Here is a 114,736-nt window from a genome sequence, read left to right on the forward strand (position 1 = left end):
ATTGCTTCAAATTCTCACATTTACACCTGGAAAATTGACCAAAACAAATGTCCCAGTTGAGCAGTTTGGGGCTGTAAAGTGAGTAAGTTTGAGTTATACTCTGGATTTTGCCGTATGATATTTAGTTGTTGGCCCCACATCTGACAAAAACACTGTATTTTCTGGATGTTTTGAGTGCTAACAGACATAATTTCCTAATCTTTGGTCCCTCATACTTCACCTTGAGAGACAGAGGTGGGCGGCTTTTGTTATAGGTCAGCTTTGGAGTCTTTATTGTCACTGCGCAAAAGAGAGACAAGGCTTTTTTTAGTTAGCTGCAAGAAGAACATTTTTCATTTTAACCTCAGTTGTCAGGTGTGCACACTTTTACACGCTTGAATAGCCACAAAGCCACATTTATTGTTTTATATGTGCTTTCTTGACCTCCGTTTATGACACAGTCCACTGATAAAGGCAGCTGATTTACCCTCTCACTGAACCAACTGCGGTGCAGCAAAAAACACAATCCACCAGTAATCATGGCCTAATGCCACACATAATTATTGTACACCTAATCCACTCACAAAGAGCTTTGATAAGAAAAAATGACTGTGAGAATAATAAATGACTAAGTGTTTATACAGTTTACGTGGAAGAAATTAATATGATTTTGTAAACTGACTCATATCCTGATCTCGACTGCTTGCTCTAGTTCTCTGCTGGATTAAAGGGGGAAAAAATGTGCTGACGTATGGTAGAAAACTACATAATGACCACTAGAATGGACAGGTTATACACACTTGCAAAAGAAATGCAAGTTATTGCATGTTAATTTATATTCAAAATGGTTTGAAATGACTCTTTAATCTAGACGTTGTAGCGTAGTAGTGCCGTGCATAGATTAATTTTTATGCAATAGTCCTAAATGCACCTTTAGTACATCAGCAGTGCTCAAGGACTTAACTAAACAACCTGTAATAACTGTAATTTGGTAGGAATTGTGCGCTGTATTTTATCTAAAAAACACTTGCTATAAAAACCCACGTTTTATTCCAAAACTAGATTTCAACAGTTTCAATAACTGTAACATTTATTGAATCATTTCTATAAAGAAAGTCAGACGATTACACTGTTGTCAGGATATTAAATAGGCGTTGTATGTCGCTATAAGCCCCATAGATGTGGGTTAATAGGGGCCTACTACACCCACTAGTAGGTTTTATCATCTGTTGACATGGTAGATCACCGAAAGAAGGTATGAAAGAAGACGACAGCGACCTCTATAGCGAGCGTGGTAATTATGACAAGAGCAGAAGCGGAAGTCTGGCGCTGTAGTATAGACAGTGTGAAACTCCATAAAGGGTGGAGGTCGGGGGCGATGGATGGGACACAAAACACGTGGTTTTCACCCATGAGTCACAAAACAGTCACAAAACACAGGATTTTCACCCAGGAGACCAACAATGTGTAGTTGTCTTTGTGTTCATATTTATTTTAACCCAAAACATGGTGTTTTACCTTAAACTTAACACATTTTTTTTTTTTTTGTAGTTTCATTGCCTAAACCTAACAGTTGTTTTTTTTGCCTAAACCTAAAGAAGTTGTAGTTTGTTGTCTAAACCTAAAGAAGCCTTGTTGTTTGTGTTTAAAATTTGATGTTTCATGTTAGAAGGTGTTGCTTTTAGGTTACACTTTTACAACGCAGTAGGCCCCTAATGCCCCACATCTATGGCGCTTATAGCGACTGATAACGTCTGTTTAATGGCCTGATAACAGTCGAATCGGGTGCGAAAGTAGAGTTAACGAGTTTGTCATAATCTAAAAAGCTCCTCAGAGAGCAAAATGAAAAATATCTCTCTTGAATGCTCATGGACAGTAAAAAAAATTACATTTTGATAAATCCAGACCTTAAAATTGTGCAACTGTATTCCTTTCTCTTGAGCTCTCAGCTCTTGTAAATGTGTGAACTCGTTAGTTGACTTCTTTAAAGCTGAGGAGGGAATAAAGCAGGAATGTCGTAGCATGACGGCTGAAGCTGAACTGAGGATTGTTGATGTTTGAGTGGCTAAACACAAACCTTTCCTCGGACTTTGTCTGATGAGAAATGAAGACTGTAAGAGACTGCACAGGCCTTGAGATAATTTTATTTACTACAAAAATTATGAAAGCAACATATGAATAGATTTTATCTGCATCTGCGTTTGCTAGTGTCCTTCAATCTCTCTTCATATTTAAAGGTTAAAATTGAAGCAACAGGATTACGTTGGGAAAGAACACTGTATTCCTGTTTGCAATAGATGCTCCAGTAGATGGCAAAAACATACTTCTCTTTGCACAAGTTACCTTGAGACAAGGCCAGTACATTTCATATTTGATAGAAGAGTAGGGGGATGCTCTTCATGTTGTTTCTGAACCTGACCTTCCTTTTTTCGTTTATTAAATCTAATTCTTGTTAAATGACTGTTTTGTTCTTTGACAAGGTCACGGCCTCCTCTAGACTAAATGCCTTTGAATTCTCTGCTGTCCTCTGCAGCCATCCTCATCTCTTCTGCGTTCTGTACAGTGCCTTCCCGTGTAACGAAGCAGCGAATGTCTCCTTCGTAATGGCAATATTAAGAAACTGTTAGTCAGGACTTAAGTTGTTATGCAAGCCCTCCGCACCACCAACACTCTACTAAGCTGTCAGTTAGTTAACTGGCTGAAGGTCAGGCTTAGATTATGCACCTCTCAACCCCGGAGCAATGAATATGATGCTTTGTTGAAGAAGGAGTAAACATATGCCCCTGGGGGTTGGAATTAGCAGACACACACACATGCACCCTCTCGCACAGAGCATATGCAGAGTGAATGGGGCTTATTATACACCTGCGAGTGGGGGTCAAAGTCTGTCAATCCCTAGCTTATGGTATTATAATAGATTATAGAATCACTCTCTAATGGCAGTCATTCAGTTTGTAATCTCCGCAGCTCGATGCAAAAGCACTCAGCGTTCCAGCTAAGGGTCTGTTGAAAATAAGGCCTTCTCCTCCTCATTCATCCCTTACTTCCCCCCCCTTTCACAAAGGTCTTATGACAAGTCAGCTGTTGGTGACATCACAGATGCTGGATCATATGTCAGAAACCTTTGCTGGCTGACTTGCATCCCTTGCGGCTCAGTAGCAACTGAGGCCACTTGAGGCCAAAAGAGCGGCGAGGTGCCCCGGGGGGGGCGAGGGCGAGCATGAGAGCTGCCAACAGACAGGAAACGTAGGGGGGCACTCCTCAGGGCAGGAACATCTGACCCAAGGGTGGGTTTGTTTGTGTTTGTGCCCATCTTGCCATCAGCTTGAGGAGACATTTATCATTTGTGTGGAGTGTGTGCATGAATTAGAAAGTCTGGATTTCTGAATGGATTTCTGTTTCTGAACAGCACACATGAGAAAGAGACATGGCTGCTAAATCTGCATGTGTTTGAAACATGCATATTGTCAAAAATAAAAGGTTTCAAGGATATCAGTTTGTTCACAAGACAGTAGCGCCACCTCCAGTCAGCTTCTGAATATAACATTAAATGTACAGCTCATAAACATGTCATTTTTTAGCTCAAAAGTAAGAATACCAATTTTTTTTTGTGTGAACATTAAAGCTCTGATATGTAGCAATATTTACTGTTTAATGCTTGCAATACATATTGGGCCATTTTTATTGCATGCAAATTAATACTATTTATTATCCTATTATATACCATGTAGCCTACTGTACATTTATTATGCACCTGTTTGTTTTCAATTGCTCTCTTTCTGTGTTTGAGATAGGGCTGCACAATTTTATTAAAATTGCCATATGGCCTCCTGCAATTTTCAAATCTCAGGAGGTACAATAGGTATTTGTTGAAGGTGAAATGTGTTTCAAAATACCATTTTAAATTAAATATCATCATTCTGCAGAGATGTCCTGGCCTACACATCATATTCTACTGACTTAAGAGAGCATCTTTGTTTGGTATAGATCACACAAAATCACACCATAATCATTTTAATATGTTTTTCAATGAAAATAAGAATAATTATGTAAAAATTATCATTCCCTATAATACCGCAAATCATATTGCAATTGCAGTCAATATAATTGCAATTAGATATATTTTCAAAATCGCTCAGCACTAGTTTGAGATAAGTTATGATTTTTGCAGACACTCAGTTCCACTTGAAATATTACATTTTTTGCATTGTTTTTGACAGATACAGATATTTTGGTCTTGAGCTATTATCTCATGTTGATTTAAAATAAACTGCAAAAGTAATCATTGGTAGTCGCCAATTGCTGTTAACTAGGATTCAACCTAATATGAAACAGTGTAGTTTTATAATTGTGATAAAGTTACTTCAGTTTTAAAGTCATTTTCCATTTGATACTAACATAACACTTTTCCAACCAACTGTATTTATATTTTAGATTGTCTTTGAACATGTACCTCTCCTGTAAGAATGCTATATGTTAATGTGCTTTTTCATTTTAATTTCCCTAATGGCCATCATAGAGCCTTGCCAATGAAAAAAATGTCGAAAACAGAATCCAAAGCTTTCCAGGAAAAGATATTTTTGGAGAAAACAGACAATATTGGAGCGGTGCAGACAGTACAAGCTTGCTTTGAGGCACAGAACTTATAATAACCATAAACTGTATACAGGTATATGCAGTCTACGATAATAAGCAATCAGAAGTTTGGAAACAGGATGCTGCCACTAGATGGCAGCACCAAGCCATATATGATAGAGTAATTCAGTGATTTACTCTCTGCATTGCAACTACTACACTGCTCTGCTGGATATTTGTAATATCACACATATTCAAGATTTAATCAATATGATGCATATTCTATGTTCTGTATTGGTGGATCAACATCTGCTGGTGGAAGCTATGCCTCATGTGCTTCTTGTGGCTACAGATTTTTTTTCATTCAAATTTTTTAGAATTACTTTTAATTACTTTTTTTTGCATTTAATATACAAAGCAAAAAAGAAAGAAAGAGTTATGACAGTAGAAAACGGTTATAGACAAAAACTACCTATATGCTGTTTGTTTGTTTATTTAGATCCCCATTAGCTTTTGCATAGCAGCAGCTATTCTTCCTGGGGTCCACATAGTTTACATGGTGACAATACAAAAATACACATTCACACTATTTATCATACACTAACATAACACATCGTAATACACGTCAACTGTAAATAAAACAATAACAACTGACACAGTTTAAGTTTACTGTTTACTGAATCTATCATGATCTAACAGATAAATATCATCATTTAACATGGAATGCCCTTAATACCCTTACACACCCAAGACTACTTATTAATTACTAAAGTTTCTTCTTAAGTAATGCTCTTTTAGTGTTTTTTTTAAAACCATATATATCATTTTGTTGTGTAATATGATTTGGGAGTGAACTCCATTCTTGCATTGCTCTGTATATTGCTGTACTTTGACCTGATTTGGTTTTGGATCTTGGTAAAGTAAAATAACCTGCAGCAGCAGCATGCCTTGTGGAATAATTGTGTGTATCTGTACTAAAGGATATTTTTTTGTAAAAAATAAATAAATGGAGTCTTTGTTGTTATAACCTTCTTAATGAAAACCATCAATGAATACAGCAATCTATTTGTCATTTCAAACCAAGGGTCTAAGGGTGTACTATGGCAAGGCAAGGCTAGGCAAGTTTATTTATATAGCACATTTCATACACAAAGGCAATTCAAAGTGCTTTACATATATAAAAGCAGGATAAAAGAGCAGCAAGTGCATAAGATAAAAACGAATAAAAGAATATAAAAGTATGAGTTAAAAGAAAAAAAATTAAAAGGATAATAAAAACAATCAAAAGACAGTAAAGTGCAGCATTTGATCAAGGTTCAGAGCCAGAGAGCATTGACAGTAACACATAAAGACGATAACATCTAAATATACAGTATATTAGTCCTTATTGTTGTGTTTGCACATTAACTTGAATTTTCGAGCTTTACGATGGGCACTTGAAGGCAGCACTCATCACTCTGGTGGCTCTGTCGCCATAGCAACGTGTACCAAACAGACCTTGGAGACACAGACCTACTACTGTTGTTGCTATCTTCATGATCAATATTTACAATATTTAACAGTTTCTGTCAATAACTTTTAACATATATACTTATAACATACATACTTAATATGGAAGAAGTTGATAAGGATCCAGGAGAGACGACTGAAGCCTCTGTGTTATCTGACAATCAAGAGGCTAGGAACAGGTAAGTTGTTAATAGTACTGATAATAGCCTAATAATAATAATAATAATAACATATTTTAGATAATAAAATCCAGAGATTGCAGTTTGTATCTGTGTTTTATGGTACTTGCAACTGCTGACTGTAATTTCACCTTCAGGGTCTCCACACAGGAGGTTGAAGCAGGACCCAGTATGGAGGTCCATGAGGAGTTCAAGGAGGAGAGCCAGCCTAAAGAGGAGGAAGAGGAGGAGGAGGAGGAGGAGGGAAGTGAAAAGGTTGGTTTAGTTTCCAAACCCTTCTGTGTCTTTGTCCTATCTACAGTAATTTCAATGTATTAATCAAAAGTCACCATTTTTCATTATTACAAATTCATTGTGTTCCCCCAGAACAGTGGTTATATATCTGGAATAATTTATCTCAAGTTTTCATTTTAGTTCGCCCGTTAAAGGGACTGTTTGTAAGAATCAGAAATATGATTCTTAACAGTGACACCTGTGGCCGTTACGTCAACGAAAGACAGCGTTGGGCTCGTGCTTGTGCTCGCTCTACATAGACATGAACGAGCATCGCTCAAAATAGTGAGGCGACACACATCAGCTAAAACCACAATATCACTCTATATTTCACCTGCTTGGCAGTAATGTTAGCTGACCAGACGAAGGTCTCTCCATGAATCCCTGCTGATCCTAGTGTTGGCTTTTCCTGCTTCAGCCTCCCAACCGCGGCCGGAGGGAACAGGGGAGACACCGGAGTTTGGTCGGAGACGATACCGTCACTTCACAAGACACGGGAAACCTCTGTTGGTCTGGAGGAGCTGCAGCAGTTATTTCTGCACAAACGTCCACTGTCCATTCACTAGATATTCTCAGAGCTATTAACTCTTCTGCAGTGTGTAGTGTGCACGCATGAACGTGAGGTAGAGCGAGCTGAGTGAAGGCAAGCAGGCAGAGGAGCAGAGGAGCAGAGTACAGCAGAGCCTCCGGCCCTGGAGACCAAAGCTACGGTCTCCCCCGCGTCCTCCGATCGTGGCCAATACTGTTTTGCAAGACGGGCTTCACTACAAATAACTTTGGTGCTTCCGTGTAGTTTGTGTTGGAGTCTTTTCTGACAGCGTAGCCACACGCGAGCGTGCATGGGACACCGACCCGGATTGATTTATACGTGTAAGAAGTTACAAACAGTCCCTTTAATTTGACATTACAAGAAGGTTATGTCAAGTCACACAAAGCTACAAAAATGTCATGGATAATTCAATAAAGTTAAAGCATCCAAAACACAAGCTTACACGTCCAATACATACTTTGACCTTTTGTTTTAATGTGAAAGTGCCTTGGGTTTTTTAATGTTTTCCCAAACAATTTTGCCTGATAATAACACTGGTTGTCTGTTCTTTAAACCAAACAATATTTGCCTTTATTCCAGCTCTTACTTGAGAAGAAGTTTGTAAATCAGTCTAGACTTTAATGCAATAAACATAGGGTTGTTTATGACATAACACCATACTTTCCATGAACACCAAAAATGGGCTTCAGGTGATAATAATTATATATCATTTAAAATAGCTACTGTTTTTATTAGGATTATTATAGTGAGCTACAATTTTACTTGAGTGCCATTTACTGACATGTACTCAGAAAGAAACTGTCCTCTTTTATTTTAGTTAGTCCCTCCCCAGAATATGATCGACCTGCAGAGAGATTTGACGACATTAGTGACCAACATCCAAACTGCAGCTGACGCTAAAGAGTCGATGCGAAGGACAGAGCTGGAGGAAGCTCGCAGAATTAGGTAATTTACCACTAGCTTACCTTTGTCCTAAACCAAAACCCCTACCACATAGATTACATACTTTTAAAAAACTATTTTACTTTCTACATCCTCCACACCATCTTTACCCTTTTGTCTTTCTTCCCTCCTGTTTGCCACCATGTTTGTCTTTCTTGGGCCAGATTGGGGCGGCTGCAGAATGATTTAAAATCCAGCCAGGAAATATTTGAGGAGATCACCACAGGGTGGTCCGTAGCTCAGCTGAAGGCGATCCCTCAGGAGCTCCAGGAGGCCCTGAACAACCAGCAGCAGTTATGTGCTGCTCTCATAGACGACAAGAAAAAACTCATAAATGACCTGCAACAGGTAAATCTATCTATCTATCTATCTATCTATCTATCTATCTATCTATCTATCTATCTATCTATCTATCTATCTATCTATCTATCTATCCATCCATGGTGTTGTCTGAACAGGAGCTGAAAGCTGGAGATGATCGCTATGTGAAGGACTTGAGGAAGCACGCAGAGGAGCTGGACCTGATGATGGAGAGGATGGAGGACCAGATCAAAACCCTGACTAAGGCCTACAGGGAGGAGCTAGCCCAGATGGAGGTAGGACCCAGATGGAGGTCAAGAAGCAGCTTTAAACAATTTGTAGTGAAATGTCTCAAGAACTATCGGATGGATTGCCATGAAATGTGGTGCAAATATTCATTTCCCCCTCAGGATGAATTGTAATGACTTTGGTGATCCTCTGACCTTCCAGCTAACATTATCATCAGGTCAAAATTTAAATTTGCTTTGGTTTATGACCTGCAAAACTCATCAGCCTCAGCTGTGCTCTGTGTTTAGACCGTCAGCATGCTAACACGCAGGTTCCAGATGGTGAGCATGGTAAACATTATACCCGCTTAACATCAGCTTGTTAGCAGTATCATTGTGAGTATGTTATCATGCTAAAGTCAGCAGTTATCTCAAAGCACCACTGAGCTGCTACCATGGTTGTAGACTCTTGCTTATGCCATTGTTGTAATTCCCACTAATGGTTGCACTTGTGTTGTTGGTAGAGAGTTTATCAGCAGGAAATGGAAATCTTACTTACGAGAGACGAGACTGAGTGGGAACAACAAATGAAGGAACTTTGGGACAAAGAGGTCAGGAAAATTTAAATAAACAACACACACAGTCACACATGCAGACTTGATTCATATCTTATATCTTACGTATATCAACGCTGTATCTAATGATATCTAATCTATTTCTAGTTGGAGAGGCTGGTGCTTAGGAAGAAGAAAGTGGAGGAGTGTGAAGTGACAGTTCACAATATGATGTTGCAGACTGCTGACGAGTTGGGCCTCCTCCAGTCAGAACAGAAAACAAAGTCACAGGTTTGCACAAATATCAAGATGCACCCCAATAGCTTAACCTTTGACTGAAGCTTTTGTGCTATGAGCTTTAGTGCTCCTGATGAACCCAGCATTTTCCTTGTGTGTTAATCTAAATTGGAATCAGCCTCGGACACCAGTAACATAGTAGATAGTGGTAGTGTTTTTGATTACGTTGCCAAGAATAAAACGTTTCAGATGTTTCCACCATTTGACAAACGTAAGCCGAGTGTTGAGAGGCCCTAAATCCCACTCTTGCCTCTGCAGGCTCTGGAGAGAGAGCTCCAACAGATAAAAGCCGGCAACATGATCACAAAGCTAAAACTAATAAAGCAAAAGGATGAAATAGCAGGACACACCTTCAACCTGGCCAATATGAAGAGCAGGATCTACAGGTAGTACAGATTTACACACACACACACACACACACACACACACACACACACACACACACACACACACACACACACACACACACACACACACATTGTTATATTTAACTCACTCTCTGTTTCTTGGGCTGGCTTTGTGTTTCAGTCTGCAGACAGAGATGAAAGACCTAAACGATAAGTATTACAGTCATAGGAAACAGTTTATAAAGAAGAGACAGTATTATTCTAAGGAGTACGAACGCAACATCCAGCAGTATGATCGCATACAGAAGAAAATCAAGTGAGTCATCATTTTAATAAGTCAGTTTAAAGTAACACGGACGTACTGTACGACTGAATCTTTTCCCTACACCTCCAACCCTCCTTCACTTCACGCAGGCGCTTTGCAGTCACTGATGCCAGGAAATTTGAGGACATGTGGCTAATGCTTGAAGCAGAGGTGAAGCAACTAGTGGAGAGGGTTTTGGTCACCGACTCGCTGATCTGCAATCACCTTGGTTTAGCCTGGCAACGACCTCATATGGAGTTCATGGAGGTCTCTGGTCCCGTCCAGCCTCAGAAACAGGCTTCAAGGCCCCACCGCCCGGCTGTCTCTCAGCTGTTTCACACCGGGCAGGCTTCACAGTGTAGTCAGAGGATGATGGACCTCTCAGTCGGGCCTAGGCTGGAGACCGACACTGAGAGCACAGACATGGAAATGTACAAGGAAGGGACAGCGGTGCAGAGTGAGAGCGGTGCTGAGGTGGAGGAAGGGAAGCCGTCGACGGAGACACTGAATAAAGTGTTGGAGCTGCTGTGTGATGACACGGTGAGACACAACTTCATTATTAATGTTTATTACACGAAGAGATGTTTGTACAGAAGAGGACAAGAAGTTGACCATTTTTTGACAATCATCTCTATATCATAACAAACAGTGTCTGTTTGTCTGTATAATTCATTATATTAAAGGAATAGTTTGACATTTTAGGAGATATACTTTTCCTGAGAGTTAGATAAAGATAAGATAAAAAGATTAATACCACTCTCATGTCTGTCCATTAAACAGGCTGTATTTGAAACCGCCTACTACATACTAGATACATGCTGTGTGAGCATGACTGGCCAGCTGGCAAGCGAGCTACGCCCTCAGGCGATTGTGAAGCTTTTCAACTCGAAAAAAGCAGATGATCACGGGTTCCAGTTCATTTTATAATAGACATTTGTGTTGGGATATCTAAACAAACCATCCGTCAACTGGGAAATAAAAGCCTCTCGTCTATGAGACTGGTCTCTTGAGAGAGCTCGAGCCAGCTAATAGCGGTCTGTGAGCGTGGTACCTGGCGAGGCAGCGACCCAGGCAGACGTTAGCTTGCTGTTACGGCAGTTTGTGGAGCTTCTAAACTCGGAAAACGGTGGAGCAAATGTTCGATTCGCCATCAATTTTCGTAAAACTGCCAATATTCGAAATCTACACAGTTGATTTCTCCCCTCACCACTATTGTTGTGACCATAGACTGTGCCGTTCCAGCGCTTTGCATTGTGGGATACAGTAGGCGAGGTAGACAGGTCCGATGCATGCTGAAGATTTTTTCCAAATCAGTATGACAAGTATTTCTGGCATACTGTAGTTTTTGCTTCTGTTTGCATACTACATGCTACATTTTGGCCAAATCAGTACGTACAACTAATACAGTATGCGGTTTCGGACACAGCCGTCTCTTCTGATCAGAATTATGACAAGACACCAAGAAGTAATTTCTCTCAACCAAGAAATAGTCTTGCACATAACCCCCATAACACAACATGCTGTTTTTAAACTGTGATTTGCGTACGGATAAAGATGTAATGTGTTGATTTTTGAGCTTTACGGGTGCTGGTTGGCGGGTTTTGTTACCTTTGGACCAGTCCTTATGCTAAGCTAAGCTAAGCTAACCTGATGCTGGCTGTAGCTTCATATTTACCATTGTGGTATTTCCTAAAATGTTGAACTATTAAAACAACATATATGAATGTTAAAACAGGTTTTGGTTTCTCTAATCGTTCTGTTGAATCATCCATGACCATATGTGATAAACATCTTCAACCAAAAGTTTCCCTTCCTTCTATCTCAGGGCTTCCTGATAGAAGATAAACTCCTGAACCTGCTGATTCCTCTGGAGAAGGAAGAACAGACCGTCGTGAAGCTGGGCTCTCTGCTTTGTGTGAGTTCATGTAGTGTAATGCGTCATCGTGTTGTTGGACTGTATGGAGCAAATACTGAACAACCAGACACTTTGTTTTCTCTTCCAGTCTTTTGGCATTGAAGAAGAGGATGTGCCCAAGTTGGCTGGTTTCTTACTAAAGTACAACCATCAGCAGAGGGAGCAGACAGAGGTGAGGAGGAGCAGTGGATAGATGCTTGTGCAAAATATGGCCTTGAGTCTTAGACATACAAGATGATTGACAATTAGTCAATTTGAGCGTTTTGTCTGTCTGCAGGATGTGTGTGTTGAGTCGGGTGAATCCAGTAGCAAGGCAGAGAAACAGGAGACCAAGTCTACGATTCATCTGACCTCTGAACTCATCAATCCTAACCATATTTTGCCTGCTCTAAAAGGTTTCCTCGAGCAGCACATGAGGTCCAGGTAAGGCCACATTTACATGCATTTAAATATCTATGAGCATTGGATTACTCTCCATCATGTAGTGTATCTCCATGCCAACAGAGGATATAATATGGTTGTTAATTGGACTGAAATTATGATACAATAGTCATTCTCTATGAATATGTGATGCTAATGTGTTCTTGGTGCTTTCTAAGGGAGAGCTCAGCCCGCCAACATCAGAGTAGTTTTCATGTAGAAGCCCGGGATACTTCAGAGGATGCAGCCTACTGGGAGAGTATGGGCAATATAATCTCTGACGACAAAATGAAACTCTGGGACTCAGCAGAGAACACACTAAAGCATTACCAGTGAGTAACAACCACACACACACTCACACACACAAAGCAAACATCCATCTGTACTCAAATGTTTTATGTTTCCAGTGCGGTCCTGACAGACATCTCTGAGCTCGTCCCCGAGACTGAGAGTCTGAAGCAGCAGAACGCAGAACTGCGGATGCTACTGCAACAGTCGCTCAACTCAAGAGTATGTGTGTGTTTGTCTTCATGTATCAGATATCTGTATCAATTAGGGCTGCAACTAACGATTATTTTCATTGTCGATTAATCTGTCTATTGTTTTCTCGATTAATAGATCAGTTGTTTGGTCTATAAATTGTCAGAAACTGGTGAAAAATGTCGATTAGTGTTTCCCAAAGCTCAAGATAACGTCCTCAAATGTCTTGTTTTGTCCACAATTCAAAGATATTCAGTTTACTGACATAGTTTAAGAAGCTGGAATCAGAGAATTTAGACTTTTTTCTTTTTTAAAAGATTACTCAAACCTTTAATCGATTATCGATTAGTTACCGTTTAATTTAATAGTTGGTAACTAATCGATTAATTGTTGCAGCTCTATGAGGTTGAAGATTGAGTAACTTCCCTAACAATAATATAGAAACAAGTAAAAACAGTAAGCTGTAAAGTAAGGTGCATAATATAATAGAGTAATGTAGTATTTTCTTTAATTATACAAATGTATTTTATAAGCTGAAATGATTGAATTATCAACAGAAAATTAACAAATTTAACAAATATTTCTGACCGTTTAAAATATTTTTGAAAGTAAAAATGCTATGAATTTGCTGATGTGAAAATGTTCTGCTTTTCTTTGTCACATTTGAGTAGCAAATTGAATACCTCTAGTTTTTCTCCGGGCAAAACAAGCAGGTGTAGAAACCTGCGATGTACATTTGTCACTATTCTCTTGGATTTTATAGACCATAATATTAACCAATTAATCAAATTGGCAGATTAAACAAGATAATACTTGTTAGTGGAAACCCTAGTGTATTCAAATAATACAATCTATAAATCAAATAGGGCAGAAATGAATGTGCTTCTTCTTTAAGATCATCCATCTGACAGCTTTGATTCTCTGACAGGTCAGCACAGAGCTGGAGAGGCCGTAATCCAAACTGGGGCAGTGTGTGGAATCATCAATCAGTATGTGTAAAAGGATTTAAATTCATTGTAAAATAAACCATCCATTAATGTAGTTGGTGTAGTTGCAGTTTTTATTTTTACAGTCTCAGAAGAAACACATAGGTAGAACAATTAACTGCAACATTAGTAAGACACAACATGAGGCATACAAAGTGTTTACAAAACAGTACAATACAGTGGATTTATCCAGCAGCGTTGAAGAGCTTGTGGCTGAGCTCTGAGGGGAAAGAGTAGAAGAGCAGAGCCAGGAAGAGCAGACTCAGCACAGCAGCTAGTATCACCACACAGTGCAGCCTGTAGTGCCTCCACGTCAGGATACACATCGTCCTCAGCGGGCTCAGCAGCCACGACATGCTGGTAGAGGGACGGCTGCACGGAGAGATTCAGAGATCAAACAGCAATCATCCTCATCCATTATTTACTTGCAAAGATCTGAAGAATATATCACTGGGGTGGAGATCACGAATTCACTCTCGTTACTGTAACAACATTGTTTTTTGTGCAGTAAAAAATAATACATTTTATTTTTATTTAAGCAGTTTTTATCACAAGTTTAAAGGGTTGTTGGAGTACTGGTGTTGTTCACAGCCCTTTTGTAGAGGATACATTGATGCATTATGGCAGGGGAGCACAGGTAAAGTGAACATATAAAACAAAATATAATTTCAATCTCACTTCACAAGTTGTCCAGTTGCTATCTTTGGTTAACAGCACTAGCATTGATGACAGAACGTAACTCCAGAGTAGCCGAGTAGGGTATTAAATGTAAGCTATTGAAACGAAGCTGGTGTATGATTAAAATATAATGTATGCATTTTATGTCACATTCAGGGGCCGTTTTTTAAAAAAAAACCATATTATGTATTTTGCATTTATTTTACATTTAAAAATGCGTCAAAAAAATGTATGAAAAAAAGTCATACTATAGTATGTCGAAAAATTTCATGAAAAAAAAGTCATGTCAAAAATCCTTTTTAAAAAAAACTCATATTATACTGTAGTATGTCGATAAATTTCATGAAAAAAATGTCATAGTATAGTTTATTGAAAAATGTATGAAAAAAACATTATAGTATGGTATGTCAAAAAAATTGTGAAAAAACGTCATTGAACGTCATATGTTGAATTTTTTTTTTAAAAGTCATATAGTATGTCGAAAAATCGTATGAAAAAATTGTCATAGTATAGTGTGTCGAAAATTCTGTTAAAAGAAAAGTAATATAGTATGTCAAAAAATGTCATGAAAAGAAAGTCATTATGTAGAAAAATGTTATGAAAAAAACATCATAGTATAGTTTGTCGAAAAATTTCATGAAAGAAAGTCATAGTATAGTATGTCAAAGATGTATGAAAAAAACATCATAGTATATTATGTCAAAAAATTCCATAAAAAAAGTCAAAGTATAGTATGTTGAAATATTTTATGAAAAAAACATCACAGTATATTATGTCGAAAAATTAAAAAAGTCATAGTATAGTATGTCAAAAAAATTCCATGGAAAAAAGTCTAAGTATATGTCGAAAGATTTCAAGAAAAAAAATCATAGTATAGTATGTAAAAAAAAAATGTGTGAAAAAAACGTCATAGTATAGTTTATTGAAAAATTTATGAAAAAAACATTATAATATGGTGTCAATTTTTTTTTTGAAAAAAACGTCATACTATAGTATGTTGAATTTTTTTTTTTAAAAGTCATATAGTATGTCGAAAAATGTTATGAAAAAAACGTCACAGTATAGTTTGTGGAAAAAAAGTGATAATATAGTATGTCGAAAAATTTCATGAAAAAAAGTCATAGTATAGTATGTCAAAAATTTCATGAAAAAAGTCATAGTATAGTATATTGAAAAATTTATGAAAAAAACATCATAATATGGTATGTCAGAAAAATTTGTGGAAAAAAAGTGATATTATAGTATGTTGAAAAATTTAATTAAAAAAAGTCATAGTATAGTTTATTGAAAAATTTATGAAAAAAACATTATAATATGGTGTCAATTTTTTTTTTGAAAAAAACGTCATACTATAGTATGTTGAATTTTTTTTTTAAAAGTCATATAGTATGTCGAAAAATGTTATGAAAAAAACGTCACAGTATAGTTTGTGGAAAAAAAGTGATAATATAGTATGTCAAAAATTTCATGAAAAAAAGTCATAGTATAGTATATTGAAAAATTTATGAAAAAAACATCATAATATGGTATGTCAGAAAAAATTGTGAAAAAAACGTTATAGTATAGTATGTCGGAAAATTTTATGAAAAAAACGTCATAGTATAGTTTGTGGAAAACTTCCATGAAAAAAGTCATACTATAGTATGTCGAAAAATTTCATGAAAAAAAAGTCTTAGTATAGTATGTCGAAAACTTAAAAAAAAAAGTCATATTATAGTATGTTGAAAAATCTTATGAAAAAATTGTCTTAGTATAGTATGTCGAAAATTCTGTTAAAAAAAAGTAATATTATAGTATGTTGAAAAATTTCATTTAAAGTAAGTCATAGTATAGTATGTCGAAAAATTTTATGAAAAAAAGGTCATAGTATAGTTAGTGGAAAAATAAAAAAAAAGTCATAGTATATTATGTCGAAAAATTTCATGAAAAAGTCATAATATAGTATGTCAAAAAATTCCATGAAAAAAAGTCATAGTATAATATGTCGAAAAATTTCATGAAAAGAAAGTCATAGTATAGTTTGTGGAAAAATTTGAATAAAACTTCGTAGTATAGAGAGTTCGCAAAACTGTGCTCGTTTTTTTGGTTGAATCATTTTTAAAATCTAGTGTACTCTTGCTAGTTTCTAAAGATTACCGACCCTACCTTTAACAATCTCAAACATGTTGTCCATGGAATTCAGTTTATTTCAAATTTCCAAAAGAGACAGAAAATAAATATTACACACATTTCACCAGATATATAAACACAAATGAGGTCAAGCGCAGGCAAATTTGAAAGGGAGTAAGGGGCACTGCAAACAACGCCATAGTTTAGAGAATCAACTCTAGACCCCCTTTCCCCACTCCACTCAAGTGCACTTTAGTCATGTTCCCATGAAATCATCTTTACATTATCTGTAATGTTAAAGACAGCAGGGTTGGTGATTTGGAGAGACAGTCATGCCAACACACACGACCTCTGTGGTCAGTTATCACAATGATGCATGCATATTGACAATATAAGTCTACATTTTAGTAGAAAAACAGTAATAAACTTGGAAGTATTTGTTGCTTTTGAAGACGTTTCAAACAGACTTAATCAAATGATATGTGCAAATAATTTGTTTTATTCTCCTATTCTCTTTTTTAATAATTATTTGCAAATACTTTTTGACCCAAGTCTGCCTTGGTTGCTTTGATCCAAGAGATTAAATATTTTAAAATTGCAGTTGAACTTAACCCTGTAGAATGCTTATTAATTTATTTTGAAGTCATCTTGTTCTTTGTCTCATTGGATTTCATTAGGAAAATAGACATCTTTCTTTTTGTTTCTTCATTATTATTCGCGAAGTGTGCAAAGACTGCAAGAGCTATAATAGTTTAAAAAAAAAAAAAAATGGTAACACTTTGTTTTCATCCCCCCTACTCAGCATTTATAAGCAGTATATAAACATTGAATAACGTAGGTAAAAGCATCTATAAGTGTTTATTAATGTATTCGTCAACAACTATAACTCTTCCTGTGTGCATCCATACGTAGAGGCTGGTGTATAAACAGATAATAAATGATAATGTAGTAAAACACAGTTGTAATAATATAAAATATGTCTACACAGGAGAAGTTATAACTGTTGACAAATACTGAGCATTGTGTTATAGAGTAAACCATTTATTAAATATTTATATAGTGCTTATAAATGCTAAAAAAAGGGGGTTAGAGCAGAGTGTTGTCAAACATATTGCTCATTTGTTCCCTATTAGGTTAACAGCAGACATCGCAGCAGTAATGGGAGATCTTACAGCATCACTTGAAATGAATATCCATGCAATCGTCTGACCACTAACCCAGCACTCCGATTTAACTTCATACATAAATTAAAAGTTGTATAAACAGATAAAGAAACATTCATTGTCATGTAACATTGCTTGAAAAGAAGAAGAAGACGTGTATCAGGGGGTTAGACTTTGTGGCAAATGATTGCTTTTTAGTCAGTTCAAGGATGGAGTCCAGATACTGAGCATCAGATTTGTTAGGCCGGCTGCAGATTGGATAGAGGATTAGTGTTTCTCATGACTTGCGGGGGAAAAAAAGTCATTTTGCGTGGTTTGTGCCTCTCTCTGCAGAGCAAAGGTGGAAGGTGGCGAGCAGTTTGTGACAATCAGAACGGATTAGAGAGGAGAAAAATAATGCAATCGTACTTCCCAAAGCGCTTCCTCCTTCCTGTGCCTCCCTTCCTGTGGGTGAGTCTCCTTCTGGTGTGCGTCCACAAGCCAGCATCTACACTCAGCGTCTCCCCCCTTCATCCATCCATCTATCTATCTATCCGGCTGGCCACCCCCCCTCCCTGTCCTCCCAGCAGCCCTCTCAAGCCCCAAGCAGCTTCTTGACAAGGTAGCCCGGCATGCTGTAGAGGAAGAGGCCCAGCATTATGAGCAGCAGCAGGGCCACCACGATCTTGATGATCAGCCACTTGTAGCGGTTGCACACCAGGTAGCGGATGGCTTTCAGCGGGCTCAGGAACCATAGGAAGGTGGTGTCTGGGCGGCTGTTAGAGGGATGGATGGAGGTTTTAGGAAGAGGAGATTTGGTGAGGAAAGCATGCAGGTGGGTGGAGGAGTGAGGTAATGAAGGGTGAGTGTTGGGGGAGAGAGAAATGGGATGGAACATGGGAGGATTAAGAGAGAGAGAGAGAGATAGCTGGCATTAGTGGTTAGTGAGCTGTGTTGCATTTATGAGAGTTATTTTTCACTGCAGCATGCTCACATATCTATCAATATAATAATCTACTTGCCAGCAGTGTGAACCCGGAAATGTTGAGTAACCCAAAGTGTAATGTTAGAAATGTACTGTACGAGTCCCCGGCATTTAGAAACTGACGGATGACTTGGAATATGTTGGACAATTAGCATAATCACCTATATGGACGATATTGTAGTGGTTTATGGGGCTATTGAGGATGCTGGATCCATTTATGACATTTTCAAAATTCTAAATAGCCGTTTAAGGGAACAGTGTGTAACATTCATGGGGATCTATTGGCTCTGATCATTTTGAGTATACTTCCACAACTCACATGTTCTACTTGTCATTCACTCCCTTGTCTTCTTTCACTTTTTAGGATATTATTTAGCCATAGTCATATTATTCTAGTTTGGTATGGAACTTGCCTTTGTTACCTCCAATACCCAATTGTGAGTCACCTCAGAGTGTAATGGTTGTAAATTACAACATAGATGTTGTGCATCTTTTGGATAATTGTGTTCAAAAATATCCTACAATTAATAACTGAGTTGAAGTTAATTCAATTATTTAAAATACCTAAGTAATCAAAATCAGTCCAACAGGAGTTGAAATATGACCACTTTTGGTTTGAACGGTCATTTAGAATTATTGAAAATGTCAGAAATGGATTCAGCATCCTCAATAACCCCCAAAACCACAACAATATTGTCCAAATCGACCAAGCAGTTGCTAAAATATTGTCCACATGGGTGATTATGCTAATTATGCAAGTTATCCAGCATATACAAGTTAACATCTGGCAGTTTCTAAATGCTGGGGACCCATAATGTAAATTTCATAACATAAAACTTTGAGGTACTCAACCGGGTTCACAATAGGGCTCTATACGTTGGCGAATAGACTATATACAATATAATGCGTCAGAGGAGCACGAGATCACATCACAGAGTAAAAGCTCCAAACACGGATATTTCTACAGTTACAGTTAAAGTTTTAGAGAATAAAACTTGCCTCACAGCTCACAATATTTTATATATCTGGATGCCAATGAAAACCAAACAAACATAGCTTCCTCTTGTCAGCTTAAGTCTGTCATCCAATGTAATTCAAGTATTGTTATATTATAAATACACAGTATTTTTACACACGACCAACTCTGTAATCATGATCGTCAACGCTCGCAAGTTAACATGTGACTCTTTCCCACCTCTACCATCCATCCTATATGATATAGCTGCCTGGCTCTCCTATGCCTATAAACGTCCCTGCGTGTTTCCATACCAAACAGTTGGTCACATATAAGATGTGTAATGGCACTTGGTGGCAAAAGACACTGGTTTGCACACAAGGTTGAGAGACAAGATACAGCACAAAAGAGTCTATTCTATAGCTGAGACAACAGAGCAGAGATCAAAAGAAAACAGTGAGTTTTGGCAGGACAGGAGAGGAGCTGCTACAGGTAGGACAGGAGAATCCAGGAAGCAAAGGGGTTAAAATAGAGAAGCAGAGACAGCGAGGAGGGGGCGGAGGCTACCGGCGCGTCAGGCCCCCAGCATCTTCTTAACCAGGTAGCCAGGGAGTGAGTAGAGGAAGAGGCCCAGCATGAGCAGCAGCAGCATCAGACCCAGGACCTTGAGGATCAGCCAGCGGTAGTTGTGCCAGATGAAGTAACGAATGGACTTCAGAGGGCTCAGAAACCACATAAGACTGGTGTCCGGGCGACTTTGCGGAAGGAGGTAGAGAGAAGGAGGAAAGAAGGAATGCAGATGGAGGCAAAAATGTGGAGAAAGGGTAAGGAGAAAGGGGGAGTCACAAGCACAAAGGAGGGGAGGGGAGAGACAGAGGGAGACAGTTGAAGAGATGGTAGGAGGAGAAACGAGTGCGAAAGTGTAACAGTGGCCTTTTAACAGTGCAAGAAGCAGTGCTAGGGTCAAACCAGACCAAATCACATCTTTATTTAATATAAAGTCCTGATTGATGGTGATTTGTAACATTTGATTCACTGCTTTTTGCGCTGTAGAGGAGATTTAAGGGACAGTCATGTCTGCGCCACACAATCATCCTCAAATGTTATTAGTGAAACAAGTGAGTGTGTTTGTGAGAGTTAGATTCTACATATATTCTGAATGAATCTTACTTTGGTTTCTCCAGAGGATCAGGCTCATTTCGTCCCAGGCCTACAGGACTTTTCTCCGCCTCCTCTGCCATCACCAGATGAAGCTCAGCTTCTACCTTACCCTGCAACGACAACATGATACATGTGACATATCAAAATTAGTCAATTAGCTAAATGCCTTGAGTATATTAATACTCTAGATCTAGTTCTCTGTTCTGTCTGTATAGATTAATACAGTGGTTTCCAATCTTCTTTGGACCCCTCAGATTTATCTTGGGACCCTGGGGGTTCCTGATGCTCAGGTTGGGAAACCACTGGTTTAATGAACATACAGTGTTTTCTTGGAAAGGTTTAGATAGATAGCTTTGTATCTGCTTTGTTAAGTCTTACGTCTAAGATACAGAACTATTTTTTGCATAGTTGTCAATGCGGAAAATTTGATTGTGATTTTTCACAGTCTCCTACCGCATTTTCGCATCAGACTGGAGAGAAACGGATTTTATACAGTTGTATTTATTTCAGCTTTTACTCCGTTGAGGGTGGATTTCTAACCGCTGTTTTGAAATGATGATTTCACATGTGGTGCCAAACTGTTGTGCTCAGTATTTCACGACTGACTCACCGTTAGCTCCATCTCATCATTTTCATCGCGGGCCACAAACGGCCACCAGCCCTTGACCCTCTTTTGTTTGAAGATGGAAATGGTGGGCAGCTCGTGCTCATTTCGGATCATGTCAAGCGAACACTGCTTGGCCGTCTTGGCGCCACGAGGGAACCGGTTTAGGTCGAGCTCAATCGCACCTGGGAGTGGTGATAGATAAAGACAATATCGATGGTGATACTTTTTTTTTTTTGCTTTTTTTTCCAGATGAAAAGTTCTGCACATCAGTCCTCCTCACCCAGGAAGTCATCAGCAGAGAAGTGGTCGGCGTCCCAGACCTGCATCGTGAGGCGAGGAGGGATCTTATATTCAGTCTCATCCCAGGAGAACATGGACTCTTTCTTAGAGATGACGATCTTCTCTTCAGCCATGAGGTAATCGAAGGGGTAGACGAAGCGCCAGTTAAAGTTGCCCTCACCGGTCAGGGAGTGATAGTGCACATCTGTGTCCTGCTTGTCCTCCTGCTGCCCTTTCAGCCATCTGTGGAAAGAACCAGAGAGATCAGAGTTAGGATGACCTTTAAGATCATGATTTGGAGGAGTGGATAGATTTTATGGTTTGATTTTGTCAGCCATGCACTTCTAAGGTCTAACTAGTAGGAAATTGCAAATGTCTGTCAGTTACTGGATATTAATTTGATTGATTTAAACAAAAGCATAGGACACGTTAACTGTACCAGTCTGCCAACAAGAGAGATGATGCTAATAGGTTAAAATCAAAACACATAATGTGGCTCCCCAAAAGCAAATCAGACTAATATATGTTTGTGTGTGAGAGATAATGTCAAAAATGTTGAATTATCCACAAAAATCTGATTTGATGTTGGAGCTTCACACTATTTTCAAAGCCATGCACACACAAAACTCGCAAAAAATGCCACTAGTGAAATTTATCTGAATTTTTCCTTAAAGAAACTTTCATCTTTTAGTGTCTGGATGCAGACAGCAGAGGATCAAAGGCTATGAGGTCAATCTGTGCCGACTGGAGCTCTTTCATTACCAGTAGAGCGAGACTGGCTTCATTAGTGAGGAGGGAAGCTGCAGGAGGGAAGCTGCACTCTCAGTTCTCAGAAGGCAGCACTAAAAACATGAGAAAGTAAGCTGATCGTCAGCCTAAAACATCTCGTAAATAGTGAAAGGGGGAGGGAATGTGCTACGATTTGGGAACTGGGATGCACTGGCATACATTAGGCTGGGGTTCAGATGAAAAAGCATTGGGTTTTTGCTTGGCTGCAAAGGACACCAGGTCACTAAAACATGCCTGATTTCATGTGACCCAACAACTGAAACATAACCACTGTATCGCAACAGTGGATCCATCTGAAACAACCCCATCCTCCTCTCTTTACTGTCAATGCAGACAGTTGGCTAAGCCACTAACTCTACAGCACTGAATCAATACTTTTACCATCCTCCAAAGTATTTAGGGTTGTTTGAGGATGGCACCTTGTTTGTTACAGTGCAATCCTGAGGTGACACATCCACGGGTGACACCGAGTCAGCTGAGGGAAAAGTGAGCTTGGTTAAGAGATGCAGGAGTGAGGAGGCTCCGCAAAACACTGACATTAATAACTTTAAGGAGTAAAATATAAAAGAGACCTTTTTCACTGCAGATATTTTACAAGTAACAAGAAAAAGTACAATTATGTTATTATTATTATTAACAAGTCAAAATGTGTGCCATGAAAAAGGTCCAGTATTGGGATCAGTCTGCAACATGACAATGTTATCAAAACATTAGAGCTCTGTCATACCGCCATGCATATTCTTTATTTATATACATGCAAGAGGCTCCAAATACCTTAAAATTAAAATTACAAATATCTTGAAAGTCTTCATTTAGAGTAATTTCAAGTAAAATCTACAATACAGGACCAAACCACAAAACATTTAGCCCTACATTTTAAAAGCCCTGCAAACATAAAAGTTTGCTCTTGACTTAGTGGAATAGTAGTTTGACAAAAAATAAAATAAAATGGTAATTTAATAAAATAGTAATTTAACTACATAAAAAAAAGAGAACAGTAGCTAGACAAAAAATAAAATAAAATGGTAGGTTAACTAAATAAAAGTAAATGGTAGTTTAGCAAAAGAAAATAGAAGTTTGACAAAAAAGAAGAAAATAGTAGTTAATAAAATAAAAGTAAATGTTAGTTTGACAAAATAAATAGAAAAATGGTAGTTTAACAAAATAAAAACAATTGTAATTTGACAAAATTAAAGTTTATCTAAATAGAAGAAATGGAAGTTTGACAAAAAAGGAAATAGTGGTTTAATAAAATAAAATAAAATATTAATTTGACAAAAAAATAAAATAAAATAGTAGTTTAACTAAATAAAAGAAATGGAAGCTCGACAAAAAAGAGAACAGTAGTTTGACAAAAAAACTAACAAAATGGTAATTTAACTAAATAAAAGAAAATGAGATGTTCAAAAATATCCATTCCTCTGAGCCTAAGAGATTTCTGTTGTTTCCAAGAACAAACTTTCAATCTAAGCATATCTGTGGATTGTTTTGGCATAAATATGACTATAATTATGATTCTGATTGTACTCAACAAGTTGTTTATGTGGTTTGATCCTGACTGAACTCATTTTTCATTTGGCAATAGTTTTCAGCGTGCTATTTGGGGAGTTTGATACAAGCGAGGTTACGTGCTGGATGGAGGGTTGAGACGGGAAGTGGGAAAGGGGAAAAAGAAATGCCTCCAGGGCTTCAGGGAGAAGGAAGGGAGGTAGTTGTACGAGCCATGCGATGGATTCGTGTGTTTACCCCCTGACATAGATGTCAGACATCTTCTCTCCTGTCATGAAAGCATCGTCCTCTAGAATTACGTCATCAGTGTTCCAAATAACAACACGAAGCTCAAAGCTAGACAGCAGCAGAGCATTGACCGGAGGAGAGAGAGAGGACGACAGACAGGAGACACACCACAAACACAAACGACACAAAAACGCACACAGAAAAAAAAATGGAAACAAAACAAAAATAATGGTTAACTGCAAAAAAAAAAATCCACACACAGCTCACACCCACGGGACGAGGCTTGGATGCCGCGTCCCGCTGTACCTACCCCCTGACAAATATGTCACTGGACTTTTCCCCAGTGAAGTAATCATCGTCCTCCAGTATTACTTCGTCTGTATTCCAAATAATCACCCTGAGCTCATATCTGGTAAGGGGGGGAGGAAGGAACACACAGTTGGACTAATATTTGACAGTAAATGGAGAGCTAACTAGTCAAGCAGACTCACCATAACTTAAGCTGGGGATAAAACTACGTATTCTGTTGGAAAAACTGAAGAACTTTAGACACTTTGAATGCAATTAACAAATATCTTTCCCACTAAATCTGCATTGAATTCACAGTTTTCATAATCAGAAAACGTTTGTGTTTGTCTTATCTGTTCCAGCCCAGGCCTACCTCTTTGGTTTCCGTGGTGACGTGTCAAGCGCAGGTCCAGGAGCAGGCATGTCCATAGGAAACATATCCACCCACATCTCAATACGGCCCTGTGAACGCACAGAGAGGTACAGTTTAACTATAATTTCAATCTGTTTCATGACTACAGACAAGTGTGGCTCATTCCTACCTGTTCGATGCCGGGTTTGTCGGGGTTCAGCAGGGGTCTGGTCTCCACGTGTTCGGGGACGAGCTTACAGCCCACCCTCGGGATCTCCTCCCAGTGGTTCAGCACCGTCAGAGCCAAATGCTCCTCAGTCTGCTTCTTCAGACCTGAGATAGACACAAACAAAAGGGAAAGCGAAACACTTGAATCGGAACTACAGTATGTGCTACATGCTATTTTTGAGGAAGCTGAATTACAATATATGTAAAGTAATAATTTATCATGCAGCATCAACGCAATTAGAACAAAGCTACTTGCTAGATTTGAAGAAAAAAGGTTGAAAGATATATTGTTAAAACCAAAACTACAAACATATATTCAAATCAAGCACAATTATGGCACTGAATCTTATGTTATAGCAAACTTATCAAGGATTCAAAGATCTGTAGTTGATATCAGGAATCGTTCCTCTGACCCTCTAAGTTGGCAGATTTAAAAACATCCAGGAGGACAACTGGTGTTAATTACGCAAATTAGGAGAAGATGAAAATTATTTTTTTTATTGTCCCTACTAAGATAAGTTAAGAAGAAGTGTCTGTTCAAAATCCAATGTTTTGCTGCACTGATGAGGACAGAATGGCTAATTAATTTGAATGCTTATAAGTTGGCTACCTTTGTTGCTCAAGCTTGGAAAAAAACATCAGGATGGTTTATTTGTTTAGTATTATTTGTAATTGATGTAGCTACTCTGGTTTCTGTCTCTTTTTTTTAGTACAAAATGCAACCATACCATTTTCATCCTCGATGTCTGTAGGTCCCATGAAGAGTCGATTGGCCACCTTGACTTTTCCTCCCGGCCCATAATGAGGTCCATCGATCTTGCCGTCTTTACAGAGCTTCGTCAGGATCTGACTGGGCTTCATTGGGTCCCGCCAAATATTGTATCCATGGCTGACATCAATAGATAACAAAGAGGTAATTGAACTTTATGAAGACTTTAGATATGTGAGTCATTCAGAAAATTATAATTCATATAGAATACTAAATTCGGTGAAATTCAGGACAAAATATGGGATTTTGAGATTCCTACACAATATAATGTGAGTGACTATAACATTATTGTTATTATTATTATTTATAAATGACAAAATACACTATATTTACAGTCAGGCAGGTGCTGGGTTTCATATGGTGACACTGTAACTAAACCAATAGCTAAAACGTGTAAAGGATAAAACACATGGATGCTCACACAGAGTAGTTGGATGAAATACCGCAGGTGGCTCTGTATTTGCTGTAGAAACGATTCTCCAAGTCGATCTTTGTCTCTCCGATCAGGTCATCGGTGCCGACCAGGTCCCAGTCGTACACCGACACCGATAGCATGGACTCCATGGGGAACGTGGCCTCAATGTCAAAGGATCTGAGCACGGACGAAGTGGAGGATAAACAGAATAAGTTGAGATGAAGAACAGAGTTAAAGCTTTAAAAGACTTTTCTCCTGCTCTACCAACATACAGTATGACAACAAACTGAAACTAAATGAAAAACAGCTTTTTCTCAACTTACTTGCCAAATACAGGATTGAGCTGTTTGGAGATGTAGTTCTCTTTGTCTTTGACCTCTGACTTGCCCAGCTTGATGACAACGTATGGATCAGCCTTCCCGTTGATATCAGCAGGGTGAAGATCTGTAGCCTGAGGTAGAGGAAAACAAAACACAATAAAATCAGAGAAATCCATGTTAGTTTCTCTTTCTCATGATGTGTGAGTTTTTTAACTGCCGTATAGATTAAAATGACAAGGAGGTCACTCACCCTGACCACATAGACACGGACAAGGACGTTGATTGGATCGTTATGTGGGATGCTCTGGAACATGCCCATATTAGGATCGAATCCTGCCTCTCTGGTGATCTCCTCAGACAGAGGTAGCTTGTACATACATAAGGATCCCTGTGCCACAGAAAAAAAGCAACAGGTTTAAAAAAAACAAGCGTATTTCTGCTCTATGACTGATGTTCTGTCAGCTAGTGTAGGCCAGGACGTACTTGTTTTTACTCAGTGTTTTCCCACCTTGAATCTGCCAACAATCCTGTCGTCATCCAGAGCGTGTTCGTCGTCATCCCCAGCTTTTCCTCTGTACAAGTTGAAAGTGTGCAGCCAGTCTTCAAAGTTGCCGTACTCGCTCTCCAGCTCCTTGTTGTACACCTGCACAGGTCAACACACATTAACTGCTTGTATCTGCATGTATATTATTGTGCGCTGGTGTGAATACGTGAATGACAAACTCACCATCAGCTCGTCCACTTTCGCTTTAACCGGTCGTTTATCAGAGCCGTCTGCAGCCTGACCTTTCTTCTTGTCCTTGGAGCTCTTCTTCTCTTTGCTCTTCTCTTTTGTCTTGGAGCCTTTCAGAAGAAGGTCATCGGGTTTGATATCTGATTAGAGGGGTGAGTGGAAGTGGAGGTGCACAAAGTACGGTTGGATGAAGAGGGGTGGCAGGGTTGCACACGACACGCGTCGTTCAACATGAAAGCTGACAGACGTGTTCATCAGAGGAGTACGTTTCTCTGAACTCATGTTGTAGACTTCAAACGTTCTTGTATGCTAGAAAAGCACTCCAAGAACTGAAAACATCACAATGTTTAATTAATCTGTCTTAAAGAGTAACTTAACTCCACCTGAAAATCCTGTTTTTGGTGACTTCCAGTGATTTAACTTCTCACCTTGCTGCAGTGATGTACAGGTGTACCCCGGGACCCCGTGGCATCACAGTTGGATGTGGTTACAGGTGCAAAAAAGTACAGTTATGACCATGCCCAACGAAACCCATAACCCATACTAAGTGAGGACAGCAAAACCCTGCTTTTCAGCCTGGTGTTACGTTACTCTTGTTGTTACTCTGTTGTTGCTACTGTTGTTGTACAACATGTTGAAAAGTAATTTATATAAACAATTTATTTAAAAGTATTACTATGTATAGTATATTAATGCATGTTAATAAATGAATTAAAATAAATGATTATCGCATTCATTTTGAGATTGGTCACTGGGGTTCATGGGAAATGTAGTTTAAATTGAACAACTATGTCACAAACACCATCTTCTCAATTGTTTACGGTTTATATCAAAGTTTGTTGCTGAGTTTGACATTTTTTTATTATTATGCTACATCTAACATCTTTAAATAAGTTTTATGCTGCATGGATTGCAGTCAAACAGCAAATAATTTAAGTAATTATGTAAGTAAGCATGTTGTTGTAAATGTAGGTTAATTCAGTGAGTCTGTATCAGCCAGCTTTCATGTGTACTGCAAAGCTGGGAGGTCTGATGTAGGAAATGGTCATGAATATGATAATGTTCGACTCAAGTTCAAAGCATGGATGAAGGATGAATCCATGAGAGCAAAGAGACGAAGAGCAGGAGGCACATAATGATGCTTCTGCGTGCTTTATGCTAGAACTCACATCTCCGACAAAAGCTGTGTCCTAAATCAATCCCTCCTTCACTCATTTACTACTCCAGAGTCCCTTTATAATAATATAATTTAATTACTCTATAGTGAGTAAGTAAATAGAGTAAATTGAGATTTCAGACTTTTATGAGTCATTCATTTTGCATCATCACTGACAGCTGTGATTTTTGCATCTATAAAATGTGACATATTGCATTGTGGGATTGTTAACAGAAAGTATGCCGAATCTCTTAGCATGTTTTTAGTATTTAAAAATATGTCAAAATAAAGTATAGTCAAAGCAGACAGCATGCAGACTAAGTACGGTTGATTTTTCAGTGTGCTGTTGATGGACACTATTCTCCCACAATGCAATGCACAAAGGAAATGGGGGAACATCTCACAGCTAGTAACATTTTTAAAATAAAAAACTGACGTCTCACATCGTATCATTTCCTGTTAGTATAAAAACGTTATATAAGTATGTTGATATTTTTGTATACTAATGGCTAAAACAGTATACTATGATGATTAGTATGTCGCAAGGTTATAATAGTTTTTATTTTATTTTAGATTTCACTACTACAAATAAATTAACAACTGAGAATTATTCTTTAAACAATCCTGAACAATCTAAGTGAAAATAGTCAGGAATATGTCTCCAGTTGCATAATCCAAATTTAAAATCCAATATTGGTGACATATCCCTTTAAAAGAAATCAAAGCTGCGGACCTTTAGGCACACTGGCAGGCAGCCTGGCTGATTTGGTGGAGTTCAATACCTGCTGACTCTGCAGCGATCTCCAGGTCCTCTCTCTCCTCCGCCTCTGCCTGAGCCGCCTCCTGGGCTCGGAGGGTCTGGAAAACCAGCCAAGAACATGTTGTCAGTCTTATAGGACTTCCCTTGTGAGGGCAATTACAAAAACAATGTGTACTGTAGATGTTAATAGGCTAGAATAGACAAACCTCCTTCAGTGTCTCTATTGAAGCAAAATATTTGGACCACCAGTCCAGCACTCTCTCATCTGTCTCATCCTCTTCCTCCACTCCTCCCTTCTTTTTCTTCTTCTTCTTCTTTTTCTCTTTGTCGTTCTCCTCCTCGGTCTGTTGAAACAGCTCAGATACTTAATCCCAGTAGCTGTATTTTTATTCACAATGAGGCACCAGTTTCTATAAGAACGGTTACTTACCATGTCAACTTTTACAACAGCATCAGACGTCTATGACAGGAAGCGTTACATAAAACAACACAGGGGTTAATACACACAATGGATGATGCAGGTGGGAGAGGCACATGTACAGACTAGGCAGGTTAAAAGGACCGGACATAAAGCAGTGCTACTATTTACATGTATAAACACACACATTGTACAATAGAAATTAGAAGGCAATGCTCTGCAGTGCATGAACTCAAAGAAAAGCTTACAGCGTCCAACTTGACAACCGTGTCCATCTTTCGGACCGATGACTCTGCGTCCATGTTGACGATCATGTCACCTGCGGGGCGAGAGAGGGTGCGGGAGGAAAGGCTGGGTGAGGAGCGAGGATGGGAGCCGCCGTTGGCAAGGACCAGGTAGCCATTCATTAGCTTAGCTGGAGTGAGGCCGAAGGGCAAAGACAGCAGGTGGAGAGGCAGGACAGGACAGTCAAGGACATGCGAGAGAGGAAAACAGATGGAGAGAGGACAGGAGGCAGGAAAACATTGGTCAGGGCAGAAAGCAAGCAGAGAAATCAAAGTTAATAAAGAATGAACTTTCATTCTTTAGTGACCAGAGAATCAGAAGTATTTAAATGTAATTCTTAAAGTTTGTTTTAACCTCTCTTGATGTGCAATATCCTGTTATCATCTCAACTTTCCAGGAGCCATGTCCAACTGGCATTTTGGAAAGGTTAAAACAAAGTCTAAAAATGATTCACAAACATTGTTTCACTCATGTTTGGAGAGGACCTACAGGTATTTTTCAAGAAATAAAGGGAACCCAAAACTGACGAAGAAGTGAACAAAAGAATGTCCTCTACATGTTTCAAATTAATTTGCTATTCATTGCTGTTTATAATTTGAAATATTTGAAGAGTATAATGTCTGTCTGAGTGTAAAATGAATAAATTAAATGCTAATCAGTAAGATGAAGTGTCTTTTTTTTTGGATTGTCACTGTAAAGATATACCATCCTATAATGGTAAAGTATTCCACAACTCGAGTTTATAAAATAAAATAAAATAAAATGAATAAATAGGGCTGTCAATCGATTAAAATATTATCATGATTAATAGCATGATTGTCCCTGGTTAATTACTCGTGGGTACCCATAGAACCCATTTTCATTCACATATCTTGTATGTAGTATGACATGGTTGGTACCAATTGATCATTAGGTTTTCTAGTTTCATATGATACCAGTATCTTCACTCTAGCTCTAAAACTGAAGTTACTCAAATTTCTGAAAAAGCTAACATTTTAAAGTTGCTAGTTTTTCGAACCTGCCAGTAGAAACACAAGGCTTCTCAAAATGCCACAGTTAACAGGCCCCTCATTAACTATTGAATATGTTTGTTTTCCCAAAACAACAGCAGGAGAAAGGAGGCACTCCAGTGGTGAAACAAGTGAAAGAATCCTCTCATGTCTGTACACACACAAAATCCCACAGTGAGGCTCCTCACTATCAATAATATAATACATCACAATAATATAAATATAATCCTTCACTTGAGTGTTAGCAGCACCTGCAGAGGCCCAGTTGTTGGAGGTCTTATCTGGTGCGCTGTAGATAAAACGTCTCAGGCTGGTGACGGCATGGGACCCCACCAGGATGTAACGGCCAAAGGCCCGGCAGTCCACCACCCGGATGTTGAGAGGAGGGTGGAGAAGCTCATTCTCTGGAAGGTCCTGGGGACATAATGAAGACATGGAGTTGGTGTTGTAGTTTGCCTTATTCTTGCAGTAATACAGGGACAGTGTACAATAAATGTATTGCACCAGATATAGTACAATGCTAGTTTACATATTTTAATTGGGAGCAATCAATACACCTGTAGGACATACTGTATAACAGGCCTTAGTGACAATAGGACTGTGTCTTTTAGCCATTTTTTATTAGTTTTAAGCGGACATACAACAACACAATATTCAATATATAACTTTCTAATGGTCTAAATATCAAATCGACAGCTGTACTTACCACCTCAAACCATTTAACCAGGGTGCTGAAGTTGGGGTTTTTCTTGTAGTTCTGGATGAGGACAGACTGGACACCTCTACCTGCACACTCTATGTCCACACGGGGCCGATCCACCTGAGCCAGGTTAATCCTCTTCAGGTCCCTTAAGCCCCAGAACAAAACCTGAACCAGAGAAAGAAACAGCATTAGGGAGAAGAGATCTCTAGAGCTTAAACAACAGATCTGGTGGTTAAAATCTCACCTCTATGCGGTAGCGACTCAGGATGGGTCGGATGCCCAGCGGCACGGGCAGAATGGGTCCACGCTCCGAGTCTGTCGGCCCTTCAAGGGGAGGAAGATCGGTCCTGCCTCCTTGACCGATCTAATAAAGGAGGAAACAGAGGAAGTAAACAAGATGCTTCTCTTGATTTCTGTATAGTGATACAGTGTGAGCACCATTACCAGATTTCTTTCGTAAAGCTGTAATATTTGTATTAATTCTTTCTTTTCTTAGTGTGAAAACTTGGCGGAAGTGCAGAGAGGGCAGAGGTTAATGTCACGTTGGTAAAGATAAAAGTATATAGCAGTACAAACACCGACAACAGAGTAACCAAAGAGTAAGACAAAGTGGGATGAAAAGAGAGAATGCAAGAAAAAGAGCACCTTTATTTGAGGAACAGCAAAGTTATGGACAGCGATCAGAGCTCGCCTAATCGCCTCCACATCGAAAGGTATCTGTAGGCAGCAGGAGGAGGCACAGGAAGGAGAAAGAGGAAAAATGGAGATTTCACAGGAGAAAAAAATGAATATGTCAAGAGAATGCAAGGAAGGATGGTGACACGGTGTCAGAGGAAACAAGAGAGATACACATATTCAAAGGAGGAAAGGGTAAGAAGTAATGCATACATAGTGATTATAAAAAAAACAACAAGCAAAAGTGGTATGTGATGGAAACTTTACATGAGAATTAACAGGAACTAACAGGAATAGAATGGAAGTATAGAGGTTACTTGCTCAGGCTGTATTTACCATGTCATTTGCAGATGGAAACAAACCCTTTACTATAACTGTAAACCCTTCTATCTATCAGAAATGAAAAAAAAAAACAATTTTGTTGAGTTGGATCTTTAATTAGTATTATTAAAAAGTTGATTCATTTAACATTGTATTGAACTTTCAGGGTTTCCACCAGTGTATTGCAAGAGTCGACTCCCCACCGGGCCAAAGAATCAGGGATTTATGTATTTTTAAGATGTTTTTTTTAATTAAAATGTGTTATACAAGTAGTGAACTCCTTTAAGGAATAACTGCGTAGGTGTGCTTAACGTTAGCGAGTGTGGTCGATAGAGAGGGAGAGAAACATGAGAGCCGCACCGCGCACATTGTGTTTGTTTACTAGAAAGTTCATGTGTCTTTTGGGGTGACGAGACAAGTTTTTTTCCTCTCAAATAAGTTCACTATTAAAAGGTGCTATTTTTATATTGAAAATATGCAACAATTTCCAAAATTCCTGAGCTTTATTTCCCTTGGAAAACTTCCAGAAATATTCTGGAAAATGTTATAGAAATGTACCAACCCTTTGCAACACTAGATGAGAGACATGTAGAAATAAATAAGATTTTTTTTGCTATTTCTTCCATCATTAAAGGTACCTTGTGAAGTTTTTATAGTGCTATGGAGAAGTACTTTTATGAGTGGGTCCCTGTTTTGTGTGAATTGTGCGAGCATGTGGATAAACGCTTCTGCCAATGAATTCAATGAATTCATCTACAGCTGGTGGCGATAACACGCCACCAAATGTATTACCAGCAAAGGCAGTGATGGAGAAGACTGCTAAAGCATGGATGTAAACAAATCACAATTTAAAATATTCAGCATCTTCAACCAAACCAAAATGTACAGCAGTGAAATGTAATCTCTCAAGAAAGGAGATGCTATGGAGTTGCATATGTCAAAGCATTCATTCATTTGTGTGTGTTTATGTAGGTGTGTTCTTGCATATGTTATACCTGCAGCAGCTCAAAGGCGGCCAGCAGTTCTCCAGCAGTGCAGTTCCCTCTGTAGACCGAGTAGTACTCCAGCTGTGGTGGGAACCTCGGGGGGCCGTAGTACTCGTCACACATCTTGATGGTGGGCTTCGCAAACGTCCGACCTATGAACTCTGCCTTGCCCTGAACACCACATTGTGACAGCAGGCAGTCGAGACAGTCGGGGAGGACAAGGGAAGGGAGTTAGAGATGGGTGCTGGAGGTGCAGTTACCACGGCAGCCACTTGGTGTCAGTACTAGTCAAAGTGCTGGGATGTAACAAAAATGTGGAATTTGAGAAGGAAAAACTCAGTCTTATATAACACAAACACCCTGACTAAAGATTACACTGTTATAGAACAAAAAGAGGTGTACTCATTAAATAGATATCCACATAAGCATTTTTTCAAATCTTTGTTTAGTGGTTGAGTACTGGGAGGCAGATTTTCTATCCTGCACCACTGCTACTACAACCGTTAAAGCTCCTGCAGACACTGCTGTCACAAACTGAGAGAGGAACAATGGAGGAGATACATGCAAGTTTGTTCCAGAGCTCATCAGCAGCTAGATGAACCTAACAATTCATGCTACATCAGGTAACAGCGATTAGAACTCCTCATTCAACAGTCTCTACAGTATTAATGCTTTCACACTCTATTTAGCCAGCACAGCATGAGCAGGACCAGAGAGCAGGTGGAGGACGGGGTGGAGTGGATTGAGGGTGGACAGACAGTCAGAACATGAGGGAAGGAGAAGCAAAGCACTTTTAGATTTATTAGCACATAATAACAAGCATTGATGAATCTATTAATTGGTGCCTGTATGATGCATTCATTCATTCACATAGAGTAAGATCCTACCACAGTGTCCTGGTCGTAGATTTCAACTACAATGATCGGAGGGTCGTCTCTCAGCTCGCTGGCCTCCCCGAACAGCTCCACGTCGTCAAACACCAGCAGCTGGTCCCATGTAGGGCAGAGAGTCTCGCTCAGGACCTGCAGCACACACACACATATCAACTCAGTTCACACTTAATCAATACAAACACTCCTCAGTACACACATACACACAAACAAATGTATGACTCATTTAGGGCTGGGCGATATAGCCCAAATCTTCTATCATGATATAGTTCTTTCATATCTTGATAACGATTGAAACGATACAGAAATATATATACGATAGACATTTCTATATTGTCTTGACAATGTATATATCGTCATATTGCCAAGCCCTACACACAGTCGTGGTCCTACCTCAGTGACCTGGCTGTGCGTGGAGAAGAAGACGCGTGCGAAGGGATCTGAAAGGCCACTGCTGTCAGCCGCAAACAGACTGCGGGCCTGGTACATGTGTGCTCTCAGCTGGAACACCTGCTTCACTGTTGGACACACACACACATCACATTAACGGACAATCAATCCCCTCTGTTAGCAATCTAATTTTGAAGTTAGAAAAGTGAACCACAAAGTAAAAGCGATCAATGGAAGTCAAATGTCTACTTCTGAGTTGATTTTGTGTGTTTTGCCTCTAATTGATTTTAGAGTTAAAACTTAATGATAAATCAAGAACCTTCCGGTGAATTAAACAGGAATCGACTTAAAAAACAATAATTAATTCAAACTTCTGTAGCCAAGAGCTTACTGTTGTAGACGAGGCTGACGGGGGGCACAGACTGAAGACCAGGGCCCATTTTAGCAGATTTGATCTCTTCAAAACCATTAGGCAGACCATTGAGGAAGTCCTTCTTCTGCTTGTTGAGGCCGAGCCACAGATAACACTCCAGCTTCGCCTGAACTGTCCAGCCTGCAGGACCAAACCCCTTCTTACCAGGCAGCTGTGGGCACACATTACAACAAAGTGGGTTGAATAAACACAGGAAAGTACGTATTACATCCTCTCTTTGGTATCATCACAGCGACTCAATCATTAAACATTATGCAGACTATTTTGCAACATGGCCCAATCCATAAATATTAAAGAGCCAACTCATTGATTTTCAACCTTCTCTCTAGGCAGCTGTCATAGATTTAAAGCCTATTCACCATCACACTTGTCAATACTGTGTGTTGTATATTGACTTTTCACCACTACGGATCATCACACAATGCAGTCTGCATGTTTTCAGCTTTAAAACTGCAGATGAGAATAATGAGATGTCTTTAATTTAAGATGGTTGAAAATCAGCAAAATGTGTTTTAATGACTAACAGAGGAGCAGGAAGAGAGAGAGATTCTACCTTGAGGAAGACGGCTTTGACTTTGCTACAGTCTTTTCCTGTTTCCTCATCCACGATGGAGTAGAGAATGTCTTTGGAAGGAATCCGGGCGTAGGCGATGCGCTTGTTGTTGCTCATCATCCAGATGAAAACATCTGGGATGCTGTGCTGAGGCTGGACAAGATGAATAGATATGATTGATTGATAGGTGATAAGCACTCTCCTTATTCAAGGTTACTTCCCCAATTATAACTTACTTGTACATGTACATTTACTGAGTGTATCATGTTTATATACTGTATATTGATTCTGCATTAATATTTCAGTCAGGCCACTTATAAAAAAAAAGTTCTGTACCTCGTCTGCGAGGAAACGGAGCTTCTGCAGGAAGTTCTGCACCAGCTTGAGTTTGTCTCTGACTGTGTTTTTCTTCACCTGAGTCCGGATCTGCTTGGACTGCTGGCCCATGCTGTCCTGCAGGAGGAGAGGTGATGATTGATAGCATACTAATAGAGGGGCACTGCAGCTTACATACAGACATACATACTGTATACACATGCACACATCATATCTGGGGGTCTGGTAAGCAATATGGTCAAAATGACAATCACAATTATTTTGATCATTATTGAGATCACGATTATTTATCACGATTATTCATTGATTTTAAGGACAAAATATTTCTATTGCACTTTCATATTTACATCAACAGAGCACTGCTTTCACTTCCATGTTGCGCTACATTCCTGCTAATGTACAAATCTTTGCATCCAAATAGGACTGGTCCTTATTCATAGTGCATCTCCTAGAAGCAAAATAAAATTGCACCAAAACTTTTTACTCAAAATTAAATCAACAAAGCACTGCTTTCACTTTCACGTTGTGCTAGGCTACATTCCTGCTAATTAACAAAATATGCGCATCAAAATAAGACTTAAAATAAAGTTCTTCTTCAACTAAATTCAGTGCATTTTTGTTTTGCCAGCAAAATGTAAAGTATATTACTCTTCTACTCCTGACTGCAGCTGCAACATTCAGGAAAGACAGCGGCCACATGCGGGCGCGCATATGCAAGTGCGCATGTGTGCTGACCCGCTACATTTATACGCTTAGAAAGTTACAAACAGTCCCTTTAAGTATGCATACTTTTCAGGCATACACCTGTTCAAACACTGGATCTTATTCATATTATAACCTTCTCTTTTTCCGTCACCACTACAGACCTGCTTAAAAGCATCACTTTGCATTCCCCTTGCATTTCCTCTCGAAGTAAATCAAAAGTGTACTTGCAATCAAATACAAACATGAATCAGAATATGAAAGAGTTCAGAGAATGCGACAGTATTGCAAATGCATGCAAATGTATGGCAAGAAATTATTCAAAGGAGTGAAAATGTATTCCAAAAATGTATTTTGCCTGCGTGGCCTTTACAGGGACTCCACACTATTTACTCACTAAGGCGCTGAGATTAGAGACTCAACAGAAGCCAAAATTGATTAATAACAGCTTCATCTTCCCCTCTATCACTCACGCCACTTCCTCCCTTCTCTATTTGAGAAACATAAATCATACCATCTCTCTCATGCAGGACTTGAGACGCTCTCGATCCAGCTTAGTTCGGCCCGCCTGGTTCACATCCTTGTTTGCCAGAGTCACAAACCGGCTGGAAATAACCAGAAGATACAGAGGATGAAACATGAAATACATATTAATACACATATTGAAATGATCTGTATTATTTGTCTGTGATTGTCACCATGACAATCATGATGATAGTGTTTTAGAGATGTCTCAGTGCAGACAGCTGCGGTCTTCAGTAGTTTCTGAGTCTTTGATGAAGCTGCTTGTCTTTAATGTTGCATGTTTGAGAAGTTATCAACAACTTTAAATGCAAAACCAGCTAATGAGCACTATAGAGTTTTAGGTCTTACAGCAGTTTTACAGCTTTCAGCGTCAGGAGAAACTCTCCATATCTATACTGACCACTGAGTCACAATGCCAGTTTTAATACAAGACCATGACAAATTGTTATTATTATGTCGCTTGCCTGCAGCCGACGCTGAGCTCCTCCAGCACCCCCCTGAGTCTGCGCTCTGGAAAAGCCTTCTCTGTCTTAATGATCTCCTGAACATCATTCACACCCTCTTCCTGTCGGGACACAAAAAATACTGGAGGTTAGGACGAAACAAGTCGTTAGTACTCATAGGTTTGCATCCAAAACATATTTTACAAATGCCAAATGCCCCTTATCTATACATACACATACATACATATACTACTATCTACAATAGCAGGGGTTCCCAAGCATTTCCATGCCAAGGCCCCCCAAATAGCATTAGCTTATGGCCGGGCCCCCCCTATTGGAAGATGTCCTTAAAAACCCATTGGCAATACTACAGCAAATGTCTAAATAAAGAAATTAATAAATAAAATAAATCATCTGATTATCTTTCCTTACTTTTATTAATGCATAATACTTACATTTGTATTTCATGTGTTTAATCATTCCATTAGATTAAATACTGTGCCATCAACAGGTCAAAATCTTATTTTTTTTTACTATTTTTCTATTGTCACATAAAGCTTAAGCAGGGGGATCAATGAGCAAAAAAAAAAAAAACATGATTCGATGGTTAATCGACAATAGGCAAGACTTGACCAATCAGATTTGACTATGTAAATTCTTAGTCAGGGACATCTCTAGTGTATACTGACCAGCTTGTCAGCGATCTTGTCCATCATGTTGGAGTTGTAAAGTCGTCTCCTCTGGTCCTGCCACCAGCTTTTGATGTAGACACACGGCTTCTTTTCAAAGTAGGGAAGATGGAAGTAATTCCTGTAAAGTACAAATATAACGGCTTGATCCACAGTATAAAACCCTACATTTGTACATACTAAACTAAATGTTTAGTTCATAACTTAAATGTGTAAACGGTTGTGCAGCTACTCTGTTAGTACAGCTAAACCTTGCCCGCAGTCTGCTCCAGGCTAAAACAGGTAAAGCACTTAATAACCAGTTCAAAAGTGCTAGTCTTGGCGTTTATTACCCTGAAACTATATCAGCAATATATCAGAAATAGCTTTCTAAGCAACCTTTCCCCTGTGACCCTTGACCTCTGACCTGTCGGTGATGACAGGCTTCATTGGCGGAGTGGAGGAGACCGAGACCAGGTCCGCGTCCTCGTCCGCCTCCTCATCACTGGAGTTCTGTATCAGCTCGCTCTCCTCTTCCTCATTCTCTCCATCTTTCTTCTTCTTCTTTGCCGATAAAGGCTTGCTTACGCCATCTATCTGGTTGCCGTAGTTACCTGTTAGCGGGCAGAACATTCCACGTTGTTATGGAGTGCGTTTGGTTACGATAGCTATTGATTTTTGTACACCGTCACATCTGTCTCGTATATTGTAAACGTGTGGAGGGGAGGTCAATCATAACAAGATGAAGAAAAGGTTTATTTACCTATTGTGATTTCAAAACTTATCGCTTTGTCTCCGATCTTCCTGTCGATCATGGTGGCCTCCAGGAAGGAACCAAAGAGGAAGAACTCGTCTATTTTCCCAGTGGCGCTCTGATGCAGTGAGGAGAGCGCAATTAAAAACAGTGAAACATTTTATTGGACTGAAGTGCATTCACTTTATTACAGAGTCTGTGGAAGAATAACTGCATCTGGTCTTTTCTGTAATTCACCACACTCATAAAATCTACCTGTCTCCTCTCTGAATTACAGAGCCACTTTATTTATACATTAGTCAGTGCACTCTTCTCCACCGTATTTTCTGCCCTACAGTATGCTGCTTCATATTCATTCATGGGGTTGTTATTAAAATATAAAATCTTAATCAATATTCATTATTCTTTTAAAAAGGATTTGCAGCAGTTCATCACTATGCCTCCTAGGTAGCCAACACAGCTTTGCTCATAGCGGCCTATATCCAGTACGATTGGCAGCCAGACTCATGCCAGACTATACTGGCCCACTTATTCTTTTCTCTCTTTTTTGAACTTTTAGAGCAAGTATATATGAATAATGAAAAAGAGAAAACGATTAAACAAAACTAAAACAAAAACAAGAACCGGTGCCATAGTAGCAAGTAATTGTACATGCATGCCCAAATATGTTGTATCTCCTGTGTCCATAACCACCAAGTCACAGTCTGGGGTTGTACAATGAGCATTTTTTAGAAGGTAGTTCAAATAAACTGTATATTAAAGGGTAACCGGTATTTTTCAACCTTTGAATTTTTCAATTTCCCATGTTTTTGTGTCTAACTGACTAATGGCGACAACAATTTCCTAAATTGTGCTGCTCACAAGCTGCAATGTAATCCTAATGTGGCAAGCCGGCACCACCATTTACGTCCTCTAAAAGTGCTTGTTATTGTCATGACAGGCTCTGATTGTTATTATAAGTGTCTGACATTATGGAAAAAGTTTGGCTCAAGGAGAAGTCTCAATCTGAAATCTGGCGAGGTGACGTGTTGCCGGAAGACAATGGTGGAATAGTGGAATACATCCATGGTGGAAACGCGAGTGCCAGCCGGACAGAGTTTGTTGTGTTGGAGTACAGAAAGCGTAGCTTAGTGTTATCTAAAAGATTTTCAATGTCATGGCTGAATATTTAGATGATCTCAACAATGTGGATGAGGTTTTTGAATTCGATGACCACCTGTATTTATTTGAGCCAGAGTATACGGATATTCAGATTTCACAACGAGACTTCTCTTTGAGCGGGACTTGGACACAATAACAAACAGACCGGAGTGAGAGAAAGGTAAGAAAAATGTTTTACTTCTCTGTAGGGTCCTTTACATAATGATGTTAGACACAATCTGAGCCTGTCGGTGGCAAAAACAAACACTTCTAGTGAACGTAACATTACATTGACGCTGCTCACTGCCCTCACGGCTAGTTTCTTGGCTGCGTACTCGCTCAATACTGGACCAATTTCAAAAATTGTTGTCCCCATTAGTCACTTAGACACAGTAACATGGACAATTAGAGTCCAAGTTGAAAAATACCGAAGTTACCCTCTAAGCCACACAAGAGAGGCTCATAAATGAACAAATACTACTCAGTTGCAGCCAAGTTGTTTTGTTTTCTGATATAATCAATAAAAGGCCCCCAAATCCTAACAAATTTGCATACTTAATCTCCTCCAAATAAAGACCATATTATAAAGCTGCTTCTTAAAACAATTCTATTCTCTCAAAATAACCCTTTTAGCTATAAACTTACAAAATGTTAAAGCCTGCTGGGTCTCATGTGGCAGTGTTGGGGAGCTTTGAGAACAACCCAAAACAGCAAGTGCACAGTCGATTTGTTTCACAATACTTATATTAAGTACATATTTCCTCCATAAATGTTTTAACTTTAGGGTAAGCCCAGAAAAGATCTAGCTGAAATCAAATGGAAAATGCTATAAAGTCTGGTCTGTGCGACAAACATTATTTGTTTTCTGTTATTCCTCCAAAGTCAGTTACTGGCATCGTTTCCTATTCTCAGAAATTAGGATGATAAATGCACTTTCCTGAGTATGATCCAAAACCACTGATGAACACATTTTACTTTGTGTTAGATGGCAAATGATGAATAACCGCAATCTCACATTTAATATTCACAGTAGAGGGGAGATAAATTAGCTAATTTACAGTATAAGTAATTCATAATCCATTTCTTCTTCAAAGCAAAGTACTTGAGAACTGGCACAGACTCATGCTGGACTGAATGACTGAGGTTCCCAGGGGACATCGTTACACCACCAACAGCCAAGAGGTCAAATGGCTGGCGAGCTTGCCCCATAGCAAAGCATCTAATGTTTCTGATTTCCCTGATGAGCAGTTAATCACACATGTGCCAATATGATAGAAGGTTGTAGCATCACACTGTTTATTGTAGGGTCAGGAGGTCAGGAGAGGTCAAACAGCACGTTGTTCTCATGGATCAAAGGTCAGGACAACAGCTTTTCTTTCACTGTTTTGTCACATCATTTTGTTTCCAGTGATGAATTTGGAGGGACATTTTATGCAAAGGCATTTGTGAAATGAATACTTCCATCACATAAAATAACATCATCAAACAGATACACCAAAAGACTTCAGGTCAGTCAGGTCTCCTCACCTCAGAGATGTTGGAGACGCCATCCACCTGCACCTCAGTGGAGCTCATGAGCTCAGGTGAAGTGGTGTCCAGGATTTCCACAGCGATGGAGAGCAGGAGGCGAGCTCTGAAGGACACGCCTTCTCCAAGACCGTCATTCAGGTCCTGGTGCTCGTCCATCAGAGTGTAATGACGGGTGGAACCGTACATGTTGGCCCAAGCTGGACCCATGGTGGGCAGGAACCCTGGAGAAGGTAAACGGAGAAGACATGGCTATGGGAGATGACGTGGTAATCAACAAGAAGTGTTTGAAGTAAGTGCTTCAAACACTAGATTAGGGGTCTCCAACCAGTAGCTCGCTACCCGTTTCTAAGTGGCTCCCTAAAGGTTCAAAGAATATGTACATATATTTGATAACACAAAGTCACTTTGTAAACCTGTTTAAATTTCTATCTAATCAAATTTACATCATGCCCGCCCCCTTCTGACACAAAATGATGATTTGCCAATCAGCGGTCAATTAAACGAGTTACGCTGTTTTCAAGGAGCCAGTTGAGGTGGTTCGGGCATCTAGCACGGATGCCTCCTGGGCGCCTCCCTTGGGAGGTGTTCCAGGCACGACCAGCTGGGAGGAGACCACGGGGAAGACCCAGGACTAGGTGGAGAGATTATATCTCTACTCTGGCCTGGGAACGCCTCGGGATCCCCCAGTCAGAGCTGGTTAATGTGGCCCGGGAAAGGGAAGTTTGGGGTCCCCTGCTGGAGCTGTTGCCCCCGCGACCCGATCCCGGATAAGCGGTTGAAGATGGATGGATGGATGGATGGACGCTGTTTTCAAGTTTCATCGGTGACATTGTAACATTAGGGGATGTTAGCAGACTATCAAGCGCACGCCAGATTTGACAATGACCACAAAAAATGGCCAGGCCAATAAAAGGCAAAATATATACTATCTTCAGGAGAATACAGAGACAAATGTGTGTGTCTCATTTGCCGTGCGAGCGTGTTGGTCAGTAAAAGATGCCGAGCGCCACTTCACCAAAGTCCACAGCAACTTTTCATGGGACTTTCCGACTGGTAGCAGTCTACGAACAGAGAAGGTAAAGGGCTGAAAACATCGCTTAAAAAACAACGATCTCTATTTACCAAACTGACGAAGACGGTCAACTTAGCAACGGAGGTTTCGTTTAGCGCCACACATCTTAATGAAACACAAAAAGCCCTTCGCCTATGGCAGGATTGTAATAAAGGCGATGACTGCGGTGGCTGAAACGTTATGGACCAAAAAGTAAGACAGAAATCATGTCTGCTATTGGCGATGTACAACGTGCTATGAGTAGCTCTCAGATACTTTCGTTTTTGTCAAATTAGCTCTCGGAGGAAGAAAGGTTGGAGACCCCTGTACTAGATCTGCTCACCCGGGCCCAACAAAACAGAAACAGTCAAAAAATAAACAAACCAAAAGCCAGAAAGCGAAGAAATCAACATATTCGCCTATGACAGTTTCACAGTCCTTATTATCTTTATCGAGAACACATAGAAATGATCCCCAAAGCCAGTTCTATCATAGCAAATTTTCATCTAGCCACAAGCAGATTTAAATTCTTCAAAAAAAAGACCTTTGGCACAATTTGACTTGTTTTAAGCTCATTGTTGTGCTGTTGTAAATGAAATAGTGTGGACATTATCGTGACTGTTTATAATGTTTGAGTTTCTGTAAGGCTGTACTCTTAATATTCTGATCAGTCATGATAGAAATCACTAGTCATGCTCACCAATTTTTCTCTGTTTATAAAAAAGAAACTCAAGTCGCTGCTAGACATGTGACTGTATCACTTGTTGGTGTGGGGGGACTTTTACCAGAAGACTCTTCATAATGGATCTTGCACTTTGGTTTAATATATGCAAATGTATGTATTGACTGCAAGTCAATTTGAATGTCATCCTCTACATTCATGCAGCCATTAGCGAAGGGTCAGGTGGGTCATGTGGTTCGATTGACACAGCACAGCTAATTACCACATACAGTTAAATATTAACTAGTTAAGACCGACTAATTATTGTGCCTGACAGCTAATCAAGGCTAATGAGACAAACTGTGTGTGTGGACCTACCTTTGTCACCATCATTTGATATCTTGCGTAGGTCAACAAAGTGGGTTCCTATGGCGACGTCGTTGACCTTATCCGAGTCTCGTATCTGGACCTTCATGCGTTTGCAGAGTGGAGGGAAGAGCTCAGTGAAGACGACCTGCTCGTTCCAGATCGGTTCATAACTGCTCTTCTGGACTGAAGTCTTCCCCTGAAGACACATGAAGGAGAAACACTCAAGCACAAGGTATAAAGTACAAATACACTTGTAGTGGTCAGTTACGTGTCTCTAGTCCTTGTGTTATAGTAGCTGATACTGTTGTTTTAATACTTATTTATTATAAAGGATCTATTCTACTTCATAGGCTCCATCTGGCATATTCCACTTACTCTATTTTGGATCTGTCCACAGCTGGATGTGCATTTTTAAAACCCTCTCAAACACACTCAGGGGAATCCCTGAGGACTTAAAGATAAGAGCTATCCAAGAACTAGCTGAGGCCGTCTCTACATTACTTGCTCCAAGTCGGCTCCTCAGATGAAATGAAATAAAAAAATAGAATTACCGCCTCACAGTTTTATGCCTCCGCCAACCAGTCAAGTTGTAGTTTACATATATGTCTGTCCAAGATGTCATCACTTATATTTTTTTCCTATTAGACATTTGTGTGAAATTGTCATAATTAACATATGAATTCTTGCAAAAAACGTGTTTTGTGAGGTTATAGTGAACTTTTTCCATCAAATTCTAATCACTACATCCTTGAGTCCAACTGGACGTTTGTGCCAAATTTGAAGAAATTGCCTCAGGGTGTGCCTGAGATATCACGTTCACAAGACTGGGACGGACAATCCAAAAACTTAATTCCTCCGGCCATGGCTGTCGACAGCGCAGAGGCATAAAAACTGAATCACCATCTCATAAACGCTAGCTGGAGGATGTAATGGCACACCTCAAGTTCAAACACTTAAAGAATACTACTTAAAGTGGAGGTAGGCAGTATATTTTTGGCATCATTGGGCAAAAACTCTGAGAGATAACTAGACTTCTGCACCTGTCTCTTGCACTACTGTCAGGATGTAGTGACCATTTTATAAAAATAACTTTTTTTAATCATATTTGCTCCATTTCTACCCACTGCAGCTTTAAGGCTCAACCAGAATGTTTTATAACAACTAGCAGTTTTGTTTTTTCCTTTCTCTTTTCCCTCTCTTTTCTGTCTTCTCTTTTATTTTCCCTTGATATTATAGGTTATTTATGTATGGGGCAGATGTAGGTGTTAATGTTTGTACGTGTGATAACTGGATCTGTGAGAATGGTTGAATAGTAGGCTATAAAGGTAGTTAAAATGTGGCTATCCAATGGCTGTAAAGTATTTCAAACAGGCAAAACATCTTAATGGTTTCCAGTCAAAATAAACTATGCATGCTGCTCTCCCATAATAATTATATATAGTTAATAGTTAAACTATTTGAGTATCCACACAACAGATGCATGCATTTAATAGTATTCTAGGGGAGCAATAAAGAGCCGTCTGGGAGTAATAACTCAGCTAGAAGCTAGCAGAGATTGCAGGATGTGGAGGGAGTTACTTTCTGGCCAGCAAACTGCACTTGAACGTAGGGGTCCACCAGGTCTCTGTTCTCTCCTATGAAGGCTTTCTTCACATTAGCCATGATGCTGGTGTTCATTTTAGGAAGTCCCTCAGCGCGGTAGATCTTCACATAAAACCTCGCCCACTGCCTCTCTGCAGGGATGCCCTCCGGGAGCAGGAGGTTCCTGGAAACAAGCAGCAGCACAAAAACTCATTCAGAGACAAGATTGTGGAGTTATTGATTTCATTCAAGAGAAGTACAGCTTGTGGAATTAGCTTTTCAAAGCTACTGGGTGATTGTTAAACACGATTTTGAGAATGCTCAGTAATCCTTGCATGTATAACACAATTAGGGCTCACAATAGGAGATTTTCTCTGCACGATTATTTTGGATAAAAGTATTCACAATAACGATATTATCACGATGTCTATAGAAAATGTAACTTTGTTTATTGTGTGTTTTGTCTTTTTTTTGGCAAATTAATTAAAATCAAAATACGAGTGTCGGGAGATGGAGAGAGAGTCTGTAACCACAACTGTATATAAATTAAATGATTTAAGAGGCGCTGGATTATTTACACGATATTACCACTTGCATTATAAACATGATATCAATATTTCATTTTTAAATATCACGGTTATCTTCAATACCGGTGTATACACTTCAGTTTTGGTATAAAATACTCACCATTATTCACCACTCTGTGTAAAAGTTGCCAAATATTTAAATATTTTTTAACTTTGACTATTTATACTGTAAGAAATAATCTAAAAGAAATCTTTGAAATGAAGAAATGTTGTTAAAATGTTTGTTGTATGGAATAATTTGCACATATACTGTAACATTTGTTATACCACATTCCACTAGTAAAATGGACTTTTAGTTGGCCACAGTACGAATTCAATGAGACACACATCAGTAACAGCTTATTACCCCTCTAAGTCGTCTTCATCGGTCTCGTTGGCCTTGTGCGGAGTCTTGATGTTGTCGCCCTTCCCGACCACGGCGATGTCACACTTAACGTATCCTTTACAGCCCGCTGTTATGTCGTCAGGATCAGACATGATGGCCCACTTGTGGTAAAACTGATGTTCTAGGATAGACAATGAACAAAAGACAAAATGTATTTTAATATTCAAATAGAGTGTGCACGTATGTTATGATCAGTTATTAGATTCATATCGGAGCTACAGCTTGTAGTTTACCAGGCTGAGAGTAAACAGTCCCAACATCCATCTTGAAGGTTCCCACCAGTGTTCCACTTCGAAGAAGATTTTTAGAGTGAATAACCTACGCAGACAAAATAGAGTATGAAATATTAAAACAGAGAGCAAACTCTCACAGATTCACTATTGTATTGGAAACCGTAATAAATAATTAAAAAAGTGTGAGTGTGTTATGGGGACACAGATGGCCATGGACTTTATGTTTAACAAGGGGCTGCTTAATGTCTTCACTATTTTACTTTAAACCAAATTAATGCAGATGGAGATTAATTTTTTTATTCTCCTCTTGAGAGGAAATTTGTTTTCACAATCTGTACACAGAAATAACATTAAAAATATATACAAGAACATAGCAACACAAGTCTATTACAGTGTGCCAAGGCTATTTAAAGCAGTTTAAAGCACTCCTCCTAAAACGTGTTATTTTGCAGACTTGTTGTCTGTATCTGCGGCCAGAAGGGAGGAGGGTGCAGCGTGGGTTGAGGGGGTGGCAGCGGTCGTGTGCTCTGGTCAGCGCTCTGCGAGTGGTGGCAGTGTTAATGAGGGCTGGCAGATTGGGAGTGGGAACATTTTAGAAGATATGTTAGTGATTTTCAGGAGCTTATCTCTGTTGGTGAGGGTGAACATGGTGATGCAATAACAAGCAATATCTATTTATATCTTAACACTTATTTATACATACAGTATAGAAGGGGTAGTAATATCTACTCTTCTCTGTACCATAAAATATTCAGGAGTTATATTATCTTTAAAGAGGACCTATTATGCTAATTTTCAGATGCCTACTTGTATTTTGGGTATAATGTTCAAAAGACGTTTTCTCATACCAGCTGTGCTGCACAACCTCTTTTCATCCTCCGTCTGAAACGTTCTGTTTGAGACCCGTTGCGATTGGTCAAACAAACTCTTCAGACTCTGCTCCAGCTCCGCTCTAACTAGCTTTGTTTGAGGGCGTGCCAAACTAGCCACTAGGCAAGTAATATGCAAATATGTTACTTTGTGACATCACAACGTTACGAAAGAAAAGGCGGGACTTCAAGCAAAGCGTTTCAGGCAGTTCAGGAGCAGTGTTTCTGTGGGGGAGAGTATCTCCCTTTGGCGTGGAATTTGGGCTTTGTTACTTTGCAGACTTTCAACATGCACAAAAAAAAACACATAACACACTAAAGGAAAGGGAAAAGCACAAAAGCATAAGAGGTCCTCTTTAAAACATTACATTCTGTAGTAAAGTGCCCTAAAATTTAACCTAAAGTGAAAGTATGAAATGTCAATAATGTAATGCTCACAATGTACCAAAGTAGGAAAATAGGGTGGTCACAGTTTGTTTGGCGGTACTGCAATGTGTAGTTTTGGGGTATGGATTACTTACCGAGAGCTTGATGATCTTATCAAACATGACGTCAGGAGGGACGTGGAAGTCAAAGACGAAATACTGCAGAGAGTAGAGGGGGAAAAAAAGGTTTGCCCATTAAAAATGTATTCCCTTATATTACTGGTTAACATATTCTTCTTTCAGATTCACTCTGGGGAGTAAAATGTGCCAGGCAACTTTGAAGTTCAGAAGCTATCAGTGCAGAGTTCAACTGAGGAACTGAGGGAACGAACAGAAACATCATTGTGTCGTCCTCGCAGGGGAGCAGCTCATATTGGAGCCACATCACAGCTCCATCCCCTCAAGCTTTCAGGTCTAAGATGAGTGGCTTGAAAAGAAATGTCTGATTTAAAGTTCAATATCAAAGTTTTGTCATATCTTTTCTGTACGTGTATTCAGGTGTCAGCGTATTGGCACTGCAGCTCATGAGCAACTCTACTACAGGCAGAGGCTATGTAGGGTACACAGACACCACAGGAACTCAGATTTGTCTCATGAGAACACTTTGCAGTTCCTTTTGTTTGTCTTTTTTCTTGTGCTGTTGTTAGTGTTTGTAGACAATGGAGACAGAGAATAACCCGGGGCACTTGTTCTCCCACAGCAATGACAGCCAGACTCTACAGAACTTTACATCATTGACTTTGCTGCAAGCGACATCTCAACTACGGACCTAATATAAGACAAAGGAGGCCCCCTTACATCACTCATGATTGCATCTTTTTCTGTGGTATTTTGCCGGTTATTCAATACTCTAAATTTGTGCTGTTAGTTCAGGATAAAATATGTATACTAGGGCTGTCAAAGTGACTGCGATAACGTGTTGACGCAAATTCGTTTTAACACCACTAATTTCTTTAACACATTAACGCAACTTGCGATTTTTAGGTTTTACCGGGCTCAGTTTTAAAGCTAGAGTGAAAGCCTAATGAATCCATTGGTACCAACCATATCATACGAAGGAGGTTGAATAACGCTCCAAACTTACGCTAAATGTGGGTGAGGAAAAACTGTCATGGTCATTTTCAAAGGGGTCCCTTGACCTCTGACCTCAAGATATGTGAATTAAAATGGGTTCTATGGGTACCCACGAGTCTCCTCTTTACAGACATACCCACTTTATGATAATCACATGCAGTTTAGGGCAAGTCATAGTCAAGTCAGCACACTGACACACTGACAGCTGTTGTTGCCTGTTGGGCTTGAGTTTGCCATGTTTTGATTTGAGCATATTTTTTATGCTAAATGCAGTACCTGTGAGGGTTTCTGGACAATATTTGTCATTGTTTTGTGTTGTTGATTGATTTCCAATAATATATACATCCATACATTTATTATATTTGTCCACTCCCATGTTGATAAAAGTATTAAATACTTGACAAATCTCCCTTTAAGGTACATTTTGAACAGATAAAAAAATTTGTGATTCATTTGCGATTAAATATTTGAATCGATTGACCGCCCTAATGTATACTAAATGAAAAACTAAGCAGAGTGACAACGAAAAATGTGATGAAAAGGGTGAGATTTTCTTTCTCACGATGGTGTAGTTTTTGCAATACTACCATTGAACCACAAGAGACCAGAGATGATTGTAAGTTCCCACCGCAGACAATTTCAGGTGATTGTTCCTGAGAAGTGTGAAGCTATCTGGACCAGCTCAGACTTTGAATAAACTGGAGAGAAAGCGTGAAGGACTATTATCTTGATCACTCTGGTTTCCAGTCTGCCTATCACCGGGGGATTTTCAGACAAACAGAAGGAATCGATAGCAGACAAACTGTCACTTCCTCTCCCTGCAGGACACAACCCAGAGGCTGAGCTCTGCGTGACCCTCACCACTACCAACACGTCCTACCAAGAAAGATTATCTGCTGTTCAGGAACACTCACAGCTGGCAAGAGCTCTCTAGTTAAGAGCTTTATGTGTAGCATTTTGAAGTCAATAAATCATTACAACATTAGACCATCAAAGGGAGCACTGACAGCCTCTACTCTGCATTTATGTTCGTGCATGTCAGGGTTGGGATTTCCCCAGAAATCTGTTTTGTTGAAGGAGAACAGGAAAAAGCAATTATCTTGCTTATGGTCTTATCTTATACAACCTCGACTTTGCAATTCATTTAACATATTCACATTAACTTCACATTAACTTCACATTAACAAAAGCTACTGAATGCAGTAGCATGCAGTATTCACTGTGATTGCTCTGGGAGTAAATACACATTTCTTGTTTTATTGAGATTAGTTAAAAAGTCTTGTTGTGTTGCAGCTCTGAGGATTTAATTGTCTTTAGTTAGCTCTGATTGGTTGTTTTCCTTCGGTCAACTTAAAAGCATGACTAGAATACCACACAGGTTAGGAAAATGAAATCAGCCTTGGAAATACTATAGTTTGTTTGGAAGAAACAATACGAAGGGACTGAATAGGAGGGACAAAGTGAAGCTGACATTCAGTGAAGGGAAGTTAGTTTATATTACATAAGAAAAGTGTCCATTGCCTTCTTGCAGTGTGATTTTTTTTAAAGCTTACAAGGTCTCACCTCATTGTAGTACGGGCAGTTGGTGGACTCCTTCATAGACGTGTACTTCTTGTCATCTCCGATCTCCACACACACCACAGGGTCCATGTTGAGGCCGATCAGCTGCCGCGCCTCGATCACCGTGATGCTGATCTGATGGTAAACATTAGCACAGATCAGATGTGACTCTGAAAGCTAAAACAAGATGACTTTCCTCCAACAGTGAGTTAACCAGCAGCAACACTATCATGCAACTGCTCAGTTATAACCCTGAGGACAATTCAAACTTCACAATCACAAACTAATGATTCTGACTCCAGGCAGTGAGGGCTTTTGACAGATTACGCTTTTTCTAGCCTGGCTGAAGTAATGTATCATTGGATGGACAAATTACATCTGAGCTAAAGGTTTCTGCATCCAACTAACATCCCGCTGGTTCAATTAGTCGTTGGATAATGAAGAGGAACATAAAGAGAGAAACATAAAACGAGAGGAAGAGTCTTCAGCTTAGTATTACACCAGCATCTCAGTCTGGTGAATAAATATATTCATGCTCTTTAATGAAATAGGCCATAAAAATAGGCCACTGGCTAGCATTGGAGGACAGTTACACTGTGTCCACAATTATTCTTTTCATTGATGTTGTGGTGAATAAATTTAGTGTGGTAGCCTCATCCGGCAAATAGCCACAAGTACAAAGAAAACAAAGATGCTCCCAACATCTCTACTTAACACACAAACATATGCGAGTGGTATCAATCTTCTCATCTAACCCTTTGCAAGACAATGAAGAAGTATATTTCCCAAAATGACAATTTTTCTTTAATCTTGGGGCGCTGCCATTACTCCGGTAGCAAGTCGTGGTGACTCGACTGTCTGCTAACTGTGTTAACTGGTGACTTTCATCCAAAAGCGTCCGTGGTTGCTTTTAGTAACGTACATAAATGTTCACCGCGGATAATAAACACAGATGAGTATCTATTTAAAATGGATTTAAGTCAAATTGAAGGAGGACACCTGCGTGTTCTTTTCATGTTTTCAACAGCTGCCGTCACTACAAGCAACCGTGACGCATTCGGCTGAGAGTCACCGGTTAACATGTTTAGCAGACGCTTTGTACGTGTTCGTTTTTTTTTTATGCGGACTGATTAATTATGTTTTTGTGGTCATTAGATTGCCCTAGTTAGAGCAACTAACGTTATATTGCACAATAACGCCACAGTTAATTGAGTGAGTTAATTTATTCTGTTATGGCAGCTGAGAACTGCTCAGGTTCTTCCCAAACTCTGAGACTACGTTGTCAAAAGTAACATTACATAGAAAGTAAAGGTGAAAATAGCAAATGTAACACTTCTTAGAACAGCTTGCATTCAAACATGTGCGAACTGTAGGGAGACGCCACCGCATTAATGGCGACTTTGTTCCTTACAGTATTTCCCTGGATTCGTGTATACATTGAAATCACACACACAAATGGTCATAATATAACAAAATATAAAAAAACTCTTGAGAAATAGACATATTGGAGAGGAAGATGCACAAGCCCACATCAATGAAACTGCACACAGATTTATGTGCAGATATGCAGCTAGAAATTTGTGTTCATGCTCACACACACCCAGAAACACACTAACACACCTGGTAATCCACTGGGCGTCCAGAACCTGGCTCCATCTTGATATCTGGCTTTGACCTTAAGAAACACAACACAATCTGTGATTACATTCTCCTGCACTCCAACAGTGAAAAGTGAGGTGGTGGCACATGATAACAAACTTAACTCTAAGTCTGAATCTTAAATTGTGAATGCTCTCATTATTCCATCTTCCCAGGCTGAATACATTTATTTTTAAAAATACATGTCATTAAATGGCATCACTGTCCAAAACAGTTTCAAATTACCCTGCGGCATCAGCAGTTTGAGATGTACAGTACTGACTGAGGCCATTAAGGATGGTGTGTGTTTGAGTGTATTTCTCTACTATGTGTGTGTGTGCATGTCTCAGTGTGTGAACAAAAATGAGACCTCTTATTGGAGACGTTGGTGGTGACGGCAGTGACAGAGGCCAGAGAGATGGTGTCTGGGTCCATAGCTCCAGCAAGACGCATCGCCTTCCTGTCCATGTCCTCCATGTCCAGGACCGCCGGCTCATCTGAACGACAATATCACAATGGTGACATCACCAGAACTAACCAAATATGTGGTGTTACTACTGCTGAGGACCCTGAGGTCATGTCTTCTCTATTTTCAGTGAAAGTTGGGGTTTACATTATACAATTAAAAAATGTATTACAGTACTTTTTTAATCCTATGTAAATATATTCCACTACTTTATTTTTGATATCTGGGCCAAATTTTCTTCGGGAGGGGGGGGCTCGGACTCTAACATGAGCTGCCAGATGGTTTGTTACACAGAACCATCTGAGAAGCCTTCATTAGAAGCCCTTTGGAAAAGGGCAGACACTCTCAAAACATTTTTGGCAGCGATTGGATGAACTTGAATCCAAACTTGAATCTGTCAATCAAACTCTTGGCGATACTAGTCAGGAGAAGAGTGAAAACTTTTTTTCCATCAAGAAAAGCCTTAACTTTCAATGAAGAAATATTCTCCAGTTCTGATATAACTGATGCTATTGCAGCATCTACCCTAACCTCTTCTGGAGCCACCATTGTCGTTTAACGAACAGTCGCCTCTCCTCAGTCTACATTTACTAGATAATTAAGAACAACTTGAGGAACGGGCTTCAACATGTATTTTCCCTCCAGCTAACTTGCAAGATGTGAAAAAAAATAGTGAAATAACAAAATCAACAAATTAACAAGTTAAATAATTCATTTGGGGTTAAACGGGCCTTGTCTTGTGTCTCGAGTGTTGCTTTACCTCCTTTCTTGTGATCGTCCTTCGAGCTCTTGATCTTGCCGAGCTTCATGGCTGAGAAAACTCCCTTCCCTGCTCTGGTGGAGGAGATAGAATAAGCAGATGGGAGCAGAAAGGAGAGGAAAGTTATACCAGGAGAGTGACATTTTTTCATTCTTGTCCAGTGGGAAACCTCCAAATCTGAAAAAAGTGAAGCCAATGCTGAAGTGCCTTAAACTTGCATTCTTTCTACTAGCCAGCAGGGGGCGACTCCTCTGGTTGCAAAAGGAAGTCAGATTGTATAGAAGTCTATGAGAAAATGACCCTACTTCTCATTTGATTTATTACCTCAGTAAACATTGTAAACATGAGTTTATGGTCTCAATCTCTAGTTTCAAGTCTTCTTCAATACAGCATGATGTTCATTTAGTAAACTATGGTCCCATTTAGAGTCAAATAGACCATAAAGCAGGGTATGCTTTATGGCGTGGCTACCTTGTGATTGACAGGTCGCTACCACGGTGTTGTCTGGTCTGGAAGTCTTTCACAGTGTGTTTTCAGTTAATAAAAGTTAATTGTAACATTTTGGTTGTCTAAAAACATCTTATTCAGCATTTGGTTGTACTTAGCTCCACCCTCTCATTTCACTTCTGGTTGCAAAAAAACAAGATGGCGATGGCCAAAAGGCAGAAAACGTCAGTCCACAAACATGAAAACTTGGAAAAACTCTCGCAAATCTTGCTGCCCGACAACCAATCCTAACTTTAAACATTCAAGGTCAATGCTTCACCTTAACTATCTCACGAGAGTTTCACAATTTGCGATTTACCTTCTAGACACGACCCAAACCAATAGGTGACGTCACGGTGACTACGCCCACTTCTTATATACAGTCTATGATCTTGTCTCATTAGGATCACTCTTCATCAGTGGACTCAGACCCACAGGAGAAACTGATGAGTACTGACCTTGACTAGAGCAGAAAACCCCACGGCCCACTTGTGGACATAATCAAAATGCAACCCAACACCATAATGTATATCATGGACATCTTTGTAACTCTGCTAGACATTTAATTCCAGTGGATTTAATCCCCCTCCCCCTCTGCTCCCTGCTCCCCCACCACCAATTCTCCAATCACAAAACAAGAGTATCCAGTGTCTCCACATTGATATTATCGGGTTCACATGTCACCACAACGACAAAGAGCTTGTGATGTCATCAGCGGGACGACAAATGAGGTGCCTTAATAATTAAAAATGAGTGTGACCGTCCAATTTGCTGCGGATATGGATACATGTCAGGAAATTAATGAATAGGAAGGTTTTCCTTTTGGTTCCTCAAGCATTCAGAGTCGAGTGTATCAGAGTTCAATATCTGCTTTGATCTTTCCCCCGTTATTCTAGAGGCAACCTTCAAACTCATTTCATGGAATATGGTCAACTGGATGGTTTTACATCTCATTTGATGGATTTGTGACTGAGTGCCACGAGTGATTTAAAAGTAAAAGCCTGGAGGCCAGTGAATGGGAATAAAAAGAAAGACAGAGGAGTAAAGGTGAAACGCTTTCACCAGTGAAATCAAATCAAGGCCAGTCACACTTGAATATGTGCTCTTGGATTTTCAGCCTGTGTCATGTCTACAGTATAAAGCAAGTATAAAGGTTTGACCTGTGTATTTCCAGCTTATGTGCAAGTGTATTGAATTATCAGTGTATGCATGAAAAACACCTTGGAAAATACCTTTGAATGTAACATCTGTTAATTGTAACTGAAACGCTGAAACAATCAGATAATTACGTTTTAAAAAGACAATTTAAAAAGTCACGTTGGACTAATAAACTAATTGGAAAAACAATTTATTGATAATTAAATTATTGTGAGCTGCAGCCATGGTTAATGGCAAAAATCAGATGTTCCAGTAATCCACCTCCTTGTCTCAGTCAATCTATGATTCAACAATAAGCTACCAAAATAAAACACACAATGTGTAAAAAAATGTGTTTCATACATACCACATGAAAGACACCACTGATCCTACTCAACTCCACAGAGGAGGTGAGATCACCGTAAATCTGCCCCAACAAAATTCCTCCCCGAGCTTCCTTTTATTCTGAACTATATTTCCATATTCTTCACCTGCCAGGTGCAGACCCTCCAGACCAGCCAGGCAAGATAACAGTTGGCCAGATGAGTGGAGGATGCAAGAGAGAGGAGGGGAGGGAGAGAGAAAGAGGTGGAGGTACATGGCTGGAGATACAGAGAGAGGAGGAGGAAGAGGGGAAGGATGGAGTGGGTTGGGCTCTGTACACCAACAAAGAACAGAAGTGCGTCTGGAGGGCCTCCAGAGTTCATAACAAACTGACATTAACGTCATGTAATGCTGTACTTTAACACCGAGAAGAGAAAACAGTGATGAGGTTTGGTCAACTAATTAAAAAAAATGTGAATCTTAGTGGCACCAACTCTGGGAATATGCAAGATTAACCAAGATTAACCAAGATTAACTTTAAATCAGATAAACTGGTGAAAAAACACCTTTAATAACAAAGAGAAAATGATAATATCTTCCTCTGCTGCATCTACACACACAAAAACATTTTGTACTACTTTACCTGTGAGGAAATTGTAATGAACATTCCTTGGAGGGTTGCCTTAAATTTAGCAGTACAACTACATGCCTGACACCGACTCTAACTTTATCCACACATAATTATAACCTTCATCTTAAATGTAACACCTTGTTTTAGGGCCTAAAACAAGTACTCAACCTTGAAGGAAACAAATTATTGAGAACTATACCTTCAATGTGGACAGATTATTGTTCCCGCAACATGATTAATACAAGTTCATTCCACTCATAGATATAGAATAGGAGTAGAACGGACATTACCATTCAAATCAACATAACAGGATGGTCAGAGCGACGACCATTTTTGTGTGTACCATTGCAACCGTTGTAGCGGGATAACCTAACTCCCAGATAAAATGACTTGTCATGGACTCACTCATGCCGGCGTGATGTGTGCGTGTAGTCCCGCCATGCCGGCGGTCCATTTCACAAGTAAGTATTGTACAAAAGAAAGTATGAATTGGCCTTAACAGATGTCAATTTGGCTCTGTGACTACCTCCGCTGCCGGCTTGGCGGCAAAGCAACACACTTTACGGCCCCACTGACGTGTATTGTCACCATAACAACTAACAATAATCGCCTTTTTTTGTGTACTAGTCAAATTACCACGGCAAACAGTTCAATGACCGTTCTACTCCTATTCTATTTCTATGGTTGCACAACTTTTGCTCTCAGCACATCTGAGTTACTTTAGAGAGTTCAAGAAAAACTTTGACTTGTAATAAAGTTGAACAATACAAAGGTATAAAGCCAAATCAGCAACAATCTGCAGCTGTCTTGACCAGAAAAACTAATTTCATGCGTTTGATATGGAGTCTTCTGAGTCAAAATCACAAATTTTCTACACCAAACTCTCCTTCCTAAAAGGTTTTTGACACTAAAACAATGTCATGTTGCTGCCTTTTGCCTCTGAGAGAGATTAACCACACAAGGTCACAGTAAAATGTCAGGAAACGTAAACGTAGGTTGTCATATGAGCAGTTATAGGCAGAAGATCATGAAGTCATAGCAGGTAAAGACAGTTATCTGCCAGCAGTGAGGAATGCATTTTCTGCACAATAACAGTGATTTTCAACCAAAAAGAGAGAGAGGAGACTCAAGAAAATTCTAGGAAAAAAAAAAAATGTACCCATCAAATATTTTACTCACTTGTCTTTCGCTCCCTTCACTCTCTTTTCCTTTCCTTTGCGGAGTTAAGAGTGAATACAAGGACAAACATCAGACGTCGGAGTTTAAAATGTGATGTACTTTGAACATTTTTTTGTTTTTTTTAAGAAGTCGTCCCTCAGTGCTGATTTAATGGCAAAAAGTAACCTTCAAAGATGTCAGTGAGAAGGCAAAGAAAGTTCACAAGTGCGGTTTCCAATTAGAGAAATGGAAATATGGAAATTCACACTTAAGAAGTTTGTAGGTAAAAGCCACAAAATGTCAAAAAAATACAGAGAAAAGTCAAACTAGTTGAGAGGTTGAAGTAGCGCTTTAGAAGTAAAGGACGTTATACTTATTATTTTCTCTTTCCTTCTTTTTGTTTGATCTGAAATAAAAACCATAAACGCATCAGTGACTATAAAGCAAACTGCAACAGCCAATCTGCACATCAACCAAACACAAACAAACACCTTGCATGAGACGTGGAACTCAGTCAAGCTTTGCACTGAAGATATGGAGATAATAGGCTCACTATTGTATGTAAAGCCAGCTATTGCATATTTAAAACGCAGAGAACTCATAAGCAACATATGGACATATGTGCTTAAAGCTGTTAATGATCTGTACTGTATGACTGGGGGTTGGCTATGTGAGAATCAATAATACATGAGAGCATGAATGAATTGCCTCATTACACGTGTAAATTGCAGCGAAGATGAATTATCTAAATGATGCAGATAAACTCGCAAGGTTATTCGGCAGTACCTGGCAGCTTGATTTCCATCTCCTCCATAAAACACGGGTTTCCAACTGTGCATGAAACATTTTCCCCACAGTTATGAAATCATCTTTAATGTGCATATTAAGCAGCGGGGTAAGGAGCTGAGGACGGGTGAGTTGATTGCAGTTTAATTCCAGAGACTGGCTTTGAGCTTGCTGCAAGCAGATGGTCAAACATGGACATCTGTATGTGTAAATAAGTGATGGATATGCATCTAGCCTGGTAGCCACATCATTTAAATAGAAATAAAGGGAGAATAAGAGGGGTGGTTGCCAATGAACAACTAATTAATTTCCTTTTTAGAAAAAAATACATTTTTATTCCTTAAATTGCATCATTAAACAAAGCTTTGATGTGAACTAGGGCTGTTAATCGATTCAAATAGTTAATCCTGATTAATCACAAATTAATCGCAGATTTTTTTATATGTTCCAAATGTACTTTAAAGGGAGATTTGTCAAGTATTTAATACTCTTATCAACATGGGAGTGGACAAATATGCTTGCTTTATGCAAATGTATGTATATATTTAGTATTGGAAATCATTTAACAACACAAAACAAGGACAAATATTGTCCGGAAACCCTCACAGATACTGCATTTAGCATAATAAATATGCTCAAATCAAAACATGGCAAACTGCAGCCCAACAGGCAACAACAGCTGTCAGTGTGTCAGTGTGCTGACTTGACTATGACCTGCCCCAAACTGCATGTGATTATCATAAAGTGGGCATGTCTGTAAAGGGGAGACTCGTGGGTACCCATAGAACCAATTTACATAGTAAGATTAAAAGTAATGATTAAGTTGACTAAAATGGATTTTTTCAATGACTGAAACTGGACTTTAACGTTTTGAGTTGTCGTCGACTAAAACTATGAAGGATAAAAATGACTAAAATGTGACTTAAACTAGTAAAACTAAGACTTAATCTAAAGACAGAAGAGTTACTTTGAATTACATGCTCAATGTTGTCTAACTGTTAAAATGTGTTTAAAAATTTGCTTGTGTTTTATTGTGTTTTGTCCAGTATGTGTTTTCATAAGTGTGGAAGATAAGAAATAACCCGCCAGCGATCAATAATTCATTGACATATACTGTCTGTGCGTTCTGCTCTGGGGGCTCTGCTGAATGGAGCTCAGTGAGACGCTGTAGCCTACACACACCTGTTCTTTCTCTCGCACAGACATAGATTGGATGCACACATTCGGGTGCTTACAGTATCCCCTAGACTGCATCCAGACAAAGATCGGCTCGACCTGATAACACAGTTAGCGGTTGAAAACTCTCACTAAACCAGAACTCTTTGTCCTGCAACCTTATCGAATGCTCTGCAGGCCTTTCTCTCTCTCTCTCTCTCTCTCTCTCTCTCAACACTTTCTTTCCTTGGCAGGTTTCATCCTCTGCTGCTCAGGACATCAAGTTTTTCCAACTTTGCACTTTGGCTGTTGTGAGATCTCTACTTCTACGTGACAACAACAGATAAGAAAATGGATCATCAACATTACTTATCTCTGTTATATTGGCATCTCTCCTCCAGTGCTTTTGTGTAGCCGCTTCATTTGCCAACTAGAAAGTTAATTGATAAAGTAATTGATATTCTTTGCCTGTGATCTTGCAAATGTTTGCTCATAACTTTACCCTCATTAGTGTCACATAGTTAGAAGCTAATGCAAGTTTAATGCCCCTCACACCATTAAAAAAAAGATTGCTTTGAGCCTTCATGGCCTGTATAGTGCAAACAAAACATTATCTGTGCATTTATCTTGAATAAATATAGCTCCACAATCATTTTGCAGTGTGTTTATGTGGATGACCATCTGTCTACATAATGCAGACTGAGGAAGAAAGAAAAAAGAAAAGAAGGATGGTGGAGGAAAATGAAGAGGAAGGAAGAAGTACAAGAATGTACATTACACAAACGCTTTTCCTACTCACTCCAAATCCCACTCTTGCAGTTTTTACTCTGTTATTGCATCAACCGGGCTGGAAATTACATTTTCCTTCAGACTACTTTGAAAGCATTCAGAGACAAAATGTTCCCTTTTTCTAGACATCCCTGGTGATGTCTACGGGATTTCCTTTTATGTAACCTTATAAATAATCAACTCTAATGAGATCCTAACTCCTATCTAGGACAAACACACAGGTGAGGCAGAAACTGGGATTTACCCCAAGAGGCACGTCTTCATGTCGTCATCGTCTGCTCCCACATCAGGGCTTGCAACAGAGACAGAGGAGCTTACACACTGTGTTCTAATTTATACACCGCACTATCACACAAGCTGAGAATGAGAGCCACTGCAAACCACAGCAAAACACAACAGCAGAGCTGACAAACACAGAGCAGTCCCTCGAGCGGATACAGCTACACGAGGAGGAACAAGGTATGTCAAAAAATCAAAAGACAACTGCGTCAACCAGCATCTGTGTCTGCAGAAGGAAACAAAGCAGGAGAACAGATGAACAACATATCCTTCAGATGATTCAAAACCTAGCATGCAGTTTACATCCATGTCTGTCCAAAATGTCATCACTTCATCATTTTATCCTATTAGACATTTCTGTGAAGTTGTCGTAATTAGCATATAAATTCTTGAGCAAAAATGTGTGCGGTCACAGTGACCTTTGACCACCAACATCTAATCAGTCCATCCTTAAAGCTGCAGTGGGTAGAAATGGAGCAAATATGATTAAAACAAGTTATTTTTATAAAACGGTCACTATATACTGACAATACTGCATGAGACAGGTAAATCTAAAAAAACTCCTGTGCCTCTGTGTCCTCTGCTACTCCTAATGGCATCTGCAAGATTTCACAGACCGGAGGGAAACAACCAATCTGAGCTGATCTGGAACCTGCCATCTCTGAGCAGCTGTCAATCAGTCGCGAACTCCGACCAAACAGTCAAACTAGGCAACGCTGATCAAATATGAACCAATATTCTGTTACTGTAATGCCTATTTCTCGCCTCAAATGTTTTCAGAAACATCTTGTAGTGTACTGTTTAGGTGTAAAATGAGAAAGTTTGTGATCCGGGCTTCCATGTTGAGATCAGTTGAGGAAATATCAAGCACCGCCCACCAGCCGGAGCTGAACAGTACACTACAATGTTTCTGAAAACATTTGAGGTGAGAAATAGGCATTACAGTAACAGAATATTGATTCATATTTGATCAGCGCTGCCTAGTTTGACCGTTTGATCAGCGATTGCGAGTGATTGACAGCTGCCTCCGTTGAATGAATAGCCAATAGGAACGCTCTCTCTCTCTGAAATGACCTGTGATTGGCTAAAGTCTCACGTCTCAGAACACTTGAATTACAATATGCTGAAAGGTTATTATGGAATTTTTGCCCAATGATGCCAAAAATATTCTGCCTACTGCAGGTTTAAGTCCAAGTCGACGTTTGTGCCAAATCCCTCAAGACAAACCTCAGATATAGCGTTCACAAGGATGGTACGGACGAACAAACGGACTCCCCGAAAACTTAATGCCTCTGGCCCCCGGCGCTGAGGCATAAAAATGAAGCTTTGATGTTTTTTTTATGCCACATAACACCATCTCTTCAACAGAAATGGACTCTGTAAAGCCTCATCTGAGATTGCAGTGTGTCAGCAATGTGTCGACTCGCAGAGCTGAAGATTTTACTTTTTGCTGACAAGGGCTTTCTGTACTGTACATCGGAAGCTGACAGCTATCCAAATATTAAAGGCACAAAATCTATATCCAAGATGAATATATCTATTCTGTATAAGAATGGCATGTCTCTGTATTAGCTGCCACATCTGAATGAAGTTATGAGTGTTTCCACGGGGAGTCGGTGCCGCAGTGAGCAGACCCACAGAGATAAAGACGAGTGACATAAAAGGCCTCGCCTGCACCTCAGCGCTGTGTGATATTATCAACATGTGACGCCAGAGAGGTCTTTGAAGACACAGCAGTTTACACTGACGGACAAATGAATCAGACACTTGGCAAAAAATCCTAATAAATAAATGAACACTTGTTCCAGTAAATGATCCGTTCAACAGAAGCTTTGCCCGGCTGAATTGTCTCCTTTGAGTGCCGATTTGATGTTATGCAAATGAATCATGCATATTAAAAGCGTCTGAATAAACACAATGACTATTTACAGCAGGATGTTTCAGTGAGGCAACGCCAAATAATTTATAAATTGTTTTTACAAGAAAAAGAAATGTGTTAAAGTATGATCACGCTCTAATGCGCGACCCCATTTCATCTCATTGTTTGTTTGTTTTTTTCCAGTATTTGATGTCCGCAGATCAAATGACAACTGGAGCCTTAAATCCATTCTCTTCATGTCTGGCACATGTGCTCGTCTATGCATGCACTATTCAGCAGATCTGCTTCACTGGCAGTAAAACCACCCAGAGGGTGATTTATTTATTAGGAATAACAAAACCCCTGCAAAGCCGACTCATTGTTGTATCGCAGATATACCAAAATGCTTCATGTGCACCGCCATAAATCATCCTGCAGGACCAGAGACGATGCAGAAAGGAGAGGTGTTAGCAGTGGGATGGTCAACGCCGGCTGCAATTTCACTCAATTAAGGGGACGAGGAGGAACCAATACGCCTTAACAAGCCACCTACACGCTCTTGAACTCATACTCATACAGTTATAATGAAATCCCACTGAAAATGGCAAAGAGCACAAACTCTCATGCAAGTAGGGATGCACCGATACCAATACCGGGCCGATACTGACTCAAATAGCTGGATCGGGTATCGGTGGCAATGGGGCCGATCTATTCAATTAAATTCTATTTATATATATATTATATTCATTACATACTGGAATTATAAATAAATAAAATAAAAAAATATTTATAAATATTTATAAAAAATAAAATAAAAGATTTTTTTTACCAAGTTGCTGGTGCACAATTTATTATTTTAATAATTAACAACAATTCAGTAAATTTATATCTATGTATTCATTTTAGAGCTGCAAAGATTAATCGATTAGTTATCAACTATTAAATTAATTTAATCAACTATTTTGATAATCGAATAATCGGTTTGAATAATTTTTTAAGAAATAAAAGTATAAAATTCTCTGATTCCAGCTTCTTAAATGTGAATATTTTCTGGTTTCTTTACTCCTCTATGACAGTAAACTGAATATCTTTGAGTTGTGGACAAAACAAAACATTTGAGGATGTCGTCTTGGGTTTTGGGAAACACTGATAGACATGTTTCATCATTTTCTGACATTTTATAGACCAAACAACTAATGGATTAATTGAGAAAATAATCAACAGATTAATCGAAAATGAAAAATAATCGTTAGCTGCAGCCCTACTTTATTTTAGCATTTTGTTTTACAAAGTTACGAAAAACAATATTTAAGTCCAGCCTGATGTTTCCTTACACATAAAAGAATGATCCCAGTCACTTGAGGCATACTGCTCATTAATAAGACGCTGGTATCGGACCGGTACTCTGTATCGGCAGATACCCAAAGCCCGGGTATCACTATCGGTATCTGTAAAGGGACTGAAAAAGTCGGATCGGTGCATCCCTACATTCAAGCAGCATGCATGACCTTTAGACTGCGGGTGATATAACAGAAATAGACAGCAGTGGGTGGAGCTCCTCGAGCCATGTAGATACAGTTCTTCTGTTTGTTCTTCCACTCTGCATTCATAAGTAATAATAATTAATAATAGAGGAGTTTGTGTTTGCATCTCTCTCAAGAGTTTTAGAAATATAACTCCTGCTCTCTCAAAGTTTGAAATCTCAGATAGACTTCTGGCAGCTGATGGCTATGCTTTTAGAAGTTTTGAGATTATAACAATACCTGGGAGGGACAAATAACTCTCTAAGACCTTGTCAGATGTATTTCTGATTGCATCTGCATGAAAGAGGAGGTAAAACAGACACACAAAACCACAAACTAAAAGGTGGGGAAATCAGGGAGACAGGCAGGATGTAGGGAATATACCTTGAGGCTAAACTGTTTATGACATCCTCCTCCTCCTCCTCCTCCCTAAAGCAACGAGAGACTCATCCCCGGTTATCATCTCCTGCACATTAACACTTCATTAACAGAATAAGAATAATTATAACCAGCCACAGTGTCAGAATTCGGGACACAATGAAACATCTTTAGATAGTTTTCATACTGAAAACTAAACGGAGCTGCTGGTAATTCAGGGTATAAAGGGGTTTGGATGAGAAGTGGCAAGGCTATTAAAATCTTTCCACAGACCCATCAGTCTGGCCAACACCGACCGGTGTGAAGGCGGATTAAAGGTGGATTTGTTGGCTAGGCTCAGAGTTACTTGGTATTTTTCTCAGCAACTCTCAACTTTTTTTCAGAGGAAACGAAAGCCCTACGGCGGCTCTTACAAAGTCTGACTGACAGCTCTGTGCAACCACGGCAACCGAATGACAGGTGCCCTCGTCACGCAGCAAGGTTTGTTCACCTGAAGAAAGGTGAGGAAATGTAATGTAATTTGATATGAATATAAGCTTTCTCCTCGTGAGTTTAGCGGCTACTTTCCTCCCACTTTTATTGAACTCTTTTACAGTATTTCTCCACAGCTGTGTTTTTTCTTTTTCCTAGATTATCAAATCCAAATACTGTATCTGTTATGTAACACCCGTGGGATGCACTAAAACTTAGATTAGTCAAATTTTCTTGTTTTCCTCAGGCTGCTTTGAGTCTCTCATCGGCAGACCCTGAATGCTTTTTAATTTTATGCTGTGAGACAATTTTGCCGTTCATGGTCAACAAACCGAAACAAAAGCCTGCACCCGACAATATTCAGCCTCACACATATACAATTTTTCACCCGCCCATTCAACATGCAGTATGATGATGGATTTAGTGGTCTGGCTGTGCAGATAGTCTCAGTAGAAATCGATACCACCCACAGATAATTTCACATGCTATTCAGCAAAAACACGACAAGCAAACCATAAAGGAAGACCTTTGCCTAACAGTTTTTCATAATAAATCTATATAGCCTTGTACAGCCTGGGGTTTCGTGTCTATTATTATGAACAAACATATGCAATGCATTCTGAACTGTATCAACAGATTATGCAACTTCAGCATGGTTGTAAATGACAAGCAAAGTTCACAACCGCACAGAACCAAACAAAATCCACTTATTATTTTTAACCCCACGAGTGCTGATGGGAAAATTGTTGTGAAAAGTCTCTTTCAATTCCTTCAACGTCTTTAACAGGCAGCATGACATTAATCATGTTAATCATAAAACTGACAATGACGATGTTGATATCAACTAGGCTCAAACACATCTTCATTTCAGTATTCCACCGATTTAGCATTGCACTCCTATAACATTGTCAGACTCACAATTGACAGTGAAAAAACAAGACTCGAGTATATTGCTGGACCGTTTCTGGTCAGTCTGTGAATTAGCGGATAAATTGTTACACAAATAGTCAGTGGTCATGTCTCTAATGTTAAATCCAACGATATATGTCCACCAGGTGCGGTGACGTACCCTATCGTGATTGGTCCCTGGTTTTCTGCTTGCCATTTCAAACAACAAACAACATGGTGGCCTTCTCGTGAACTTTCTGTTATTCCGTCTAAACAATTTTAAGCGAGAAATTGGCTATGCCGCTGATGAATCTCGTTTCAATTTAGAACTACATCGCCTAGTTAGACAGCTTGGTCCAAGTTTCATGAGCAGGACGCGTCGCATTGGACGGGCTCATTTGCATAAAGAACTGTTCCCGCCTTTTAATTTTGAAAGAGCTACGGCCAATGAGGAAACTCCAACACTCTACCAACCAATCGTGTAACTTCATCACTCAGTGACAGTGGCCCTCTGCGGTCCAGACAAAAAGTATTCAAATCGATGCAGCAGAACCAGAGATACCGCCTTATCGATATTTTTCATTCCATACATTCTTCTTCCTTTTCAAAACCTGCTGCCTACATTACCCACAATGCAACTCAACCGCTGACAGTTCAGTTGGAGATTTGTGTTATGCTAGTAGCAGCTAAAGTTGCCTTGAGCCACTAGCCTGCAGCAGAGATGAGTGGCGGGGCCTGGTCAGATCATTTCTTTCTCCACAGCACCAGATTTCTTTCACTTTCAAACTTGTAGTCTTAAGCACTCAAGTGACATCTCTTGAGGCAATTTATCACACTTCACACAGCTCCCTCATGTGCAGTAGTACTCCACAACACCTGCAAACACACTTTGATGTGGTCCCCTTTAAGTTACCTCTGATGTGTCAAATCTAACGGCTTTAGGAGATAATTATGAGAACAGATACACAAACCCTTTTTGCATATATCAAATATCTAAAACAACTTTTAGATCAAATGCTAGCTGTTTCCTTCATAACTCAAAGCCCCCTTTGGTGGGTCTGTCCATTTTCATAAAGCACAAGACCTCTACTGTACATGATCCTCTCCATAACAGAGACAGATGTTACATCAGCTGGACAGCATGAAGCATCATCAATGCGTGAATGCTGGTTGAGCTTCCTCAACCCATTCAAGTTACTTTCTCACCAATGTGTGCCTCGGTAGCACTGTTACTGTTAATGATCTCTTAAAAACTAAAGTACGTAATTAAAACAGCACATCGTGTTTGCTGTTGGGGAGAGTCATCAAATATTCAGGCAACAGCATTTCACAGCCTGATTCATTGTAACGTAAGGCAGCAGAGTTATCACGGGGATAGTTTGTGTGTTTGACTCACTTCCTGAAGGTCGGTATAGATCCCTGTAAGGACCGTCCGGGAGACGTCCCCGACCCGTGGCTTTGTGCTGACAGCAAACTGTCTGTTTCAAAGGCAAACATCCCGTCACGGTCGTCAGGAACATCCAGGAACTCCCCGTCGCTCCACACTCCCACTGCGCCATCCATTGACTGGTATCTGATCTCTATGGTAACGCTGGTCTGAAAACACAACGAGAGCAGATGAAAATGAGCAGAAAGTTAATACGCTTCCACTTCCAGAAAGGTCACAGTGCAGTTATTTGATTTCAAAGCATTTGGCAGAAAGATCATTTCAACTTAGTGTATCAAAAAACATTTTCAATACTAATATAAAATGTGCCAATTTGTTCAAATCCACCTGTTGGGCAGATCTCCTTATTTCACCTCTCAGCTGCTTCTGATGGGTCTATTATCTCTGCACCAAAATCTAATCCGAGGACTTTATGACATGTCACATCGAGAAACTCCTACAAAAAATTGGAATTTAAAGCACAATTAATGTCCCTGACACTAATATAATTAGTTTGTCAGTGCTGTCATCACTATCACTATGAGCCCTTCATATTTACATAGGGAGCAGGTCCTCTTCACGGAGTCCACCATGTTGCTCCGCCATGTGTCTACAGTAGCCCAGAACGGACAAACCAAATACTGGCTCTAGAGAGAACCTTTCACGTTTTTATGAGACCTGAAGGCCACCGTAATTCTCCCGACACGCTTGTGAAACGTGAGCCGCAGAGTGTAAAACCGTGGTGCTCCAGCCATCGTCTGACTTCCATTGCTCCTAAAGTAGTGTTACTATGGTAAGGATGGCCTCTGAGCGTTATCACGGTTTTGCACTTGGCGGGTCACGTTACCGCAGTCTTGTAGGAGTAAGCCGAGGGGTACTCAGTTGGTTGCAATCTGCAACCACACCATTAGATGCCGTCAAATCCTACATCCTACTGTACCTTTAAAGCTTAGTCTTGGCTAATTCCGGCACTGCGTCATCGCTAAGGCTGTATCCCCTCCCTTTTGGGGGGAGGGAAATGCGCTGCCACATATGGAGTGAAACGGGAAAATGCAGAAAAGCTGTTAACCGAGGCTTTCACACCGAGATTTGACGCACATAAGATATGAATATTCACTGTTCTGTGTGGTAAATTAACTAAATGATGTTGTGACAGTTACTACTGATGGATAACTTAGCTTAGTTAGCTTGAGTGGGAGGCTGCTGCAGTGCATTCACACAGCAACATCAGACTGTCATTTCCAACTAAATCTCAGCTTAAAGATCAAATAGTTGGCTTATTAACAGGTTGATTACTTACAGACAACACTAAGCCTAACGATACCTGGTGATTCAATCAAATATGTAGCACTATAGATGTCTGGATAAGCAATATCCGGCCACTGTGTTGGGTCATTCACAACGAAGGATGCAAGATCGCAAAATTGTTAGACATGTGTATAAAACAAATGTTCGTTTAACAAGAGATGAATGCATACGAACTTGTCAAAATTACAATTCAAATTGAACGTCAAATTGGGATCTTCTGTTTTCTATCCCCCATAAAGGGGGCGTAGCCTTGGTGATGACGCAATGCCGTATAGCAATCCATTTAATTGGGTTCAGAAAAAGCTCTCGGTACAGACAACAAACTTTAACAGGACTATAAATCATCTCTTCTACCTAGTATTTGCCGGGGGAATTCAGACCGACAGCGAGTGTTAGTTTAATCTAGGCCAGAAACATCAGCGACACTATAGTTTGTCTTGTCGCGTCTTCTTCGGAGTCATGTTTGGACAAATATTATCCTCCTGACAATGACCTCATCTTTATTACGGAGCGGCCAATTTATTCTCACTGACAAAGACGAATGAGAAAATATACACGGGGCTCTTGTTCTCCTTTCTGCCTCCGTGTCGCTCTCTCTTTCCTGCATCCTCGCAAGACAATCACCGCTAGTCCACGAGGAGTAGATTTGTCACTATGGCAACCACACCAGTGCAGTTGTAAGTAAAAGTGCTCTCTCTCAGTTTATGTCGGATTTAGTTTCTTCCTACACGGAGGTACAACACTAAAATTCTCTTAATTGTGTGTGTGTGTGCTTTCAGGAGAAGCCAGTCGCACATATGTCAGCGGGACGTGTGCATGTGTGTGCAAGTATAAACCCTAAAGCACTCCCCCTGCTGTGTGTCATCATCTCAGAAGCATCACATCAGCACTCCCTGCTCCACTAACACAATTTTGCACCCCGGGGTGCTTTAAAACCTCAGATCATCCTCACAATCATCTTTACCACTGAGCTTCTCTGCGGTTTAGCTGTTCTAAACACAATTTCCAATCAATAGAGAATATCTGGATTAATGTTAATTGTCCCGATGTGCTGATGGTGCAAAGGAAGGTTGTATATCCATCAGATCGTTGTTGATGTGCAGGACTATAATAGGCCAGATGACGGCTGTTTCTTCTCCTATTGCCACCGCTGCAGGTGCATTGGAAGATTGATTTCTCCATTTAATGTTCCCCTACTTGCTTGTGAATGGATTTTGCTGACTAATAAGATTTCATTTCAATTCTACTGCTGTAAGGTAAGTCATATCCTTTTACAAATATAAACAGATTTAAGCTTTTGTAAACTATTTTTGGTCACTAGTTAATTTGATCTTTATTGACATTAAGATAAGACATTCCTTTATTAGTCCCACAGTGGGGAAATTTGCAAAAGTGTCCTCCTTCGAGCCGGATTTGAACCAGCGACCTAAGGATATCTATGTATTCACTCTACAGTCCTCCGCTCTACCAACTGAGCTATCGAAGGGGATACAAATTCTGTATCAGCTGTTCATCGAAGCTATACGAGTTAAATATTTCATCCCCCAAACTCCATGCTTTTTTTGGCCCGGACCGCAGAGAGCCATCCCTACGAACGCAGAAGTCTGTCACTGAGTGATGAATTACACGATTGGTTGGCCGGGAACAATCTGTTATATAAATGAGCCCGTCCAGCGTGAAGCGTCCAGCTCACGAAACTTGGACCAAGCTGTGAAACTAGGCGGTCTAGTTCTAATGGCTGCTTTATGGCTGCCTTATATTAAAGTATTTTATACACATTTCCTCAAATTTCATGTTGACATGTTTGTTGACGTGTACTTTTGGGAACTTTGTAATCTCCACTCAAATCTTAAATTAAGTTTTTTGCCTTTAAGGCATTAGTTTGTTCTGATGGGTTCAGTGAGTTTGAAGAGGCTTCATGTAAATGGTGTTTACTCCTCATTTTGGATGTCCAGGTAACAAACCCATGGCAGCTGTTAAACCTGCTAATTGATTTTTTTTGGCCACAAACACAAAAAGCTGTAAACACAATATTAAAACGTTGTTCACTTATAATTTGGTGAAAATGATCTATTTACACATCCCACTGTGCAACCCCCTGTAGATTGATGACACTGACAATGTGAGAGCAGTGTTGAGCTTTACCTTTATTGACGTGTTGTTGTCGTCGATGAGCGTGTCGGTCAGCTCCAGCTGTCCCGCCTCGGCCACCTTCTGAAGTACCATACAGAAAGTCCCCACCAGTCTGCAGGGAAACACCAACAAAGCATCGTAAAACATCAATCAGTGAGATCAATACATGGCATTACATCAGAACATGGGGTCTTTTGTTTCTCCTCTGCTGCCCATCTGGTTACCTCTGTGTACATCTAAAGTCTTTTTTTAGTCATTGTCACATTGCTAGTTTATCTCCCTGTTCAGTTACACTAATAAATACTGACATAATAGTACTTTTTTTATTCACCAAGAGCATCTGGTCTCCACGACTCTGTGTCACAGTGTGTAGGTCTGTGTGCCTCAGTGATAGAGTCATGAACAGACTGCTATTAGGTGGGTGGTGATGGGTATGTGCTGTGACAGACATTGAGAAAGTGCCGTACTGCCTTTGTCGCCGACTCACTACAGTATGTCACTCCTCAAAGCAATTTAAAGTAAGTCGATTTCAGCTCAAATAGACACACACCAAACATATCAGTCTTCCTTTCACCTAGCATCTCCTCTTAGTTGTCCTTATTTTGTACACAAGTGTGAGCAGTACGGTGAGAAACACTGAATGTGAACATAACTTTTTGTTCATTTAGAAGAATACTACACAGGGCACCGTAAACATATTACCACATCATTTTAAAAACTCCCTATAACGGCCGGGACACACAGGATATATGAGTGTTTGCCTCATAATGTACAACAATAAGCACCACTAAGGACAAACTTTGGTGTGACAATCAGCGAAATTGTTATTGTATCTAATTCTCTTGTTTTGCAAATGCCACCTCTCCGGTAGCACATTAAAGGAAATGCTAAAACATACACTGTATGCCAAAAAGCTTCTACTGTGCGACCCAGGCCTGCAAACATTTCAGACAGCTTATTCTCCAAAGCTTTCAACATATTTCAGCACCAGGCAGCAATTCTCAACAACCTCTTTTAATCAGAATCAGAATCAGAAAGGTGTTTATTGCCAGGTGTAAGGGGTATACACGAGGAATTTTCTTTGGCTTATTGGTGCGAGGCAAACAGTATAATAACAAAGAATAGATAAACGTTAGAATAAAATAAGAATAAAAAATGTACAATTTACAAAATAAGCTATAAAATAAACATGGTATAAACAGATAGTGCAAATATTGTCGGTGTGCAAACAAAACAATCAGGTATCAGAGGGAGAGAGAGGGAGAGAGAGGGATACTGTAGGGGGTGGTATTGAGAGTGTATGAGAGAGGGGGAGAGTCAGTGTCGGGGTAGGGGGGTGGGGGGGGGGGGGGGGGGGGGGGGCCGTAGTGTGTGTGTGAGGGGGAGACAGTCACAGGGGGGCAGAGGGGCTGTTGGAGAGCCCCACTGCCATGGGGAAAAAACTGTTTTTGTGGCGTGAGGTTTTGGTCCTGATGGACCTTAACCTCCTGCCAGATGGTAAAGTCTGAAATAGATGGTGTCCAGGATGGGAGGGGTCGGCCACAATCTTCCCTGCCCTCCTTATGGTCCTGGAGGTGTACAGCTCCTGGAGGGAGGGAAGGTTGCAGCCAATCGCCCTCTCTGCAGCACGGATGACCCGCTGCAGCCTGGCCTTGTCCTTGGCGGTGGCAGCGGCAAACCAGACGGTGATGGAGGAGGTGAGGATGGACTCGATGATGGCCGAGTAGAAGTGCACCATCATGGTCTGTGGCAGGTTGAATTTCTTCAACTGCCTCAGGAAGTACATCGTCTGCTGGGCCTTACTGATGAGGGAGCTGATGTTCAGCTCCCACTTGAGGTCCTGGGCGATGGTCGTGCCCAGGAAACGGAACGACTCCACCGTGTTAACTGGGGAGCCGCGCAGGATGAGGGGGGGGAGCGGGGCTGAGTTCCTTCTGAAGTCCACTGCCATCTCCACTGTCTTCAGAGCATTCAGCTCCATGTGGTTCTGGCTGCACCAGGATGCCAGATGGTCAACCTCCCATCTGTAGGCAGACTCGTCACCCTCGGAGATGAGGCCGATGAGGGTGGTGTCGTCTGCAAACTTAAGGAGCCTGACAGATTGGTGTCTGGAGGTGCAGCCGTTGGTGTACAGGGAGAAAAGCAGTGGGGAGAGAACGCAGCCTTGGGGGGCACCGGTGCTGATGGTCTGGGTGTCGGAGACTTGCTTCCCCAGCCTTACGTGCTGACTCCTGTCTGTTAGAAAGTCTGTGATCCACCTGCAGGTGGAGTCAGGCACGCTCAGCAGGGAAAGCTTGTCCTGTAGCAGAGCTGGGCTGATGGTGTTGAATGCGGAGCTGAAGTCCACAAACAGGATCCTGGCATAGGAGCCAGGGGAGTCCAGGTGCTGGAGGATGTAGTGGAGGGCTAAATTTACTGCGTCGTCTACAGACCTGTTGGCTCTGTAGGCGAACTGCAGTGGGTCCAGCAGGGGGTTGGTGATAGTCTTATCAATGCCCTCAAGGACAAGTAAATAAAGGGATGAAGACTTTCATACCATTCGTTCACCCAGCACAGGGAAGGAAAATGTTATTCTCTGCTTTTACTTCCTAAAGTTTTTTAATGGCAAGAAAAATAAGTTCTCTGTTTGTTTTAATTGAAAAGCTGAAGGCTGCAGAGACCTTAAAACTGGGGACACAGCAAGCTGACATCAAAGAACTAGCTGCGACGAAAGCCACCAGTTTTGTCGCCTCACGTCATCTTTGTCTTGGCCAAAAAGTTGCACTTGAAAACACTGCAAAGACTGCAGCCAACTACCACGTACGTCCGTTTCTCTTCCTGTGCACTGGTTTGTTTACACTGAACAACCAATCAAGAGTATTTTCTCTCACCGACGGGCACAGAAAAAACTCCGACACAGGCAGACTAGAGCTGACGATGTGGGACAGACGGCAAAAACTTGGCCGACGGACGCTCACCGATGGCCCCAAACTGTCCGACGGCCGACCGTTAGCTTGGTGTGTCAGGGCCTTTAGATTCAACTTCAGCATGTGCAGCACATTTTGCATTTAACTGTACGTTTTTTCTTCTAAATTTGCATTAAAAGAAAACACTTTTACAAATTTAGATGACTAAATTAACAAAATGTAAGTCTGGCAAGTCAAATTAACATCAATCACACATTTGTTTTCTTTGAGTAAAACCTCATGGTTGAATTAATGGATTATTTCATTATAGTTATGCCGCATTCATGTCATATCGGAGTTACTGTAATTACCAGTTACCAGTTTGCAAATAGTGTTCTTAACAAAATCCAAGTCGTAATTATAATAACTTTTTCTGCAAGCTCCAATAAAACAGAAGTGCCTTAAAACCAAACAAACATGGATAACTCATGTCTGCCAAAGTCCTTCTTTCCAGGTAATTAAACCAAATGTAGTGGATATAGAGCTATATTGTCAATGCATAGTATTTGTAAGCCTCACATAACCAACTCTGCAGTGTTAAAATAAGGACTTTTTTAAAAAGGTAAGGGTTTTTTTGTTGTCATGTTTGGAAACCCAAAAGAACCGGATTCTTTGATTGTTGTCGTTAAATAGAAAATCATCAGACATAAGGTTCATTTCTATGCTGCCCAAGGATCCTTCGCAGAACATAACAGTGGGAAGAAACCCAGTACAGTCCCCATTCAGCTAGCCAATTAGAGCTGGTGAATAATTTAAAGAGTTTCCCCCAAAACAGTGTGTTGTTCGCAGAGCAATCAGCCACACATGCGCTGCCCACACTGAGCCACAACCATATGTCATTTCTATTGTACTGTAATGGTCACTAGCTCTCACACACACAGACACACACACACACACACACACACACCGGTAACATGTGGGGTGAAAATACAGCTGTGTTTTTAATATCCATCCATACGTGACAGACAGGAAGGACAGACACAATCACCAGGCTGGACAGGAGTCCGCAGGGAGAGATATCATCATAAAACAAGGGCATACAATCAATAGCTTACCACTTGGCATGCTCTCTCTCTCTCTCACACTCACATAAGAAAACCGCAGGGATGGCAGCTAATGATGTGAGCTTCCCAACGGGACTATAGACATTGACAGTCAGACGAGAGTGAATGAGTACAGGACACACAAACACATCCAAAGTACACAAGCACACCTGCACCTCAGTGCGTAAAAAACAACAAATGCTATCTTATTAAATGTATAATAAAGAAGAACAACAAAGGCAGAAGGTACTTCATCAGTGAGCAAATAAAGAGTGGGCTGTTTATCACCTGCTATTATTCTTTCCCTCTTCCTAGATTAACTGTACGGAAAAGGAGTTTTCATGCTCAACTACTCTGCTGCAACTTTTCTCCTCAAGAAAATGTGAACTTGGGCTGTGCTTTTCTGGGATACCCGTCAGCTGAGTGCAGCCCTGTCTCCTAAAATGTACGTTACCATACAACTAAACTGCATTCTCAATTACGTTTGGAGGGAAACGTATTTTGTTGTGGATTACATTTGTCTTTGACGTATCACAAATAGTCTGCGGACGGCCGCAGCAAGTGACGTAGTGCAACGAGCAACACAGAGAGCAGGTGACATTGTATATTGAGTGACCATTGAATGATAGTTACGTGGAATAATAACATTATTGGTCTAATAACCAGTAGAACAAGCAAGAAACTCTGCTAAGGGTGAGTGGGAGTGGTGGTGGATGAGTCACACAAACAGCAGACTTTCCCCCAGGTGACCGCTGTTCATGTCTAATGTGAAACTAAAAGTCAACGTTCACTTACGTAGTCATTTTAAGCCATATCATGATGTTTTTTTACTAAAAGTAACCCAGTAGTTCTGTTACCTAAACCTAACTAAGTAGTTTTGTTTCAATTTACAACATTAACTACGTGTTTAAAACTGTTTAAAACTCAGACCATAATCTAGGAGAAAATATATTTCCTGCCAAATGTAATTGAGGATGCAGTTTAGTTGCACGAGAACATAATTTTGTAGGAGACAGGGTTGCTCTGTGGCTAGCACTTTTCTCCTGACAGGAATCCTGTGTCGGGTCATAAAGTCCCGAGTTTGATCCCTTTTAACGCCCGGAACACACTGCCTGTGTGAGCAGCATGTGAGGTTACTTCGTTGAACTGCTCCATCTCTCACACGTGTCGTATCGACACAGACAGCATTTCTGCTGCTCTGCCTACTGCCAGCCGGTTCTTTCTACATAGAGTTAGCCTTTCATAATGGCCATTTCATTAAATTGTTTACTGTATGTCATTTATATCTAATTTAGACAAAAAAAGGTTAAGAAGTGTGTGCTCATTTGTAAATAATAATAACAATAATAATCCACAATTAAAAGCCGGTACTCTATCAAACATAATTCTATCTATGAATTTAAGGAGCCGTGGAAGTCACTGCATTTTCTACCAGACTATTCTGCAAATATAAGAATCAGAATAAAAGCATTTTGTTAACAAATGAAGGGATTCTGTCCACAGAAAAATTCTAAGGGGGCTTTTATTTTGAAACAGGAAGTGGTGAGTTAAAAATAAATATTTACTTTTTTCATGTCTGTGACATGTTCTACAGATACAGACATTGAAACTTTAGTAATGTTGCTGGTATAATGTCAACATATGGTCAAAAGGTCATTTTCACAGTATTTTTGCTGTGAATCACCGACACGCAGAAAAAATAGGCGAGACCTCGAATCTCTAGAAGAAACACAGCAGACACACAGCTGGGCTGCGCTGCTCTAACCTGTTAACATGAACGCCCAAATAAGAAGCAAAAGGTTCCGCGACGCACGCACTGCTGACGTAGGCAGTATGGCCAGAGCATAAAGGCAGTGCTCCTCACAACACTCTGATAATTGAAATTTGTTGATTGGACATAAGTTCCACAAGAGTTTTCATATCTGTGTCAGGCCTTAGCTCACTTGGTACAGCGTGCACCTTGCTGAACAAGCACTGTAAGTTTGAGTACATGCAGTGCCAGAAGAGATATAAGTTTAAGATACTCTCGTGTTCAGTTTTTTCCTCCTGAAAAAGCAGTTTTTGTATTGTCAATATGCTCTCTTCAGATCTTGCCAGATATCACATGTATATTCTGCAGTAAATGCATTTTCTTGTCCATCTCCCTTCGTCTTTATCTCCTTCTCTGTCCTCACTTACACTATTTCTTTCCTCTGGAGTTGATGGTGACGAATTCAACGTACAGTTGAAAGTGAGGCCACATTTGTCAGCAGAACTTCAAAACTTAATAATGAGGTAAATTTAGAATTTCAGAACTTGACTTCACTTTGAATCTCAGCTATTAAAAAGAAAGTGATGTGCTTCCCTTCAGGCGTTGGCAGATGCTTTCTCTGAGAAGGTGCATGTCTGCCAGGCTCCCCCCTGAATCGCTCCGTGCTCCATGACATGACTCAAGCAGAGTCTATGAGGATATTAATGGTTTTCTGCACTCAACTTTTCCCTTGAAGTTGAGTATAAACTTCTGCACCTCTGAGTGGTGTCACTGTAAATCCTAACCCACCGCAGTATAATCCCCTCTTTCCTTCCACAGACAGTGGTGATCAATATGTCCATCAAATGGTCTGTCATTTCCTTTCAGCCATTGTCACGCGTGTACAAGTGCTGAATAATTGAACCGAGCAGGGCCTATCATGTTCTGGCTCACTTTTTAGCACTTCAAAAGGTGCCATTCATTATTGATTGTAGATCTGCAAACAATGTACTTTCATCTGTTTTATAATTCAGCGCTCCCTTCCCTTTCAATTTGGATTATTTTTCTTTGTGTGCCTCCAGTTTCTTTTGCAAAATCGAGGCGTGACTATGACGAAATCTCTCCGGCTCAGGTGACATCGAGGGGAGGGGAGCACAGCTTTGAAATGTAAAATATTTTTCCAAGTCAAATAGAGTTGTTCTCGAGGTTGCACTAATCCATCCCCGCTGCTGGTAACTCTACTCAGCTGGAGGACAGTGTTAAATGAAAATGTGACAGCTGACAGGTAAGTGTGTGTGTGTGTGTGTGTGTGTGTGTGTGTGTGTGTGTGTGTGTGTGTGTGTGTGTGTGTGTGTGTGTGTGTGTGTGATTTGGCCGAGAAGAAGCTTCTGCCAAGCACTGCCCCCCACCGGTGTCCACAAACTGATATAAACATAAGAAGAATGTGTCTTTCACTGGTGTTCATGGATGAATATCTATTGATTCACATGGACACAATCAATACTCCAGTAACAATAGACTTCCTTAACCACAAACAATAGACAAAGCTATTAAGACTCGTTTTTCTCTGTCAGTGTCCATCAGCATGTCATGCGTCATGTGGTTAGAAGCAGTAACATTACATCCGAGATACAATTCGACAAAGTGACAGGCTTGTGTTTGTAAGCTTACATTTTAAGCCCAAGCAATAAATTATTGAGTCCCAATGTGTACAACATGGAAGGACACTTTTGAAGGCAGGAAAGCCTGTTATTGGGTTATACAATTCAATGTCCTGCGGCTATATGAAAACCATAAAGATAAACAGAAACTCAAGAAGGGAATACAAATAAATAGCATGTTTTGATTTATTGCTGAGATCAGGAGATGAGAAAGACAAAGGAAGATTAATATGAGCAAAAAGCCTCCATGTGAATTGTAAACAGTCTTATCTCGCTTCAGAGGAAACTGGTTCCCGGAAAGTTCAAAGCCAATTTAAAAGATAAAACTGGAAAAATTGTGAGTATATTGAGTATATTGAAATTGTATACTCACTCTCAATGCAATAAAGAAAGTAGTTCAAAAGTGTTGTAGAGCTTTTCAAAAGACATCACAAAGCTTGTACAACAGCAGAATTTTAAAATACATATTCTTCTGATGTGTGTTTGTGTAAGTGATTCTGTCTGCAGAGCAGGAACAGAACAAATAAAGTTTTTAGTATTCAGGGCTGACGTTCAGACGACACCACCTCAGTCTGACTTTAATTCATTCTCATCTTGTTTGATAATAATCTTAGGGTGAGCGGGAGAGTCGCAAACACCCAGCGAGCTACATCGCCAACACTAGAGCTGCAACAATCAATTGATTAGTTGTATTTTGATATTCAATTAATTTGAGTCATTTTTAAAGAAAAGAAAAGTCTAATTTCTCTGATTCTAGCTTCTTAAATGTGAATATTTTCTGGTTTCTTTACTCCTCTATGACAGTAAGCTGAATATCCTTGAGTTGTGCACAAAGCAAGACATTTGAGGATGTCATCTTGAGCTTTGGGAAACACTGATTGACATTTTTCACCATTTTCTGACATTTTATACACCAGACAACTAATCGATTAATCAAGAAAATAATCAACAGATTAATCAACAATAAATAATCTTCAGTTGCAGCCCTAGCCAACACCTCATCTTCATTCTCATATACCAAATGTGAATACAGCTGCATACGATTTTGTGATTGTACAAACTCCTTATTAAGGAAAATAACAGCCTGGTTGTGGTTTTGTCGTGACAAAATGAGTGGTTTCTTTGGGACCATACAATGAGAATTACACAACATTACATAAATAAAACACAGACTTGCTGACTAAAATTGCTGATGAGGGTGCTATGATGTCTCAACCAGATTTAGTTATTGCAGTCAGTGTTCAATCTGAGCTTTGCATTTAGAATCCCCTGGGATCTAACCTTTGATTTATGAATCAATGTAAAGCTTTCTTATTTAAAAAGAATCATATACAACAAAGTTTGAAGGCTTATCAGACACTTTAAGCCTGCACAGCAGTTTATAACACTGTGAGACAGGATTTTACCACTCTGGAAAGTTTTCATGGAAGCCACTACTTTATTTTTCATTGTGACAATTGCAAGGCAGTAAATTGGGGGCAGTGGTTTTGCTAACCATGCAGCAGTGAGCTTGCTGCAAAACATTCGATTAAAAAAATAACATTAAGAAATTCAATGACCCCCTAATACTCCTCCATGGACCCTCCGGGAGCCACGGACATCAGGCTTAAGACCTTGAATATACAATAACCTCCTCTTTGCTCCAGTGCTCAGTAACACACACAGTGTACTCACACAGCATGCAGGATATAAAAGCATATCTCTCAGCCACAGGGGAAAACAGGCCATAAAACATGGTCTATATGCCACTACAGCACAGAGGCCATCCCGCATCATCCCTTTCTCTTTGTGTTGTGGTAATGCGATCGCACTTATGGTTGCGCAGTGTGACACACTGGCCTTACAGTGTGTTGGTGCAGCGGGTGATGAAGCAGATCAGTTACCCTGGTAATGATGCTGCTTGTGGACATATGGAGCAGGTGTGAGAACAGCACAAGCTATGACTCATCTTGAATTATTTACCAACTTAAATGAGTGCCGGGTCGTGTCCTGCTGTGTCCTGTCGTGTTGTAAGTGTGTATGTGTGCGGATAAGTGTCTTTGCATGCAGGAGTTTATGTGTTTTACTGTATATTTTGCTTGTGTATGTGCATGTGCATTTGAGATTATCAAGCAGTGAGTGGATGAAGACGTTTCTTAACTGCATCATGGTTTAAATCATGGTCTTTTTCTTGCTAATTTTCTCTCTGCAGTCCAACATTTCTGTGCACAAAACTGCTAAGTACTTTACATATGTTTTAATTGGCTCGAGTGCTCGTTGTTTGGGTTTGCCACGACAGAATGATGAAAGACTGCTTCCGGACTGCTGCCCGTTTCTCCATTTTTCCAGTGATTCAAACTCTGATGTTGTGCGTTTTGGCAGAAAAACAACCAGGCCAATCAGAGCTTTGTAAGCAAGAAGAATGAGAGAATGTTATCTATGTTATCTTAGTTAAAGGTATGATATGGAATAAGGAATTTTCTAAAAAAAACAAAACAATGTATGAACTGATACAAAAATAATCCCTCGCAATCATCACTTATGACCCACTAGAAGTGGTGTCTGTATCTGCAGAGACCCTGCCCTCTGCCTGTATTTGATCTTTTCTTCTCATTTTGCTGTGTTTGGGATGTTTCTGGGCTTCAGCAATAATGTTTTATTACTCTGATTCACTGCTTTGTTCTCATTAACGTTGCAGAATAATGAAGAGAAATGGCAACTCAGTCTATCATATTATCGGGCTAGTTGGGTTGCAAACTTTGAGCTGTCCTCCACTTTCTGACCTTCTGTAAATTGCTGTGTGGCTGCCCTGTTTCTGTTTTTCCTCTTCCACACAGTGGCACCAGAAATAATCATGGTGACCGTTGAGAGCTGCCTTGACGTAAAACTGATACAACATCTGTCTGCACACCTGTCACCGGATCTGAGAGGAATGTGAGAATCATTCAGAAGTGTGTCACCACCTACAGAACACACATCCACACACAGCTATATTCACACGGACAAGATCAGGTCACACAGATCGAATATAAAGACACATACAGTACATCACCACCCACACACACACAGAGACAACCATACGAAGTTTTAAATGACTGTGTGGGCGACATAATGTGTCCTCAGTATGGACACATCAACCGGTCGGCCAATCAGTTAAACGCAGCAGCTGTAATGATCTGATTGGATTTGTTATGGACATGGGAGACGGACCGACTTCCTGGCACAACCAGCCTACGTCTTATCAGATCTGGACACGCCAGAGCTAGACACACTTCAAGGGAAACTAACAAGAAGAAAAAATACACTTAAGAAAAACAAGAAAAAGAAGAAGATGAGGAGGAGGAGGAGTAAAAGGATATTACTTAATTAGCTAGTTTCCACCATCGCCTCTGCACAAATGATTTCTTTGGAGTAATTTGAGTGCTGTGCAGATCCATCAAAGCAGGTTCGAGCATCAGTGCATTGCTGAAGAGCACTCGGGTCGTTAATGTAACTGTAAATGGCTCATAATTGAAATACAGCTTCCGTCATCTTGGGATTTGTAAGTAAAAACATACAAACCACAACAGCAAAATTAGTCTGAATTGCAAAAAAATCAATAAACCAGTATCATATCAAACACATAATGGAAATAATTACAACATAACAAACATCCAACATGTGATCCCAGTTGCACCTTCCACAAAAGCACTAGGGGCGGGGGAAAAAAATTTGATACTGCATAGTATCGCGATATTTTGCATGTCACTATTGTATCGATACACAGACGTCAAGTATCGATCTTTTATTATATTACAATCCGACGGCCCGCAAGCAGGCCCGGATGCAATTCTGTCTTTCAGAGGTTGTAGCGGGCTCCGTCTTGAAGCTAAAAGTGAAGATACTGGTATCATATGAAACTAGAAAAACTAAGGAATCCATTGGTTCCAACCATGTCATACTAGCTTGTCAGGAAGATAACGCTCCAAAGTTATGCGAAATGTTTTAGAGTAAAAACTGGCATGGCCATTTTCAAAAGGGGTCCCTTGACCTCTGACCTCAAGATATGTGAGTGAAAACTCTGAGATGAACAGTGAGTGAAAACTGTATCTTATTAGATAAAACAGATATTGACAAACTGCATAATTTGCAGTTTAAAAAAATTTAATAAATCGCAATATGTCGCAATTTCTCTTATCGCAATACTCAGCATATATCGCAAAATGTTTAAAATAAGATCACCGCCGCCGCTCTCTCTCTTGCTTCACCACTCACTTCCCACATACACACACACTCTACGTACTGGCTCTGCTCCAATTGGCTCTAGAGAGGGACATTCGTGTCAGCCTCCGTAGCTCTCCAACATGCTCGGTACACGCGAGAGGCTTCAGTTTGTTGCAATCTCCTCACCTCACCGCTAGATACCGCCAGATCCTACACACTGGACCTATAAGTATCGTGATAATTTATCGTATCATATCGTGGGGCCTATGGTGACTCCCACCCCTTTAAAGCATCCTGTGTGCTTTTCATAATGATTGTTTGGGAACTGTAAAGTGACAAATGTGCCCATTACTGAGGATCTAATGTAGTTTCATTCCCTCCTGATGTGAAACTCATTCACGGCCAGTTCTATGGTTTGCAGTCCGTTACACACACAATTGAATCAATTTAGAACAAGCTCTCGGGGAATACAAGCTTATTCTCCTTCATCTGTGAAACATGCGCCGTGTGTCGGTCTGAATTGGTCGCAGGCTGTGACAGGAAGGCAGGAAGGGCACTGAAGCCACAAATAGTTTACTCTGAAATGCTGTTTGGTGTTGTAAATGTGCTTTAAGGACAAGCTAGGAGCAGCGGTACAACCTCACCTGTTGGAAAAGACTTTGCTGTAGTTGTACACTTGGATCTCCAGCATCTCGTTTCCATCCAGCCTGCTGGCGATGGGCCATCGGAATATCTGGAAAAAAAAGACATAATATGATGGGTTTAGAAGATAGTAGGACTTCAACTAAAGGTTATATTTATTATCGATTAATCTATCAATTATTGTTTTAACTAAAAAATTGTTTAGTGTATAATATGAATGAAAATAGTGAAAATGATTGTCCAATGTGACGTCTTCAAATGTCTAGTTTTGTCCGACCAACAGTCCAACACCCAAAGATATTCAATTTACAACGATATAATACATAGAAAAGCACAAACCATCACATTTGAGAAGCTGGAACCAGAAGACGTTGGTCATTTTTGCTTTAAGATTAATCTAAACAATTCTAATACTTACTAGAGATCGATCAATCGGTGACTAGAATCAGCCGATTTTCAGTCGATCAGTCTCAGATACAGCCGATTATGTGCCGGTCAAATTTACACACATGCGCTTCACGATGGTTCACATCGCGCACACAACGGCACTGACAGTAACCAACCATAAGCCCCCCACACACACACACGGTGTTGCCAACTTGGGGAGTTTCTCGCTAGATTTAGCAACTTTTCAGACCCCTCTCAGCGACTTTAATTCTAAAAAGTGAATAGTGCCATATTTAGCAACTTATTCAGACCATCAGGGGAAAAAGCAAGAAATATATTCATATATATTATATTGTAATTCATTCCCCTGCATGCTGCTCAGAGTAATCACAGTTACTGCCAACAGGGCAGATTCTCTCCCCGTCTCAGTCGGTGCCGCTTCCCGCAGGAGTGGGAGTTAATATAATATAATACACACACACCTTTACATTCTTGTAAACAGATACTAATTCATAAATAGAGTAGAAGAGCGAATGGTTTCAGACCGTTTAAGTCAATCAGAGTCCACAAACATGGTCCCATGTGAGCATACACATGTTCCTCTGAAGGGTCCTTGAGTTTAAAATAATCCCTACTAGCTACAAAGGTGCTGTTCTGGAGGCAATAATACAACGCCATGTTTTATTTATCACCATAAACATCTCCATCTTCTATAGCACAAACTGAGAATATTGATTAGCTTTTTTGCTATGAGGTAAAACAGGAAAAAACAGCAGCCATGCAAAGCTGTGTGGTAATGAATGCTTTGAAAAATGTCCTGTGAGTCCTTGAGAAAAAGCATAGGTTGTGAGATGTGTGAAAACAGCTTTGAAGGATAACCCTCCTTTGGCATTTTCATATTAATTAGCTCGGAAATTTCAGTTTAAAGAAATTTCAGGTGGACCATTTCAATTATAGTAGATTGGAAAAGGAAAAAAAAAAATTTTTCACCAAAACTCTCCTCAGTGATGTCTTTACTAATTGGCTCAGTGTGGTACTTTCATTGTTTTTCCACACCAGTAAGCACAGAGCACATCTCTCTTAAAGGGCCTGTCATGTATAAATTACATGGTTATGTTCATTAGCAGATAGTTAGTTAGTACAGTCAAACAGGTAGACGAGCTGTAATCACTTCACTTTAATTAAGTGCAATCAAGTACAGTAATGTGTCAATGTGACATTATTACTACAGCTTCATCAATGACTGATAATAGTCTTTATATATCACAGAAGATCAGTTATAGAAACAATCTGTAAAAAGTACTTTATAAAGGGTGAAACACATTACTTATATCTAATACGAAAAACTAGATAATAAGAGTCATTAACAGACTTTAAGATAACACAGGTTTAGACAGCCTGAACCCTGGTTGTTCCAAAGTCTCCTCCTTTTTAATCTAGATTTCTGAGCGATCAATAGGACCCAATTTAAAGATGTGGGATTAAATAAAATCACTCGGGGATATAACTTGGTACCTGCCAAACCCACCCAAGCATTGAGAGTGAAATGTAAATCTAATTTAGCCAAACTGTTCCCGTAAGAATCCTGATAATTGCATTATCTAATAATGTCATTGATGACTTTGTCCGCTATCATCAGTTGATATAAACTGCATATTTATGGTATGGTGGATTTTAAAACGTTAACCGATTATTAACCGTTAACTGACAGGATTAGTGCGTTTCATGCAGCGATGCTTTGGTTTTAGTGTTAACAAGCCGCCCAGCTGCAACGATAAGCTGATGCACAAACAGGTTAAACCATCATTTATCACCAGCTGCAGTGTGTGAGCAGAACAGACAACTGAGTCCCCAGTTCACCCGTACCGGAGAGTCCACAGCCACGGTGCTGCGTGTATTGTCGTGGACACATGCAGCCACTTTCCCAGTAACTCTCCACCGCGTCAATTAGTTTAGTTTCTTCATGTTAGTTAACGATTAATTATTAACACCCCTTGTTGTAGGGAACTGAAACCGTCTGACACACTTTGTAAGCTTTAAAAAATGTTAAAATAATTGCATGAACAAATCTAAAATGTATAATAAGAATGACATGTTCATATCATACTTATCTATGTTGCATTGTTTTCTACTGTATTGTTTGTTGGAGGTAACTGATATTTTTTTGTTGTCTGTAATTTGGTTTTCTTTTCTTTTATCCCAAACTGTTATTATTTATAGACCAAAATAAATTTCAATTTCAATATTTCTGGAAATCCACAGTTCAAAGTTCCACAGTTTTTAAAGAAAATGAAAACAAGCATGAACAATGCTCTTAATTGGCTAATTAACGCTCAAATTAGCAGAGGAAATATATCAAGAACTCCTTGTAGTCTTGTTGCTACTGGCTTTACATTGACAGAAAGAATATTTCATGCACCATTTAATTATAATGGATACTTTGGAAGAACTGCCTTTGGAATATGATTTAGATATAAAATCAGAAATATCATGTAGCTATGAGAGAAGCACATTATGATAGATGTGCTAAAAGCATCTAAGCAATTCCAATAAATAAGTCCCATTACAGGCATTAACATGCAGTCAAGTCTGCCAGAGAATTGTGATGTATTACTTGGAGTTCCTCGGTTGATTATACGACAAGGCGGCAAAATTAAGTAAAGAACAAAAACATTCATTAGAAACATGATGAATTAATGTGTTGATTGACATTCAGTAAATCACCTCTGAACACTCTCCTCTGTACTATATTATCTGGGGAAAGAGGCTGAAAGAGGGCAGGGGGGTTGCTCAGGTGATTTAAAACTCATTCACCCCCTGCTGATGTTGGCCTCTCATTCAGCAAAAAACACTGCAGGCCGTCGGGCAAGCGATCCATCAGGATTGTCCCATTACCGAAACCTGGGGTTCCCACCTGCTACTGGTAGACCTGCTTTCTGTGAATGTGTGTGTGAACTGCATTAAACCATCGCTCTCTGCCCTGAGGCCCTGCAGTCTGTGGTCTCTCTCTTCCCAGGCTTCAGCCAGGCATGACCAGTACTGCTGCCTCTTCCTCACTGGCAACGTTCAGCCTGCAAACACCTTCAGAGCGATGGTCGCTGGCTGAGATTTTGGCTGACACAGCCGCGCCACCACATCTCATTTACAACTAAATCTCCTCCTGTGTGTTTGAACAGCCGAGAGTGAGGGAAGAGAAAGAGGCCCTGGCACGGTGTTGATGTCACACGGATGACGGAGGAAATGACTCCTAATATACACATACCAGAGCATGACACACCTGGCTCAAATGATCCTCACACAACCGCAAGCGTGGTTGTGTTTTCTTTATTCAACACCGGGGACTCTGGGCAGCCACTTTAATTTCCCCAGAGTAAGAAAAAACACTCTTTTTAATCTGTGACTGCACAGGCAATACAAACACATGTATGTGTTGGCGCAGGTTCACATTTCCCCCTTTTTCTACACACACACACACACACACACAGATGTACAACCTTAAAGCCTCCGCCTCCATTATGTGTCTCAGTGCTTTGCTTGTCCAAGACCACTTATCTCCAGACTAACACACATGCAGGAATCCACAACATGGAGGAGTAAGCTGTTTGTGTTGCATAATGCCTTCACAGCCACCATGACGGACAAAAGCGCTTACAGTAAATACCCACACAGTGCAGACAAATAAAACGAGAGCAGAGAACCCATTTAGGTGAGAAAGTGCAAAGGTTTAGAGTGCTTCAGCTGTGCACAAGTTTTAAATGGGATGGAGTTAAGCTATAAAAATCGAAACACAATTCACTTGCAATATTGATTCCTGCATTTTTTTAAAAAGGTGCGATTTTTCTCAGGAGAAAGCAATTTCATACCGTGCTATGCAACATTAAGCTGCTAAATATTCACATTTGTCAAGCCAAGACGTTCTCTTATATGCTTATTTTTCTTACTTTCTTAAAAAGAGCTATCTAAAAACCAAGCTTAACAATTTAAAAGCTTATGCACTTTTGTTATTCAGAAGAAAGAGGTGATTATTTGTCAGCGTCTCTACTTCCCACGTAGTGACGCACACTCAACCCAAACTTCCTTTACTCAGCTCTATTTATTTATTTAACAGGTACAATAGACATGAATAAATAACATGATTATGTGATGGCAGTGAATTGTCTAATTTTAATCTGCTGAATGAAATTTATGGACTGTCTTTATGTCTGATTCTGCATCGCCATGGTTACCCCAATAAAACCTTTATGGGATAGCTATATTGCCAGTCAGCGGATAATCGTAGACAGACAAATCCATGTCTCAACAGTCTATAAGGTTGCTGGTGACACATGATAACTTAGGTGGAGTGATAAAGATCACATTGATGGTAACCCCGTGTGGTCTGACCTCTAGGCTACATAAAGCTGATAAAGCATGTTATATCAAAATGGTACAAATGTGACAAAGTAAATGGTTTCTGCAGTTGAGCAATAAAGCACAAAGTCTTCGGAGACTTTATTCCATTTCTTGTGTCTTACATGAATTAAATGTTTATAAGATAAAAACAGAGTATTTTATTCATAATGGAAAACTCTGATAAAACATGGCTACAGGGATTAGAAACAACACTTCAGATCATCACCACCCGCGACTAGTGAACCGTCTCCATGAACGACTCTTTTGGTATTTTTTAATACCCCCCAGCTACATAGTTTAGAGAATATTATAGATCTAAGATGAAACTGAGTCTTGTCGTCTGCTACTGCAGCACCACGGACAGCACCATCAATACACAGCACAGTTAGAGCCCTGAAACACCAAGGCGACAGTCAGTCGTCAGACAGTTTGGGGCTATTGGTGAGCGTCAGTCAGCCGTGTTTTTTTCGGTGTGTCCCGCATCGTCGACTCTAATCTGCCCGTGTCAGATTTTTTCAGCATGGTGAATTGGCGGCGGCGCCCGTCAGTGTGAGAATTCACTCTGATTGGTGGTTTAGCCTAAACAAATCAGTGCATGAGAAGAGAAACGGACGTGAGGAAAGCAAACCAACGAGTGAAGTCAAGAGGAAAAACACAAAAGGCTCTTCTCATTTTTCATCTGATCATTCCAATACACGGATATATTCACAACGACATGGCCATCTGGAATGAAGCTAAGTGGTGAGTGAGAATGACGTGAAAATGGTTGGCAAATGCCGCTTTATTTCATGTAGGTATCATAACAACGACTTGTATAGCTCGGTCTTCCGGTTTCCCTTTTTGAGTGACGAATACAGACTACCACCACCTGCTGGTGTGGAGAGTTATTTCCTCTCACACAGGCGCAGAACGTACGTAGTAGTTGGTCGTCGGCTGAAGTCTTTGCGGTGTGTTCAAGTGCAACATTTTGGACAAGACACAGACGACGTGAGGCGACGCTACTGCTGGCCTTTGTTGCCGTTATTTCTTTGATGTAGGGTTGGTGTGTCTGGGCCTTAAGGCTACTGATATTTCAGCGCCATGGTCGGGGCCATAGATTCTAACTTGCACAAACCTCAGTCAGATAAATTATCAATGAGTCAGGCAGACTAGAATTACATATTCAACTAAACAACCCCTCTGCCTCTGCACTCTCTCTGCTACTAGGGGATGGAAAAGGGGGATGGCAGGTTAACAAGGAGCATGCATTTTTGTCATTTTGCTAACAAGGAGGATGGCATCCCCCCTCATTTCCCCTCATACGGCCTACTGCTCTTCACTCTCTGCCCCAATTTTTTGTATTGATGTAATGGAACATTATTCATACAATACACATTAACACTTCTGAAGTAGCAAATAGAAACTTTCTTTCAACTCACAAACTCCTTGGTGTAACAACAAAAGTATAGGCAATCTTTTTTATCAGTGATACATTTTCATTAGAGCATGAAATTGCAGAAAACGTTGTAAAATAATGGACTTTTTCTAGTTTTAGTGACCACTCAAAGCTTTACAACACAAGCCAGCATTCACACACATTCATACACTAGTGGTAGAGGCTACACTACAAGGTGCTACCTGCTCATCAGGAGCGATAAACATTCATACTGACACCCATGGCAGGTGAATTAAACCTTTTTTTGGGGTGGGAAATGTTGAACTTTTATCATTATCATCAGTAAAAAAACGTATTCAATCTGAGTGGAGGTAAAAAAAAACACAAAAATGAAGTTACAAGGTGTTCTCGTTCTGTTTAACAGTCTGTAGTTCTGCAAAGATCAGACCTGAAGCTGTCAAGAAGTCACTGTGCCTCTAACACTGACTGACGTAAAACTGCTGCAATGCGCCGCCGCCTACACCAACATTCAGCCTGACTCACTTTATCAAAATGTATCACAGATTATGTAGATAGAGAAATGTACAATCTGAAAAACAATCACCACTGCACTGATATAAAAAAAACAACAACACTGGTCTTATTTTAGATTATCCTATCCATTTATTGAGCCCGTCTGCAGCTCCCCCCTCTAACCCTCTGTACTGTATGATGCAGTGTAATTGGCGGAGCGAGGCCGCCCATTAAAAGTGACAGGTATGATCTCAATGACCGGAAGCCTTGAGGCCACAGTGGCCAATCAGAGGGGCTAAATGCTCAACTGAAGAGCAGATATTACTGCTGTGATCCCACGCTGGAGCACTGACCGGGCCGTCCTCAGTTTCCCCCTGCTCACCAGCCTTTAATATCTCATGACTGTTGCCATGGACACAGAGGATGAAAACCCCTCTACGATTAATTATGAACAATATGGTCTATCTTTCATATTCGATCAAGGCACTATAAGAGCATTATTTATGCACTATGTACTCTTTTGTGTTGAGTTTACAGGCTTGTTGTGATCTCATGGTGATGCAGTCCTCCGTGCTTGGATTGTGCAGGCTTTAGATGTATTCGTAAAGGGTAAAAGAGATAAGGGTAGACTGCTGAAAGAGGCGGCATAAGCCACCTTTTCATTACAGCTGGCTTTACCAGCATGCTCCATACGCTATGTAATATTTAGGATGGTGAAAAAAGGGTTTCTCTGTATTCTCTATAATGTAGGATACAAGAGAGTGTCCACCTCTGGGAACTGTAAATTATTGAATGCTGGAGCTTCACTCGCCTACATACACTGACCTGTCATTATTCTGCTTCTTTGAAATCACATTTCCTTAGTTTTTTTGTCGAATGTGTGCTTAATGACTCTGAGTTCAATTACTTAAAACCGCACCTCCAAAATATATAATTTGAAAAAAAAGTTGTTCCTATTCTTTCTTTCTTTTTACATGTGCACTAATACTGAGAAGATACAGAATATACAGAGGAGGGATACTTTGCACATCCTTTGTTTCATGCATTTCTGTAAATAACGTAGCAATCAAGAGTGATTTAGAATAACACTGTAATCTATAGTAATGCATTCAAATACAAAGCCTTTATTGTTTAATGTTGCTTTTGTTAAGAATTTACTAATTTTGTTGAAACTGAGCTAATTTATGGGATTATAGTTTTGTTATTTTTTGTTTTTTTTCTGTTATGATCTTGTAAGTGGTTCTTATTTTTGCCCCCAACATATGAGTGGTGCAAAATAACTAAGTACTTTACTTAAGTACAGTTTCGAGGTTGTACTTCACTTGTGTATATACATTTTGTTTACTTTATACTCCACAACATTTCAGAGGGAAATATTGTACTTTTTACTTCACTACATCTATCTATCTATCTATCTATCTATCTATCTATCTATCTATCTATCTATCTATCTATTTATCTATCTATTTATCTATCTATCTATCTATTTATCTATCTATCTATCTATCTATCTCTGATTTTAGTGTGGTTTATGCATATTGTTGTGGATTTAGAAAGACAAAAACAGCAGAATTAAACAATTGTTTGGGTATTTTCATATTGTAGCATTGCCACTTGTACTTGAGTGAAGGATCTAAATACTGCAACACATACACTAGATGTGAATGTGTGTCTGACAGTCTAGATGAAACAGCATCTCTGATAAGATATTTCTGCTGAGAAACTCAATCTTGTCCAATTCACTGACATCGCTGCATACCCACCCCATCCTCCCCACCACCACCACCACCACCACTCCACCCCACACCCGTCTCAATTTACTTTTTCCAATTGAACTGTCCGTCCCCGTTATCATTTCCATCCCCGCTCTGTCTCTCAAGTGTCAGTTTATCTAGGCTACATGCACCAGTGTTTCTGAATTCATCTCAGTCTCATTTACAATGTGTGTCAAATAAAATGTCATGGGTGCAGAAACACTGACATTAATCCAATCACAATCTTTCATTCACCCAGAATGTATATACACCAATGATTTTAGCACCTACAAGCTCTGTTTCCTATGTTACTGATGTTAACTGCATTGATACTAAGCAAGATCAACCATTAATAACAGTACCTACTGACAATGTTTGGAAATGTTTTACTGCAAACTACTACTACATTAAGTTTAATCCATAAAAAAGTTAGTTTTACTTTTATATAACACCGTGTCCTACCTGGATGCGACGCGAGCGAGCGTCAGCGTCAGCAACAATATCAGCTTGATTACATTGTTTTCTATCGAAGTGTCCTTACAGGACTCGCGTTGAGAGTGCGCCACAACATGGACGAGGAACGGCTGATTAGTTTACATAAAATGAGCTGTCAGTGCCGCCGACAGCGGGAGAAAACCAGGTCAATTGTCCTGTAGGTAGATGAGGTCATTAACTTGATTAGCACAAGCATTGACGCTCGCATTTATGTGCGTAGCGTCCACTAGAGAAACTTTATGACGAGGTACCAAAAAATGTAACAGCTACCTCACTAATGGTTTAAACAAAACACAAACACACGGCACAAAAGTGATAACTATGGAAATTTGTTTAGTACGAAGCCTCGTTTTAATACGCTCCCGTTTGCGTGTTTTTTTTTTAATCTAGCTCAATAGAAAAAAATTGAGAGAAAGTTGGCCCTCAAATCGGGTGCATTAAAACACAAGTATCAAGAGAGTAAGAAAAGCATCGGCATCGACTATACGGCGTAATAGTCGGACGCTCGCATCCAGTTAGGACACGGTGTGAGAACAGGGTAGCAGTTAAACCAAATGGTATATGAAAGGAATTTGGAAATAAACTCTTCCTCCTCTCTTGAAATTGAGAGGCAGGTCGGACAGGTACGACACGTTATCCAGTTAAATCAATTAAACCTTGTCTTGTTTCAAGCTGGACTCTAATAAAAGTGCAATTAGCTCCCCAGTTTCTGCTGTGGAAGACCAGATGGTGCCGAGATAAAGCCCAACAGACTTGTCAAGTACGCTGCATCACACCTCCTTGGAAATAGACGGTGTTGTGCTGGGAGATAGCACTCACCCTGCAATTAAAAACTTTTCTGCTGACATGGATTTTTTCTCCTTTTTTGTTTTTTTTACAATAGAACCTCTACCGTCTGTTCATCCTGTGCCTTTTTATCCAACTATGTTGTGTTACAAATGGCCAAACAACAGCCCAAGCTGAATTTATTGTATTTATTAATTAAAAATCATGTATTTATGGAGGACGATAAAGTCTGTGAACAAGGATGATAACGGTTATTGTTAGAGCTGAGCTGCCCCAACACAAAGCGTCTCCAAACTGTTCACAGTAATACAGCAGCACCCTCTTATCATAGCTCTACAGTACAGTACCCCCAAAAGGCTTACAGCTATACACTCCTCACCTGCTGCTCACCAGAATTGTGCTATTACTGTATAAGCAAACCAAACATCCCATGGTCTCGTCTATTTGTACAAGTGGACCACAAGAAAATCTATTTGTCTTCATCTCAGTTGGTTTCTGAACAGGATGTTTCAAGACAGAAATCCACTCAGACGTGGGGGTGAGAGGTTATATGGAGTAGTTTTTGGCCACGCTGGCAGTATGGCTGGAGGAATGACAATGTCTATCCATCAGTTGGTCCATCGTTTGTCAAGACTGCAAAATGGCAACAACTATTGGACAGCTTGCCATGAAATTTTGGATGAATCGTAATGACTTTGGTAAATCCCTGACTTCTCCTGTGGCACCACTATCGAGCCATGAATTGGTCCAACGCTTTGGTTTATGAGCATTTAGCTCATAGCACTGTTGTGCCGAAGTACAGCCTAACAGAGCTGCTAACGTGGCTGGAAAACGCCAGCTGTGCCGCTTTTTTCTACTGTTCTAGTGTCACACCTGCCGTTCTAAGCAACCAAATCTTGCGTGCTGCGATGACGATGATGATGAAGCTGCGGTAATTGAGCTGGAAAGCCTCACTGACAAAACTAAACAAAGTCAAAACAAAGATAAATGCATTTCTGGCACAGTAAATCCCTCACAGTAGCTTTACACTCAATTTCTCTGTGTCAGTTTCGCTGACCGGATGTTGTGCCGTCCTCGGACAGAAAGGGTGAAGCCAGTAAAATTGTCCGTGGGACAGATGGTAAAGCTCTGAGTAGTACTGCACTAAAATGATTAACTTCTCCTCCATATATTTATCGTGGATTGATATTTACGGAAGAAAGAAAAGATATCTGCCGGCTGTGATTGATGGTTCCTCGTCACATATGAGCGTGCAAAAGACGCAGCATGTGAATGGCCCTTCAGTTCTGTTACGCACTGGGCTGTGCTTCAGATGTACAAAACACTGACTTAACAAGAACTCCACTAACTCAACATTTGAATTTGTGTTATTCTAGTTTTCTGCTTTTGTGAATGTTTTGTTTTTACAGCACCAGATCATATTTCATAGTTTAGGAACATTTCAGTGGATTGCTTTACTTTGTCTACTTGATTTTTGTGCCAGTGTTTGGCAATGTGTCACTCCTGAGAGAGACTCATTAAAGCAGAGGAGCTGCGAGCGGATGCACACGAGTACACACAGAAACAGCAAAAGAGAAATGGGAGCTTATATATTTTTGTCCTCCTAAGGGCTCACACAACAAAATAAAACCACAGCCTTCCCTTCATAAATTATGTTTTTGTTGACTGTAGATTCGACTGTGCTGATTTTTGGTTGCTCAAATTTCAGCTTTCAGCTTCCCTCCAACTCTAAGTGGGCAAAGAAAATATTCTGCTCAGATCATCATTTATTCAGCGTACTCAGAGATGGGAAAGCACCTCCCTGGAGCGGCCCTGAATCTTAGAAACTGGTGAAGTTCATAAACTATTTTTAGCACTAGCAATATTCCAGCTTGTGTCTAGCCCAGAGGCAACTGCTACACCTCTTCCTCTTACTTGTGGTCAAGTGATCACAGAAGCGGTCGGTAAAGCATCAGCTGAAATAGGACCTCCAGAGGTGGATCACCCTAATGCATGAAGTTATGTTTTAAGAGTCTTTTATTGGATATGAATCCTGCGCTACTGAGTATGATGTATATTAGTTTATAAACCTCACCCTGATAGTGGTATGTTCTCATATAACAGATCGCCTTACTCGAGCCCGCTAACTTCCCAAACCTGATTAGCAGGCGTTTGTGGAAGTTCTGTGGAAGTGACCTCACTGTGGTCTCTTCCTACACTCTTTGGTCAGCCGCAGCACGCCCTTGAGTTCAGACTCCTGATCAAGCTAATGAGGCTTTCAGTGGGCAAGAACTGCAAAAGCATCAACAGTTACACAGCGACTACTAAAACAGCAGCCCTGTCCCCTAGAAATTGTTTTTATATTGTACAAATTTCTTTTGCAAATTAGGTTTTGTTAGTTCATTGGTATGGTTTGTTGCCAGGGAAATTCTACGTCTCTGTACTGCGTGTAAGTGAAGTGTTGGGTATGGGTACCCACGAGTCTCCCCTTTACAGACATGACCTCTTTATGATAATCACACTCAGTTTGGGGCAAGTCATAGTCAAGTCAGCACACTGACAGCTGTTGTTTATGCTAAATACAGTACCTGTGAGGGTTTCTGGACAATATTTGTCATTGTTTTGTGTTGTTAATTGATTTCCAATAATAAATATATACATACATTTGCATAAAGCAGCATATTTGTCCACTCCAATGTTGATAAGAGTATTAAATACTTGACAAATCTCCCTTTAAGGTACATTTTGAACAGATAAAAAATGTGTGATTAATTGCGATTAACTATGGACAATCATGCGATTAATCGCGATTAAATATTGTAATCGATTGATAGCCCTGGTTATAACAAACAAATATCAATACTGCATAAGCACACCCTGTGTATCACTCAACCTACAGTAATGCTCAGAAAGGTGCGTTCACTGGTTCCCCTGTACTGAGTGAAACTGCAGAAACTATCCCCGTTTATTATTGTATTTTTCTACTTAATTTATCAGGCGATAGGATATTCTCTCAAAGGCTGCCACTTTGCCCGGTTCTGAGATCCATTCCTGGAATAATGAGCCTTTGACAGCTTTCCACTTTCTCATTATAATCTGTTTACCAATCTAGATACTTGTCTGAGTCCAATTTGCTAGGGGTTACAAAATGGTCAACGGTATGAGGGTTATTAAGTCTAAGACACCAGGACAGAGCTCATAATCTACCCCGATGTTGCTATATGTGTAATGCTTAATTGGTGCAGTACTGCTTTAACAATGTTTCCTCGTTATGGCGATAAATAACAGAGGCAGGGTTTAAAATAGTAAGTACACAATGGCCTAAAAAAGCCATGAAAAACTCATAAGACTCAGACTTTAGCATTATGTAATCACAAGAGTCTCATTAAAAAGTCAGACTGTGCACTTACACTGTAGGGATGTAGCAGGTGGAGGCTAGCGGAGACAGAATATTCCTGCACTCATTATGTTTAATAATTCCCCTATCTTTGTCCGCATAGTTCAAATCTCTTGACATCTTGTTTGTAGACTAAACAAACCCCAAATCCCTACTGAAATTCTCCATGTGCCCTCTCTCTCTCTCTCTTGCACACACATTAACACGGACGCACGTACAGTAGCTGTATCTACAGGCCTGCACTGAATGAACCCTGTGGCCCCATACAGTACTTTCTGTTCTTTGCCCCAGTTCTGTCTAACTAGTGAGAGGGGGGAAGCCCTGGTGTGCTGCAGCTAAAAGCAAATTCCCACCATGGAATGAATAATGAATACAGATCCCCCATCCAGTCTATCCGCATACTAGTTCAAAGGCGTCCTGCTAGTCCATGCATGTTGCAACAACACACACACACACACACACACACACACACACAACTCTATGCTAATGGCCCTCAACTCCAGGGGCTGCACTGAGCTCACTGAGCCATGCAAATGTTCCAGTACTGAGGATGAAGATGTCAGAATGAGGAGGATGTGATGAGGGGAATTGCCCAAGAGTTTGTGGGGTGGGGGAAAACAGTACGAGTATGCTCAGGCACCAGCAGCATTTAACACACCGACGCATGCACACACACATACAGGAACTACTGGAAGCACAAGTCGAATCGAGGGAAGCCTGGACGTTTCATTGATGCTGAGTGATGCTAACGACCGCCCTGGCAGTACAGGACCGCGACGAGAGCATCGGGTGAGGCTGTCGCAAGAGATCACATATCAGTGTGAGCTACTCAGTTACTGTAGTCAGGCCTCAGGAATAATATAATGCACCATTATATATATACAATTCTGACACATTTCTCCCTTTTGTCTACTTTTCTCTCTTATATTTCACCCTTGACGCTACAAAAACAATACTATTTCTGCAGGGACTGTTAATATGTGTGTGTGTGGGTGTGTGTATGCAAGTTACTAAATGCGTTCAGTCATTAAGCCATTTTCCTGATTAGACTGAAAACAAAAGCTCTTGTTATCTGCAAAGGAAGCAGCCCTCTGCCTGTGAGCCCATCAAAGGAAAATGTTCTTCTCTGTAAAAGCAAGCAGCTCAGAAAGAGAGAGAGAGAGAGAAAAAGCTCCCCTGGGAAGGTACTATATGTGTTTGAGGCCCTCTTTCTTTTGTTTTTCTTATTCAATTCCCTGACTTTATCCCCTACCTCTGTTCTGTCTCTTTGGCTTTCACTCTCAAGATTTCCTGCAGCACTTCTCTCTTGATCCAACCAACCCTTCATCTCTTTCTTATGTCTCCCCTCTGAACCCTTATATGATTCTTTGCTATATGATTTTAAATCCATCATAACGCTGGCGTCTCGGTGTGAAAGGAGCCTGCAGGAATCCTATTGGGAACATTTCCCAGAATCCCACAGCAGCCACAAAAAGAGACGGACGGACCATGAACCAGATGGGCCGCAGTGAAATCCCTAAAGCTGGGCATACACTTTTTATGTTTTAGCCTGTTTCTGGCCCAAATTTTGGACCGCACGACTCATTTTAGAGTCTGAATTTCAGCTTCGTCAGGCGTCGTTTGCTGCACAGTGTACGGGGGGGACCGAGGGCCGATTAACTCCTCCCGACCGGCCGTCGAACAGTCGGATGAATTTTCTGTAGCACTTAGACAACAACATTTATAAAATCGGACAGCGTGTGCCCAGCTTAAGTTTCTGAAAGGTGTCCTCAGGTCTGTGTTTATATCCTTTAAACTTTATTTTTCAAGTTTAAACAACTTTAAGTTGTGGCAGAGGAGCTATTTAGGGGAGCAGCTCTTCCTCTCTGCAGCAGTGGAGTGTGAAGTGTCTTGTTTAATTACAACAGAGCAAGTGTCCAATGTCATGCATGGGTGGAGGCCACTGACTCTGAATCGCCTCTCAGACCCTGATAGGCCATCAGCGAACAGGAGATGGCCATTAGCAGACACTTGGCAGGGCACTGGTCATTTACAAGTGAGGATAAGGGAGATTTTGGGTTAGAACCTTAATTAGGTGATGAGACGTGATCCTTGGCTGGCTCATTGGTCAGCACTGTCCCCTCACAGCATGAAGGTTTGTGTGGAGTTCATTCTGTGTGTTTCTCCCTGTGTTTATATGCAGTAAAGTATCCTGGTAATTACATCCATTTCGGAGGATTCTGCACCTCACTATTTACGTGCAATGCCAATGTTAAGTGCCATCAAAGCGGCAACCTCCTGGGCTAAAAACTGAAGCCAAAAACTGCAGTTTATCAAATGGCAAATGAGGCTGGCTCCAAAAGTGAGTCAATCCCCATAGACCCCCATGCCCAACTTTACAGCAGAGATAAAAACACATTTACAGCCTGATACAAAAACTGGTTTTGGTCTCAAAAGCTAATTTCCCCATTCCATGACAACTGTGCGGGGGTGAATTTTTATACAACTCACCCTTTTAAATTATATTAAGGCTTAAAGTTATGCATAATTAAGGGCGTGGCTGCTTTGAGTGACAGGTGGGTGCCATCACAGCTGCTATCTGTCTGCTAGGCGTCGCCTCAGCTAATACTGAACTTGACCTCTCTGCCGTGTTTGTGTTGTCGGTGCCTTTTGAAGAATTTGCTTTATTATGTCTCATAAGTTGTTGCAGCAATTTTTGGGTTGATAACATTTGTTACACAGATTTGGTGCTAAATTTAACCATTTTTTACCACTCGAGAATTGATAAAAATTATCAATAATCCCTCCAAAATACCACATTAAGACACCAAGACCTTGAGGAACACCATAGAAAAAGCCATGCTGTGATTTGGTATCAAAAACTTCTGCAAGAATTTCATTTTTCGGCGATTAGATGGCGAGTACTTCTGTTCTGGAAACTGCTCAGAAACCCCAAATTTGGAGCGTTATTTAGCCTCCTTCCCAACAAGCTAGGATGACATGGTTGGTACCAGTGAATTCCTAGTTTCATACCATATCAGTACCTTCACTTTAGCTGTAAAACTGAACCTGCTACAGCCTCTGAAAGACAGTAAAGTCTTGTCTCAGAGGGTTAGATTGTTTCACTCTCAGGAGGTGCTGAATCTGATTTGACATTAATATGATGTTCTATATTCTTGATGTAATGCAGCCTTACTGGAAAGTGTTTCCAAAGAAGCAATTTTCAGGTATTAAATATAGGAAATGAAACCAGATGGAATTTTTTTTTGCAAGCTCCATTTAAATGAACTGATTAGTCAATAGCAATCAAATTATGAGATGCTTCCTTTATAGCAGTTACAGTAATTGAGTCCTGATTGTGTAGGTGTAGATCACTTATATCCAATGATATCCTCCTGTTAAGTTTGAGTTGTATTAATGTCATCACTTAAATCTGACAACAGACATATATTAAAGTAAGAACATCACGTCTCCTACTTATTGACTTCCTACCCGGTTCATTAAAAAAACCTGCAGCCAGTGAAATCAGGTGTTATCTGCAGTGGAGACTGGAAGGTTGTGGTTTCTATTAAGTTAAGAGATAATTGCTTATCGGTCATTATGGCGGTGGGTTAGCGTATGACCGGGGAAATAAAGACACTTACCTCATTAAAGGGGACCACTTCCTCACAGTTCTCTGCCACTCGGCTGTAGAAGGACAGACCTGGAAGGTGAGGAGGAATTCAGAGGTTAGAAACAGATAAATGATTCAATAAAGGCATTGCATTTATTCTCATTTCAGTTTGTGAAAGCGCACACAGCATGGACGATTTATACGGCACAGGCAAAAGCAATAAATCTTGGTATTTATTTTCATCTGCTTGCGTTATGAAACCGGGTAAGTGTCTGTCATAGTGTAATAAATAAATGAATATGACAATTTTGCAGGATTCGAAACTAGTAAAATAAAAAAGTCAGTAAAAACTGAAATATGTCAGATAGCAGTGGGAACAATGGACTCAAGTACTGCAGTCAAGTAAAGTTTCACCGCTTTTACTTGACTTGTTCAATGGGTCATTGTAGTGGCCGCCAACTTAAATCAAAGGGCCACTTATGCACCATGGGTATGTGGTTTAAACAGGCGTAAGAGTACATTGTCCATGCAAAATGTATGTGTTTCTGATGATTTATTTATCCAAAAAGCAAGCAAACAAACACAAAGAAAACACGGATGTCGCTGCCTCTCTTGTTCTGGTAAAAAAAATACATAAGCCCACCCAGGTGCATGCTGGTCCTATACCTGCCTACCTACCTATATAACCGCATGAGCCCACAGTTGTACCCAATTCATAAACAAAAGAAAACAAAATACCAATTATGCAAAAACTGAATATAATAAGCAAGGAAATATTAAACTAAAATAACTAGCAAAAGAAAACTATCAAATATAATAAAGTAAACATCTAGAATAACAAATCAAACAATACTACTTATTATTAGTAAACCAACAACTAAATACTAACAACAAATAAGTAGCTCCTACAGATCATGCTTAAAATAGATATACTAATAAAAAGGTGGGGTTTTAAATGCAGGAGTATTACTTGTAATAGAGTATTTTTACATTGTAGTTTAGGTACTTTTACCCGAGTAAATAATTGCTGAGAGACATTTATCAACATTACTGTCTAAAAATCTGTTTACATTTGTCACATTAAAGACAAATGAATGCATTAAGCACCTGATAAACACACAAGTGAGACCGGCTGTGTGGAGCCACAGGAGACAGAGAAGAAAAGCAGACAATTGAACGGCTACTTTATGACTCATTATGCGACAGAATAAAAACAGATAGAAAAAAAAGACCAGCTGGATAGAAATAACATAAAAGAAGTGAGGGTTTTTGCCAAGATTAAAGAATTTCCATGATTCAATTATGGTGAAAACAATGATGTCTTTGTGCAGTGTGTATTCAAGGTTATACACAGGGAAGAGAGCCATTCACTGTACAGTAACCTGACTCACTCATGCGTGTTAAAGCCTGTGTTCACCTGGCTGCTTTGTGATGCTCATGAATGGTGCCAGACAGCCGAGCATATCCTGCTTTGTTGCGGCAGTTTGCCTTGTGTATCTGACGCTTTGTGTGGGTGTTGATATTTGTTTGGGTGCGTGAGGACAGCTGACGTGTTCTGACACACATCCATATGTGTATATAAACGCACACACGCACAGGGACCCACAAAGTTAATTACAGCCCCGGTCTGTTTGGCTGTAATTATAAGTTTGAATAGAAATAAATTCTGCCTTTGCTTTGATGCGTTATTATTATGTGTAGGGCTGAGACGATACACCTATCTCCCGATTCTATCACAATACTTGGGTGCCGATTCGATATGTATTGGGATTTTTAAGTATTGTGTCACGATATTATGATTTATTATGATTTTTGTTCACTTTTTTAACACTAGACTATGGGAAAAAGTTGAATCATACACTTCTAGGGACTTTTACTTTGGAAAATATCTAAATTAATACAGTAACAATGTTTGATTTTCAGCATGTGTAGAGGTGATGTAGATGTCCTGAAGTCTAATATGTCAGTCATTGTCAGGCATTATTAATTGATACATTTCCTTTCTACAATTAGTGGTATTTTCTTTTTAATTTATAAGGGACCTTATAAACCTTATTTCTATATAATCAGTATATTTGCCTTTGTTAACACCTTATTTTGAAAACTGGACGTAGTCACACGTGTATACTTCCGCTAACTTCCCCAAGTCCGTCTCTAGCGCTCCCCGTCAGCTCTGTACTCTTTATACATCCATGGTCAACTCCATCAGGGCCGTTTGAATGCAATTAACATAAATGTCAGTATCTGGGTGCTCTACAGGTATAGCGTTGGCCGATTTGAGTGACGCCTGGCGTGTGAAACCCAAAGTGTTTCCATACTTTACTGTATGTGAAGTGTTTACCACTTTGATATTAAAATGTGAGGATGCAGGTCGTATCCACGCAGACCCTTCGCCGTTTTCTGCTTTGTCATTTCGGCTCACCGCGGCCGGCTGCGCTTTGTTTTGGTTGACGGATACGGAACGGATATGACGTCACGTTACTCGGTCTACAACAATAAAAGCGGTAACTTCCTTCTACCTCCGTATAGAATCAATTGAAGCAAATTCATTCTATCTTCTGATATAGATTCTGGCATTGAAAAATCTATTCCAAAATCAAAAAATAAACTTGTAATTATTTGTGCTGAAAAGTATCTTTTCACACATTCACAGAACAAAAGACCTCCGAGTTTAGAAGAGAACAATACACACAAACATCCAAAAGCAAAACTGAAAATACATTATGCTTCACACAGCTTCATCGGTGTCATTTTACCAATACAATTTGCCCATTTCGACTCTATTTCATAAATGTTACCATCCCTCTTTCCCACCACTCTCTACAACCTTACAAAACCTGCAACCTTTGAAATATTGTTATTTTTCTTAGAAAATAAACACCACTTAAATGTCAGAGTGGGAAAGAGACAATAGTCCTCCTACATTATTCAAAACAGAGGCATCGTTGTCATACCAGTGTTTCCATCTAACCGAGACGTGGGTTTAGGAAAGTAGATCATGAGAAGCTTATGTAAGGTGCTCCACGCCAAACTAAAACAACAGTCTGCTAATCAGGTTGCCTTTTGGCCTCGGTGGAAACAGTGAGCGATAGAAACACTGAAAGAACCAACCTGTGGTGGAAGAATGAAAGGAAATGGCGAGTGCATTTTTGTTTTTTAGCAGACAGACGGAGATGAAAAGAGTAAAAGAGAAAGATGGAGGACATTGTGAACAGATGTTTACAGAAATGAAGGCTGCACTGAGGTGCTTTTCTTCAGCTCTACCTGGATCTATAGGGTGAAACAGAACAGAAAGTGTAGAATAGAAAAATGGAAAGCATTTTGTTAATCTGCTTTAATGTTTGGGATATAATCAGAGTCTCCCTGTATGCCTCTAAGCACCTCATCTTTGTCGTTCCATACTGTGATTTCATTTTCTCTTACTTCCTGACCAATCTACGAGCTGAACAACAGACAGTGCACATACTCAATAGGTCTCACAATTCAAACTTAACACAGTAAATGTCTGCTCCCGCTGAGGACGTAAAGAAAAGAGTTTCAGTGTGCTACGGGGAGGAAAGGGAATTTAAATGATGTCTGTAGGATACAGTAGATTACACAAAGCTCTCTTACAGCACAGAACATATTGAAGATTTACAGTTAAAAGGATGACAAATAAAGAAGGGAGCTGGGCTGAAAGAAGCAAGCTGTCATGGAATAACTTAAGAGCAGAAATAATGCTTTAATTTAAACTGTGCAGTGTATGAGTGTTATCTTACAGGCTACTGTGCAGAGGCCAGGCATATGAGCACCAAGAGCTGGAGTGTCATTCTTTGATAAAGCCAGAAGCGACAGATAACAGCGAGGATTCATCAAAGACTTGTCACAAAATCAATTAAGTTTTGATGCCTCCCCTTTGAAGACTTCATTGCCCATGGTAACAGATAATAATGAACCAGTTAAAGCCTGCCTAGATAGGAAACTCTACAGTCTTCTTTATTGCTTTTTTGTAATATTACACCCTGAATGCCATCGGTTCACTGATTTATGGCTTTTATTTTCTCTAAATATTGATGCTGTTTGATTCTGGATTATGTATGTTTAGGTAGGGCTATAACAATAACCGCAATATTGACGAGCCAACCGTGGGGGATGGCAAGCAACCTCCTTAAATGCTATGTTCAGATTTTTTCTTTTTGGAATTCTTTGCAATGGGAGTGCCGCATTTTTACACTTTGCGACAAACGAGATGCTGACCGTCTAATCTGCACTGAGCGCTGCACATATGGTGTTTCTTTCTGGTCGCCGAGAGTTGAAATTGTTAAACTTTGGGTAAAACGCCACATTGGCCAACTGTCACATCCTACATGTAGGCTACAAGTGCTAACAACAACAACAATGGAGGAGAAATTAATACACATAGACCGGCAGGTCCGTCCTCTCTTCCTACGCGTTCAGCCTTCCCTTCATCCCGACAAAACGCTGCGCCTCATTGACGGTCTTTGTTCCGCATTTAACAATAAACAAGTTTTTAATTAGTTTTATCTGTCATTTAAAAAGCAACAATATACCTAATAATAGCCTAAAATAAAGCTTATTTATACAGCACTAAAATCAGGATAAAAAAAGTAATTTGCAAAAAAACAACAACTTGCAATTATACCGCATATCGCGCTCATTCTTTCACCGCGACAGCCCTATGTTTAGGTCTCTTTCCCTGTCAATTATAACATGTGGAGTCGGCCTTACGTACATAACATCGCCCCACCAGCCTCTCTAGGGGTCATATCGGGTTTGATATGCTCAGGGGGGGGCTGGGGCTTCCTGCCAGACCTCTTCCTCTCCAGACAGGAAGTTGCTTGAGCTGAAAGCACTCAGGAAGCGCTACTGACAGTCTGCAGGGAAAAACATGACTCAAAAACCCACAACGATTAAAGAGACTGGGGACGCAAGTCTTGACGCAAATAGAAGAATTGACATACAAACAAATTGTCATTAAGATTCAGATTATTATGTTTTTAATAGATGGGTGACTTTAAATGCAATTGAGGGAAAAAGATATAGATACAGAGATGGAGGGAGAAGATATAGTTTAATTTCAGGATGTGAAGAAGATAATCAAATTTCCCGTTTAGCATTATTTCACTGAGTGGCAAAGAAAGTTGTAATGAAGACACCACCCTCCTTTAACTGGAAAATAATACATTTATAGCAAGATACTGAGGCTCTGTGGTGATTCAGAGTACGATGGGTTTGATCCCAGCTCGTATCTGTAGTCTGTACTCGTATCACTCGCCCACCTTTCCTGTGACTCTCTGCTCTCGGTTATCTAATGACCCACAATTGTCAAAACACACACTTTACATCTGACCACTCAGATGAAGTGATTTCTTTCTTTCCTTTTATTAAATTAAACCTCATGCCTTCCATCAAAAGGTTTTAGTTATGATCTCTTGGTGAATAAAGAAGCACTTTCATAATGCCTTAAAACATGATGTAACATCGATGTCACACAGTCAGGCTGTCATTAAAACTTAGAGCCCCTACTGTGCAGACATGGAAAGACTTAAGAAGATATTACTTGGCCAGAGAAAGGACAATATCTGAAGATAATAAAACAAAGCAATTCAATGATGTATGGAAACCTATTTACGAGGCCCTATAAGTACTTGTGACAGAGCTGAGGAGAGGAGAGGGGCTACAGCTAGGAATACACAACAGAGAGTAAATGTGTGTATATGTGATGAAATAATGGGACAATAGGCTTACTTGTATGTTTCACAGACAGACAGATACAGTAGATAGATAGATAGATAGATAAATAGATAGATAAAAGGGGCATCTCAGGAGAACACCTCAACATTACTATAGACCAGGGGTCTGTAACCTGCGGCTCCGGAGCCACATGCAGCTCTTTAGCTCCTCTCCAGTGGCTCCCTGTGGATTTATAAAAAAAATAGTTGAAATGAATAAAAGAGTGCCCGTGGCGCCGAGAAGATCATCCTATCATTCTGTCTTGAATTAATAAAAAAAAGAAAAAAAAAGACTCTCGGATGGGAGCCGGCTCACATCGTTCCCTTAAAAGATCTGGCTCGTTTACGACCGACACATCACTAAAGAGTATAGAAGCAAAGAGACGAAACTCTGCTGCCATTTTGGACCGAAAACGCCTATTATAAATCCAGGAAAAAAAGTTTGGAAATTTGTGTTTGGTGGATTATTTCTCTGTTGTTACAATGCTAATTGGCATTTTATTTTACATCGTTGGAAAGCCTGTTTATGGACCTTCACAATGATGTCCAACTTGTAAGGATCATGCATTTGTGGGATGAGCAGCACAGCTGATGATGTGGGTAGCGCCCAAGAAACATTTGCCAAAATGCTCTGCCAATGGTAAACAGTGTATTCTCCTGTTGGTACTGACTCTTGTTTTGAGTTGTTTTGGTCTTGTTTGTTCCTTGTTACTGATAGAGAGTTCAATCATCTCAAAACAAGAGTCAATACCAACTTGTTTCTGGTGCCCTCAAGAGGCATAAATAAGCAGTTACACCATATTCTGTTACCCATCAGATTCTGAAACGACAGTTGGTGTTGGTGCAGGTGTGTATAGTGCATCTGGTATCTAGGCTACAAAACCTTTATGGTATCTACGCCTACTGTTTGCAAAGAAAATTTCATGTGCACTTCTGCTTTTTTCTTGAACACCATTTGATATAAGTGGAAAATCAGTGAGGGCCACTTGTGTCTTGAACTGGGCAGTATTTGAATTAGCACACTGACTGAATAAGATATGCAGGGCAGAAATTTGGGGTAACACACACATCGTTGCTTTGGCTATAACAACTTAGCAAACAGATGAACTGCAGCTACTGTGCCTGCAGTTGGTCCATGGGGGGGAAGACGAGCAGACGATCTAATCCTTGACTTGGATGACACGGTTCATGTAAGATCAAGACTCTGGTGAATTCACTGCAGCACGACACTGAAAGCCATCCTCTCTCTGCAGTGCACACACAGTCATGCACACACACTATCACAGAGTAGAAGGGATGGGAAGAAGGGTTGGTCTTGTAACATATAACACAATACTGATGCTGACAGCAGCATGTCTAATCAGAGATCAGTGGGGAATGAACACCTGTCATGTGTCAGAGAGTGGACTGATCGCTGTCCAAGGTGCTGAAACACACACACACTCCTCTCTCTTCCTGTCTCTGCTTCTCTCGCACCACACAAAGAAATACATGAATGAATCCACTGATCTCCCTCCAATCAGGGTTGGAAATTAAATTTTTTCGTCTACCTGCCACTGTAACTGGGGGATTCTACATTTTACCAGCCACTCAATAGATTACCGTTGTTGTTTTTTTTGGGCTGGTGAGTGAAGCAAATCTAGCAGCCACTTGCATTTTTTACCAGCATTTGCCTGCATGGTGGCCGGTGCTAATTTCCAACCCTGCCTCCAATCCCACAGTTATCCCTGTTTCCTCTGAACAGCAAGTGTAGAGGATAATGACTGTTAGGATAATGACTCTTTAGGAGCTATAAAACGCCAAAGGACTAGTGGATTGGCAATTACCCTGAAGGTATGATAAAGGAGACACCCACCTCCAACATCCTCTCTTCAGTAATCAATGCCATCAGTTTTACTGGATTCTCACCCTTATTGCTTTATGGGTAAAAATGACCCAACAAGTGAAAACACATGAGAAATCACTGTAATGTCACTATAACAGTATAAACAGTTAAGTTATACATTACCTTTTCTGTAAACACCGTATTTCAAATAGAGTTTCTGTAATACTTTGGAATTAGAGCATGATATGAATATGAGGGAGTAGGCTATACTAAATGCGTAGCCTATAACAAGTGCAAAATGATGAAATTAAAGTCCCATTAGGGGTTGGATTTTTGTGTAGTATCATTTAACTCGTATAGGCTAATGATTTTGTTCTCTTTTTTTATCTGAATATAAGTCCAGTTCCCACTAAGAGAAAGTGGATCACTTCAGTCCAGTTCTGAGGTCTCTACACTGGCTCCCTGTCTCTCAGAGAGTTGATTTCAAAATACTGCTGCTGGTTTACAAAGCACTAAATGGTTTAGGGCCAAAATACATTTCTGATCTTCTGCTATGTTCTGAACCATCCAGACCTCTCAGGTTATCTGGATCAGGTCTGCTTAGTGTCCCCAGAGTCACAACTAGACATGAAGTTCAGTTTTTCTGCATCAAATATCTGGAACAAGCTCCCAGAAACCTGCAGGACCAACTCCAACTCTGAGTTCAAACTGTCCTGTTTGCTGCTGCTGCCTTTTATTAAACCAGATAATTATCTTATACTGCACTAGAGCTTTTACTCTTGTGTGTTATATTCTATTTTAGCTTCTATCCTATAGCTTTTCTAATCTTTAATGTTTTTATAACTGTTTTAATTATGTCTTAATGTTCTTTTGCACTTTGTCTCAATGTTCTTGAATGATTATGTAAAGCATTTTGAATTGCCCTGTTGCTGAAACGTGCTCTACAAATAAAGCTGCCTTGCCTTTGGATAAAAGTGCGCATGGATACATCAGAGCGCAGCGCGTCTCCAAGGATGACCGCCAACTTTTTACGCACCAGAGCTGATTATCTCCATCATTATAATATAAATCAAGGCTGATTCAATGCAACAACATCCAGGCTACAACACAGAGATGTTCTCCTACCTCTGAATGTAACTTTGGCGATCCGGTCTCCTTTCCCCCGGAGGTGAGCGACCGTCTTCAGGTGAACCATTAGAGCCATCATGAGTCCACGCTGCTCAGAGTGGGAGTGATTCTAACTCCACACGGATCCACACAACTTGAAGCAGGTTTTTGGTGCAATCTGGTGCTTAATGATCTTCAGCTGAGTCTCTCCTTGGACACAAAAGAAAGCGTTTTCCATACGAGCAGCAGCATGTAGAATATATATTTTTGGACACACAGAATTAAGAATAGTGATTTAATTATAGGCTCCAGTTCACATCTCCTCTCTCGCTCCGTAGATGCTCTGCTGGGTCTGTCGAGCATCTCTGTCGATGGCACTTGGTTTTACTCTGCTCGTCATGCAGGAAGAAGGGAGGGGGCTTCAGCTCCAGCTCCTCTACACTGTTAAGAATTTCCCAGTAAAATAACAGTAAAGAACTGGCAGCAGGGTTGCCTTTATGTTATTGTAAAATTAACATTATTATACTGTCGCTGAAATTTTTTATTAATATTTTTTATAATTTTTTATTAATTTCACAGTATTTTACAGTTAATTTACTGTTTAAAGATACATTATATAGCTGTTTTTCACCTTTCTTTTACATTATCTTACTGATTTGTTTTAATGCACTATTTAGGTTTTTACATACATTTTAATAAACATAATTTTTTGCCTAGATGAATAGACTTAGCAGGTTACAGACATAGGAATAGTCACACTAAATACAATTAAAGGCACTTGTTAGGAAAAAGGCTATAATAGACTTGTTGACACTTTTCCCAAAAATGTATGTCTATAGCTGGCTACAAGCACAGAATGCAAACCAGAACAACATGTGAGTGAAGAACAATAAAGCTAATTCACTGATTTTACAATCATGTACAATGTACAAGCCTCACATGTGTAGATCAGGTCCCAAAATTCAACAAACACTGCATGAAACTGTTACTGATGATACTTTAGACAGTTGATCAGCAGTAAAGTGCTGTTTTTTAAGAATGCATTATAGTTCAGTTATGAGCGTAATTTAACAGGTTTTCTTTTGTATTAACATTAAAGCACTGTTTTTAGAAATAACAGGTTAATACTGTTGAAATCCTGCTGTAAATTAACAGCAATTGTTTACAGTGTATCTTCGGCAATACAGCTCCAGCCTAGTGGGGATGGATGTTGCTCTAATTGTAAAACATCAGCCCAGCTCTGGGATTTGAGGGAAATTCACTGCCTCCTTTTTTTCAGGGAGTAAAAAATCCTCATGAGCCTGCTGTACACCAGATTCATATTCTTTATCTTCACTGCAGACTGTCTGCTCAGTTAAAAAGACTCTCAAAATATAGAGCAGAAAATACTTTTTTTTATCTAATTTCTGCACACAAAAGGCAGAAATTAGTCTATTATTACATATCACATCCAGACAGGACACATTAAAACACATTTACATAAAAAGTACAATACACCAATAGAAGCTACATTAAAATTAACCTATTTTTGCCATATATTAATAAAGGATAGACTATTTCAACAAGTCACAGTGTTTCTTTTTCATCTTCTTATTAGGGCTGTCAATTAATTCAAATATTCAAAATTAATCGCACGATTAATCGCTATTAATCACACATTTTTTATCTGTTCAAAATGTACTTTAAAGGGAGATTTTTCAAGTATTTAATACTCTTATCAACATTGTAGTGTGCAAATATGCTGTTTTATGCAAATGTAGGTATATATTTATTATTGGAAATCAATTAACAACACAAAACAATAACAAATATTGTCCAGAAACCCTCACAGGTACTGCATTTAGCATTACAAATTTAGTCAAATCATAACATGGCAAACTCAAACCCAACAAAGGCAACAACAGCTGTCAGTGTGTCAGTGTGCTGACTTAACTATGACTTGCCCAAAACTGCATGTGATTATCATAAAGTGGGCATGTCTGTAAAGGGGAGACTCGTGGGTACCCATAGAACCCATTTTCATTCACATATCTTGAGGTCAGAGGTCAAGGGACCTGAAAATGGCATATTTAGTGCAAGTGTGGAGCGTTATTTAATCCCAATCCTGTTGAAATAGCACGACATGCTTGGTACCAATAGATTCCTTAATTTTTTCTAGTTCCATATGATATCTGAAGCTTCACTCTAGCTCTAAAACCTGCTACAGCCTCTGAAAGACAGTAAAGTCGGTCGGGATCGCCCGTGGGTCTCAGAGGGTTAATATTATTATAAAGACTTTATCATGACCTTAAGATTTCCTTAAGGTTTCTAAAATGTACTGTATCATAGGATTAAATATTATTCTTTAGGACAGATGCTGAGTAAAATGCAGTTGTTCTTCCCCCACCCCTTTACTAAGGATAAATTAAGGTCAGGGGTCAAATGAGCTTTATCCGTTGGTCACACAGGGTCAGATGTTGGGTAGTGGTCGTTCTCTCTGCTCAGCAGAAACCATGTTTTACACCTGCTGGCTGTAATCCATGTATCTGTTACAAGGAAAGACCAGCAGGTAGGCAGCTGTGCCAAGAGCCTTCAAACAGGTAGCTGACAGGTCCTGAGGGGATTCTCTGGGAGGAAAATGAAGAATAATTCACTGCTTCACCAGATGTTGGTGCAATTTTAAAAGATGTAAAAGACCAACACCCTCCCAGAGCACTAGTGCATCGGCATTTTTCATGTGTGGGAGTATTACCATAAATTTACTGACAAGGATAATGGCAATAACGATATGGGTTTAGAGACGTTTGTTATACTGTATTTAGAAGATGGAGAGGAGGATGAGGGATCAAGGGATGTGGTTTTAGGGATGAAGGGTAAGGGATCAAGGGATGTAGGTAGAGGGATGAAGGGATGTGGGAGAAGGATGGAGGGATAAGGGGATGAAGGGATGAGGGCAGAGGGATGGAGGGATAAGGGGATGAAGGGATGATTCTTGTTCCTGTATTCAAATGAGACAGAGAGAGAAAAGAGAGAGGAGATAAAAAGGGAGTTCGGGGGGAGGGCTGAGAAGTGAACAGATCAGGTGTACTTAAATACTTAAATACTTTTGTGCAGAAGTTGGATGTGTTTGAGGCGTGGTCTTTGTTCCCCAACTTAGTTATAAAACGTCCTATATTTGAGAACACCTGGCCTGTAGCCTTTTTGAAACATGCAACAAGTTTAGCTCAAGAAAAAAACGATGTACTCAAATCTGCAAGTAATACTGAATTACACCTCATCGCGTAAATAACAAGTATCAAACTTAACTGTGCTGGGAGTTTATTCAGAAACGCCACTATTAGGAGTAGCACAGTGGCCCTGATGGCAGCAGGAACCCCTCTGACAGCGCTGTGATGTTTCCCTGCAGACACAACCAGACTATCAGCACAGCTTATTGGTCCTGCCAAGATATAGGAACCGCCTGTCAGATACTGTAGGAATCATCTGCTCACACAAAAATACATACACTGTGTAGAGTCTGACACGTTGACATGTATATTCAGCAACTGTGTCACTGTTATTTTGCCCTCCCTCACTGATATAAATGGGCAAAATAACAGTACAGTATAGCACAATACAGCTCAACAGCACCGCAAAATGATCAAATAGTTGAATCAACACCTCTCTAACAACAAAAACTGAACATTATATCATCCGTGAAAGTATAGGATTTATTGCACCGCATTAGTTTTAGCTATGCACCGAATAAACTGGCAACTGAGTGTACATCTAAAGAGCGTTAAGGACCAGTTTTCCCTTTGAGCTTGGTGTTTCTGTTTACTGAACCACCCTATTTTTAGTTACTGTCTAAGACAGTTAATTAGATGGTTTTCTGACTCTCCCAGAAAATACGAGAAGCACAAAGACAACGGTGGGCTGGAAGAGCTGGTTCAGTAATTCATCATCTCTGTATAGGAGATACCCCAAAGGAGTAGCACCAACTGACAGGACAGACTGCATGTGTGTTAAAGAAAGTTGTGTTTTAAACCCTCTGAGACTGTCTTTCAGAGGCTGTAGCAGGTTCAGTTTTAAAGCTACAGTGAAGATACTGATATCATATGAAACTAGAAAACCTAAGGAACCAACCATGTCATGTTAGCTTAAAGGGAAGAAGGCTAAATAATGCTCCAAAGTTGGTGAGGAAAAACTGGCATGGCCATTTTCAAAGGGGTCTCTTGACCTCTGACCTCAAGACATGTAAATGGGTTCTTTGGGTACCCACGAGTCTCGCCTTTATAGACATGCCCATTTTAAGATAATCACATAATCCACATAGTCACATCATATTTCTGCATACTGGGTTCCCTAAACAGTCTTCGAATTACATAAATTGGGTATTACTGTAAAGCTGAGACTCTTGTGGATCCAGTGAGCCCAACTGTATTCATGTGTGAAGATGTTAGTCCACATAGTAGCCATTTCATTGTAGTGAGACCATTTCTTGAAACATGACGTCACTGTATAAAATGACCTGTGGTGACCTCTAGGATAATCACAGCCTCATGAAACTTAACAACCACAAACTACAGACCTAGGGCATTTAGAGGATGGATGGCTTTACTGGGTAGATTGACAATAAGGGGGTTTCTGTGCAGTTTACAGAACAGAAATGCTCGCCATCCAATCGCTGAAAAATGCAATTCTTGCAGAAATCTCCAAATGTCAATGTTGCAGAATGGCTTTTTTTTATGGTGTTCCTCAAGGCCTTGGTGTCTTGATGTGGTATTCTGGAGGGATTATTGACTATTTTTATCGGTTCTCCAGCGGTAAAAAAAATGGCAAGATTTAGCACCAAATCTGTGTAACAAATGGTATCCAACCGAAAATTGTTGCAACAACTTATGAGACATAATAGAGCATGGGAATGATCATCACATACTTCCATCATAAAGCTCTAACTAATTTTAATTAATGAATTGATGTTTATTTCTGATTAATGACTGGAAGAACTTGACACAGTGCTGAGCAGCATCTCTGAGCAGCATCTTCCCAGCTTTCAGATGATGTACACCACTTCTATGTGACATATACAGCTGACCTGCTATCGCCCCCTAAAGATCCCCTGTACCCCCCAAAAAAAGACAAAAACGTGTCTAATGTGGGTCTTAGAGGGTAAAACATGGTTAGACTAACAGCCTTATGTAACACGTTTGATACACACAAATGACAGAAATAAATAAAGTAAAACTGGAACACAACCCTCCGTTCATGTAAACTCAGCTGACATGCAGTCCAGCTTGATACAGTAAATCAGCAGAGATGGCCTACTTCATCACAAGCATCCTGTCACCTCACTTGGGGGAATTATAGCAGGACTTGACATAAATAACCTCAGGCATGCGTATAACAAGACGGGGCACCTTGTACTTAGTATACTGAGCTGTTTGAAGTGTCGCCTGAGGAGCAATCCAACCCTCTCCCTCCCATCTATGTGTGTGTGTGTGTGTGTGTGTGTGTGTGTGTGTGTGTGTGTGTGTGTGTGTGTGTGTGTGTGAATGATTGACAGTGTCTGAGCACTTTTACAGGTTTGTTAGTAGCGAGTGGAAGACACTATCTACTTGGATAACATTTTTTTTCAGTTTAAAAATGTATTGCGTTTTGTGCTGACTCGTGCAATAAAGCAAGCTGCTGCAGTAGGGTGTTTGTGTGTGTGTGTGTGTGTGTGTGTGTGTGTGTGTGTGTAAGGGGGGCTAGAAGAGACTCAATCAGCACTAGTAATCAGTTTATGATGTTAAGGTTTTGAGGGCAGAAACAACATAAAAAAGATAAACTACTATTACTTTATTGGTCCCCGAGGGCCATGAAGATGACCACCGACACACGTATTGATTTTGTGGCAATTCTGGCCTCTTTTTTCAGTAACAAATACAGAAAAAAACACCTGAAGAGTTGTCCCCAATACTTTGAACAGAGCTGCTACTGTGTGGTGAAAACCTGGTTATTATATTTTAGGCCTGATTTCCCATCTGACCTCCTCAGATTTGATTAGCTTTAGTGCCAATCATGAATTCATTCATGAATAAGTGATGGTTGAAATCTTTTCTCCAGTGTAGATAAGGGCTCTGGCCAACAGAGGGAGATGTAGGTCTGGAGTTAAACCACATACAGACAAGTGGATAAAGCCATCTTGATGAGCTCATACAGATAGATTTAATTATGAAAAGACAATCGCTTAGCATATTCATTCCTATTCTTTCAGTGTGAATGAGAATATTACTGATAGATTAACCCCTGAGCTATAACACACTGTGAAAGGAGGATGGATTGGGTAATTGCCCTTCTGTCTGTTGCTGGTCTTGTGGGACGTTCGCTCTTACAACAAAAGGTCAAGAGGTTTTCCGGCCAATCTCTGGGAAACATGATGAAGAGCTCTCACTTGCAAAAAAGTGCTGCAAAGGTCTCCAATGAGGCGGCAAATTATCCAACTTTAGTGTGATATGGTGTGTTCCAATACCCATACTACCTTACTATTAGTGTGCCAGAAAAAGATTTAGTATGTCCGGATACATAATACGTCAAATGCAGTAAGCCAAAAATACCAAGATGTTCTACTACATCCGGTCGCACTTTGCAGTATTCAAGCCAAGCATGCTTTACTGGCTGTTCTGACTCTGGCTGTTCTCCCTTCTAAGTGATATTTGATCTCAGTGGGACGAACATGGTTAAATAAACTGTTACTCAGTCATCTTAACTACATTTAACACCCAGAGCATTTTAGATGAAACTTCAAA

At 40.0% G+C, this 114,736-nt stretch overlaps 2 protein-coding genes and 1 non-coding gene across 11 annotated transcripts; 1 reads left to right on the forward strand and 2 right to left on the reverse strand.

Annotated features, from left to right (window-relative positions):
• The first annotated feature begins 6,165 nt into the window (after positions 1 to 6,165).
• On the forward strand, positions 6,166 to 13,890 carry drc1 (dynein regulatory complex subunit 1 homolog (Chlamydomonas)). Its single transcript, XM_074616050.1, has 16 exons — positions 6,166 to 6,242; positions 6,380 to 6,497; positions 7,883 to 8,010; positions 8,172 to 8,355; positions 8,466 to 8,603; positions 9,059 to 9,145; positions 9,257 to 9,379; positions 9,644 to 9,771; positions 9,914 to 10,048; positions 10,147 to 10,576; positions 11,862 to 11,951; positions 12,040 to 12,123; positions 12,229 to 12,374; positions 12,551 to 12,703; positions 12,779 to 12,881; positions 13,780 to 13,890. Exons 1-16 carry the CDS (start codon positions 6,166 to 6,168, stop codon positions 13,804 to 13,806), a joined length of 2,151 nt encoding a protein of 716 aa, XP_074472151.1. The 3' UTR covers positions 13,807 to 13,890.
• A 3,490-nt stretch (positions 13,891 to 17,380) lies between these two features.
• On the reverse strand, positions 17,381 to 108,359 carry otofa (otoferlin a). Of its 9 annotated transcripts, none has more exons than XM_074615727.1 (48): positions 108,006 to 108,359; positions 99,355 to 99,413; positions 82,656 to 82,744; positions 70,464 to 70,563; positions 66,981 to 67,180; positions 53,722 to 53,795; positions 52,866 to 52,992; positions 52,478 to 52,532; positions 50,861 to 50,992; positions 48,320 to 48,382; positions 46,930 to 47,014; positions 46,658 to 46,817; positions 45,722 to 45,908; positions 44,153 to 44,339; positions 42,060 to 42,283; positions 39,402 to 39,510; positions 39,066 to 39,252; positions 38,660 to 38,780; positions 37,992 to 38,092; positions 37,517 to 37,607; positions 36,301 to 36,417; positions 35,965 to 36,117; positions 35,370 to 35,562; positions 34,982 to 35,106; positions 34,586 to 34,720; positions 33,708 to 33,869; positions 32,362 to 32,433; positions 31,961 to 32,080; positions 31,720 to 31,881; positions 31,265 to 31,427; positions 29,967 to 30,133; positions 29,731 to 29,760; positions 29,507 to 29,644; positions 29,323 to 29,398; positions 27,379 to 27,524; positions 27,160 to 27,294; positions 26,902 to 27,039; positions 26,655 to 26,782; positions 26,338 to 26,508; positions 25,876 to 26,036; positions 25,110 to 25,252; positions 24,941 to 25,029; positions 24,289 to 24,387; positions 21,755 to 21,996; positions 21,478 to 21,656; positions 20,877 to 20,977; positions 20,274 to 20,461; positions 18,401 to 18,542 (listed from the first exon to the last, which is right to left on the reverse strand). In XM_074615727.1, exons 1-47 carry the CDS (start codon positions 108,085 to 108,087, stop codon positions 20,281 to 20,283), a joined length of 6,159 nt encoding a protein of 2,052 aa, XP_074471828.1. In that variant the 5' UTR covers positions 108,088 to 108,359; the 3' UTR covers positions 18,401 to 18,542; positions 20,274 to 20,280. The 9 variants fall into 9 exon arrangements, with proteins under 9 accessions (XP_074471827.1, XP_074471826.1, XP_074471830.1 ...); XM_074615728.1 differs by lacking the exon at positions 24,289 to 24,387 and adding an exon at positions 24,590 to 24,688; XM_074615726.1 differs by lacking the exon at positions 20,274 to 20,461 and having other exon boundaries at positions 17,381 to 18,542.
• Positions 69,717 to 69,804, reverse strand: trnay-gua (transfer RNA tyrosine (anticodon GUA)). Its single transcript is given in 2 exon segments — positions 69,717 to 69,752; positions 69,768 to 69,804. It is a non-coding gene; the product is annotated as a tRNA-Tyr (tRNA).
• Positions 108,360 to 114,736: the final 6,377 nt, after the last annotated feature.

The sequence above is a fragment of the Sebastes fasciatus genome, chromosome 18, assembly GCF_043250625.1.
Source record: "Sebastes fasciatus isolate fSebFas1 chromosome 18, fSebFas1.pri, whole genome shotgun sequence".
Taxonomy (NCBI): Eukaryota; Metazoa; Chordata; class Actinopteri; order Perciformes; family Sebastidae; genus Sebastes; species Sebastes fasciatus.

Coding starts and splice junctions, on each gene's coding strand:
- drc1 (XM_074616050.1), top strand. CDS start 6,166: ATGGAAGAAGTTGATAAGGATCCAGGAGAGACGACTGAAGCCTCTGTG. Junction 6,498..7,882: donor AGGAGGAGGGAAGTGAAAAG/GTTGGTTTAGTT, acceptor CTTTTATTTTAG/TTAGTCCCTCCCCAGAATAT. Junction 12,375..12,550: donor GAGCAGCACATGAGGTCCAG/GTAAGGCCACAT, acceptor GTGCTTTCTAAG/GGAGAGCTCAGCCCGCCAAC.
- otofa (XM_074615726.1), bottom strand. CDS start 108,087: ATGATGGCTCTAATGGTTCACCTGAAGACGGTCGCTCACCTCCGGGGG. Junction 37,608..37,991: donor GAGCTCAGCGTCGGCTGCAG/GCAAGCGACATA, acceptor GGTTATTTCCAG/CCGGTTTGTGACTCTGGCAA. Junction 29,645..29,730: donor CTGTTGTAAAAGTTGACATG/GTAAGTAACCGT, acceptor CTGTTTCAACAG/ACCGAGGAGGAGAACGACAA.